The 144,179-nt window shown below is 39.2% G+C and overlaps 5 protein-coding genes and 2 non-coding genes across 9 annotated transcripts; 3 read left to right on the forward strand and 4 right to left on the reverse strand.

Moving 5' to 3' along the window:
* Positions 1-11,678: 11,678 nt before the first annotated feature.
* On the reverse strand, positions 11,679-25,820 carry CENPC (centromere protein C). 2 transcript variants are annotated; one of them, XM_053461699.1, is made up of 14 exons: positions 25,608-25,820; positions 23,929-24,144; positions 21,306-22,249; positions 20,932-21,132; positions 19,915-20,758; positions 19,469-19,554; positions 18,769-18,813; positions 18,331-18,435; positions 14,644-14,736; positions 14,450-14,545; positions 13,984-14,070; positions 13,751-13,905; positions 12,801-12,891; positions 11,679-12,452 (listed from the first exon to the last, which is right to left on the reverse strand). In XM_053461699.1, exons 1-14 carry the CDS (start codon positions 25,676-25,678, stop codon positions 12,355-12,357), a joined length of 3,132 nt encoding a protein of 1,043 aa, XP_053317674.1. In that variant the 5' UTR covers positions 25,679-25,820; the 3' UTR covers positions 11,679-12,354. The 2 variants fall into 2 exon arrangements, with proteins under 2 accessions (XP_053317674.1, XP_053317673.1); XM_053461698.1 differs by having other exon boundaries at positions 20,932-21,124; positions 21,295-22,249.
* Positions 25,821-26,455: 635 nt separating this feature from the next.
* Positions 26,456-33,210, reverse strand: LOC128489765 (uncharacterized). The gene is made up of 8 exons (XM_053461770.1): positions 32,915-33,210; positions 31,319-31,365; positions 30,759-30,832; positions 30,579-30,667; positions 29,416-29,500; positions 27,847-28,153; positions 27,469-27,597; positions 26,456-26,894 (listed from the first exon to the last, which is right to left on the reverse strand). Exons 1-8 carry the CDS (start codon positions 32,933-32,935, stop codon positions 26,456-26,458), a joined length of 1,191 nt encoding a protein of 396 aa, XP_053317745.1. The 5' UTR covers positions 32,936-33,210.
* A 6,173-nt stretch (positions 33,211-39,383) lies between these two features.
* Positions 39,384-39,456, forward strand: TRNAT-UGU (transfer RNA threonine (anticodon UGU)). Its single transcript has one exon. It is a non-coding gene; the product is annotated as a tRNA-Thr (tRNA).
* Positions 39,457-39,897: 441 nt separating this feature from the next.
* On the forward strand, positions 39,898-39,970 carry TRNAT-UGU (transfer RNA threonine (anticodon UGU)). The gene has a single exon. It is a non-coding gene; the product is annotated as a tRNA-Thr (tRNA).
* Positions 39,971-43,736: 3,766 nt separating this feature from the next.
* Positions 43,737-76,753, forward strand: STAP1 (signal transducing adaptor family member 1). Of its 2 annotated transcripts, none has more exons than XM_053461701.1 (11): positions 43,737-43,981; positions 54,052-54,120; positions 61,804-61,917; positions 62,877-62,933; positions 63,602-63,768; positions 64,396-64,524; positions 65,609-65,678; positions 67,661-67,760; positions 71,508-71,633; positions 75,672-75,730; positions 76,486-76,753. In XM_053461701.1, exons 1-10 carry the CDS (start codon positions 43,871-43,873, stop codon positions 75,695-75,697), a joined length of 969 nt encoding a protein of 322 aa, XP_053317676.1. In that variant the 5' UTR covers positions 43,737-43,870; the 3' UTR covers positions 75,698-75,730; positions 76,486-76,753. The 2 variants fall into 2 exon arrangements, with proteins under 2 accessions (XP_053317676.1, XP_053317675.1); XM_053461700.1 differs by having other exon boundaries at positions 76,506-76,753.
* A 10,082-nt stretch (positions 76,754-86,835) lies between these two features.
* Positions 86,836-115,971, reverse strand: UBA6 (ubiquitin like modifier activating enzyme 6). The gene is made up of 33 exons (XM_053461702.1): positions 115,900-115,971; positions 114,369-114,433; positions 114,018-114,112; positions 113,123-113,151; positions 112,766-112,860; positions 112,332-112,443; positions 111,987-112,067; positions 111,780-111,902; positions 110,845-110,968; positions 110,369-110,472; positions 110,065-110,127; positions 108,781-108,857; positions 107,785-107,851; positions 106,689-106,832; positions 106,227-106,294; positions 104,479-104,557; positions 103,939-104,019; positions 103,401-103,478; positions 101,957-102,138; positions 101,206-101,311; positions 97,840-97,929; positions 97,662-97,742; positions 96,275-96,403; positions 95,972-96,023; positions 95,301-95,364; positions 94,196-94,265; positions 92,926-92,997; positions 91,485-91,602; positions 90,313-90,506; positions 89,847-89,974; positions 89,550-89,637; positions 89,151-89,245; positions 86,836-87,697 (listed from the first exon to the last, which is right to left on the reverse strand). The coding sequence occupies exons 2-33, from the start codon at positions 114,407-114,409 to the stop codon at positions 87,562-87,564; spliced, it is 3,066 nt and encodes a 1,021-aa protein (XP_053317677.1). The 5' UTR covers positions 114,410-114,433; positions 115,900-115,971; the 3' UTR covers positions 86,836-87,561.
* Positions 115,972-122,556: 6,585 nt separating this feature from the next.
* On the reverse strand, positions 122,557-127,741 carry GNRHR (gonadotropin releasing hormone receptor). The gene is made up of 3 exons (XM_053461784.1): positions 127,238-127,741; positions 124,377-124,596; positions 122,557-122,801 (listed from the first exon to the last, which is right to left on the reverse strand). Exons 1-3 carry the CDS (start codon positions 127,739-127,741, stop codon positions 122,557-122,559), a joined length of 969 nt encoding a protein of 322 aa, XP_053317759.1.
* Positions 127,742-144,179: the final 16,438 nt, after the last annotated feature.

Below are 144,179 nucleotides of genomic sequence, written 5' to 3' on the forward strand. Positions count from 1 at the left end.
GATCAAAGGGAGGACTTTTCACACATGCTTTCCTCTAGCTCGGTTGCGGTGCCGGCATGACATGCTGAGTGCCAGAATATGAAGTCATATTCTGACACTCAGCAGTAAAGCAGCGTGCACCGCGGCAGAGCAGGGAGACAGAGGGCTTGCGTTCTCACCGCAAGACTTCTGGACGGTAAATGAACTACAAAGGGGGGAAAGGGTATATAATAAAGATGATGAGGGGGTAGATAATGAGAAGGGAGGGAGAGGGGGTAGATGAATATGTGTAAATGATTTGTGTGAGAGAATAAATGATTATGTGAATGGATTATGTGAATGAAAGTGTGAATTAGTGAGTGACTGTAAAAATGTTTGTGTGTATGATAGATGTATAATTGATTTGTGGAAAGGCAAAGATGGCACAAGCAGGGTGCTTGAGCCTGGGAGACCATGATGGTGCATGCAGGGTGTTATTGTACAAAGATGGCATATGACAGACTGTTTGGGGACAAAGTTGACTCATGCTGGGCTGTTTGGGGACAAATAAGTCTTATGTGTGTTATCAGGGTGCTGGTCAGGTTCTATATGGGCAGTGTGGACGCCAGGGCTGGCTTTGGGGTGTACAACCTGTGATCCATGCCTGTAGTTTTATCTATACTTTTATTGCTGAGTTGATGCGAATTCCAATTGATCTATACCTGCAAAGCTGGGTTTGTGTGTTATGTTGATCCACATCTGCTATGCTATGTTTCCATACATTATTTATATATACCTGCAAATACAGGGTTTGTATGTCTTATTCGGTTGATCTATACCATCAGTGCCGAGTTTACATGTGATTTCCAGTTGATCTATACCTGCAATGCCGGGCTTGTGTATTCTCTTGATTTATACCCGCAATGCTATGTTTCCATACATTGTTATTATGTACCTGCAAACACAGGATTTGTTTGTATGATTCTATGCCTTCAGTGCCGAGTTCACATGTGAATTTCAGTTGATCTATACATGCAAAGCTGGGTTTGTGTGTGTTAATGTGTTGATCTATCCCGGCTATGCTATGTTTCCATACATTATTTATGTATGTAGTTATGTAGGTTTGTATGTCTTATTCAGTTGATCTATACATGCAAGTGCGGTTTTATGTGTTGTTTATTTGATCTATACCTATTTTGTGGTTCAGGAGCGGAGGGAGTGAACATGCTAGGGAACATGGAGTGGGGCCCAAGGAAATGCTTGAGTAGGGTCCAATTTGTTTCAATATAAAATGTATTGGGTAGCAGGGTCTAATATTTATATATATTGTCAGCAGGGTCTAATATTAATACATATCGGCAGCAAGGTCTAATATTTATATATATATCGGCAGCAGGGGCTAATATTTCAAAAAATGCCATTCAGCTGTTATTTTGAAGTCATATTTCAATCATAGTCTTTACTTCAAAGAGATACGTACATATTATGTACTTAAAAATGCATGTCTAACGTGTATATATATATATATATATATATATATATATATACACCTGTGTGTGTAATCACATGGGCTTCATAGTGTGTCCCTGAATGGCAGAAATAAAATGTGGTCACCCTAATATGGGGGGGATTATCCAGATTTCTCCTATGCATTTTCAAAACTGACAATATGAAAATTTAAAGATACCACGCAGCTATCTTATACATTAAAATGCTTAGATGGATGGTGTGTCTCTTTCAAGTACTCTTAAAGTAGCATTTACTAAAAATAAAAAAATGACTTTCAGGAGAAGCTGCAATGCAACTCTGGAAACACTCAGCTATCATTTGCATTAAAGCACTTATGTTGGTGGGAGTGACCTTTTAAGAGTCAAATGCACTAATTATATACTATGCAAATGCATTTGTGTTTAATGTTGCTCGTGCATTGGCCTTGAAAATAATTTCAACACAGCATAAAAAACTGACTTTTTTTTAAAGCTCAGACTGTTACTATGGTTGGTTATATAAGCTCAGATCATTAGCACTAATGATGTTCTATACCAGAGGGGAATAATAAAAAACTGCACTGCGATTTATTTTGACAGATCTTAAGTTAGCCTTTTCATAAGGTTTAATACAAGGCTTTACAGCTGTAACAAAGGATGCCTATCTATGTGTGTTTGCTTGGAAAGCATTGTTGGAAAAAAACATGGGGGATTTTGGGATAATCTAATGTTGCCGGTTTATTGTACAAAATCCTTGGGCTACATTAAGGGATATTATAACAACATATAATATAACCATATAACTACAGGATAGGGTAGTATCATTATCATAAGCAAACACAATAACATCCATAGTACATTTGCTGTCTGCAGCATTACCGCTGCAATTACTACACCTAATTGTCCTTCACTGCCAGGAGTCTCATTTTGCTGCCTCTTTAGGTTTGTATTTCTTTCAGCATTTTTTCCAAATTCCATGCCGTATAATTAGTGCTTCATTTTTTAAAAACTTAATTGTAAATTTGTTTTGCATAATGAACACCACAGCTGACTTAGCACCTAAAGAAATACATCAGGAAGTTCTTGATTTGTACTGTTGCTTTCCAAAGATGTAGTAGGAATGACTTATTTGAAATCTTATTGTCCTATAACTTCTTCTGTATTTAATGTAAATGCTCAGAATTTAAGGAGAAAAATATTTTATTTTCTTCTTGTTATGTTCTCATAGCTTCTTTGTTGTAAATAGTGATTTGATTTGCATAATATGATACACACGTTTTAATTTGTCAAAAAAATGGAAGCCAACTATTTTCTTATGTTATGTTTCTTATGTTTGATACTGGGATTTTTGATGGTATGTTTCCATTTCTATTTTGTACTTTTAAAATATATTGTTTGCATGGCATAGATACCTCTTATCTGTTTAATGATATTACATGAAAATACTAAATATGGATTTTTCTTTAAGAACATGGAAATGTTTTTTTTAAAAAAAATTTACATAATTGAATTATCTTTCTGAAAGCATTGTTGATGATGAGGGCATGCATTCATGAAGATCCTTTAGGAGGTTGTTCGATCCCTGTATGTGAAAGGGTGTCTTAGGTCTTCTCATATCTCTGTATTGCATGAGTATGGTTTTGTTAATTCCATAAATTCTAGCTTTTGAGCAAAATCTATAATCCTTATGGTGGCTGAATGACGAACAAATTAAGATGGGTTATCAGAGCAAACTACTCCTGCCTTATAATAGCTTTATACACATGCTGCATGAGACTGTGGCGCATAGATGCTTCTAAGACCATGTTAATTTTTTAAAGGAAGGTATGCCTTCTTTCTCTACAGCCCTAGCTACACAACAATTTTAAGTGTGTACAACTTTCTCTTCATACTTGCACTAGGTAATTACACGGTGATTGTAAATTGAAGGAGCACTGCATACATTTGGGGAGGATAAAGACAGCCCTCAATAAAGATTCAACATGTGTCACAAATATACCATTATCATGCAGCATGTTCTTCTTCGGTGTTTATATAGTCAAGGAGTTGGTTAGTCAAGTTATATAGTCAAGGAGTTGGATGCACTGAGCTATATACTGAGCCATGGGGAGCAGAAAAGAACTTTCAAAAGATGTGCGTAACAAGTTAATGGAACTTTATAAAGATGGAAAAGGTTATTCCAATCATTTATTAAGAAGTGGAAAATTCGGGGAAGTCTTGATACCAAGATATGGTCAGGTAGACCAAGAAAGATTTCAGGCACAACTTGTTTGTGATACAAAGAGAACCCCACAGGTAACCTCAGGAAAAATCGAGGCTGCTCTGGAAAAAGACAGTGTGGTTGTTGCAAGGAACACTTGAACAAAAATTAGCTGCATGGTCAAGTTTCCAGTAAAAAAACCTTTACTGCGCCAATGCCACAAAAAAAGCCCGGTTGTAATATGCCTGAGAACACCTTGACATGTCTCACAGCTTTTGGCATACTGTAATTTAGAGTAGCAAGACCAAAAAAAGAGCTTTACGGTCACAACCCTAAGCGCTATGTTTGGAGAGTGGTCAACAAGGCCCAAAAAGAATACCATTTCCACTGTGAAGAATGGTGGTGGCTCTTTTGAAAATTGATGGCAAGATAAATACAGCATGTTATCAGAAAACACTGGCAGACAATTTGCATTCTTCTGCACGGAAGCTGCGCCTGAGATGCTCTTGGACTTTCCAGCCTGACAATGACCCTTAGCACAAGGCCAAGTTTACCCTCCAGTGGTTCCAGCAGAGTGACAGTGCTTGTGGTGTCCTGGCCTCTGATTGGAGGATCGAGGAGATGATGTCTTCGCAGTGCCGCCATATTACCCTCAGTTCACCTGAGGGCAACATGCAGGTGCTTGCAGGTACGTCCTCTCCACTGATTGGAGGATGAGGGAGGCTGTCACCGCAGAGCCACCATTCTGGCGGAAGTTGTCAGGTTATGTTCACGGAGATGTAGACTAAGAAAGAAGATTAAGGATTGAAGATTTAAGACAGAAGATAGAAGAGAAGGGTGAATATAGAAGAAGATGCAGAAGCGGAAGTGGTAGGCAAGAAGGCAGGGAAACCGTTAGAGAGTGTATGAGTGAGAGAGTGAACGAATACGAAAGAGAGTGAATGAGAGTCAACACCAGGCAACGAATTTCATTCCCGAATAGAAAATGCCCTTGAATGGGCAGAGAACAAAAATCTTTGCCCAAAAACATAGGCCAAAAACTGAAAAATGTGTCCAAAACATTTTGCACATGTCTAGTGCTTAATTGCATTCTTAAGGAATGAAAAACTCTTTTGAATTTGAATTTTGAAAGGAGCTAAGATTAGGACTATGGGAATATCAGCATTACTGCTGTGTATTAACATTTAAAGTATGATTATAGATGCTCCAACTTCTAAGAGCCTAAAGCCATATAACTGTCTGGAAAACATTGCATAAAGGGCAGCGTGAAGCATAAATTCAAATTTAGGGATAGGACACTGATATACATGAAAACAGATTATTTAAATTTAACTTAAAATTTAAATAAATAATTTGAACTTAAATTTGACACTTTTCCATTTACAAAAAATATGTTTAAAAAATGTCTATAATGTATACAGTATGATATATATATAATAATTTATAAAATGGCACATGCAGTACTTTTTAATTATTTGCAAACCTTACTTTTGCTTAATGGTAACATAAGGTTACCGCAATTGCATTAAATGATTATGTCCTTTCACAGTATAACTCCAGCTTGGAACTGTAACAGCTCATTTTTCATTACAGCGGGATGTGGATCGTAATAGATTGATTATCAGCAGGTGGCTCCGTTTCAGCTTGGTTGTAATATTACGGTGTATGCTATTTTGACTAGAATATGAGGATACAGTTTATGGCTATTATGAATGATAAATAATCTATTATTTTCTATTTACATTTTAAGGGCATCCTTCTGACCCGTGCGTCTGCTCATTACTTTCCTTTACACTTTCTTCTTAATATGTTCACATTATTTTATTCAAAAGCATTCACACACTCACATGCACACACACATATACAACTATATTTCATTACACATAGTGGAAATGTGAATCTATATATGCAGTACAGTACATGCAAGAACAGCAATGGAGGGCCAGCAACCAGTTGCCATACATGAAGCCTTCTAGGGAAACACCCCAGGTTTGTTTGCAAGCAGCAGTTAACGATAATGTTTTTTTTTAATGACCAATTTGTTTCCTTTTTCAACAGGGCACCTATTTTGTGGAAGAAATCGTAAACAAAAACTGAAAAATGTTTTTCGTTTAACTTTCACCCAATTTTTATATTTGAGTGGTGATAAATATTGCCCTATTTTTCTGGAAGAAAATGGACACTAAACCATAATTAACCCCCCCCTCAAAAATTTTTTTTGGGTTTTGCAATTAAATTGTTCACGTTATAGGTGGAAAAAGTTCTGACATGATTTATCTTTGTCTCATTCTTTATCACCACAAGAACTTGGCATTTTAACAGGGGTGCAGGGGCGTACCTAGAGTATTTGGCACCCGGGGCGGATCCTGTAAGTGGCACCCCCCCCCCAAATGTAAAGACATCTACAAAATTATGTTGGCAAGAATATTTATTGCACCAATTTGTAAACTGTATGTCAACTGTAAACAACAAGAAATCTGAAAAAATAAATTAATAACTTGTAAGTAAAATAAATATGTTTAAATAACATTTACTGAACATATAATAGTGCTTTCTTTAATAACCCCCCAAAAAAACAACAAACACAACAAGTTTCTAAGAAGCCCTAACAAATGAGTGACAAACATTACAAATTAAGTACTGGCTAAGCAGCTAAAGACACTATAAACTAAAAAAAATTCTGATATTATAATCAGGAGTCACCATAACATTGTTCTCTTTTTATTTAAGCATTTGCATATATAGTGGTGTTGCCATGTCGACTCATGATTATATATACCATATGAACCAGACACTGACTGTGGTATAGCATGACACCTATCACTATATACTGAGCCAGGCAGTGACGGTGGTACAGCATAATGCCTTTCACTTTATACTGAGACAGACATTGACGGTGGTGCAGCTTAAGTAATTTCATTATATATTGAGGCAAACATTACAGTGAAACAGCATAACTCCTATCACTATACACTGAGCCAGATACTACAGTGGAACAGCATAACACCTATCACTATAACTGAGCCAGATGGTGGTACAGCATAACCGCTATCTTTATATACTGAGCTAGACACTTATAGTAGTACAACATAACTATCACTATACACTGAGGCAGACATTGACAGTTGTGCAGCACAACTGCTATCATTATATACTGAGACACGCGCTGACAGTAGTACAACATAACTGTTTCCATTATATACTGAGGCACGCGCTGACGGTGGTACAACATAACTGTTAATATATACTGAGGCCCACATTGCCAGTGATACAGGATAACACCTATCACTTTATACTGAGCACACATTGACGGTGGGGTAGCGTAATCCATATCACTATACATTGAGCCTGACATTTACAATAATGCAGCATAACCCATATCACTATGTACAAAGCCATTGATGTGGTGTAGGCCTACCACTTCAGTGTCTGGCTTAGTATTTAGTGGTAGGGGTTATGCTGCATTATTGTAAATGTCTAGATCGATGTATAGTGATAGGGATTATGTTGTACTGCCCTCAACTGCAGATCAGGGGAAGACTGTGAGAGTCAGTACAGCCTTCCCTTTTTCTGACTGCACCGTGACATTGGGAGGTCCTCTCCCCGTAATCATCCCCAAAGTCCATTTGTCCCCTACGTCACTAAACCACAACTCTCTTTTAATTACTCCCTGTAGTTCAGGTATAGATCAAATAAACAACACATGGAAACAGCACGTGCAACTGAATAAGACATAAATATCCTGTATTTACAGGTATACATAAATAATGTATGGAAACATAGCATTGCAGGTATAAATCAACAGAACACACAAACCCAGCATTGCAGGTATAGATCAACTGGAAATCACTCAGCACTGAAGGTATAGATCAAATAAACAACACATGGAAACAGCACCCCAGGTATTTATCAACTGAATAAGACATACAAATCCTGTATTTGCTGGTAAACATAAATAATGTATAGAAACATAGCATAGCAGATATAGACCAACACATTAACACACAAACCCAGCTTTTCAGGTATTGATCAATTGGAATTCACATAAAAACTCAGCATTAAAGTTATAGATAAAACACCCTAAATTACAGGCATAGATCACAGATTGCACACCCCAAAGCCAGCGTCCACATTGCCCACATAGAACCTGACCAGCACCCTGCGGTGGGGGTGCAAGGCCTCTGTCTCCCAGCTCTGCCACTGTACAGAACAGTATAGAGTGATGGGAGTTATGATGTACTTTAGAGCATAATTATAATGAAAAAGACATTGGAAATGGTACAGCATAACACCCATCACTCTCACACATTTACCAATCAACACTTACCAATCCACAGATTCCACACATACCAATCCACAGATTCCACACATACCACACATACCAATCCACAGATTCCACACATACCAGTCCACACATACCAATCCACAGATTCCACACATACCAATCCACAGATTCCACACATACCAATCCACACATAAACCAATCCACACATTCCACACATACCAATCCACACATATACCAATCCACAGATTCCACACATACCAATCCACTCTCACTGTCACTCAGTCTTAATGAATGATTTCCTACCTTCTTTTCTACTTCTTTTCTTCTTACAGCAGTCTTTTCTTTTTACAGCAGTCTTCCTCTTCGCTCCTCTTCTTCTGTCTTCTTCCGGGTCAGAGGGCACTGTGGGCGCGGCTTCAGTGCCGCCAGGGTTTGTTGTCAGATCCCGGCGGCACTGAAGCCGCGCCCACAGTGCCCTCTGCACAGCAGCAGTTACCGCGCGGATCGCAAGGGAGCAGAATCGGAGGTCTGTTAAAGACCTCCGATACCGCTCTCTTGCGAGCCTGCTCCTCCAGCGGCGGACATTACTGTCCGTCTCTGGAGGGGTGCCGGCAAGTTGGCACCCCCCTGATAAGCGGCACCCGGTGCGGAACGCCCCCCCCGCCCCCCGCTAGGTACGCTACTGCAGGGGTGTGTAGGCTTTTTATATCCATTGTACATTTTATGCAGCAGTTAGAAGCATATAGCACACCAAAACCTGCCTAATTTAAGAACTGAAATATTATAAGTAGGGCTGCAACTAACTATTATTTTCATAATCGATTAGTTGGACGATTATTTTGTCGATTAATCGTATAAAAAAAATGAATGTAAATTTTTCATTTAAAATAATTTCATAAACAAATGATGTTAAATACAAACAGCAGAAAAAAAAAACTTTGATAAAATGCATTTCTTGTCTTTATTTCCCAACCAGCCCCCCCCCCCCAATTTATGCACATTTGAGCCCAGGCTTGCCACGCTGCCTCCCAGACATGCCACGCTGCCTCCCACATATGCCACTCCACGCTGCCTCCCACATATGCCACTCCACGCTGCCTCCCACATATGCCACTCCACCCCCACATATGCCACTGTGCCTGATACGCCTTATACCCCCTGATACACCACTCCATCCTCCCCAGACATGCCACGCTGCCCTCCCCACATATGCCACTCCACTCTACCCCCAGATATGCCTTATATACCCCGATACACCACTCCGTCCTCCCCAGACATGCCACACTGCCCTCCCCACATATGCCTTATATAATGTATATGCCTTATACTCCCAGATATGTCACTCTGTCCTCCCCAGATATGCCGTATACCCCTCGATATCTCATAGTCCCCTCATAGAGTCACAGACCCGTTCACAGCACACCGACACCATACTTTTATAAATAAGTACTGGGTTAATCTTCACTGCCCCCAGGATTTAGATTCCCTTTAGTCTGCCCCCTTTATCTCTAACTGCACCTGAAGTTAACTTTATTAAATTAACCCTCAGTCCTCATCATTAAATTAACACTAAACACCCCATTAACCATAACTACCCCTAAATTAACTCTAAATACCCCATCAAAACAACTACCCTAAATTAACCCTAAACACCCCATTAACCATAAGTGCCCCTAAATTAACTCTAAACATCCCATTAACCACAGCATCCCCTAAATTAACCCTAAAGACCCTGTCAACCACAACAGCCCCTAAATTAACCCTAAACACACCATTAACCACAACTGCCTCAAATTAACCCCAAACACCCCATTAACCACAGCTGCTCCTAAATTAACCCTAAACACCCCATTAACCACAGCTGCCCCTAAATTAACCCTAAACACCCTATTAACCATAACTGCCCCTAAACACCCCATTAACCATAGCTGCCCCTAAACACCCCATTAACCATAACTGCCCCTAAATTAACCCTAAACACCCCATTAACCACAGCTGCCCCTAAATTAACCCTAAACACCCTATTAACCATAACTGCCCCTAAACACCCCATTAACCATAGCTGCCCCTAAACACCCCATTAACCATAACTGCCCCTAAATTAACCCTAAACACCCCATTAACCATAACTGCCCCTAAATTAACCCCCACCTCCCCTAACTTTCAGTAGCCCAAATACTACAGTTAGATGAGTGTCACAGCCATGTGGTTCTGGCCTTCTGGGAGAAGGAGGGGGCGGGGCCAGTTGTCACAGTGATTACAGGGAGGGACTGGTAAGTAGGAGCTGCTGCTGTGAGTCAGACTAAACTATTATATAATGAGGGGTATTTTTCAGAGCGTTTGCTCTGAAAAAACCCTCATTTTATAATCGATAATCGATTCAACTAATCGATAATGAAATTCATTGGCAACGAATTTCATTATCGATTATTATCGATTTTATCGATTAGTTGTTGCAGCCCTAATTATAAGAAATATCATTTCTTCATATAATATATTAAGAAAGAAATGCTATAAGTCATATCAGCAGCAGGGTAAAATCAAGTATGTCAATAAATATGTTATCTAAATTAACATTAAATTACATTTGCTGCATTTTTAAAACAAAAGTTTTTAAAGCGATTATATAATTTAATGCACAGTATCCACAGCACCAGCAGATGTACATAAAACTAAAAGGACACCACATAAGGCCTGTAAAAAGGGCACCAAAATAAAGAACACTTGTATGTTCTTGCCGAATGTCAGCCCTTCCGGTGAGGTCCTCTAAACTAATCCTCCAATTAGGGGGTGAGGACGTCACCTGAAGCTCCACAGTTTTGGTTCACACAAGGTTATCTGAGGGCAAAATGGCAGAGCTTCCAGTCAGGTCCTCTACCCCGATCAAGGGGAGAGGACGTCACCCGAAGCTCGGCGATTTTACCAGAAGTTCACACCAGTTAATCTTAAGGCAAGATGGAGGAGCGTCCGGTGACTTCCTTTACTCTGAGGATGTAGAGGATGTCACCAGAAGCTCCGCCATTTGGCTAAAGTTCAGGAGGCCATATCCGCAAAGTAGAGGGAAAAGAGAACAACAAGAAGATGCGAGTCACCGAAGCATAAGAGGTCAGCATAGAAGGCAGGGAGACATTCAGAGAAAGAGCGAGCGTGAGTGAAAGAGCACACTGATTTCGCACAAAATTTCAGTGCTTTTTGCTTTGCTTTCTTCCGTTTCAGGGGTGATTCGTACAAATTGATGAAATCAGCAAATTTTTTAAAATTTGCACAAATCGGAATTCACAAGTCTATCCTCCTCACATAAACCAATTCCCCATTTTATGTTGCTAGGTCTTCTCATAGTAGTTTTTCCCAGGGAGAAACCATTTAACCTCCTGACAACAAACTGACATGCCACAACGCATAAATGAATCCCCTTAATCACAATTGATGTGCCTTCGCCGTCTTCTATCCGACAGACATTGACATCTGGGGAGGGACCACTACTGTAGAGCTCGGTGTTGCTGAATGCCTCCACACTGAGACATTACAGCAACACCATTTGGGAAAAGAAAGCGACCATAGATGCCTTCTAATCATAGATCACTTTCTACAAGTCAAAGCTTTACGGATTTAAAAAAAATGGAAACAGTCGCCATCCCTTCTCCTTTGCTGTTGTAATTGATGTAATTTGCATGCATTCCTTCCTTTTTTAGGGGGTGTGATGTTCATGAATATGACATTAGTTTAGAATTAACTTACAAGAGTTAGGTCAGCGACTATATTTATTTTAATACAAAAGTAAAATCAACTCCATAGAAAATGTATACAAAACAAGAAAATATACAAACACCACATTTTAAACAAGACATTTTTTTTTTTAAACTGAACCTGCCATTAATTGTTGATAACAGTTCACAGCAGGTAAACAAGACATTATGTATATATATAGCATACACATACACACATTTTTTCTCTCTCATACATATATACATCAGTGAGTATTTAATATATATATATATATATATATATATATACACACACATATAATAGTAATTTGCACATGCACAGTGAACTCTGTCTTGTCTAAAATTACACCATGGCATTATTTTTATAACAGGTGCACTTTAGGCTATACAAGATAAAACAGTGCTGCGTTTACAACACTGAACGAACAAAAGATTTAAATACTGACTGGAGGAGTGCTTCAGGATTGCTACTGAGCATATGCATTTTGTCAGACCAATAAAACAAAGATTATTTACATTCATATTCCTAAAAACACTGGTAATGGAAACATACATAGTTAGACATTGTTTCTAGACACACAACTTTCAAACATTCATACTTAAATGAGAAACCCTACATGTTACACTTCTCCAAAAAAAAAAAAAAAAAAAAATTATCTGTACATTGTAGTCTTGTTTACTTCCTTTGTTGGGTCTATGTCACTCAGATTCTTCAACAAACATTTGAGAACCTTTGATCTGAGTGAAAATGAGCACTGCTTCCTCACTTTTCAGGTTCCTAATATTATACATATTACCTGTAGATTATAAAAAAGTTAACATTTTATTCTGAAAAGATAGCAATTTAGCAAACATCATTTTACAGACAGAACTCCAACATAATATCTGAAAATTCCACTTTTTTGTTGCTATGTTTAAAAAGGACCTCTTCAGTTTGTTTTAGTTATGAAATCGATGTTTACTGATCAAAGTATTTATCTATTAGAAATGCCTACTTCTACAACCCAATATATATTCAAACTAAAGAAGAGTTATCATAAAATCCAAAAACATGTTTCCTTTGCCCAGATCAAAAGCTACTGCTTCTGTATTACTGTTTAGTTGTTCTCTAATCAATACTTAGGAATTTCACGGGATAAATTTACCTGGTGGCACAAAAAAATAATCTCCAGCTTTCAGATGGTAGTTTGTTACATGGATTGTTACTTCCACTAAACCATGGATAATATAAAATACCTAAAATACAAAAATCATATATCAAGCTTATTTCATTCACTATATATTGCTTACTTTCTTATTCTTAGAACCTAAAAAGGTAAGTTTTTTTTATCCATACCGATTATACATATTAAGGTGTTTAAATAAGCATTCTTCATCTGTGGGATTGCATGGGGCACTGCAAGCAGGGAATAGTAAACGATTTTGTATCCAACATATTAATCTTGTTATATTCATTTACATAGAAATTGATGGCACATAAGATCGATTTGGCCCATCAAATCTGCCTAATGTTTCCTGTAGTAATAGATTTATATTTATATTTTTTCCTTTTGTATGACTTGTGCGAGCACAAACCTTATGCTTTTGTTAGCAGGGTCCAGCATACTAGAGTTATAACTTCTTACATGGAAATTCCAAGTAAACGTCTCTACAACATTATGGTGATTTCTTTAGTGTAAAATTCGAGTAGGAAATGAATAAAATAATTATGGAACATTAAATAAGACAATAGAAAGTTGGTTTTCAGAACTGTGGACCAGGTTGTTTCTAAATGTGCTGACTTTTATTTTTAGACACTTTTTGCTTTACTAAAGATAGATAGGATACATTTTATACTTCCCAGCTAAAGTGTTTAAATAGACATAGCATCATTATAATAAAAATGGGATTACCATATATTCAGTTCCCTTGAGGGAATATAGCTCTGAATTATGACTGGAAGCCAACATCCGCAAACATACAAAGAATTAACTTCCTTACCACAAAATCATAATGTTTTAGGCCAGGATAAATACCTTTCTCTGCTACTTATGTTATGGTATCTATAAGCTACATGGCATGCTAGAATCCAAACTTCCTGTAAAAAGATACTTACTATTGTGTCGAGGCAAACAAACTGATATCCTTTTTGTTGCAATGGACCAAGTTTCAATTTACCCACAGAAAATGTGGAATTCCGAAGAGCCTTGGTTACCGATATGAAATCTCTCTGAGTGCTAGATACACAATGTTCAGCAAATCGGACACATTCTAGAAAAAAAATACACGTGCTATAAGCCACAGATTTGTCATGGTCACCACCAATCTGAAAACAGGTCAAGAACATACCAACTTGTATTTCTGTTCCTTTAGCATGATCCAGAACGGTTGTATGGTCCGTGAGTTGAAAGTCTGTATTATCAGCAACATGTATTTCTGAAGGACAATACATATAATAAAAAGTGAATGCTAGAACAATATAATTATATTTTACTTTTTTGTAGAATTAAACATCAATCATTTGGGTAGTATGTTGCTGCAAATACATTGTCATCTAAAAAAAAGTGAGCCCACATCAACATTACATACCTTAATTTACTTAAAACACATTAATCTTTCACTTTTCAGGTGTTGCTTTCTTTTTTGCTATGCTCAATTAACATTTAAATGTGATCAAACCCATTAAAATAAATAGTAAATAAGGGATACATGTATATTTAAATACTTAGATATATAAAACTGTAAGCTGCTTATTTATTTTGTATATTAAGAATTAGACATTTTTTATAAACTACATTAATATAAAAACATTTACCTGCTTCTTCTACAACTTCACTCACTGTTTTAGTAACAGCTTTTGTTCCATGTCGTTTACCTTCTGAAGGCACTTTTCCTTCATAAACATCGCCACCTATTGTTAAATTAAAGAATGTTGTAAAACTTGATTTAATGCAAGAAAGGATCTTTCACATTAGAAGCTTGTGAATGAAGACGAGAACAAAAATCTACCTGCTTGTCCCTTGCGGATATGTTTTCTTTTGGCAGTAGATTTCCCCCCTCTGGCTTTCTCTGATGGAGGTATTATTCCATCAACAACAAGGCCTATTTCATGATTAAAAAAAATATTATTAATTATTGAATAAAATGTCATAGCTCAAAAGTAGCTATTATATAACATTCAGATATTTGATCTCAGGATTTCTGTCAAACAAGCATCTGCCCATTCTGCATTCACATTGTATGAACAGTCAAATATATTTATATAATATAGGTTTGCTAAACCTAATCTACTTACATTTCACTCTAGGAAATGTAAAAAAAAAATTAGAACACCACATGAACTTACTTTTCGTCTACTAAATAAAAAGGTTGATCAACATAAATATATTACTTCATTTTTACAACACATCTTTCCCAAGGAAAGAAAAAAATGTTGGTGCGCTAAGCTAGCCTCAAACAACACAAATGCATAATACGAGGCCTACCAAACAGGTGTAAGCATGCTGCAAATACAGTGTATTGGCTGTACAATGTATACAATAAACAAAAACCGTCTGCGCTTCTTGCCCTAATAAAGTTGGCAACGAATATACACTGCTCAAAATAATAAAGGGAACACTTAAACAACACAATGTAACTCGAAGTCAATCACACTTCTGTGAAATCACACTGTCCACTCAGGAAGCAACACTGATGAACAATCAATTTGACATTCTGTTGTGCAAATGGAACAGACAGCAGGAAATTATAGGCATTTAGCAAGACACCCCCAATAAAGGAGTGGTTTTGCAGGTGGTGACCACAGACCACTTCTCAGTTCCTATGCTTCCTGGCTGATGTTTTGGTCACTTGTGAATGCCGGCGGTGCTTTCACTCTAGTGGTAGCATGAGACGGAGTCTACAACCCTCACAAGTGGCTCAGGTAGTGCAGCTCATCCAGGATGGCACATCAATGAGAGCTGTAGAAGAAGGTTTGCTGTGTCTTTCAGCATAGTGTCCAGAGCATTGAGGCGCTACCAGTAGACAGGCCAGTACATCAGGAGACGTGGAGGAGGCCGTAGGAGGGCAACAACCCAGCAGCAGGACCGCTACCTCCGCCTTTGTGCAAGGTGGAGTAGGAGGAGCACTGCCAGAGCCCTGCAAAATGACCTCCAGCAGGCCACAAATGCGCATGTGTCCACTCAAACGGTCAAAAACAGACTCTGTGAGGGTGGTATGAGGGCCCGACGTCCACAGGTGGGGTTTGTGCTTACAGCCCAACACCGTGCAGGACGTTTGGCATTTGCCAGAGAACACCAGGATTGGCATATTCGCCACTGGCGCCCTGTGCTCTTCACAGATGAAAGCAGGTTCACACTGAGCACATGTGACAGACGTGACAGAGTCTGGAGACGCCGCGGAGAACGTTCTGCTGCCTGCAACATCCTCCAGCCTGACCGGTTTGGCGGTGGGTCAGTAATGGTGTGGGGTGGCATTTCTTTGGGGGGCCGCACAGCCCTCCATGTGCTTGCCAGAGGTAGCCTGACTGCCATTAGGTACCGAGATGAGATCCTCAGACCCCTTGTGAGACCATATGCTGGTGCGGTTGGCCCTGGGTTCCTCCTAATGCAAGACAATGCTAGACCTCATGTGGCTGGAGTGTGTCAGCAGTTTCTGCAAGAGGAAGGCATTGATGCTATGGACTGGCCCACCTGTTCCCCAGACCTGAATCCGATTGAGCACATCTGGGACATCATGTTTTGCTCCATCCACCAACGCTACATTGCACCACAGACTGTCCAGGAGTTGGCAGATGCTTTAGTTCAGGTCTGGGAGGACATCCCTCAGGAGACCAACCGCAACCTAATCAGGAGCATGCCCAGGCATTGTAGGGAGGTCATACAGGCACTTGGAGGCCATACACACTACTGAGCCTCATTGTGACTTGTTTTAAGGACATTACATCAAAGTTGGATCAGTCTGTAATGTGGTTTTCCATTTTGATTTTGAGTGCGACTCCATATCCAGACCTCCATGGGTTGATAAATTTGATTTCCATTGAGGATTTTTGTGTGATTTGGTTGTCAGCACATTCAACTATGTAAAGACGCAAGTATGTCATAAGATTAGTTCATTCATTCAGATCTAGGATGTGTAATCTTAGTGTTCCCTTTATTATTTTGAGCAGTGTATAAACATAATATAAACGAGAGGTTTTGGTTATATGAACTGACCAAAGCATAAATTAAACTCACCCGCCACATATTTGAGGTTGTTGGCTCCTCATCAGTCTGGTTGCAGCTTGCTGTCCATGGGTTAATTGGGAGGAGGTTTACTTGCACCTCCCCCAACACATTAATAAGGTTTTGGTAGCAGTATAAACTGCTTTGTGTGGCCACTACGTAGGAGGTGAGAGTAGGTTCTTACCCTACTGAGAGCGTGCCTTGACGTAGCGGGTGAGCTTAATTATGCTTTGGCCAATTCATATAACCAAAACCTTGTTTATATTATGTTTATATATTTGTTGCCAACTTTATTAGGGTGAGAAGTGCAGAGAGTTTTTGGTTTTTTGTATACATCTTTCCCAAGCTTTAGACAAAACACTACAGCTCTACTTGGTCACTTCCCCTTTCATGATCTGGCATGCTGACTTGTTGCAGAAGCTAGCTTGGAGTAGTGAAAAAATAGGTCCTGGCTGGGATCTTAACTCGTTAAGGATAGAGCTTTATGTTTTATACCCTTTGTGTCAATGGCTGTTTTAACTTTTCTTCTGGTGTTTTTTTATTTTTTTTTATTTACAGGACAACTATTAATTTGTTATTAAAAAAATTGGGAAAAAGCTCATTTTCTGACTTTTATTTTCAAAATATTTTACTCATCTACAAAAGCTAATTAGAAAAACTGCTAAATAGATTATATTTGTCCTGTGTTTTGAAATATCAAAATTTTTGCAGGTTATAGGGCAAAAGGTACAAGTAGGATGTTGTTATTTCCAAATTATTTATTTTCAAATCTTGTCATACTGTACCCATGCCCTATTTGGGACATCATTGAAGTCAGTTCAATTTACCCCATCAAACCATATATGTTTGAAAACTACACACTACATGGTATTTCAAATGCTAGTATTTTAACTCTTTCATGTACTAATTCTACCACTATCCTTGTCAAAGTTGTGGTAGCAGTTTTTTTTCCCCATACACATTGTACTTCAGGTATGAATGTACAGCTCTTAAATTCACTGTCAAACAACAACATATATATTTTAGAAAACTAGACATGCCATGGTATTTCAAATGCTCTTATTTTAACTCTTACCATGGCATGATGGAACTGGATAGTACCCCTTATAATGGTGACATCACTGGGGTTCTTTTAAATTGTATTAATTTTTTTGTATTTTATTTTATTGATCATATAGTGATTAGTGAGCTGTGCTCATTGACCTGCATGTTTGGCTGCTGTACCTGTAATCAACAGTGGGCTTAGATTTCTCAGGAGAGTCTGAACAGACCCTCTTGGGGCTTTTAAACGCTGTTAGGAGCGATCAACACGGCCCCTAACTTTTTATGTTGGAGGATGCTACCTGCTTAGTAGCCAAGGTGTATTCTTTGGTGAAATTCTGCTCATTTGGCAAGCACACAGGAATTAATAAAAACAATTAGGGTCACTGATCCCCGATACTATAGGAATACGTTGGGAATAATAATCTCTTACCTGATGGTCTAGATAAATAATTTACACGTTCACCCCTCCAGTATTGCAGTGGCTTTACTTTTGTCCTTCTTGAGCGGCGAACATTGGGTGTATTTGAGGGCAGAACTGTACAAAATAAATGTAAAGCAGAACAGAGACACTTGCATTTGGTGAAACATGGTTAAAACTGAGTGAAACAAAGTGAGCATTCAGAAAAACTGATGTGTGTCAAGTTTGAAAACTGCATTAATTCCTGAACAGTGAATAAATTTTCCTTAACCCATGATCAGGCTACTGACATCTACAGAGGTCATTAAACAGATATTGTTTACTTAGTGTTTAAAAGAAATTACTACAAGACTCCTTTCCAACAAAAGAATACAGCACACTAAGGTACATTTTGGTGGTCACGGACAAAAGTAAAACAGCGACAGATGCATTATACTGTACTGTACTTACCAAGTCTCTGACGCACATTATACTTTCTATGATCATCGTCAAATTCTGCATTAGAAAATATTTTAAAAAATTATGAGCCATTAACACAATCAACTAAAGCAGTAAGTTTCAGTTGTGCTAGCTATATCAATTAACTAAAATTAAATCTTTACTGACATATTACTTTTTAAAAACAAAAACAAGAAATCATAGGAGCAGCAGCACTTTTAAAAAAAAAATACTAAGAGGAATACAAACAGTGCGTTTTAAGTTGATAGTGTAAGAATTTACTCTTAATATTGCCAGCCATTTTGTTATCATGTTAACTCTTATGGGACATGTATAATACACATTCTTTGCATTGCCAAATGTAAACATAAAATTAAATATGAAATTATACTTTTAATGTTTCACCTTTTGAGGGGGACTTTCTTTCCCCGTCTTCTCACTGTGATCTCCCTAATCATACAGTGCAGGACTCTGCATTCTTGATCACAGTATGAGTGATTGGGGGCTTAGAGAACCCAGCTAAGTCTCTGTTACAAAGTTCAAAGCTGAGGGGAGATCAACAGGGAGAGGTCTCTATCGCATCGGATGTAAAAGTATGTCAATTGGCCTAAGGAAATGGTTTGCAAATGAGTTAACGAGTGAGTTACCTGCCACACATAATAATATTATGGTATCTAATGTTTACTCCTACCCATTAAAAACTCAATGTTACCTGAAGAGTCAGACAGTTCACTAGTAGCTGGTATCCCATCACGCTTGATGAATTCAACACTTCGTTTAAGAGATGGACCGCTTCCGCTGCAAGAAAAAAAAGAGGTTAGGAAATCCAGGGCGTTTATTGGTCATTTAGCTTTGGATCTTTTAAGTAATTATGCTTAATATAGCATACTGGGAACATGGCTGGGGACTAATACAACACCAACAGGGCCTCCTAAGCCAGATCATTCAAGAACCAAAGACTCCCCATTCTCTGATAAGCTGTGAAGTTTTCTCATTTACTCATGTAAACTGTTTTCCATGCATGCCATCAATTGTTGCAATTAATTATAAACCTTGTAACGCATTAAGAAAAAAAACCAAAACACTCTACACTTTGTTTGTTAGCTAAACTAGTTAAATCTAGCAACAAAACAGCATAAAACAATTTCATATACTTACATTACAACTTTGTCTGGCTCTGTTCTTGGCGTGCCTTTGTTATGCAGTTGTAATAGCGGATGATCTTCAAAGTTTAAAACCTCATGCATTTCATCACCAAGTACAGCACTCTCAATACGTGTTCGAGGAGTGTGTTTTAGTGTCTGTGAACTGCCAGGTTTCTTTTGTGACTTTTTTGCACTACCTGTCAGAAGTGCTTCCTCAGTCTGCAATTCTGTGCAATCCTCACCTGATATATTTTGAACATGTGGACTTTTGATATAAGCATCTCCAAATGAGGCCAACGAACTTCTAAAATTGGTAGCATTTTCTTGAGTGTGTCCTGGCATAATGGATTTTCGTAACTCTGCCACATGAGATGTTTTGCTGTGCTGAACTGAAGACACTTTGCCAATACTGATGATATCCTCACTTTCTTCCATACTATCTAGTATAGGCTCTTTTGAAAGAGCCGGCCTGTTGGAATTCTGAGTGTCCGTTTTAAGTATAGATTTTATCACCTTTTGAGGCAGTGGAAGTTCTTCGTCTTGGTTGTCATTCTCTTCTGCAACTTTTCGCTTTCCTAATGACTTGGATGATGGCAAACCTTGAGATGCAGCTACAACAGAATGTGGGGTCTCTATGTTGTTCTCATCACCAGACACAATTTTATGTGGATTTTGGGACTTTTGATTTTTCTTTGCTCCACTGTTATCTACAGCATTGTTCTCATTAGGAGAGGCATCCTTAGCAGTAGCATCATCGATAGGCTGAGAGTCTGGAAGCTCAGAGAGTATTGCCTCCTTTTTGTCATTTTTCTTTCTTTGCTTTGACACGGAAACCCTTTTTGATTTGTCTTTTTTTTCTGTAAGAAATCCAAACAAAACATACTGCTTGACAATGATAAAAAAAACTATAACCACTGGGGACACCAGCTGCCATTTTGTTTCAGCTACACCAATAATCTACCACTGGTGGATTATTTGGAAACCGCTATTTAAATGTCGTATAACTGCTTTAAGTAACGCAAACACTTACTTGGACTGGTCTTTTGTGTTTTTTTCGGAGATGATTGTTTTCTCAATGAAAGAGTCTTATCAAACTCTGGTGAAGTGACAGCCCACCAATTTCCAGGTGGCTTGTGTGTTCTCTGACTACGACCAGAATACCTGACATCACTTGTAGATGGGATTGGCTCATCATCAGAAGACCGCTTTCTTCTTTTGGATTTCTTAAATCCTATTTGAGAACAACACAAACTGTATTATGTAATCTCTTTTGTCTATTCCTCAATGAAGTCATGCATAATGATTAGCCTGAGACTTTTACATCGTATTAAAAACGGTCAGTAATGAAAACCTAACATTTGAATATCACAAACAGAACTGTAAGGACAATTACAAAATGCTTACCCTCGTCTTCCTGGGATGAAAGTGTATTTTCATTTGCTGAAGGGAGACGTTGATTATTGACACTTAAAGGCAACACTTTCTTCTTTGATGTGCTACAGAGTTCTGTGGTATGCATCTCCTTTGACGAAACATTTATTGCATCATTTTGCTCATTGCAGTTTTCATTAGGAAGGGCAGTAACTGGTGCAAGAGCGGATGAACCCTTCTTCTGCCCTCCTTTTTTTAATGGCTCATGAAGTTTTCTCTTTTTTTCTTTTCTCTGTTCCGTCAAGGTTTTTTTCTGCATAGCATTTTCCCCTTCAGAGGAGCCACCATCATTAGTATTTTCATCTGGCTGGACAATGGGCTCTAGAAGGGTCTTTTTATTCTTGGGACCTCCTTTACTTGGTCTTGACTTTACACTCTCTACATTTCTCTTTTTTTTATTTTTTTGTTTTTTCTGTTTTGCTGAGGTTTTTTTCTGCATAGCATGTTCCCCTTCAGATGAGCTACTCTCATTAGCTTTTTCACATGACTGGTCAACGGGCTTTAAAGGGGTCTTTTTATTCCTGTGACCTCCTTTGCTTGGCCTCGACTTTACACACTCTATAGGTTCGACTGGGGGCCTCTCATGTGAAGAAAGCATTTCTTGTTCAGATAATGCAGTATAATTTTCCTCTACAGAATTAACCATCTGTCCTTCTGTAAAAACATGTTCTTTGTCATTATAACCATCATTGGAAATTATATCAGATCCAATGGGTCTGGCTTGGTTAGTGTCTGTGACCTTCTCATGTCTCTTAATCTCTGATTCAGACGCCAACTGTTTGTTTGTCTTTCCAAATCTAGGTATAGAAACCAACAGGTTTGGAACAAATAAAGATTCATCTATCACAAATTCTTCATCATCTGTATCTTGATGTACAAGAGGTGTTGGTGGAGGGTCGGGAAGAACTGGTGGAACCCTTAAAAAAGAAAATGTATTTATTAGTAATTATTTAGACTACTGTAAAAATTAGATGTGGGGAAAAAAGCCATCCACCCTTACCTACTCCACAGAATAATACTTCTATAAGGAATAAGTTGCCTTAGAGTGAAAATTCACCCCTTTGCTGATGTAGACACCCCACAATCTGGACACTGCTGGATCCTTTAATGGGAACTTTTACCACAACAGCCTTTAGCATTAGGTACAACTACCTATAGTTTGTGTTTGTGTAATAACAGTCAGTGTAATTACCTTCTTTTTTAAAGTTCACCTCAAAAACGAACACAATTTAATCAATGCCCTGTGCTAAAATACTTCCATCTTTCCTCACCCCTTTAAAAAGTCTTACAGCAACTTAACAATAGGTGAGAGATAACATGACAGGGAAATACAATATCAATCATGAGAAAATAAGTCAATATACCTTTACCTGTGGTAAGCACATTGAGTTTTAATATATATACATATTGCTTATTTTAATCTGTAACACTATTACCTAGATTATTTTGTGTATAGAGCTGTAAAATGTGGAATTTGGAAAACATAATAGATCAACTAACTTATCTATGTATAGGAAAACAGTGGGAGCGTGTGCACACAGCAGTACATGCCCAAACACCAAGCAGTCCTGACATGAGGTTCATTCACTGAATTAATGCCATTGGAAATGTAAAACAAAGCAAACCGCTTCAGAGTACTCCGTAAAGAGTATAATGTGACTGACTTTTTGATTTGTGCTTATGTATTCTGAGCAGGACTTTTAGCGGGAACCTGGAAAAGGATCTATATTGCAAAATCTGTTAGAAAATTACTGATTTCCTGGCCTTTAAGATTAGCACAAAGTGTATTCTAAAATCAGACTGTGTTTAAAGCTCACGGGTATGTAGAAACCAAGATTTAAAGTTTCATGCTTGTTTACTTGTGAGCTAAAACAAAGTTGTGAGTAAAATCAGGTAAATGTCTCAATATTTAAAGCTAGTTCCTCCATGTACTGCCACTAAACCAATTAGCAAAAAGCACACTCTATGGGTAGTTTTTATAATTTTATTTAGCGATGCTTAAAAGCAATTCACTATCTGTCCTTGTAACTTACAGCAAGAAAAAAAACTATTACCATATTTGAATCTGGTTGCAGAAAAATTACCGCCTCGTATCAGCTTGCTTGCTTAAAATGATATTATAGTCACAGTTGGGAAAACTCCGTATTTCTGTTAACTACCTGTAATAGTATAGCATATTTTGCCTAAATTATGTATCTTCATGAAATGGTGTTTTGGAGTGTATTATCTCAGACTGCTATATAAAAGCATGAACAGATTTTCTAGAGTCTAAACGTGTATAAATTAACTTATCGTGACCAACAAAAACATGTATCCACCATTTTTCAACAATAACCTAGTACCTGATTTTATGAACACCTAACGACACCACAATGTACAATCCATCTTCACTAAGTGGTACTCTAATAACCGTTTCCTGTCAACTATGACAAGTACCACTTACCAGAATTTCAAGGCAGCAAATCTCTCTAGCTTTATGGAGGAATATGTAATGATTCTGTTTAACTTGACAACAGCTTGTGAAACTAATACAACATACTTCTGCCAGAAAGTCAAGTGCATTTATAGTATTGAAACGAATGCAGTTTATACAAACCTGCTATCTGTGTTCCCCAGCGTGGCTGCTTGTAAAAACATGGACGAAACCGGCCTTTTAACTATATGTGTAACATCTGCCAAGTTACTTGATTTCTTTGTTTTTCCAGAGGTTTGTATTGTTCTACGATCTGATGGCATGTGAGGAGTTTCTGGCAATTGTGTTTTATTAACACGTTGTTTAGAGGCTGGAGACGGAAGACATATAGATTCTTTGCTGGGGAAAACACAAAAAAAAACGGCTCAAGAAATTGAAGTAAATAGAACAAATGCTCGTATAGAAATAGTAAGCAGTAGACTATGTTTTGTTTTAGGTTTATTAGTTTTCAGACATGAATTTCCCCTTTTGCGGTCCTTTTGGTTTGAATGAATTTTGGTAACCCAAATCATCACCCATACACACTCAATCTCTCCTTACCTTCTCCGTCGGTGTGCCTATGCCCTATCTTTGAGCCCGGCCACTCCAATTTACCCCATCAAACCATCTTTTTGGATTTTTTTTTTACATTTTGCTGGAACTGGAACATAGTGATTAGAAAGCTGGGCTCCATTGACTTGCATGGTTGAATGCAGTACCTGTATTTAACCTGCAAGTGGAGCCAGAGTTCTCTAGAGGGTCTGGAGACCCTCTGGTGAACTTTTCCAACTTTGTTATTTATTTATTTTTTACAGGACGCACAGCCATCTTGCGAGTGGCAAAATCACTCGCAGTGGCGGTTGTGACCACTCTCCGGAGCAGACACAGCGCATCCTGGGCTGAGTGTTCGGGGTCGCTGAATGCCTTGTGCTCTGAAAAAAATATCCTCATTTTATAATCAATAAAAATAGATTCAACTAATCGATAATGAAATTCGTTGGCAACGATGTTCATTATCGATTATATCGATTAGTTGTTGCAGCCCTACTCTAGTGTCACAGGAAGAAAGAAGACACGGGGAAATACAGATGGAAACTAAGACAGGAGAACAAGAAGAGTCAAGAGAAGAAGCAGAGCTTCGGGAAACGAGACAATGGCACAGAACCAGCCGGAGCAGAAGGTAAGGAGACATTGACAACATGAGAGAGTAAAAATAACAAAATGCAATATGTCTTCGGAGCTTGTTCGTTTCAATTGGGGTCCCTTATTTTGGGATACTCATGAATTTGAATGCATAATTCTAGTAGTATATTCATTTGAACAGATCTCATGTGCTTAAAAGTTTGTTATGGTTTTTTTTTTTTTTTGGAATTCCAGGAAATGTGACACTGAGAAAACAGTGATTGCATTCGATGTAAACAAGGAAGCCATGAAAACAATTTCTTACCGTATTTATTTTCTCCTTAGTCTGTGGGGCAGCCAAACCTAGGGTCATATCTCTTTATAGGCTTAGGAGGAGGCGTTTCCAGTCTGGCACCTGTCCTATAAAAAGTAATGGGATATGACTCTAGGTTTGGATGCCACATAGGACGCCAGGGAAAATAAAGTTTTGTTTGAAGCATGGAAACAACAGGAAGCAACATTTTGGATAATTTTTCAATCCTCTATCATCTCTCTAAAAGACACAGAATGTCTCTAGTGTTACTCAGATATGCCCTTTTGAAGCAAACTTCACGCACATCATTTTACATACCCTTTCACAAGTGCCACAAGAAAAGCAACCTTAATATTTCATTAAAATGTTTTTAGAATTAGCTTTTTACCTTCTTGTTTTATTCACATAAGCTGTTGAACTAGCATTATGTTCTGTGGATGTAGCAACACTTTCAGGCATGGTCTGTTTTTCTGGAAATTCTTTTAAGGGTTTTTCACCTTGCCTATAGATTGCATCAGAATAATTATAATTGGAATGCTCAAACCCAGTGACTTTTTTACTAGGTTCCTGTTGTGCGTCCACACTGCCAACTTGATGAAGATGCCCTAAATGAATAAAAAAAAAACTCTTAGTACACAATATACAACTTTACTCATATTATCAAACATTTCATGAGACTCGAATAATGAATTCAATTCAGTGCCCACTTACAGGAACGGTACCGTCAATATTATTTGGACACGTTTGCTGCATTCATTGGGATTTATCAGTCTTCACTCTGAATTAGTGCAGTCGACAAAAAGGCTGTCTTTACTGTCGCTGCCTGCACTAAGCTTTAAAAATACCCCCCCTCAAAAAAAATACAACATCCAGATAGCTATCTTCCAGCTGTCTCCTGACAACTCAAGTTCAATTATTGCACCCAGTAATTGAGAAAAGTTGGAGAGCTTTATACTAGAACCAGAGGTGTGTATTCATGTGGTCACAGGAATACTAATGCAGCAAGTAAAAAAAAAAAAAAACAATGGATCTGCAATTGTTTTAATTTCTGTTGCGTATCAGAATAAATTTCAAGCCACGGCATACAGTACACCATGAGAGACAGAAACTTATACTGGCTTCTGCTTTCACAGTGAGTATTTCTGTAAAGTTTAATGCAGATTAACCCAGTTACCCCAACAAATGTAATAAAATATTTTTAAGTTACATTAATAATATATTAAATTACATTTAATATTAGTTTTTTTGCTTGCCTTTTGGCGTCTTTCGCCTTGACTCTGGGGTCAAAGTGTTTGCTGCTTTTCCAAACTGCTCATCTTTGCTCAATACCAGATGTCTGTCTGGCGTTACGTTGGTCAGTTTATTGGCACGCTTCAGTTTTGCAGGGGGTATGTCTTCTTTGGCTGGTTTATCATTATTTTGAGCACTTGATTGTACTTGATATTTCCGTTTGCCTTTAACAGTGGTGTCTTTCTTTCCATGAGCTATCTGAGATGGTATTTCACTTTTAGCTGCAACTCTTTTTGACTGTGACTCTCCTTTCTGAGGATTTGACTCACGCACCCCAAGCCATGTATCTAAAACACAGCTGTCTTCTTCATTTATCATAAATTCCTCCTCTTCTTCATCTTGTATAAAGTGGGAAGCTGGATGGTTGGGGACAATTGTTGAATGCCTGAAAAGCAATTCAAATTAAAATATGTATATTTCTTCCATGCTATCAATAAATGATCTGCTATCGCTACTAGCCAGATGAGCAATTAACATCCTCTCTAGCTTTAGGGCCTACAGCAAAAAGCACCTCTGTAACAGATAAATGATGCAATCTTGCCATCACATATCATGACTACCTGAAGAGCATGTTATCTTTACAGAGGAGTACTAGGAGTTAAAACAAACAATCTCAAGTGCAACACCTGCATATGGCATCGGCTAAAACAAAAAATATAAAGAGCACAAACGCTTACAAACGAAAGGAAAACAACTTTGGCAAAAGGAGAGATATAACCGTGTTAATCTTAAAGTTAAAATAGCTGCTGCTATGGTATACAAATGTGGTAAATTTCTACACATATATAATGTTAATCTGTATCTGTATCATTACATCAGGATTAGTGTAGTGGAATGCAATATCCAATATTTGAGACAGTGAGATTCAACATCAATAGGTTTCAGGTTACATTTTATGTGAAGATTAATTTGTAAGATATTTGAAAAAAATAAAATACTTAATAAGTAGATTAACATACAAACTGTCCACAGTACAAGTTTTCTCTACAGGGGCAGCCGCATTTTTTGTGCCCTCACTCATTAATTTTAAAGCATCATCTTGTGCAAAACCCCCTTCTTTCATTAATGTGGCATTTCTGAAACTTAACCTACAAAAGAAAAGAAAAAAAACATGTCAGGAAGGATAAATATATGAAGTATATCAGTTTAAATTATATGTCATATAGTGCAAAAAGAAAACAAAATAAACTGATGTCCTCGTCAATATATTATAAATTAACAATAATACAAAACTTTCTTGTACCACATACATAGCTGTCACTAACATAGTTAAATATACTATTGATGTCTTGTCCATAAGCAATAATAATAATACAATACACACACAAAATGCTTACCTCTTTTTTGTGGGAAGTCTGATGGTTGGGCTAGCATGGTCATGCATAACAGATCCATCAATTTTGTAAAATTTGGTGCTCAAATCTAAAGGGCCTTTCACATCTGGAGCTCTGTTTGTTGCATCTTCCCCTGGAGCCAGTAATATTGCTCCACAGTTAACATCGTTATGCGATTCATCTGAATCACTTTCAGATGCACTGCCCTTATGTTCAGTTTGAGCCAATGGTAAACTCTTCTTCTGAATGTTGCTCCAATTTCCTGAAGAAGGAGTTTGTAATTTATGTGCCGGTGTAAAGGGGCGATGGACTGAAACAGAATAAACAAAAAAATATTTTAACATTTTTTTTTTCAATCTTTTGCTTATATTCAACTGCTACCCTGTTCTGACATTCACTGTTATACAACAGTGCAATGATGTCCCGCACTTTCAATATCCATGACTCACACTCTGTGTTTAGCCAATGTGTAACAATGAATTGTAGGAGAAACACAACAGAGCTTGGGATGGAGCAGCAAGCCCAGTATAAAAGTAAACATTAGAAACATACGTAACACAATCAAAATTTTGACTGGAGCAGAGAAAAAGAATAGCGCCGACAAAAGCTTCTTAATTTTAACTGGTGTTCCATTAGATTATAATGCATCAGTTTCTATGGGCACATTACAGGTATTTTGATACTTCTCGTGCAGCCATTTTACCACCAATCTTTGCCAACGATGTAAAAAAAAATTTCCCACACAGATTATCATTCAGTTATAAATTTACAAAGAAACCATATATTTTTGAAAATTAGACACCACTGAGTATTTCAAATGCTGGCATTTTAACTGTTCCGATGCACTAATTCTACCGCCAGCCTTTGTCAAAGTTTGTGCTAGTGTACAGACTTGTGCATTCAGATTCATACTTAATTAATTTGCATATTTGGTTAATTCGTACAAATAAAAACAAAGCAAAAGCTCAGAATTTTCATTGCAAGTGGACAGCGGAGAAGGCAGGGAGAATTTCAGAGAGCGCGAGAGAGAAAATGAGAGTGTAAGCGAGTGAGAGTAAATGTGGGCATTGGACAACAATTATTTTCAAAAAATTTAAAAGTACCCAATTTAGGTCCAAAACGAACGGGCACGTAATTAGTTGTCCCAAATCAACTCGTCGGAAACAAATTCGTTGTCCGAAAATTAATGGTCCAAAAATGAACCTAGAAATTTTGTCAGCTGCAGTGCACCTCTTTCAATAAGGCAAATGTTATAGCTCCGTAGAGAGATCACAAAGGGCCCCTATATCTTCTGGCCTTTTGCTGAACGCCTCGATGTTGAGGCATTGCAGCAACACCATTAGAAAGCAATAAACAATTGCTCAAAGTTCGTAAAAACCCATTAAAAACTATGGCGTGCCTGGTAGTTAAGGGGTTAAAAAAATGTTTTGTGGTTACTAGGTACTACAATCAATCTGAAAGAGATAACATCCAGCAAAACTGATAAAGAATTATAAATAAAAAAACATTTCTCCATTATAGATCAATCAATGTTAATATGAAGCACAGGTAAGCTTATTTATAAATCTAAACCTTTCTCATCTTGAAATCCTGATTTCAGTGACTTTGGTGTTGGAAAGTTACCAGAAGCCCTGTAGGTTGGATTTACTGATGATCTCTGTAAAAAAGAAAGAAAAAAACATTCTCATTATCGTAAAAACTGCAAAAAATTAAATATCACTAAAAGGTCTACATGGAAACCATATCATCATACAATATGTAAGCCTTAATTGGGATAAGTTACCCTCCAACAAATTGTAGCACGATTGTAGCTCTTCAGTTGCAGCTGATATTTAAAGAGACGCTCCAGCCATCATATGCACTTTAGTGCATATAACAAAAAACAATCTTGTGAGTAAATGCTGCATTAAAAAACATCTTCCCTAGTACTGTTAAATGTCCATACCCTTTTCCTAGGAGTTGCTTGTCATGTAAAATAGTTCCTCATTCATAATTGTGCAAGGGACACACAATTTTTGTATCACACAAAAACAAGCACTGACTGCCTGCCTGCCTGAAGAAAAAGCTTCTAAAATCTTTCCTCGTGTGAGTCTTTCCTTGAGTGGAAAGAAACTCCGGAACAGTAACTTTGAAATCTTTTCCAAAGAACAAACAAAGCATTTCAGGCTGACCAATTAATAGCTGTTAACCAGTTCATAACCTTAAGTTTTATTACAGATACCAATTAGGGAGTAAACATGTCTAATGTGCTACACAGCCATACTTCGTCACAAATTCAAGAACAAAAGACATCCACATATACAGTAAACAAGTATTAACAATAATTTTGCCAATAAATAAACCAAAATAGCATTTTCACTGCTAGCAACATGTGCTGTTAACCTGGTTGGAAAATCTTTGGCTACTGCCCAGATTATTCTCTTTATTATAATACGGTTTACCCCATATAATGGTTTTCCTTTAACCTGCTTTTACACTCTGTCTACCTAAGTACCTATACAGGTACTGATTACATGAAGATAGAAACAATGAATATAGTTGCCCACAGTGCATTTAGTGACAGAACATAAGGTGTACATTTGTGCCTTCAACATAAACTGTCACACGTGTAGTTGACCTTGTAACCTACACATCAATGGATGTGTCAACTTTAAACTGAGTACCTTATCTTATAGTGATACATTTCCAGTGTAATTCATCTTGAGTTATTTTATTTCTATTTGATGGTTACTTACCTTGCTACTAACTGCAAATCTACTTGAAATTTCGCTAACAGGTGTCGAGGTGTTCCCTATACCAAGAGTATCCGCTTCAATATGACTTTCTATGGAAAAAAAAAAAAGTATATATATTGGTACATTTATTTTCAATAACATATAAAAACATATACAAATATATACAAACATCTTTCTTACCCGAGTCATCAAAATAATTTTGTATTGCAGACAAAACATTTTGGCCAGGTTGCAGTTCAGGTGGCTCTTCTAGGCTGAAGGTTCAAAAACAACACAATTTACAGAAAAACCAAAAAACATTAACATGGCTCCTAGTACATCAACCCCAGATTCTTTCTAGTACAATATCTAGGCTAGAAGGTACACTACAGAAATATAACATTTACTCTTCTTTGTTCCACTGGATCCTTGCAGGACAATACATGCTTGTAATGGATTTTACAAAAAAGGAAATCGGTTTAATTAAAAAAAAAACATGAACAAAGCTCTGTGGTGAAGCAAGGAATCTGTCCTCTGTTCTCATATAGACTATAGATAGTACCAATAATTTGGGGTTATAATAACTTACAGTAAGTTATACGAGTATTTTAACATTTTACATTTAAGGTTCAATAGCATTTTTAATTCAAATGTTACAAAGGTTTCTCGCAAGAATTTTGAGAATGAATATTTAATGGAACCTGTTTGATTAAGACAAACAACACGCAAAAATAATAATAAAAAAAAAAAACACAACTTACCCTGCACTAGGACAATACCTCAATCTGTATGCGTTTTTAAATCGGCTCTGTGAAAAGAATATAAACACACTTTATCTTTAAATTATACTGTACTTTCATGGAAATTCTAAAAGTTTAAACATGTTATGTTGCAATTTCATCCAATATGCACTTAAGTCTGAAATACGTCAGATTACAATTAAACTAGAAGACAAGTAGTTGCCATAAGAGTGTTTAATACAGACAAGTTTCCCCCTTCAAAGCATATTCTAGTTTTTTAGTTTAAAAGGTCCTGAAGACCTAAATCACCATTACCCTGAAGCATCTATACCCCCTCCCCCCCAAAAAAAAGGATGATTTGGAAAACAAGAGTTGTTGTGGTAATAGGGAAATCTTGTAGGTTTTGTTTCACATTTTAATAATAAATATTCGTAGATATGGAGGCCGGTAGCCTTAATACGCTTACTAGAATCTCTTTTTTATTTATTTTTATTTTTTAAATGTGGTGGCAATTCAACTTAAAGATAAATACGGCAAACAAAATATTTTGTTTTTAATATGCTTCCCAAGGTATGCTATCCTGACCATAACAGTTTAACACAATGAAGCACCATAAAAACAAAACACAATCATAAAGACGGCCATAATTAAATCAAAAACAAATTGAAAAGGTATCTCTTTACAACAAAGCCCATTGCCCAGGGCAAACCGATCAAACAAACCCCAACACCGATATCAAATCTAAGGTGGAGTACCACAGGCCTGATGCAGCCCTCTATGGATTCTGCATAGTTCATAACCATCCATCATCCCCAACACATACTCCTTTTTTAATTATGTGTTCAGAATGTTTAATGGGTGCCAATGTCTACAGTGATATAAAATGCGGAGAACGTTCCTCATCTAGCGCCATCTAAAAAGTAGCATATTTTTGGCCATTTTGAAATGCTGGGAGGTATAAATTGTACGGACATCATTGACATTTAATATATGTTATGTATGCATACATGATCATTCATAGGCATGCTTTTATAACCGTCTCCTCGCTAACATAGAAAATCACCAAAAATCTCAATAATGCCATAGGTAATATAGCTAGCATAAAAAGTATTATACATTATTAAATTTGGTTGACTAAGTTGTACATTATAAGGTAAATAGCTTAAAAAGGGGATGTTCCACACCAAAAAAAACAAATCTAAGCCCCCTCCCCAAAACAAGTGTTCCCTGGAGATCTAGCATCTAGAACTTAGACAAGTTGTTCTGCAGATGTTCTAGATGACATCTCTATACCGATGCTCATGTAGCAAGGCAAAAAAGGCCAAATGTGTGCTTCTGGTTATCTGGGCTCCGATGTAACATCAATAAATAAAACCACTGAGAATAGCAACGTTATTTGTTTACAAGCAACAGGAATATGCACAATATTTATATTATGTTTCTAGTTACACCTCCCTGCAGAAACCTTTTCCGTAAACCGTGTATTTCCGCACACACGCACTATTATTTGATATACTTTATGATATATTATTGTGATTGAACAGGCAAAACCCGTGGCACTGTTTACGGTACGGGTCAGTAACAAAACACTGCTGGAACTTCATCAATTTAACTCACCAGGCTGGCGCCTTCGTTCATTTTACTGTTATTAAAACACCTCCCTTGAGGCAGTCGGTGACACTACAGACGGAGCAGTTCCCTCACGAATGCGCATCTCCGGTTACACCTCTATGCGTTCCCCCCTTAAACAGACAAAAATGCCCCAATCCACCGATCTGGAGTGCTTCCGGAAAGCACGAGCACGTAATGTATAGCGCCGCCGTATTCCGTGTCGGTAAGACGTAAGGTCGGCGCGCGGCTTCCGGGACAAAGTTCTTAGAAGCGAACGAAGTATGTCTGCGACGTTGTGAGTTACCAATAACACCCCCCCGGACCCGGTATTCGGTCCGTTCTTTCCCTGCTAGCTGGATAATGGATATGGAAATCTCCTGCGATGTCGCAAGGCGCGGGGCGGTTACTTTGTATTGAGTCGCGAGACTACAGGATCTGTTCGAAGTTGCGAGTTTTTGGCGGGAATGAAGGCAACACGTTAGTGTTCCGTGTTTGGAGTTTGTTTTAAGGGTGGAACGAAATTAAAAATATTCTTCATCTCAAAAATACAGATTTATATTGTATGTGTGTATATATATATATATATATATATCTATATATATATATATATATCTCCAGGAGAGAACCCTTTAATACGGTATATAAGAAATTTTTGTGCAGCCCTTTTAATTTATTTTGCCCATGTGCATGAATACTTTTATTAATCTTTTGCGTGTGAAGATGTGATATTGCTTTTTCTGATTTTTCACTCATCACAGCAGAGCCAGGACTTTTTGGCTCGGGTGGCTGAAGACTTTATGGGGTCTTCTCCCTGTAAGATTCAGCCCTCCCTTGACTTCAGTCTGAGAGGGAAAGAAGGGGCTGTATGTACCATCGGATGGATTGCAATCCTTAGAAGAAGATCGGGAACCTGGTTTCGCTGGGGCACTAACCAACTTGGATCACCTTTTTTCGCTCTTCGTATTGATAGTGAATGCATGAAACTACAGGATTTAGAAAACTGAAAATATACATATAATAAAAACATTGGAAGGATGTACTGCCCAAAACAAAAAGGTGGCCATCTACCTGAGCCGGGTTGCCATGTACAATGTGTATGTGCTGCATAAAAAAAAAAATTGGCAAAGCAAACAAGCTTTCATTCCTCAAATATTAACAACATGCTTTGAGCAGCCCGCAAGTTCACAAAATATGGAAGATGAAAGTGTCATCCCTCTAACTGGCCTGCGTTTTAGTTCCATAATTCCCCCCCCCCAACAAAAAAAAAAAAAAAAAGGAAGGAAGGAGGGATTCCTGGCTGAACCAACCAAGTCATGGGCCAAATAAAACAAGTGAATTGATACACAATTTACCCAAAAGTTCTAAGCAACTGTCAACAAGCAACTTTTTTTACAAAGTCAAAAACCTATGCATATGGGGTATTTCTGTGATCTGGAGATGCGTTCAAATACGCTTTGAGCTTGATTTGCCTGCTATAACACATAACCCGTGCAAAGAATCACTAAATTGCACAGAAGTGTTTATGAAAGAAAGGACAGCAGATTATGGATACAGTTAAATTTGCAAGGGACTGGAGGCCAAATTCTAAGGTAGCTGCTAAATAATCCCAAATGAGGCACAGGGCCAAATGGCCGAATGAAAATTGTTCAAATGTTCCTAGAAACGTAACCTGGGTGTCTGTTTTACTGAAATATATACTTATGTGGGTGGTTTATGGGTTCTTTATTCAAAATTCCAGTTACACACTTTGAAACAGCAATGCACACCTTCTAATATTTGCTCTATAATTGACAGGAATGTATGGAAATTCTACATATAACAAGAGGGTATGCTTAGGCCCTTTACTTCCAATGAAGGCTAATGTTAATGCTACAGCATACAATAACATTTTAGACAATTGTATGTGGCACCAGTTTTGTAAGGCCCTTTCCTGTCCATGGTTTGGCAAGTTTGGTGCAGAGGAACTCAAGCCTGCACAGAGCCCTGACTTTAGCCAGACCAACATCATTCATATTCTTTAAAAATGTACCTTTGGCTGAGGGGGGTGCAAATTCCCATATAAACAGTCCAAAGTCTTGTGAATAGTCTTCCCAGAATCTGTGTGGTAAGTGTATTGTTTTATGTTGGGGATTGTATCTGAACGTTTATCATCTTGTATTGTTTGAAATGCGGTAGGGATTACCAAAACGTATCGGGCAAAAATAGCATTATCGGTAAAATACCGAAATAAATAAACGACCACAGGGGCCCTGCTGCTTACCTCTTTGTTGCTCAGCTGCATCTCTTGTTCTGCCCAGATTACGCAGGAACCCAGCAGAGTTAGGTGAATGTATGTCACCTCACATGACTGTGCTCCGTTCCTGCTTCCCCTGGGCAGGGACGAGAGAAGTTCACAGAGAGTGTGAGCAATGCAGATGGAAACATCGGCCCCTGCGGAAGTCTGCGAGCTGCACCAGAAGATCTGCTGTTCAGGTAAGGATGGGGGAGGGTGTACAAATGTTTGTGAATGAATGAATATGTGTGTGATAGCATGGATGTGTAAGAGGGGGTGCATGGCACAGGGAGGCTGTAAGTGATGTGCATGTATTGGCTGCTTGTGCATGATAGGAGTGTGATTGCTATATTAAATATATATATGATTGCTAACAGCGATTACACTCTTGTGCATGCATACCCAGTTTCCAGCATGTACTGGCTGCCTGGGCATGATAGGAGTGTGATCATATCCTGCATGCCATAGTAGCAAAAGCTAGCAGCAATCACACTTCTATCATGTCCAGGTTCCAGCATGAGTATGATTGCTGTTAGCAATCACACTCCTATCATGCTCAGGCAGCCAGTACATGCTGGACTCTGGGCTTGATAGGAGTGCTCTGTTTATGAACATGAGCCTTTATTGGAAGGAGTGTGGTGGAACAGCACATACATGTTGCAAAGTTTAATCGAACAAAAGAGAATCTTAGTTGCGTACATGACAGATCACGAACTGCCAGCAACATTTAATGCACATCAGTGGATGATGATGGACGTTACAGCTTCTATTCTCACTCCATTTGAACAGTTAACTAAATAATATAAGGTCAAGTGATGCGTCTGTTGCTGAAGTTATTCCTTTGATTGCAGCACTAAAGCGTCTGTTAGTAAGAGAGCCAAAAAATCTATTGGAGGCTGTTAACATACATTTTCAAGACACTGAGTCTAACCCTCTGTGCATTGCGACATTACTAGATCCGCGATTTAAAGAACTTAATTTTTATGTGAAGAAGCAACATGTACGGGAAATTACAGAGGCTGGTGAAGGAAACTTGACATGCAGCACAGAGGAAACTGCCAGGTGTTGTGGACATGGATTGCGTCGTCCATTATTAGTGATTCACGTCACAGACGTAATATCTGTATCTCCCTTTGGATAAACCACTCCCCTAACTGTGGCATATATTACAATATCAATTAGTTCTATTGTTTATACTTCTATTGTTTTAGAAGTGCATTACCTCTACCACTAGGTAGCACTAGAGAGTGAGTGATGTGTACATCTATTGTTTATCTAAGACCATAGATAATGGCTACCTACATGAAAAGCCATGTGGGCTATACCAGGAACAATGGGATATCAGGAACTCCAGGAAGACGGGGGAGGAGGAGAAGAGACTGGAAGGACAGGAAGGAAGCAGCATGGCAGAAGCTAAGGGAGCTGTGAAAGTTGGCCAGGGAAAAAGTATGAAATAGAAAGCTGCTCTTCCATCTTGGGCTAGTTAAGCGCCAAGAAGCTAGGACTAGTTTAGTGCCTAGTATTGTAACTAAGAATTAGAAAACAACTACTGAAAGAATCCTTTAAAGTCTTCTATATGATCCTGGTATCTAGAGCCATTTTGTAAACTGAACACCAAAGGAGTCATTGGGTATGCTGATACTCTCTGAAGTTAAGTACATATGTTATTACAATGTTATTAGAATATAGTTGTTGACTGTCTGTAACTTTGTTATGGTAACCTTTTTCGATATATTGTTTTTACCGCTAGAGGTATTAATAAAGTATATCATTATATATCATAACATCTGTTGGTATTCGTCTTTATGTAATTTGACTGTATTCCTGAATCAAATTTATTGTTGTATTGTTAGATGTGTTTTATTTAAATTGTGTATTTAAATATTAGCATAATTTTGCATAAAACAGGCCACGACCACAACACCAGGGAAACAGTCTTGTACAAGCGATGAGGCGCAGGCTTCCTCACTTTTTGATATGTTTGATGAGATCCTACAGGAAAGGTGCAACAATGCAACAGCTGGAGATTTATCTAGCTGAACTACCTATTGCCAAAAGTAAGAATCCCCTTGACTACTGGCGCATGAACAAAGAACCCTTTCTATTGCTTGTGCGGCTGCACGCAGGTATTTATCTGCTCCAAGCGCCAGCACAGAGAGTGAAAGACTGTTCAGTACATGTATTTTAACATTTTTTTTGGGGTATGCGGAATAGGTTATATAGAAACAGAAACTTGGAAAACCATTTTAAGGTCCCCTCCCTTAATTCATAATTCACCTTACTTATAAAAATGCCCCCCCAATATGCCACTCTGCCCCCAGATATGCCACTCTGACCCCCAGATATGCTTTATGTCCCCCTGATATGCCACTCTGCCCCTATATATGCAGCACTCTGCCCCCCCGATATGATTTATGCCCCCTAGAAATGCCACTCCTCCCCCGACTTACCAATGCATTCCCAGACTCTCTGGTGTCTAGCGGGGGCAGCTGTTGGACATCTGCGCGATGCACGTAGACAACCTCCGCTGCTGGCATTTCCATCAGGGCTTCTATGTGCCGGCAGCGGAGGTTGTCTACACGCATCACACAGACTTCCGTAGCTGCCGAAGAGGGGGACCCGCTAGATGAAAAAAGTGTGTGGGGAGTCATTTTCGGTTTCGGCTAAGTACGTCCTGAATTTTGAGTTTCGGTCCAGAATTTTCATTCGGTGCGTCCCTAAAATGCAGTCTGCAGTGGGTGGAAAGCGCTTTTAATGGAAGCCCTTTCCGGTCATTGATTAGCTTTTTCAAGAATTGTTGGAGGAAGGTAGCTAGCTGAGTACCGTATTTGCTCGATTATAAGACGACCCTGATTATAAGACGACCCCCCAAAATCTGAATATTAACTTAGGAAAAAAAGAAAAAGCCTGAATATAAGACGACCCTAAAGGAAAAAAGTTTTACCAGTAAATGTTAATTCATGTAAACTATTTTTTTTAATAAAAGCTATGATTGAGAAAAATATTTTTTTTTTGTTTTTATTTCTTTTATATTTTCTATTGTATTTTCCAACCTGTCCCCCAGTTACGCACATCTGCCCCCAGGCTTGCCACACCAATATGGCACTGTGGCCCATGATATGCCTTTTAACCCTCTATATGCCACTGTGCCCCATGGTATGCCTTTTGACCCCCTATGTGCCACTCTGCCTCCAGAAATGCCTTATACCCCTATATCCCATTCTGGCATTTAGGGGGTTAAAATGCATATTATGGGGCAGAGTGGCATATAGGGAGGTATAAGGCATTCCAGGAGGCAGAGTGGCATTAAGGGAGTTAAAAGGCATTATATAGAGCACTCTGCCTCCAGAAATGCCTTATACCCCTATATGCCACTCTGGCATTTAGGGGGTTAAAAGGCATATTATGGGGCAGAGTGGCATATAGGGAGGTATAAGGCATTTCAGGAGGCAGAGTGCACTATTAAATGCCCCCTTAACGCCACTCTGCCTCCTGAAATGCCTTATACCTCCCTATATGCCACTCTGCCCCATAATATGCCTTTTAACCCCCTAAGTGCCAGAGTGGCATATAGGGGTGTAAGGCATTCCAGAAATGCCCTACACACACACACACACACTTACACACACACACACACACACACACACACACACACACACACACACACACTTACACACACACACACACACACACTTACACACACACACACACACACTCACTTACTTACCGGTGCTTCCAATTTCCTGGTGTATTGCCGGGGCAGCGGGTTGACGTCTCATTCCGCGGCAGCCGGAAGGAGGTGGAGTTGGCAGCGGGGGTTTGTATGCGTCCGTCGCAAATACCTTCCCCGGCTGTCAGAGATCAGGAACTCTGGAACAATGATCTCTGACAGTCGGGGAAGGTATTTGCGACGGACGCATACAAACCCCCGCTGCCAACTTCACCTCCGGAAGCACCGGTAAGTGTGTGTGTGTGGGGGGGGCGACGACAGGAGGATCCAGGTCCCCTGCAGCGGTGCGGGGGATCTGGATCTTAGTCTCCTAATCAGACCTCTATTTGAGGTCTGATTAGAAGACGACCCCGATTATAAGACGAGGGGTATTTTTCAGAGCATTTGCTCTGAAAAAAACCTCGTCTTATAATCGAGCAAATACGGTATTTAATTACTCAACATTGGTTTAGTGCAGCGTGTTTCCAGCAGATGGCTCCATAGCTCAGGGGTTAGAGCACTGGTCTTGTAAACCAGGGGTCGCGAGTTCAAATCTCGCTGGGGCCTGGCTAATTTTGCAATAAGGGCAGAAGTGAAATAATAAACATAAAAGCAATTAAATTTAAACAATGTCGTACACGTAGTGAATCCAAGATGAGACTAGCAAAGAATCTTACTAAATGCATTAACTATTGTTGCTGAAGCAGTTGTGAGCAGTAGAGTGCCTTTAAAGGAACCATCTGGTTAGCCAACTTATAGCTGTGTTTCGGTCCAGAATTTTCATTCTGTGCATCCCTAAAATGCAGTCCACAGTTGGTGGAAAGTGCTTCTGTTGATTTGAATGGAAGCCCTTTCCGGTCACTGATTAGCTTTTCCAAGAATTGTTGGAGGAAGGTAGCTGCTTTAGATTTATTAAGATTTATTTTGCATTTGTGGAGCATTTGTATAAAAGTTCACAGTGTATTTAATTACTCAACATAGGTTTCGTGCAACATGTTGCCAGCAGATGGCTCCATAGCTCAGGGGTTAGAGCACTGGTCTTGTAAACCAGGGGTCGCGAGTTCAAATCTCGCTGGGGCCTCGGTAATTTTGCAACAAGGGCAAAAAAAAGCAAATACCGTATTTATCGGCGTATAACACGCACTTTTTTAACTAAAATTTGAAGCTGAAATCCTACCTGCGTGTTATACGCCGATAAATCCTAGAGCCAGTGGCGGAACTACCGGGGTCGCAACTGCGACCGGGCCCTGGAGTTCTGCCAGTCAGGGGGGGCCCAAGGGGTGCCGAGCGGTTGCTGAAGACGACCGCTCGGCAACTCTCGGGCCCCCCTGACTGACAGAAATCCAGGACTCCTCTGCTGGCGGCCGCCGCCGCCTGCCTCAGCCGCCTGCCTCAGCCTCCGCCGCCTGCCTCAGCCTCCGCCGCCTGCCGCCTGCCTCAGCCGCCGCCGCCGCCTGCCTCAGCACTTCAACTCTTGTGTTGGAAGCGTGAGGCGTTTGTCTCGGGTGCCGGCGCTCAGCAGTGAAGCGCCGGCACCCGAGACAAACGCCTCACGCTTCCAACACAGGAGTTGAAGGTAAGTGACCGGTGTGGGGTTAGGGAGAGAGAGGGGAGATCCTGAGAAGGGGGGTTAGGGTGTGTGTGTGTCTTACTGTGTGTGTCTTACTGTGTGTGTGTGGTTTCCCAGATAGCAGTGATTCTGATGAAGTTTTTTTTGTTCAGTTTTTTTGTTCAAAAATGGGGGTGCGTGTTATACACCAGTGCGTGTTATACGCCGATAAATACGGTAATCATTACCAAGCTGTAGAGTGCCTTTAAAGGAACAATCTGGTTAGCCAATTTATAGACGTGTTTTACGTAGCACTAGAATTTCATGGACAACCATTGTGTTTACTATTCATTATGAAAAGGTGTATGCAAATGTATGCAAGTTAATAAAGTAGGCAACTGGCAAATTCCCTATGTTTAAAAAAATATTTTTTTAAAAAGAGACATTAACCCAGGTGGGGTGAGACGTTCCCCCCTCTCCCCTTTCCTTAGCCTGTGCGATGTGGAATGGGGAGTATTTAAATAAAAAGTCAATCCAAAAAAAGGACTGTGACAGCGGTCACTTATAGGAGGGAGACAACAAGTGGTTGTCATAATGATTATATCTCTCCTATTAGTCAGGAGTGATCTGATCACAATGGGTAAGTCAAAGGAATATAGCGCCAAAAGGTTTTTGAGCTTCACAAAATGGGAAATGGCTACAAGAAAATAAGTGAAAATGCCTATTTCCATCAACTGGAAATGTTATGAATGAATCTGGAAGAGGACATGCGTCTCACATATGAATGGAAGAGGGTGGTCCGAGTTGTCAAAAACTCACAGGATCACAGCTCGAGAATTGGAGAAGTTAGTTGCGTTCTGGAGTCAAAACTACAATCCCACGTCACATACATCACAAGTTGTTTGGAAGGGTTTAAAGAAAAAAGCCTCCACCCTTAAAACAAACTCAACTGTCTTCCGTTTGCCAGACTTTACTGGATATTTAAATGGGATTGGGTTCTATAGACAGATTAAAAACAAATTTGGCAATAGACACCAGAGGTGGTTTTGGCGCACACAGATAGGTAGCCATATGGAAAAGTATCTTATGCCCATGGACCTGAACATTTTGTAAGGATACATATCATCATGGGCTCTCTAATATCAACAGATATAATATAAACACCTGACTGCCTCTGTCATAAAGCTTAAAATGAGCTGTGGTTGCATCTTCGAGCAGGACAAAACAAACATAAGAATCAACACAAAAATGTTTTACTAACCATAAAATCAAATTCCAACCATGGCCACCCCAGTCCCTTGACTTGACCCCAGACTTGAATCCCATAGAAAGCATGCAGGGTGAACTGCGTCAACCACGAAATTTAAGGATCTGGAGAGGTTCTGTATAGAGGAATGGTCTCAGATTCCTTGCCATGTATTCTCATCAGAGCTGTTGTCTTGGCAAAGGGAGGTATTGATTAAAAGGGTGCCAACAATTGTGCCACACATATATTAAACAGTTTTTATAAACCTGTGTGTTTGCAATTGTTTGATATCCATGAGAGCTGAGTATTTTTGTAGAAAAGATCAAAAAGTTAATCAATAAAGACAATTTTTGCCACCATTACACCCATGACAGTCATCTGTCATACCGCTAGGTTAGTCCAAAATAGGTTTGATTAGGCCTGAAGTGTAAATCAAAATCCTGCTCATATAAATGTGCATAATGCAGTATCTTATGCAAACCACAAGAGGGCAAAGTTCTCTAATTTATGGAAGAACCGTATAGCTAAAATACTTGAAAATGACATTCTAATTAATGATACACAGTATCTTGTTCACATAAAAACTAGATGAAGAGAATTTTAATACCAGAACTATAAGGTTCCAACTGTCTATTCTGTAAACTTAAATATACAATTGTTAAATAACATACACTCATCAGTTGAGGCTTTTAGTGCACTAAACAAACTGAAACACTGTATAAAACCATATTGTTAAACCGTTTTAACACGCATGATGGATGGACCCCTTCCTTGACCCTAGTCCTTTCTAGTTACCCCACCTAATACTACCGACTTTAGCCAAACCCCAACCAGTGTGTCAGACACTACCCACCAGCATTCCGCAACTATGCGTCCCTCTCCATAGTGCTTGCGCCAATCAACAACAGTTGCCCCCACCCCGGGTGGGCTAACCTGATCCCCCACAATCTGTCTCTCAAAGCCAGGAGCCCAATGCTAGCACTCGATCTGTCAGCGCTCTGCTACCACTATCACCATCCACAAAAATATCATTAGAGTGTATGTGTGAAACTGCAGGTAATAAGTACTTTTAGTTACACATTAACATAACAAGAGATTTTCATTGCTTGCTAAAAGAAAAACATATCACTGGTTAATTAATAGCTTAACTATAATTAAAATTGGCTTAGTATGAGGTTGTAGCATATTTTCATTTGGGGATGCACAGGCAGGGTGGGAATCGTTGTACGGTTTTTAAACTTTTTCCCCTTGTCCAAAAGCCATGGAGAATCCAGATATCTGCAACCAAGCTTATTATTGTTAGTATTTACCGTATTCTGTTTTGGTCAATTTCCCATAAACCCAATTGGGTGTCAAAGAACTTTGTCTTGAAGGCATTCAGGTAGAAAATTCCAACCTGTATTAAAAAGTTGTGTTCCCACAGCCTATTGATGAGGCATACCGCAGAGATATACAGTAAATGTGGACAAAATCATGGGGGTTTTTGTGGTAGCTCCCACTGGTAGAACCCTGCAGATGTAGTAAAGTTATCCATGCAGGTGTATGTGGCAAGGTGTGTGCAAGTCCTACTTGCACACGGTGTAATTCAATGAAATGTATGCCACAGACATTGTTACTGCCTACCCTTGCATGACATCAAGTTATTCATGCACATCTGTTTACATGCAATATCCTAGCCAGCCCTGCACACATACATTTTAAACAATAGCTTTTACATTTTTAGAAATGAAAAACACTGAAAAGGCAACCTTTGGTAAACTTTTATGTAGAAAACCACTGAAATAGTAATTACTTTACAAAATATTCATACTTTTATAAGCTCACTAGCTTTAAATAGAAACCGAGGGCATTATGAATTTGCCAGTGTCAGTATCTTGGCATTCATGTATAATTCTGTGCATGGTGTTGGTGAATTTGATCAAAGAAACAGCCTTTAATTCCATGTCTATTCTCTACAGCTTCCTCGCCCTTATTACAGAAATGCAGATGGGGAGGAGTATAGGGAGCACAAATAGTTTACTGAACTTTTTTACGTTATTATGCTGTCAGAACTTCCTCATGCACATTGTAGTGCACCTGCTTTCCACCAAGGTAATCTCTCGCTATCGCATGATCAGGTAGGATCAGAGGCTAAGGTGATTCTTGGATTCTGACACAGCTTGAGTTAAAAAGAAGCAATTTTCAGCATGGCATTCCCGGCACCAGCTCCTAGAAAGATATATGAGCAGAGATCTATGTTAACTAAACTGCCTCTTTACTATGAAGGCTTTCTGTGGATTAAGCGTTCCAAGTCCAAGGTAAGAGTCTAAGCAACAGCATTAGCAGCTGTGTACGGCTATACTTTTACAATAACTATACATTTTAACTTATATTTGTTTTTTGTAACTGTCATTTTTGGCAGTCCCATGAATACTGATCACCAGGTTTTTGTTTTTTTATTTGTTTTTTATTATGTACAGTGCACACAAAAACATCTTAACCCAGACTGCTTATTTTAGGTAATTTATGAAATGTGTTTCTGAGAACCAAGATAATTTTTTTAACCTAATATCTACTAGACAATTCTGAGACTTACAGGCTAAAATTACATGTTATAGGTGTTTAGTCATGGTAGATGTTATAGTGGAAGAAGCTCCGCCCAGGTTGAAGCCAGAGCCAATTTAAATTAATTAACATAGACAACAATTATCCAGGTTTCACAGCATACTTTTCCTGCTGGTCCAGCTGTTCCAGTTGATGTCCAAACTTTCTGTTTCATCGCTCCTGCAGAGTTTTATCACTTGTTGGAGATAATGATAAGGAGCCAAGGTTTATAGGTGGTTATGTTTCACAAACATGTTTAAAGATTATTTTATATGTGATCTACAAAGACACATTTGTCCATAAGTATAAAAAGTGATTTCGGTGCAAAGTGTAACCTTCCTCATAGCAATCAACGTAGTACTCCCCATCCTTCTTCTCTTTCAGTAGTTCAAGGTACACAGAAGCCTTCAGATGGAAGCAATCCAATACATTTTACGCTTTTTAATGTTTTGAGTAGATTGCAAAGGACAGATTTGTGTTTTGTTTGTGTAAGCAACATATTAATAGGGATATAAAACAATTATAATTTCTTGTAAATTTATCGGATACATTTGTTTTGTTGGATTATGTTAATATTGTCTTAGTCATTAGTGCCGGTAAAAAAAGTAACTTCTATAACAAACATTCATGATTAGATTTGCAGACTGGAATGTCTAATTTAGCTTGACTACCCACCGGAATGTATATTTTGGTTTAGTAAAGGAATCCACATATCACGCTTTATTTTTCATATTGTTGATACACATGGTTCCCCTATGAGGTGTAAAGTTTAATCTCTTGAGCCAGAGATTACCAAAGTAGATTATTTTCAATCATCAGTCAGTGTAAAAGTAGTACTAGTATTTTACCAGCAAAACAGTATAAAAACCATTATAACCCAATGGAAGCACTACATTTGCCTTCATAAAGCATAAACACTACAGTTGTATGCACGTAGGCCATTTATGTCCAATGGAGGTTTGTTTTACTGCATTGAATTAAAGCGTATCTTAGAATGTCTTAGAGCTGTCACACAGAATCTGCTCCTGTAAGAGGCGGGAAGGAGGTTAAAGAGGTGGGCACAGCCACAAGTGAGGATAGGGCTAGGGTGGAACGTACAGGGTCATGGTGAGTAGTGAATAGAACATGGATGGGATCAAACAATTCTCTTCCACTTGCTCCCCTATCTGAAGATGAAAATAGAGTTCCGTAGCCGGAGGAAGTGTAGGGCTATAGTAGAAATACATGGTTGGGATTAATGCAATCCTTTAGATCAAGGTGAAATGTTTGATTGCAATTTCAAGAAAACGAACAGTATGCAAGAAATAACCTTGTAAACAAACTCATTATCAGTTCTTCTTATGATATTAATTAATGAGTAGGTGAAATACAGTATCCACCCAAATGTAAACTGAGTGACTTTATTTCCTTGTCTTGAATTCTCCCACAGTTTAGAATTTGGAGTGATTTAAGAACAAAAAATCACAAAACAATGTACAAAATCAGAAAACAAATATGAACGTACTTTTTGTATGTTAATATACAATAAAACTTTTACTAACACTGCATATTCTATGAATAGTATTGGACAGAGTGCAATGTGGAAGCCTGTCCCTTTTGAAAAAAAACAAAATATCCCTCATAACCCCTCAAAATATCAGAGAGACATGTTTTTTTTGTTCCAGTGGATGGTCAGGGATATACCAAGATTTTAAATATGGTTTTGTAATCTACTTATTTTAGATAAGTGATGCACAGTACAAACCCCAGTTGTACTATAATGACAGGTTATGCAATAACAGTAAATTTACAATGACACATCCAGGTAAAGTGCATAAATGTGTCTTAATTTATCAGAAAAAGACCTGGGGATATGAGGTGGAGTTGTGGGTGCAAGGTGTGGGCTTGGGGTGAGATGGGTTAATGAGAGGGTTAAATAGGTGAGTGGACCAGGAGAGGAGTGGTTCTAATCTAGACTATCCATAACAAAGTATCCCTTTAACATGTTGTGGATTACCCTGCTGCAGTCTTGGACTGAAACCTGCTCTCTCCTCAACACCAGTTAGTGAAGCAACCATTAAGCATCCTTCACATAGTAGCAATTATCTACATTAGCACCCATCATGTGTGTGTACAGAGTTTGATTCATTGAGTTCCAGGGCTCTCAACAAAGCTTTTGCAAAAGAGCAAAGCCAGAACAAACGAAGAGATATCTCTTCCTCAACTCTGCACTGTGGGCAGTGTCTATATCTGCTCACCCACTGGCTTACCTAAATGTCCTTATGGGGAAGCCTCTCTAAATGGCTATCCATGCAACGTTCTTATGCTGGTCGGTAAACCTGGTTGATGCCACATAAGTCCATACAGTGTGTCCTGTGGCAGCAGTCAGAAATGGCTTGCATGATAGATTTGGCTCTAATGAGCTTGTGGATCACACAAGGAGTCCACAGTTCTGGTTTAACCCCCACTATCTAGTGCTCCTTTGCAAATTTGCCAATGTCCAAATAGAACCAAGTCAATTCGTAAGGGGTGAAGCTGTCCCACTTTTTCCATTTGTACTGCCCCCACAGGGGCAGTAGGAAAAAGTGGGACTTTTGCCTCCAATGCAGGGATCCTTGTGAATCACTCGATTCTTTGCCCTTTCCATTTTGTAGTCCCAGATAAATTAGAAGACTGACTTGTGATTGCTCTGACAAAGCATAAGCTCGACATTGCATGTACCTAATTTTTAGACCTGCTCAGGAACAGATGATCGTTATTATGTAAGTATGTAAAACCATAGAATTCAGAGGGTGCACTTTCTTTTTCACACCATTGTATGTTTATGTTAAACATAGCAAGCAAAATAAAATACCTTAATGACAATATGAGCATATGTAAAAAGTATCATGCTCTAAATTACATATAATCAAAGTGGGTTTTTCTAGGAGTCTTGGTGGAGACACCCAGATAAAGACATAACGCATGTTGTATCAATATGTATGGAACAAAAGAGAGGGTTTGGTTCCAGGGGGGACCTTTATTATGTGTTGCACTGTAGTTAACCAGGATGTAGTTACAGTATCTCACAAAAGTGAGTACACCCCTCACTTTTTTATTATATCTTTTCATGTGACAACATTAAAGAAATAACGCTCTGCTACAATGTAAAGTAGTAAGTGTACAGCCTATATAACTGTAAATTTGCTGTCCCCTCAAAATAACTCAACACACAGCCATTAATGTCTAACACCTTGGCAACAAAAGTGAGTACACCCCTAAGGGGAAATGTGCAAATTGGGCTCAAGTAGCCATTTCCCCTCCCCGGTGTCATGTGACTCGTTAGTGTTACAAGGTCTCAGGAGTGAATGGGGGAGCAGGTGTGTTAAATTTGGTGTTATCGCTCTCACACTCTCTCATACTGGTCACTGGAAGTTCAACATGGCACCTCATGGCAAATAACTCTCAGTGCACATAAGTCACATGTGCACTGAGTATAAGTTAGAGTTGAAGTTTATACAGTATGTTTTAAGAAGATCTGTTAATAAAATCATTAGAACACTGCAGTTAGAGTCTGAGAGCCCTGTTAATGCACACTAACATTGAAACATGGTGGTAGCAGATGTTATTTGAGCATTATACTAAAAGAACATATGGAAGGTCTTCAACCACCAGGTCTGCTGGATTTTCAGGCAAGGAATCTGTCTCAGGCACGGAAAAAATGGAAATAAGAAATTATCATATACACAGACCTAACCATGACTGGCAAACCAGAGGAGCTGAAGGTAAAACTGTTCCTGTACTTACTTGGGAACAAAGGCAGAGAGATAATGACACCCTTCTCCCAGGAGTGGCAGCTCCCTCACAAGCACAGCTAATGAAAGTCTTTGATGATTATTGTGAGCCAAAGCAAAATGAGACTGTGGAAAGATATAATTTTTTTTCACGGAATCAGAGGGAAGAGGAAGGAATAGATGCGTATGCCACAGAGCTGCGTACACTGGCAGCCACTTGCAACTTTGGTAATATCAGAGACTTATTTGTAAGGGACATGATTGTATGTGGCACAAGGGACTCTAAACTCAGAGAATGCCTACTGAGAGAAGTGGATTTAACACTGGAAATATGTATACAAATAGCTGTCTAAAGCAAGGGTGCAGCTTCTAGAGGGTTCCGGTGCCAGTGCAGTGTCAGTCCATGGGATGGAAACAAGGTACACCCTTAGTAAGGGCCAAAGCGAAATATCAATGACTCTAGACAAGATGATACAGTGCATATATTGTGGGAATCGTCATGAGAGACTGAAAGAGAAATGCCCAGCATTTGGACAACAATGTAGAGGGTGCGGTAAAGCCAATCATTTAATTAACCAGTGCCGTACCAATACACAACAAAGAAAGCCAGCAGTACAAGCTGTTTATAAGGAGACAGAAGACTCAGAGCAATATGAAGACATTCTGGGTCTGACTTTGGAACCAGCTTTTCAGATTTGCACACTGAAGAAAACAGTAAGCAAATTTCCATCAGCTTTGTTTGCTACTATGTTAATCAACCAGCAGGCTGTTAGATTCCAAATGGACTGTGGAGAGAACAAAAAAGTTGGTAAAAGAGAAATCCAAAATATTATCATGTGATAAGTTGCTAAGGATGTACCATAAGAGCACACTGAAACCAGTAGGGTTATGTAAACTCAAAATAAGAAACACATGCAATCAGAAATTGTTTCAGGCCGAGTTTGTCGTATTTGAGACAGAGGTGTGTCATCCTATACTGGGAAGTAGAGCTATACAGGCAATGGGACTGATTTCAGTGCAGCACCAAAATATTCTAATGTGGAACAAGATGGTGACCTCCCAGATGCCACTGGGTGGGGATGGCCAGACATCAATAAAGAGTATGCAGATATTTTTCAAGGAGTGGGCTGTCTAGAAGGAAAACTGAAATTGGAAGTTGATGATCTTCTACAGCCTGTTAGATTTTCAAAAAGAAAGGTTCCTTTGTCGTTAAGAATTTGCATCAACCCTAAGCCTTTGAACAAGACTTTAAAACTGAGCCATTATCCTTTGCCCACAATTGATGGCATACTACCAGATCTAGCAAGAGCAAAGATTTAAAGAGTGGATTTTGGCATATTCAATTAGAAGCTATTAAACTTCTTTTTCTACCACTTTTGGTCGATACTGCTGGATTCGAATGCCTATGGGTATCAGCCCTGCCTCAGAAATGTTCCAGCGAAAAATAAATCATGCATTGGAAGGGCTACCAGGTTTAGGAGAAGGAGATGCCGAGGCCGAAGCCATTCAAGATCATGATAAAAAGTTGCTAGAATGTTGTAGAGAAAGACACATCAAACTAAATCCAGCAAAATTCCAGTTAAGAAAAGCTGAAGTGCCGTATATTGTACACTTATTGTCAGCCAAGGGACTTCAAGCAGACCCAAGCAAGGTAAAAGTCATTACTTAAATGCCCAGACCTTTGGATGTTAAATGAGTACAGAGATTTTTGGGGATGGTAAACTATCTCTCAAGGTTTTCTGAGAACATCTCTGGTGCAGGTGAACCACTGTGACAACTAACCCAAAAGAATGCAGTATGGGAACGCATGTATCAGTTACTGCCCGGGGAAGTGGCAGACACATTGAGTAGAGATTTTCTAAAAGAAGGTTCCATGGAGGGCTCGGTGGAGCACCAGATTGAAACTGTAAACACGATCCAATGTCTACCCATCTCAAACAGGAGACTGGTCGCTATACAACAAAGCACGGATAAAGACAAGACTTTACAAGCAATTAAGCAAATTGTGCTAAGTGGATGGCCTCATGCAAAGGAACAGGTACCCCTGGAAGCTTTGCCATTTTGCCACATACGTGATGAACTGAGTGTACAGGATGGTGTGCTATTCAAAGGTGAGCGAGTAGTTATTCCATCAGATCTCCGAGCGGATATTATGTCTCGGATACATTCTTCACATTTCTGTGTGGAAGGATGTCTACGGAGAGCCATGTTGAGTGGTTACTGGCCAGGAATGCACAGTTGAAAGAATATATTGACCAATGTGATATACGTCGGTCATTTGATACTAGACAACAGAAAGAGACATTCTGAGAGCCCTGGTAATGCACAGTAACATTGAAACGCATGTGACTTTTGATTCCTGATTCACTGCTACATTGGCTTCCTCATTAGAATCTGTCTGATACTTTATATATACCATAGCCTATCACCTACATTTATCTGTAAAAGGCACATTTGCTCATCTAATAAAGTTATGTAAATATATCTGAATTTAAATTAAATTAAGGGAGACAGGTATTTAAAAAAAAAATCAAGAAGCAACTTTATTTCATTTCAGTGATGCAGTTGCTTACAGTCATTTGTAGGTCCTGCAGCATCTGTATGGGTTGCCAATGTTTACATATGTCCAAAGCCAAAGCTTATTGGAGCAATAGGGAAATATTTGAATGTAATGTGATTATGCACTTTTAATCAAATACTAAAGACTAGTAGTTATAGACATAGCTCTTAAGAGCAAAAGTCAAAGTACATCAGAGTTAAGATAATGCAGATTTAATTTTTCTGTAATGACTGTTCCCACACAAACTATTTGAAATGATTTAATACTTCCTTTATCACTTTACATTCCATTTAACACATTAATATCTGGATCCAGCAAATGTAAAGTGTCAACTATGCACTTTCCTCTTGTCGTGTGATTATTCTTCAGTCTAATGAAAATGTATTGGCTCACTAGTCGTACCGAAACCTGTATGGTTTGAGCCAGACCACAGTATGACATGAGAATAATACAGACTTTGTTATGTGTAAAGCTTTGCTTTGTACTCTCAGAACGAATAAATTATTTGTTAATGAAAAATACCGGAATATTGTTGCCATAACCCGCATTTTTTCCTATTAATGCATTTCCCTGTTGTTGCTTCAGTCATATTGTTCAGTTTCTAAGAACAGGTTATTTAGTGAATAGCATGAACCAGATTATCTGTACAATAATCTTATGATTGGGTATCACTTCCTCTTTGTATATCACATTTTACCTGATCATTGCATGTAGTAAATCTTCCCAGATTGTTCTTCTGCTTTGTTCCTCTAATGGTTCCTCTCCCCAAACCATTGTTCCACCAAGGTGCTCAAACACCACACCACTTTAGCAAATGATCAGATCACAATTCACAGCAAATGTAGCCAATTTTCTATAGATATACCAATGAAAGTAGATTTTGGAGTATGGAAAGGAAATGAAAGTAGAAGCATTATAGTTTTACATTTTATTTAAAGAGCACTAGTTCATAGAGTGGAGATCAACAATAACAATACAACTGACATTAACATATTATAATCCCGCATGACAACTTTCAGACTATGTGTGTAATCATGTTTTGTCACTACTCTGTCACTGTCTTAGTGAATGGTAATATTCAGTACACCTAAATTTCGATTGTTGACAGTCCTCTGTGATCTGACTTTCACTCCATTCATTTCAATGGCTCCACATTTATATAGGTTTGAAGTTTCGGCTTCTGCAGCTAACATTGTGAGAATAAATATAAATACATTGTAATGGATTTGTAGGTTACCTAAAAATTGTTTATTCTTTCATTGACCAGGCAACTTTAAATTTCGTATTGTTTATTTTATCTTACTCTTAACTTTTCTTAAAAATTACATAACTAAACACATATCTGGTATGTAGATGCCTGTGGCCTTTAGATTGTAGCTGGCTCTCCATATAACCCAAATAAAATGAAGTCTTTACAAAGGGTGTGGCAGTTTACTTTACACGCAGTTAGCAGTAGTGTTACAATGTTCCCAAGCTGGAAAACTCAGATAGGAATTTCTATTATAATAGTACTCTTGGGCATATTTGAGAGTCTGGATTTTTTTCTATCAATGGGGTCCCACAGGACTATGCCAATTCAGAAGTACCTACTGTGGAAAATGGGCTATATTTGGGGAAAAGAGGTTTCCAGGTGCATACACATCTTCCTCTAGGGGTACATTGTTTAAATTCACATAGCATAACTAGTAACAAGAAAATGGTTCTTTGATAAACAAACAGAGGGTTTAATACTTGGATAAGGCCTATGAAAGGTAACACACAGGGTTCCATTGGGAACAGAGAGAAGTATGGTAAAAAGGACTTAACAGATGTAACTAAACTGCAACAAGAATAACAAAGTATAGTGGGAGACATACAATTCTTATAGGGATAATGACATCACATGTTTGCAAAGACCCATTTACAAAGCCTCACACTAAACAAGTGCTACATGTTCCTTATCACATTACAAAACATCAAAATAAATGCTACTAGCGTAGTACATTGTTGTACTTGGTAGTAAATATGCACATGCAGTTCCGGGCACCGGGCAGATGTTTTTTCTTTTTAATTTAGCCCTGCTGCGGACAAGCAGCAGGATTAGGATCCAGGTCCCCCACAGCTCTCCAGGGAACCCGGATCCCCCTCCCTGGCAGCTGGTGGACGTCTGCGCGATGCAGACAACGCCCGCTGCTGCCGTCACTTCTGCCAGGGCGCTCGCGTGACATGACCTTCTGGTCCTCCGTCATAGAAGCCCCTGTGTCAGGAAACACAAACCAGATGGAGACAGAAACCTTTATTGAATATACAACAAATAATAAGTGCAGAGAAAATAATGTCCATAAGATGTAGTCAAAAATCCAAGCCAGGGATCAAGAACCAAATCAGGAAGTCAAACAAGCCGAGGTCAGGATACCAGAGGTCAAACTGAGTCAGGGATGTAAGCAGGATTCACGAACCGGAGAGGAAATCAGCCAAGCCAGGAGTCACACACACAGGAAACTGCAGGAACAATAGAGAATGCACTTGGACAGTCTAAGACCAACACAAGAGGGAAGGGTGAAAACCCTGCCACCCTGCAGAAGTGGCAGGCAGAAGCATAGGTTGTCTGTGCAAATCACACAGACGTCCACCGGGTGCCCTCACTAGACACCAGGGAGTCTGGTGGCAAGTCTGGGGAAGCACTGGTCTGAGGGGAGGGGAGGTTGGGCAGATTGGCATTTCTAGGGGCAGAGTGGCATGTCTGTGGAGTAGAATGGCATATCTAGGGGGCAAACTGGCATATCTGAGAGGCAGAGTGGCATATCTATAAGTAAGGTGCGTTATAAATTAAGGGGGGACCCTACAATGGCTATTGGTTTTCCAAATTTCTGTTTGTATATAACATACCCTGTCAAAAGTAGGACTAACTGCATAAGCACATGTATTCCTGTTCATTAGGTAAAATGCTGTTTTACCAATCCCCTAATGTGTATTTTTTAATTTAAAAATTAAATGTTTCTTTAACATTGCACCAAACTATAAGGTTGCGGCCTATAATTGGGCCAATACAGTATTTGATGTATGTTTCAACAGACTGTATTGCATTTAAAAAGGCTTTGCCTTCTACACCTATAATGACTGTAATATAATATATTTTGATGTTAATATTTAATCTTGCTTCCTAAGGTGCATAAAGTGGCATTGTTGACATTCTACATCCACACCTACTGTATCAAATTGTTGGTTCTCCAAATATTCTTTCAAATGTTCTGTGGTTTCACATGGCTGGTGGTTTTAGAGTAATCCAAGGATTGTAGACAAAGCCGAGGAGACGGGCAGTACATATTGAAGCAGCAAATTTATCGCTGATTTGTTTGTGTAAAAATAAAATGGTATTTTAGCTAGCATTTAGACTCATTTGTGTACAGGTATAATAGGATCTGTTGATCTCTCTTAAGCAGTTTTCATCCTTACTTAGCTAAACAACTAAATCTGGTATTTTTTTTCCCAGGAAATAAAGTATTGGACTGAACTACGAGGAACAAAGTTTTTCCTTTATAGTGATAAAAGAGATGAAATTGTAAGTTCTTTTGTTTGCCTTCCATTTATTCTGTACCATGATGCTAATGGTTGTCTGTACTACACAATAATTGAGTGTTATATTATACAATTATTGATTCCAGACATAAGTATAGTTTCAGACCTTAGTTAGTCCTTTGCATAACTGCAAACAATCCTAAGTTTACCAGGATGGTCCAGACTGATGGATATATTTCCAAACAATGTGTCAGTGGTTGCACTCCATTACTGAAACTATTGTCCAAAGTATTCACATCAATAACAACTAGAATATTGAAATAAGCAATGCATTAGAATAACCAAAATGATATTGTAGGTGCCTAAATATTCCAATCAGGTCATTGTAGTAAAAAATAATTAATATAATATAACAACCTGATTTCCATTTTTAAAAAATTGCTGAAAAGAGTGAATGCAAGATATACGGTATTGATTTTTTCAAGGAGAGATAGAGCTTTCTTTTGATACCATAGTTAGATGATTAGCTGAAATTTTCTTAGGAGAAATTTAGTAAAAACTAGCAAAAATTAGAAAAAAACAAAATTTTTTTATAAATTTCCCCTCTGAATCCTTACGAAATTAGGTAAAGTGATGGAAAATCCCCTCCAAGTTTATCAATTCAGGTGTCCTGATTTCAGAAATACCTAATTTATATAGATTTTCCATACTTTCCCAGCACTTATAGGGAACATACTATAAGGTGTACATTTGTAGAAGTTTTATGCTAATGGCTTAACGGGGTTGGGTGCTGTGAATAGGGGCAGGAGGGTTTTACTGGGTAGATGTTGTGTTAGGGCAATGGGATGTAAGGGTTTTTTTTTTATTATTATTATTTTTTATATATATTTTTTATTTTATTTTTTTGTATTTTTATATATATATATATATATATATATATATATATATATATATATATATATATATATATATTTATATTAAAAATGGTTAGAGGTCCTCTTAGGGACCTCTTGAACATGTTATTAATGCCAGTGATGTCACAATGACATCACATAGCTCACTTTATTTTTTTAAATTACCGTATTTGCTCGATTATAAGACGAGGTTTTTTTCAGAGCAAATGCTCTGAAAAATACCCCTCGTCTTCTAATCGGGGTCATCTTCTAATCAGACCTCAAATAGAGGTCTGATTAGGAGACTAAGATCCAGATCCCCCGCACCGCTGCAGGGGACCTGGATCCTCCTGTCTCACCCCCCGACCCCCCCATCATACACACACTTACCGGTGCTTCCTGCTGTGTTGCCGGGGCAGCGGGTTGACGTCTACGCGATCCGCGTAGACAACGTCCGCTGCAGCCGGAAGGAGGCGTGGCTAGCAGCGGGGGTTGTCTGCGTCCGTCGCGTAAACCTTCCCCGACTGTCAGAGATCAGATCTCGGACAGCCGGGGAAAGTATACGCGACGGACGCATACAAACCTCCGCTGCCAACTCCACCTCCTTTCGGCTGCAGCGGAAGGCGACGTCAACCCGCTGCCCCGGCTGGAAGCACCGGTAAGAGAGGGGAGAGAGGGGGGAGAGAGGGGTGAGAGAGGGGGAAGGGGGGTGAGAGAGGGGGGGAGAGGGGGGGGAGAGAGAGTGTGTGTGTGTTAGTTAAATGGGGGTATAGGGTGTGTGTGTGTGTGTTAAATGGGGGCATAGGGCATTTCTGGAGTGGCGTTAAGGGGACATTTAATAGAGCACTCTGCCTCCTGAAATGCCTTATACCTCCCTATATGCCACTCTGCCCCATAATATGCCTTTTAACCCCCTAAATGCCAGAGTGGCATATAGGGGTATAAGGCATTTCTGGAGGCAGAGTGCTCTATATAATGCCTTTTAACTCCCTTAATGCCACTCTGCCTCCTGAAATGCCTTATACCTCCCTATATGCCACTCTGCCCCATAATATGCATTTTAACCCCCTAAATGCCAGAATGGGATATAGGGGTATAAGGCATTTCTGGAGGCAGAGTGGCACATAGGGGGTCAAAAGGCATACCATGGGGCACAGTGGCATATAGAGGGTTAAAAGGCATATCATGGGCCACAGTGCCATATTGGTGTGGCAAGCCTGGGGGCAGATGTGCGTAACTGGGGGACAGGTTGGAAAATACAAGAAATAAAAACAAAATATTTTTCTCAATCATAGCTTTTATTAAAAAAAATAGTTTACATGAATTAACATTTACTGGTAAAACTTTTTTCCTTTAGGGTCGTCTTATATTCAGGCTTTTTCTTTTTTTCCTAAGTTAATATTCAGATTTTGGGGGGTCGTCTTATAATCAGGGTTGTCTTATAATCGAGCAAATACGGTATTATTTATTGTATTTTAGTGATTTTTTTAAAAAAATTTAAATCACTAACCTTTTTTTCTCACTCTCCTCCCTGCGACCCCCCTGCACCAATCACACTGTGATCTCTATGCAAGTCCCCACAGACTTGCATCGAGATCACAGCGTCTGTGCCTCATCGGAGGACAGGATATCCCCCTGTCCTCCAATGACCTTCCGGGTGACGTCAGCAGTGACCTGGAAGGAAATGCCCTATTGCGCAATCGGTGTTTAAAAATGTAACAGTTTTGCGGCTTTCGTGCCGGAAGCTGTTACATCAGATCGGGCAGCAGAAAGCCGGTGATTCTAGCTTCTGCTGTCACGGTGTGTCCCTGCCGCTGCCATCCGATGACCTTCTGGGTGACGTTAGCTGTAAAGCGACCCGGAAGGGAATGCCGGATCACGCAATTAGAATTTAAAACAGTTTTCGTGCCAGAAGCTGTTACGTGAGACTGGGCACCAGAAAGCCAGAGATGCTGGCTTCTGCTGTCAGGGGGGAGTCCAGGCTGTGTCCCTGCCACTGCAAGAAGGGCAAGACGTGCCGGTACGGCCATAGGGGACTGAAGGGGTTAAGGACTAAGGCTGTTTTAAGTCTTTTACACTTACCAAAGCATTTTTTAGTACTTTTGCTATGGTAGGGGATGCAGGGCCTTCTTAAATGATTGTCCTCAGGAAGGGACCTTAGTGGTGAACGCAACATGAATTCAGACATGTTTCACTGTAAGGTTTCTGAAAAAAAGTGTCCATCCTCCACCCTGTCTTAAACAAATAAGGAAGGAAGAATGCTTTTCAATATCAAAAGTGAGTAGCAAAAAATCCAGCAGGAGCTGCCAGTTTTTGCTATAATAAGGAGTGGTTTTGGCAGTTAACAGAGTGAACATGTAAACATAATTTAACATATTAATGTGTGCCAAATGTTTAACAAAAGTTTTAACAAAAGACAATCTTTAAGTAGAATGCATTTTTTAAAAAATATATTTACATTTTCTACATTCCACTCATTAATGGTATGTAAAATAATATTATATTTGTATATGTTTAAGTGGCTTGAGCCATGTCTATGTTTGCAGTCAATGTGCTTAAAGCTGCTATTCAACTCAAACATCGATTCAGCTTTAGCACCTTAACAAAATAAACCTTGGTAGATCTTCAATACCTTTTAAGGAGCTGTTCCTGTCTTTGTGTCGCATAGTGGTAAAGTATTCCCTGAAATATGATAAATGAGACAGCATTTTAAATGATTGAAGAGTTATTTTTGGAAAGGATTTGATCATTCAGCAACAACAGGTGTAATGCTTCTGTGGAAGAGCTGGTGGAACAACACCTTTAAGCCTCCCTTGACATATTTGTTAATGTCACAATATTCATGTTTTTCTCAACAAATAATATATAGTTGAAGCAAAATCCAAATGATTCACTTGGGAATAGATTAATAATTCTATTTGGAGATACAAGAACATTTTTTACTTTTCTCATTCCATATTTGGTGATCTCAAAATGAAAGTATTGGTGTGAAGAAAGATGGGAACAATTAAAAACAGCTGTCCTTGTGCTGTACATTTTGATTCCAGTTTTCAGCAAGTGCATTTAGTTAGCAGTGTGTCTTTATTATTTTGTTTTGCTCTTTTGTGTGTCCTTTTATATATGTTAGACCACTGCAGAGATTGGCTTTTCATGGTCATATATTTAAGGGTATTAAAGAAAGAGAAATGCATAATATGAGCCTCTGTGTCTTTATAAATTGAGAATATAATTTCCTTATCATTGTGAAATGTTTCTTACTAAAGAGACTTCTTCTACATCCCATCTATTTATTAACTTTTGATTACTCTGTGTCTTGTTTTTTTCACATTGTTTGATCAGATGCCTTTTATTTATAAAGAGATTTTATTATACTGTTAACTCTTGCCCTCAATTTCAATCCCCACACACAAGGCCATGTTGAATTGTCTTAATGTCAGCTTACTCAACAACTAACATATTCTTCTGCTCACAACAAAAAAATGGATTTTGACCTTCATAAAGGAAGTAGGTTTGCTTAATTTTTTGTCCCATAGATCTAATTGACTTTAGATACAGATATTTCTCCCGACACTTTAAGTTGGTTATCTTGTTGAACACAAGGTTTTTATTACCTTAGGAGTTTCAGTGGTGATCGACCCACAACTATGGTTGATGTAACAGAGACAGGGGTTATTCTTAAGACTATTTTGCAACAGGCGATACATTCCAAAAAAAATGTCTTCTTGTTCAAATGAATGGGCTCTCTGCTGCCATTGTCAAGGAGACATAAGGTATGTTTGGCTTTGTTGGGAAGACAGAGAACAAGATAAAGAGTTTTTACAAAATATTTAACACCAAGACAGTATTAGCATTAACTATTCAATGGTCTTTTGCAGCCTCTTCTAACACCATCAGTGATTGTGTGTAGGGGGACTGACTAGTGATGAGGGGCTAAAACCTGTAATCACTTAATCTTTCTGGACGGGAGTAATCAAAACCTGATCCTATATGCTCCCTGTGCTAAGTCCAACTGTTCTGAGGTTAATTACCCTTTTCGTCCCTCCTACCCAAACTGCACCTATTATATATACCTACTGTGAACAATCTTTAATCCTGTACCCTGCAGGAAGTGTCTTTTTTGCCTGTTAACAGCAATGTTTCTCTAATCACCCTTATGAGGGGGCTGTCATAAATTGTCTTTACTTTGCTTTAGTTCATCAAGGTTAACTTATAGTCATATACTTAAGCAGTCATTTCTGATCTGCTACATTGACCCTCAAAAACCAAAACAACTTAAAGAACTCAATTCTGCCACTTTATATATCCCACTATATGCCTCCCAACTGTTCACTCTATCCAGCTTTCCCGACAAAATCAGGACTGGCCCAAGATATCGTGCTGTCTGGTGGCGATGTGAAATGCTGCCCCCCCTTCACACCTGATGTCACCCCGCTCTTTGGGAAACTCACGCTCATGCTGACCTCCAATCACGAAGGAGAAGACACCCTGTGCAGCGTGCATTAGGTCCACAGACCACAGGACCGCAGACAAGCTAATAATAGCTAATAGGCTGCAGCAGTGGCGTACCTAGGGTATTTGGCACCTAGGGCGGATCCTGTATGTGGCACCCCCCCACACACTTTAAAGCTGCATAGCTTCTATCATTAGGCAAACATTGACAACATAACTGTTATCATTATATACTGAAGCAGATATTGTCGGGGGTACAGCATAACACCTATCATTATATACTGAGGCAGACACTGACGGTGGTACAGCATAGCTGCTATCATTATATACTGATGCAAACATTAACGGTGGTACAGCGTAACTGTTATCATTATATACTGAGGCAAACATTGACGGTGGTATAGGATTACTGTTATCAATATAGACTGAGGCAGACATTGACGGTGGTACAGCATAACACCTATCACTATATACTGAGGCAAACATTGACGGGGGTACAGCATAACACCTATCACTATATACTGAGGCACACATTGACGGTGGTACAGCATAATGCCTATCAATATACATTGAGCTAGACATTGACAATAATGCAGCATAACCACTTCAGTGTCTGGCTTAGTATATACGTAGGGATGCACCGAAATGAAAATTCTGGACCGAAACCGAAAATTCTGCATTCACTTGGCCAAAACCGAAAATGACTCCCCCACCTTTAAAAACAAAAACATAAAAAAACACTTTTATTAAAAGTAACACACCAAAATTAGACAAAAAAATCAACTACAATATATATATATATATATATATATACACACACACACCAAAATTGGACAGAACAATTCAATAACAACATATATATATATATATATATATATATATATATATATATATATATATATATATATATATAATTGTTAACAGCAATCACAATCCTATCATGCCCATGCATACACAGATTCCAGCATGTACTGGCTGACTTAGCATGATGGCTAGCATGATGGAGTGTGATTGCTGTTAGCAATTATATATATATATATATATATATATATATATATATATATATATAATATATATATATATTGTTATTGAATTTTTCTGTCCAAAAATCAACAACAATAATATATATATGTAATTGCTAACAGGAATCACACTCCTATCATGCCCAGGCAGACAGTACATGCTGGCACGTGGGCATGATAGGAATGTGATTACAGCCTCCCTATGCCATGCTACCCCCACACACACTTACACATCCATGCTATCACACACACTCATTCACAAACATTCAGCATAAACTACAGCATAACACCCATCACTCTCACACACTTACTAATCCACTCTCACTAAATGCTTTCCTACCTTTTCTCTGTCACTGTCACTTTTCCTCGTCCTCTTCGTTCTTCCTCTTGGCTCTTCTTCTTCTCTGTCCTGTCTTTCTGGTGCAATGAGTGCGGAAGGCGGTGGGCGTAGCTTCAGTTTTGTGCGCCGGGACATAACATCAAATCCCGACGCACAGCATCAGTTGCCGTGCACGTCGAAAGGGAGCAGGATCAGAGGTCTGCATTAACAGACCTCCTGCTCCCTTGATTGACTTTAAGCCAGTTGCAGGAAGATCTTTGATCTCCCCAACCGAGCCTGCTCCTCTAGAGACAGACGTTACCGGCCGCCTCTGGAGGGGTGCCGGCGTGGTGGCACCCCTCTGATGAGCGGCACCTGGTGCCGACCGCCGTCCCCCCGCCCCCTGCTAGGTACTCTACTGGGCTGCAGTGTCCAAAAGCATTTCTTGGGGCGGCAAAGTGCCACCTTTTCAAAAGTGCCGCCTGGGGCAATTGTCCCACTATGCTCCATAGCAGGGCCGGCCCTGGCTGCAATCTTGTGCAGGAGCAGTAGAAATGCCAATTTCCCAAGTGACCTGAGCTCCGGTGGGGGTAGAAGTTGGAGAGGTATGATTATGACTATGGTATTTGGCACACTATATCTCTGGTATGTATAATATAATGTAAAATCAGTATGAAAACAATGATGGAATTTGAAGCCAATCTTATGAAATGAAAGATTATTGTCATGTTAAAAAGCCCCTATTAATCTCTTGCCAGATTATTATATTTTCAAATTCTGCCAAATAGTTAAAGGGGAATTCCAAGTTATATTAAACTAATACAGGGAAGTAGGGAGCTTAAAACTACAGGTCCAATGATTGTATTTGTTTTATAAATACAGTTAAGATAATTTACCTTTCGGAAACTTCCTGCTTTCTTCAATTTCAACAACGAAAAATATCAGAAGTGCAAAACAACTCTTTCTTTTTCACTGAAAATGTATTTCAGGCGAATGTCCCAAGAAATGTGTAGGAAGTTAATTAATTGTTTGATTTTCTCTAGTACACTGATGAAATTGACCTCCAAAGTTTGGTATCCGTGGAAGACAAGCCCTCAGTGATTAAACAGTGGGCAGAAGTCATTCTGACCTTGGCGAATGAGGAAGTTCACATAAAGGTGAGCAAGGGTAGTAATAATAGTTTAAGTCTAATTATATAGTGCCAAAAAACTTGGTACCTTTCCATGTTTGGCAAATAAGACAAGTGTGTTTACTGATTCATATGAAATAATGGGCCTTTTATTCTTATACAGATGGTATTATTATGATTATTGAATACCTGCCTATGCCTTTTATTTTCAAAGTCATCTGTCAATAAAATCAAGCTCAAACTAAACAAATATCCAAATGACTTTGCTGGTTAAAGTAAGCACTGTATCTAATAAGGTAGATTAGATCAAATCATAGTACAATAGTTATAATAATTTATCACCTTATAAAAAAGCTCAAGGTAAACCCGTGTTTTTTTACATAATAACAACAAATGAGCCTGTCAGTATTGTATATATTACTAATGTGAAATGCTAACATTTCTGCCACTTACTGATCACGCCATTTGATTTTGTGTTTGGACCATGGAAACACAGTCATAAAGAAACTTGAAACTTAGTTACATTAAAACGTAAGAAACCTTAAAGGTAATGTAGGAAGAAATGGATTGGCTCTTCAAGTCTGCCTCCTTTATGACCATTTTTATCATACAAGGACATATTTATTACAGGAAAATCATGTTGTGCTGCACTGGGGATGTTTAATAAACACATCATTGTTCCCAAGGAATTAGCTCCCACATTCATGTGGCTACAGAGACTGATCGCATCCATATCTGTGGGGTTTGATTGTAGACCTCTAAAGCATATTATTTGTATTAGTATTTCATAACTTCCTATGCTGCTTGACAATTTATCATTGTTTACTCATAAAATGGGCAAATAGCAATTAAGGGAGCCGGTTTATATATGTGTCACTAAGACAACGAGGGTGCAAGAGAACCAAAAGCCAACAAAACTGACCAAACTAAACAAACGTAAATAAACATTTATTCATTCATTAATAAAGTTCTTGTTTTAATTTCCAGACAGAACTTGCTGAAGATGCTGAATTTTGGAAAGGATTTATTCTCACTGTGGTTGAGGTATATCTCTATCTATATCTATCTATCTATCTATCTATCTATCTATCTATCTATCTATCTATCTATCTATCTATCTGTATATTTATCCTCTCTCTATCCATCTATTGACATCCTTTATTAATCAAAAAATCTTGTTGAAGCACAAGGCCATTTTTGCATTTGACAGTGTTCATGGTTCACTAATGGTAAACTCTTCACTCCATATTATATGTGCCCTCTGCTGGAAATAGTTCCGGAAGGGTGGATAACCATTATTATGCTCATTGGTCTGGAAATGAAAGTAATTGACCAGGAAGATCCCTCTGGTTTTTGCCATTAAGCTTTTTGTTCCTCTCTTTTATAAAATATTTAAACACATCTTATTTTAAAAGTAAACTTTTTTCCCTGTTATGTTTCAAGTCTATGCAAAAAAATCTCAGCAATTTACCATTGATGCTTACTTCCTGTAGCATGCAGTCTCTTGCACCGATAGCACGAAAACCTTATATTCCTTCAGCTGATTTGGCTGAAGTTCTGTTTGGCTCTTATTAAATATTGCTGATTTTCTTGGGTTGTAATGTGAAACTGGAATGAACATAGATGCTGTTTTTCCATGTTGAAGCAAAAAATCTTTGCGTGCACAGATAAATTAATCAGGATGTTATTATTGTTCTAAACTTTGTGTTTAGCTATCAGTTCCAAAATGCTTGAACCTGTTGCCTGGACAATTAATCAGACTACAGGAAGTGCTAGAAAAACAGAGACATTTGAGAACAGCTTATGAAGACCTAGGATCTCCATTACATTCTCCAGATGCCTCATCTGAAAGCTATCAGGATGTGATCCCGATGCCATTGTAAGTTACGAGTGCAATGAAAAATAAGTGATACAGACCTAGACTATCTTAGTTACAGGGTAGAACACTAGATTTGGTTAAGTTCACACTCAAGCGTGTCAGTCAAGTGAGTTAAAGAGGTGCTAATCGACTACGCTCACACTTTATTGAATAGACCTGCCTGTGTACATTGACTTTATTGTTCTAGCTATTGATGTAACTATGTATTTATTTTACAAGCACTACTTAATGTAAGAATTAATTTTGTGCTGCGATAGACTCATACAAAAAGCTTGCAAGAGCGAATTCCCTGGGTTGCGGGAGCAACATTTAGACACACTCCACTCCCTGTCCATTACCATTTATCTGCCCCCCATACAAGTATAATGTGGTTGAGTGTAGCCCCGTCCATAACAGCAGTGGTCCCACCCACTGATACTGTTGGCCCTGCCCATCTATACCATCAGCACCACAGGCCTATGATGTTAACCCTGCTCATCTACTTCATCCTGCGACCTGAAGAGGGAAGGCCCCAGGGGAAATTTCCAGTATGGTTATTGCTAATATTCATACTTTTAGATTGTAGTAGCACTATGGAATCTACTGCCTCTCTATAAATTAATGAAATGTCTATTGCTTTTTTCCTAGGTGCTTTCATAATGTGTCCCGTACAGAAGCTGCAGACATGCTCTTGAAGATGAGGAGCAATGGCAACCTTATCCTGAGGCCTGGTGCAGACAGCAAGAACTATGCTGTGACTATTTGTGAACCTACAGCGTATGTGCAACTTATATAGCTCATAAATTCAAAACAAGCATACATGAGTACTATATGTCAGGGATAGCATCTCTAGAACAATAGGATACCTGACAACATTCCCAGCATAATTCAATGGTGGTCCTCCCACCCTACATAATACTAGACCTAAAAAAGGGTGGGATTGGTTTGTGGAGGTGGATCTAAACACACGTGGAGACATGTATGTTAAAATAGAGCAGAAAGTGGACTGTAGAGTAGGCAAACCAGCGTGGATGAAGAACTATGCAGTTCTGGATTTAACTTACTATTATACTAAAGCATTTTATATACACTAATATATACTGCATATATATATATATATATATATATATATATATATATATATATATATATATGCACACACTATATGGTCAATAGTCAACAGGGACTTTTATGACATTGCATTCTAAATACATGGAGATTAATATGTAGTTGACTCCCAACCTTTGCAACTACGTTCCAGTTTGATGGGGTTGAGGTCAGGGCTCTGTGCAGGCCAGTCAAGTTCTTGCACACCAAACTCATCCAACCATGTTTTTATGGACCTTGCTTTGTGCACTGGGGCAAAGTTATGCTGGAATAAAAAAGGGCCTTCCCTGAATTGTTCCCATAAAGTTGGAAGCATAGCATTGTCCAAAGTGTCTTGGTATGTCACCTTCGGCAAGGTTCATCAAGACATGGTTGGATGAGAAGAACAGAGAACTAAGGTTAGCTAGCTTAGAGAGATCTTATAAATCTTACTTACACAATACTGGTACAGTGCAGACTAGCAGTAATAATGATTAATGATTTAACACTAATAATAATTATAATAATACACTAACCTAAGACATGTCTCCTCTTGTGTTCACTGTATGGTCTCTTATGTGCTTTGATCACTTCATTTACCCCACTCTATTACACTTCCAGAATCAATGATGAGATCAATTATGCACCTCTCTTTTTATAGTCAATACTAATGGAGAGGCTGCACAAATCATGAATCAGAATTACATGGATAATTGCAAATCGAATACCTAGAAATCTTCTGATATTTAACCCTTTTTTGTGTTACTTTCAACAGAAATGGTCAGGTTAAGCATTACAAGATACTAACCACAGAACAAGGCTACACTATTGAATTGGATAATCCTGTAAGTCTGCATCTAGTATGTGTATTTTTTTAAATGTATATCTGCTTACTTATATTGGTTGTATGCATATGTGGGTATAAATTAGACTTGTGCATTTGTATTTGGGCGAACATGAAAACGTACACGAAGGGTGCGTTTTCATTGTTCAGCACGAATACCAAACGTACGAACATGGCAGCGGCAAAACGTAGACGAAGACACACAACACGAAGAATCTTCATGCTCCTCTTCGTTTACTAATCTCCCTGGTCCCTTCCCCATCTAGCCTACCTTATCTATGCAGCATCACAAGGGTTAACGGGAGAGGAAATCCATAGGCTTGTCGTCAGGAGTTAAAGACCTTTAACTCTTGGAGCGGGGAGACAGGCCAAGTTCCCTATCAGGAGTTAAAGGTTGATGCCAGAGTCGCTCGCACAGCCCTTTAACGCCTGACTGTGGAACATGGCCTGCTACTCGCGGGCACCGGGTAAAGCACTGCATCTCCGGTCCCCTCCGTCTCCGTTACAGAAACTTCTGGGACATGCTGACACCTCTGTTGATGAGTCTACCATATGTAAAGCAGTGTTCATGGCATGACACCACACCACTGCTGTGCAAAAAAAGACTGCTGCATGTCTGAAGCTCGCAAAAAAGCAACAGGATGCTCCACAGTGTTACTGGCATAATATACTGTGGTCATATGAAACAAATACTGAGTTGTTTGGGATTAATGCAAACACCATGTGTGAAGAAAGCGCACCAACATGAAAACCTTATCCCAAGTGTAAATGAAGACTGTGGGGGCATCCAGGTGTGGGGCTGCTCTCAGGGCCTGGACAGCTTGCTATCATTGACAAAAAAATTATGTACCTTGTTTATCAAAACATTATGTGGAAAAAAAGTGGATCTGCCAATTGAAGCTCAACAGAAGCTGGGTGGTGCAACAGAACAACGACCCAAAGCACAAGTAAATCGACAACAAAATGGTTGCAACATGAGGTCAACTTAGGAGTAGTATACATTGTGCAATAAAATCTAAGGAAGCTTCAAGTATTAGGCTGCTTAGTAAATGCACAACTATTATAGTTATAAATACTTATTTTTATGCTGTATGCATATTAGACGTGATGACAACTGTCTAATGTGTCAAAGTACAAATAGACATCTCTGCCAAAATGTATCTAAATTTGGCAATACGTTTTTTAGCAACCAGCTTTCCTTGGAGACCTAAAAAAAATAATTGACTGTAATACTAATTCATCCTTTTCAGTATTTTTCTAATAGTGCTGTCATGACATTTAACATGATAACTGGGGTCTGTACCGTAGAGTCTCAGATGTAACTCTTGGGTTTTTTGCAATTTCTCTGAGCAATGCACGCCCTGACCTTGGGGTGAATTTGCTGGAACGTCCACTGCTGGGAAGACTGGTAACTGTTTTGAATGTTTTCAACTTTTGAATAATCTTTCTCACTGTAGAATGATGGAATTGTTTAGAAATGGCCTTATAACCCTCACCAGATTGATGAGCAGCAATAATTGATTCTCTAAGATCATTGCTGATGTATTTCCTCCTTGGCATTGTGTTAACACACACCTTAATACTCCAGACCAACAAACTGCTAAAACTTTGGCTTTTATAGAGATTGTCACACTTGCTGATGATCAATTAAGTGCATTTGATTAACAGTATCTATCTGGTACTTAGCATCTTAATCCCTATGGGAGCAGTAGGGGTTTAGTTAGTTTTTCACAAATGGCTTCTCCATTTTGGCTTTATTTTCATTGAATAAATCATGACACAGTTTAATATGTCATGTGTTGTTGTTGATCTGAGGTTGTATTTACCTGACGTTTAGACCTGTTAAGAAGCAGATATAGTTATTATGCCCTCATATGCAAAATCATAGAATTCAAAGAGGTTGTTTTTTCTCTTTCTGCATTTACACTTTTCTGAAAAATATCATCAGTAGCATTCCTGATATTGATTACTTTTACTTCCAAGGTCACTTTGAGAAGCCTCCATGATGTTGTAGAGCATTTTGTGAAGGAAACAAGTCACAAGCTGAAACCATTTGTCTCATATGGATATGAAACAAAACTTGGTATGGAATTTTATTTATAGATAGATGTCTTGATTATCCTTTGTATGAATTCTATTTGTAACTAGACAGCTAAGAAAAGTTGTCTAAAATTTTAAATAAAGTCATGGTCTCTGTCAACTCAAAATGGGTAACTCTATATGGACCCATTAATGATTTATTTGTGATCATCAGGGGCGTAACTAGACCCCTCAGGGCCCGGGTGCGAGAATCTGTTAAGGGCCCCCCACCCCCCCAAAAAAACATGATTTTTACCCAACAATTTTTTTTCAACAAATTCAATTTACATATTGAATCATTTCTGTAAAAAAATCAAAGAAAAAGGGGCGCATGTTCAAAGGGCATAATCAAAGAAAAAGGGGCGCATGTACATAGGGCCCTTTTTGTACATGCGCCCCTTTTTCTTTGAATACATAAATAATCTTTCCACCAAAACAGCCTGACTGTGGCATTTTTGCCACCAAAACAGCCCGGCTGTGGCATCTTTGCCACCAAAACACCCCGCCTGTGGCATCTTTGGCCCCATAACAGCCCGCCTGTGGCATCTTTGGCCCCATAACAGCCCTCCTGTGGCATCTTTGCCACCATAACAGCCCTCCTGTGGCATCTTTGGCCCCATAACAGCCCGCCTGTGGCATCTTTGGCCCCATAACAGCCCGCCTGTGGCATCTTTGCCACCATAACAGCCCTCCTGTGGCATCTTTGCCACCATAACAGCCCTCCTGTGGCATCTTTGCCACCATAACAGCCCGCCTGTGGCATCTTTGGCCCCATAACAGCCCGCCTGTGGCATCTTTGGCCCCATAACAGCCCGCCTGTGGCATCTTTGCCACCATAACAGCCCTCCTGTGGCATCTTTGGCCCCAAAACAGCCCTCCTGTGGCATCTTTGGCCCCAAAACAGCACTCCTGTGGCATCTTTGGCCCCAAAACAGCCCGCCTGTGGCATCTTTGCCACCAAAACAGCCCGCCTGTGGCATCTTTGCCACCAAAACAGCCCGCCTGTGGCATCTTTGGCCCCATAACAGCCCACCTGTGGCATCTTTGGCCCCATAACAGCCCACCTGTGGCATCTTTGCCACCCTAACAGCCCTCCTGTGGCATCTTTGCCACTGTAACAGCCCTCCTGTGGCATCTTTGGCCCCATAACAGCCCGCCTTTGGCATCTTTGGCCCCATAACAGCCCTCCTGTGGCATTTTTGGCCCCATAACAGCCCGCCTGTGGCATCTTTGGCCCCATAACAGCCCGCCTGTGGCATCTTTGCCACCATAACAGCCCTCCTGTGGCATCTTTGCCACCATAACAGCCCTCCTGTGGCATCTTTGGCCCCATAACAGCCCGCCTGTGGGATCTTTGGCCCCATAACAGCCCGCCTGTGGCATCTTTGGCCCCATAACAGCCCTCCTGTGGCATTTTTGGCCCCAAAACAGCCCTCCTGTGGCATCTTTCCACCAAAACAGCCTGACTGTGGTATCTTTGCCCCCCCCTTACACATCCATGCTATCTCTCACACACACACACACATATATATTAATTCACAAATATTTACTCACTAATTCACAGATAATCCATTCAATCATTCAGATATTCATACATTGATACTCATTAATTCCCTCATTCAGATACTCATTTACATATACTCATTCACAAACATTCATTCACTCACTCCTTCACAGATATTCATTAATTCTCTCACTCAATCTCAAATACTCCTTCATGCAGCCTCCCCTTACCTGAACAACCGAAGATGTAAAAAGTATGTGCCGCTCGGCGCTCGCAGACCAACTTGTTCAGTGCATAGGGGGAAGCAGATGCGCAGCAGGGTCATGTGACGTACGTCACGTACGTCACGTGACTGTTGGATTCCTGCGTCCCCCGGCATCCTCGTCTGCCAGTAAGTAGCGGCCCCCCGCGGAATTAATCGTGGGGGTTGCCCGGGCCCCCTAGAGTGGCGGGCCCGGTAGCAGCTGCTGCAGGGTTAAGGGGCAAGTGCCCCTTTTGCCCTGAGTTATAGACGGCCGTAGAGGCCGCATAGGCCCAGTCAGTCCGGTCCTGACTGGGCCTATGCGGCCTCTACGGCCGTCTATAACTCATAGACCTTGGGGCCCCTTGCCGCCGGGGCCCGATTTCGGGCGGCCCCTTGGCTTGGGCCCCCCTGCCACCGGGGCCCGGTCGCAGTCGCGACCCCTGCGACCCCGGTAGTTCCGCCACTGGTGATCATATTATTTGCGCTGAGGAAAATCAAAATGCGGTATCCTAGAGTGATGATACAGTATCTCACAAAAGTGAGTACACCCCTCACATTTTTGTAAATATTTTATTATAGCTTTTCATGTGACAACACTGAAGAAATGACACTCTGGTACAATGTAAAATAAAGTGTACAGCCTGTATAACAGTGTAAATTTGGTTTTCCCATCAAAATAACTCAACACACTAATGTCTGAACCGTGGCAAGTGAGTACACCCCTAAGTGGAAATGTCCAAATTGGGCCCAAAGTGTCAATATTTTGTGTGGCCACCATTATTTTCCAGCACTGCCTTAACCCTCTTGGGCACGGAGTTCACCAGAGCATCACAGGTTGCCACTGGAATCCTCTTCCACTCCTCCATGACTACATTACGGAGCTGATTGATGTTAGAGACCTTGCACTCCCACACCTTCCGTTTGAGGATGCCCCACAGATGCTCAATAGGGTTCAGGTCTGGAGACAAGCTTGGACACTCCATCACCTTTACCCTCAGCTTCTTTAGCAATGCAGTGGTCGTCTTGGAGGTGTGTTTGGGGTCTTTAACAGCGATAACACCAAATTTAACACACCTGCTCCCCATTCACATCTGAGAGCTTTTAACACTAACAAATCACATGACACTGGGGAGGGGAAATGGCAAATTGGGCTCAATTTGGACATTTCCACTTAGGGGTGTACTGACTTTTGTTGCCAAGGTTTAGACATTAATGGCTGTGTGTTGAGTTATTTTGATGGGAAAACCAAATTGACACTGTTATACAGGCTGTACACTCACTACTTTACATTGTAGCAGAGTGTCATTTCTTCAGTGTTGTCACATGAAAAGATATAATAAAATATTTTAAAAAATGTGAGGGGGTACTCACTTTAGTGAGATACTGTAGTTTAAATAGTTAACTATCAATCTCCTACATACTTAATCATTAAAGGGGTTAATCCTTGTAAGAACAGGTTAGAGCTAGTGGTTGTTGATCACAATAAGGCTTGGGTGTATGTTCTCACTAACCCAGATTCATTATATGTGCAAGCTTGAATTAATTCTGCCCTCATGACAGGATTCAGTAATGTACTACATTATAAAGTTGACCAGCAGATAGACTGAAAGGGAACTATTAAAGGAACCAATTTGTCTAAAATATGGACAAGTCTTTAGAGTGACTTTATATTATAGAGCATGTGAGGGGTGATCAGTGTGGAAGGGTAAACTTCTTTTACAAATAAAGAAAAAATGGTGTATTTAATAATCAGAAATAAACATTGTCAGTACTTCTGTTACAGCTCATACTCTTTTTGGTAATGGAAATTAACTTTATTATATTCAAAATACCAATCAGCTATTTTTATTCCTAAATTTCCTCTTAATGTTAAGTTCAAGACCTCATTGTGCTTTTATGATGTTGTTCTTTTTTCATCCATCTTAGCCTTGACATTAACAATGTGAGACTTTGCATGCTATTCCGAGAGTTTTTAGACAGCACCAATTATGATTACCTTACAGCTACTGATGTGAACAAGGTCCAGAAGACATTTCCTGAGACCACTGTGAGACCAGTAGTCTCAACAACAACATCACAAGGAGCAAATACACTATTTCGACGGCTAAAAGAGAACTCCTACATAAATGGTGATTATTAAATTCTTTTGTTAATTTCTTTTGGCATCAAAATGTCTATATTTCTATAGCATATATGATAACCAAAGCTCAACATCTCTAAGACCGAATTTATGGTAATCCCGCCATCAGCTCTGTCCACTTTTCCTGACATCTCTATTAGGCTAGGTTTCCATTTGTTTTTTTTTTGCTAAAAACGCCCATAAAAACGCCAATAGCGCCACCTGGCGTTTTTTTAGTGAAAAACGCAGCAGCCAGATGTTAGCTGTTCTTCAATAGGAAATCGCAAAATGCCATTTCCACTTGGCGTTTTTCTGTTTGGCGTTTTTTCGGTCCTCTTTGGCGTTTTTCTGCTTTTTTGCGCTCTGTGGCAGTTTTTCAAAATCGCAGCATGTTGACACTCTGGCGTTTTTTGCAAGGAAATCTTGGCGTTTTTCTCCAATAGAAGTCTATGGGAGAGAAAAAACGCCATGAAAAAGCCATGTGGGTTTATTGCCTTGGCGTTTTTTATGGCGTTTTTTCCACAGTTACAATGCAGAGGATGGACCCAGTATCTGTGTGTCCTACGAGAAATAGGCTGAAAACAAACAGTTTCACACAAAACAAAGTGCTGGACTGGTTCATATTGAATTTTACACCATTTGGAACAAACATGCCATTACAAACAAACATACCCGACGCATCAACTGGATCCTGCGTGCCAAAAGCAACAGCAAACAATTTGCACCATCATTTGGGGCCAATCTTCCCAGAGGAGCAGACATTCGAAATAAAGCATGCCTTACAAACCACAGAAAAGAGACAAAAGGGTCCGCCGGGGCGTTTAAGTAGAACTCTACCAAGTAAATGACATCAGGAGAGGGCAGATACTTGCCATTTATCCTAATCCCTTTTAGCTGGGTGAAACTTCTAACTTGTAAAGGCTGGAAAAACTGCCTAAGGTCAAAAAAAGCAATTTCCACAGAAAGGCTAAAACGCCAGAAAAAACTCCAGAAAAAACGCCAAAACGCAGGTAAATGCAGTGGCAGTTTTCTTGGCGTTTTTCCTGGCGTTTTTCATCAAGAAAAAAACCCAAGTGGAAACCTAGCCTCACCGTTGACAACTCCACTATCCAACCAACAGACCAGGTTCGCTGCCTTGGTGTCACCCTTGATTCTGCTATCTCCTTCATTCCTCACATCCAGTCCCTCATCAAATCCTGCCACCTCCACCTGAAAAACATCTCCTAGATGTGCCCTTTCCTCACACAAGAAACCACCAAATTACTAATACACTCCCCTGTGATATTCCGCCTGGATTATTGCAACTCCCTAACCGGTCTCCCCCTCTCCTGCATTTCACCACTTCAATCCATCCTCAACACTGCAGCTAGATTAATTTTTCTCTGCCGCTGTTCCTCAGCCACTGCTCCACTATGCCAATCACTTCACTGGCTCCCCATACTCTTCAGAATCAAATTTAAACTTCTGACCCTGGCCTATAGAGCCCTCAACAACTCGGCATCCCCTTACATCTCTATCCTCCTATCCATATACACCCCTACCCGCTCCCCTTCGCTCCTCTCACGACCTGCGGTTATCTTCTACTGTTGTTACCTCTTCCCACTCCCGTATTCAGGATTTCACCTGCGCCGCAACCCTCCTGTGGAATTCCCTTCCCCGTTCCATCAGACTTTCTGCCTCATACGCCACTTTCAAAACCTCTCTGAAGCGTACAACATTCCTTCCCATTACTCCCAACCATCATCATAATCAAGCCATCTGAACAATCAACAGTTTCAACACATCATCGAAACCAGATCAACTCATCCCCATCCAAGCAGTCCTCTCCTATTGTCTTACTTCCCCCCCAACCATCGACTAGATTGTAAGCTCGCAATATGTTATACAAAGCCTGTTTCCAAATGTTTTATTCAAGTTTTAAAATAACATTGCAATTAAAAAATAAAAGCCCCAAAACACTATAAAAAGCTCAGGATACAATAAATCACAGCATTTTGGCTACATGTATTATGTTTTGTTAAATCCTAATATTTAATTGTAAACATTGTATATACACTCACTGGCCACTTTATTAGGTACACCCTGCTAGTACCGGTTTGGACCCCTTTTTGCCTTCAGAACTGCCTTCATGCTCCGTGGCATACTTTCTACAAGGTGCTGGAAATATTCCTCAGAGGTTTTGGTCCATATAGACATGATGGCGTCACGCAGTTGCTACAGATTTGTCGGCTGCACATCCATGACATCCATGATGCAAATCTCCCGTTCCCCCAAAGTTGCTCTATTGGATTGGGATCTGGTGACTGTGGAGGCCATTGGGGTACAGTGAACTCATTGTCATTGTCAAGAAACCAGTTTGAGATGATGTGAGCTTTGTGACATGGTGCATTATCCTGCTGGAAGTAGCTATCAGAAGATGGGTACACTGTGGTCATAAAGGGATGGACATGGTCAGCAACAATACTCAGGTAGGCTGTCACGTTTAAACGATGCTCAATTAATACTAAGGGGCCCAAAGTGTGCCAAGAAAATATCTCCCACACCATTAGACCACGACCACCAGCCTGGACCATTGATACAAAGCAGGATAGATCCATTATTTCCTATTGTTTACGCCAAAGTCTGACCCTGCCATCTAAATGATGCAGCTGGAATCTAGATTCATCAGATTAGGCCATGTTCTTACAGTCTCCAATTTCAGTGAGCCTGTGAAAATTGTAGCCTCCATTTCCTGTTCTTAGCTAACAGGAGTGGCACCCGGTGTGGTCTTCTGCTGCTGTAGCCCATCTGCTTCAAGGGTCAACGTATTGTGCGTTCAGAGATGGTATTCTGCATACCTTGGTTGTTCAAGTGTTTATTTGAGTTACTGTTGCCTCTGTTATCTCAAACCAGTCTGCCCATTCTCTTCTGACCTCTGATATGAACAAGGTATTTCCATCCACACAACTGCCGCTCACTGGATATTTTCTCTTTTTCGGGCCATTCCCTGTAAACCCTAGAGATGGTTGTGCGTGAAAAGCCCAATAGATCAGCAGTTTCTGAAATACTCAGACCAGCCCATCTGGCACCAACAACCATGCCATGGTCAAAGTCACCTAAATCTTCTTCCCCATTCTGATGATTGGTTTGAACTTCAGCAAGTTGTTTGGACCATGTCTACATGCCTAAATGCATTGAGTTGCCATGTGATTAGCTATTTGTTGTAACAAGCAATTGAACAGGTGTACCTAATAAAAGTAACCAGTGAGTGTATATATAGTGTGGCAAAAATCACATCCTCTCTGGCTTACATCTCTCCCATTTCAAAAGGTTAAGCGTGCAAGAGCACACATCACAAGGAAAGTGGCATTGCAGGAGCATCCAATGCTACATTTTGTGAGTTACAGGGAAGAGCATGCAAGTTTATTGTGAACTTGCAATGTCCTCAACTGTAACTTGCAAAATTAAAACTCCTATATTTGAAAATATAGCCTAACAAAAATAAATAAATGAAATGGGGGTCCCCAGGACATCTATTAGCCAAGGGAGGCCAAGGATTGGCTCCCCTTACTCAACCCCATGTGTGGCATGGGAGGGTAATAAAATAAACTTCAAACATAAAAATACTATTTAGACAACAAGACTTTTCCTTTGAATAGTTGGAGAGGAGAGGCTTTTAAGATGATATCGTGCTAGAAATCAAAGCCTTTTTCCTGTCCGTGGTTTTAAATGTTGACAAAATAATCGCAATGTACGCATAAAAAAATTGCAAGTTTGCCTCCTTTTTGTTCTTACGTATAAAACCAATTCTGAAATCTTTCTGTATAACTTATAGACTCAATGAAACAAAAAATGTGATTTGAATAAAAGTATCACTTTTTATACATAAACCTCATAATTCATACAAGCAGACTTAAAAAAAATATGCATATCAGAGAAAACAAAAAAGGAGTAAGTAGAAAAACCCTGGCAAAATGTTCCATGAAGGGTTTTATTGAGATCAATGGCAATATTGTGGGAATCTCCCCAGGGCACTAGGCTACATCTCTATTTTTTGTTTTATTGACAGTGCCTACTTGGAAGGTGAAGATGTAGAAAAACAGACGGTCACTATATTTTGTTAACTTGGTAAGTAAAGATGTTAGTGTGACTGAGCATGTGTGTATGTGTAGGGTGTAAGAGTGAGTGTGTGTTAGCATCTTTGTCATCATATGGAGTTAGAGTGTGTGTGTATGTTAGTGTATGGTGTCAATGTAAATATATGTGTGTGTCAGCGTATGGTATTAGAGTGTCATTGCTAGGGAGAGGAGGGAAAGTGATAATGTGTGTAAACATACGGTGTTAGTGTGAGTTGGTGTTAAAGAAACAAGAGGGAGTAACATTTTTGAGCTTAATTAAAATGTCTGTTTAATGTTTCCTGCTGACATCAGTAGAAAAATAGATTAAGCTTGCAAGAGCTGGCCACTTTCTTCTCATACTGTGCCAGTATGTCTTACGTGTGCTCATGTTTTGTATATTGTCAATTTTAATATTATTGTAATCTTGTGGTTCCCCTTTCGTAATAAGACTTCAAATTTGATGGTGCTCTATAAATCTAATGTAATGTAAGCAATGTTTGCTGAACAAGACAAGATGCCATTAAATAAAAAGGGCACACAGAAACAAATGCTGCAGATCAATGGGAAGTTCCTACTTAATAATTAAATATCAGATAATAAACTTTACTGTTGTGAGAACTGGCCGCGGCTGCAAGGAATGCATAGATAATTACATCTTGACAAGGTAAGATCAAACTAAACTGTATGGCTAGGCCCTTATGTAAAATTTGAGCAAAAAAGAAAAACAAATATGCGTTTTGACATGTGAACATTAACAATGAACAGTTCTGGTATGACTCCCACAGAGACCTGATCTCAACATCATTGAGTCGGCTTGGGATTGCATGAAGAGAGAGAAGCGACTGAGGGAGCCTAACTCAACAGGAGAACTGTGGTTAGTTCTCCAAGAAGTTTGGAACAACCTACCTGCCGAGTTCATTAAATAAACTATGTGGAAGTGTACCTAGAAGAAATGATGATTTGATTTAGATTTTTCTTTTGTTTACTCACTTTGCATTTTGTTAAATTATAAAAAATAAACTATTAACAAGTCTATTTTTGGAAGCATTCTTATTTTACACCATTTTTTCACAACTGCCTAAAACGATTGTACTGTATATTTTCACAGATAGAACTACAACTATTTAGATTTTATTATATGAATGTATAGGTTTTTTGTTATTGGTGGTTTGTGACCCCCCTTAATTTTGACACAGTAAGCAAAGACACACATAGTGTAACACTGTACCCTAACACACATTCTATTACCATACACTGACACTTAAACAATGTACGCTAACACTCACACTCTAACACTGTACATGGGCACGCCACCCAGTCTGATACTGTATGCCATAACACCCAACACAGTCTAACACTGTATGCTGACCCCTCAAAAAACAGACACTCCAAAACCGTACAGTGAAACACTTTACATCAGGGCCGGACTGGCCCACCGGGATACCGGGAAATTTCCCGGTGGGCCGGAAGGTCCGGGGGCTGGGAGGCCATGAAGACAGCCGCTGAGCTGCCCCCCAGGCTGCCCGTAATCTAATCAAAGCGGCCGCTGGGTGCTGATGCGGCCGGCCGGCCGGCATCAGCACCCAGCAGCCGTGTGCGATGGCCGTCTAGTGATGGGAGCAGTGTGAGGGGTGAAAGCTCCGCCCCCTCGCACTGACCTTTCACCCCTCACGCTGCTCCCATCACTATGCGGCCATCAGATTGCTGGGAATGTAATCTGAACGGCCGATGCCGCCGGCCGCCTCTGCTTTAATACTTTTTTTTTTACTTTATATGGCAAGCCGATCCAGCTTACCATATAAATATAAAAAAAAAGTGTTAAAGTAGCTCCGGCCGGCGGCATCAGCACGCACCGGCCGTTTAGATTCAGGGCCGGACTGGCCCACCGGGATACCGGGAAATTTCCCGGTGGGCCGGAAGGTCCGGGGGCTGGGCGGCCATGAAGACAGCCGCTGAGCTGCCCCCCAGGCTGCCCGTAATCTAATCAAAGCGGCCGCTGGGTGCTGATGCGGCCGGCCGGCATCAGCACCCAGCAGCCGTGTGCGATGGCCATCTAGTGATGGGAGCAGTGTGAGGGGTGAAAGCTCCGCCCCCTCACGCTGCTCCCATCACTATGCGGCCATCAGATTGCTGGGAATGTAATCTGAACGGCCGATGCCGCCGGCCGCCTCTGCTTTAATACTTTTTTTTTTACTTTATATGGCAAGCCGATCCAGCTTACCATATAAATATAAAAAAAAAAGTGTTAAAGTAGCTCCGGCCGGCGGCATCAGCACGCACCGGCCGTTTAGATTACATTCCCAGCAGTCTGATGGCTGCATAGTGATGGGAGCAGCGTGAGGTGGAAGCTCCGCCCCCTCGCGCTCAGACTGCTGCAGCACCGGATGTCAGGTCAGTGGCATCCTGTCAGCATAGAGGAGAACGGTGTGCAGCTGCCAAGAAGTCAAGAGAAGTAGAAGGTGAGTAAAATAATGTATTTTTTGTACTGTATGTTTTTTGTATTTGTTAAAAACAAAAAAATCGGCATGTGTGTGTATGTAAGTGTGTCCCCCTTTATGCCACTCTGCCTCAGAAATGCCTTATACCCCCCTATATGCCACTCTGTCCCATGATATGCCTTTTAACCCCCTATATGCCAGAGTTGCATATAGGGGTATAAGGCATTTCTGGATGCAGAGTGACATATAGGGGGTTAAAAGGTATATCATGGGGCAGAGGAGCATATAGGAGGGTATAAAGCATATCGGGGAGGCAGAGTGGCATATAGGGGGCATAAGGCTTTTCTGGAGGCAGAGTGCCCCATGATATGCCTTTTAACCCCCTTCATGCCACTCTGCCTCCAGAAATGCCTTATACCCCCTATATGCCACGCTGTCCCATGATAAGCCTTTTAACCCCCTATATGGCAGAGTGGCATATAGGGGGTTAGAAGGCATATCATGGGACAGAGTGGCATATATTATTTTTTATTTAATATGGCAAGCTGGATCGGCTTGCCATATAAAGTAAACAAAAATGTCTCATGATATGCCTTTTAACCTCCTATATGGCAGAGTGGCATATAGGGGGTTAGAAGGCATATCATGGGACAGAGTGGCATATAGGAGGGTTGAGGCATATCAGGGAGGCAGAGTGGCATATAGGGGGGTATAAGGCTTTTCTGGAGGCAGAGTGCCCCATGATATGCCTTTTCACCCCCTTTATGCCACTCTGCCTCCAGAAATGCCTTATACCCCCCTATATGCCACTCTGTCCCATGATATGCCTTTTAACCCCCTATATGCCAGAGTGGCATATAGGGGTATAAGGCATTTCTGGATGCAGAGTGACATATAGGGGGTCAACGGCATATCTGGAGGCAGAGTGGCATAAAGGGAGTTAAAAGGGATATCATGGGGCAGAGGGGCATATAGGAGGGTATAAAGCATATTGGGGAGGCAGAGTGGCATATAGGGGGCATAAGGCTTTTCTGTAGGCAGAGTGCCCCATGATATGCCTTTTAACCCCCTTTATGCCACTCTGCCTCCAGAAATGCCTTATACCCCCCTATATGCCACTCTGTCCCATGATATGCCTTTTAACCCCCTATATGGCAGAGTGGCATTTAGGAGGTTAGAAGGCATATCATGGGACAGAGTGGCATATAGGGGTATAAGGCATTTCTGGATGCAGAGTGACATATAGGGGGTCAAAAGGCATATCTGGAGGTGGAGTGGCAAAAAGGGGGTTAAAAGGCATATCACGGGGCAGAGGGGCATATAGGAGGGTTGAGGCATATCAGGGAGGCAGAGTGGCATATGTCGGGTAAAAGGCATTTCTGGAGGCAGAGTGACATAGGGAGTAAAAGGCATTTCTGGAGGCAGAGTGGCATATAGGGGATTAAAAGGCATATTATGGGGCAGAGTGGCATATAGGAGGGTATAAAGCATATCAGGGAGGCAGAGTGGCATATAGGGGGCATAAGGCTTTTCTAGAGGCAGAGTGCCCCATGATATGCCTTTTAACCCCCTTCATGCCACTCTGCCTCCATGAATGCCTTATACCCACTATATGCCACTCTGAGACATGTAGGGGGTTAAAAGGCATATCATGGGACAATCATAGCTTTTATTAAATATGGAAAAAAATAGTCTACATGAATTAATAAAGAAATAAAAGTTTCTTACCAGAATATCGTGAAGAATAATGTGATCAGTGTTTTGTTCCACTGAATAAAATGGAACTCTTTCATCTAAAAAATGTTCGCAGTAGTAAATGTTTTGATCCCATTATGTGTAATGTATTTCATTTATTAGGGCCTTTTAACACTTTTGCTTTTGGCATTTTAATACAAATAATGAGATAAAAAGAATGGCACATAGTGTGACTCGGGTGTGTATAAGGGGTGCGTGTGGGTATAAGAGCTTCACCGTGAGATAAACTATATGGGGCTTTTTTCCAGGGCTGCTTTTCAGTCCCAGTCCGGCCCTGCTTTACATTCTTAATAATATATGTACTGTCAAGGAATTGTAGATGAACCAGCTGTTGGCAGTGCTTTGAAATGTTTGAGAAATTTGTTGTCATTTCTTTATTCCATTCTGGAGAGCAGTTCTTGGGCGTGACCACATGTCCTCATTTACAAAAGACAATTACATGACTAAGACGTCTATTACTGTGTGCTTCCTGATGCCATTTGACACTGATAGGTAAAGTACACTCACTGGTCACTTTATTAGGTACACCTGTTCAATTACTTGTTAACACAAATAGCTAATCAGCGATTCACATGGCAGCAACTCAATGCATTTATTATTATTATTATTTATTGTTTAATATAGCACAATCAAATTCCGTAGCGCCGTACAACGGGTAGACAGGACATAACAAGTGAGGAGGGCTTACAATCTAGAGGGATTTAGGGTGTATTACACAACAGGTAAATGTGCCGTTGTTAGGGATAGATCAGCCATACTAGTAAAAGTATTGCAGGAGAGGGATTAGGAAAGGTGAGCTAAAGGAATATGGGAGGGCGTTAATGTGCTATGTTGTAAGCATCCTTAAAGAAGTGGGTCTTGAGGGATTCTTTGAAGGAATAAAGGCAGGGGGTGAGACTGATAGGCCAGGGAGGGCATTCCAGAGGATAGGGGCAGCACTTGAGAAATCTTGTAAGTGTGCATGAGAGCTAGAAATCAGAGGAGAGGATAGAAGATCATTGGATGAACGGAGAGACCGGTTAGGAGTGTATTTATAGATGAGTGAGGAGATGTAGGGAGGGGAACCACTGTAAAGGGCTTTGAAAGTAAGAGTGAGGATTTTGACATGAATCCTGAAGCGCACAGGCAGCCAGTGAAGAGAATGACAGAGGGGAGAGGTGTTTAAGGGGGAGAGACGTTTAAGAGGGAGACCAGCTAAGACATGCATTTAGGCATGTATACGTAGTAAAGACAACTTGCTGAAGTTCAATCCAAGCATCAGAATGGGGAAGAAATGAAATTTAAATGACTTTAAAAGTGGCATGGTTGTTGGAGCCCGATGGGCTGGTCTGAGTATTTCAGAAACTGCTGACCTCCAGGGATTTTTCACACACAACCATCTCTATGGTTAACAGAGAAGGGTTTGAAAAAGAGAAAATATCCAGTGAGCGGCAGTTTTGTGGGCGAAAATGCCTTGTTGATGTCAGAGGTCAGAGAATGAGCAGACTGGTTTAACAGTAACTCAAATAACCAAGGTATGCAGAATACCATCTCTGAACGCACAACACGTCGAACCTTGAGGCAGAAGCTCACACCGGGTGCCACTCCTGTCGGCTAAGAACAGGAAACTGAGGCTACAATTTGCACAGACTCACCAAAATTGCACAACGGAAGACTGTAAGAAAGTTGCCTGGTCTGATGAGTCTCGATTCTAGCTGCCATATTCAGATGGCAGGGTAATAATTTGGCGTAAACCACATGAAAGCATGGATCCATCCTGCCTTTTATCAATGGTTCAGGCTGCTGGTGGTGTAATGGTGTGGGAGACATTTTCTTTGGGCCACTTAGTACGAATTGAGGATGGTTTAAATGCGACAGCCTACCTGAGTATTGTTGCTCACCATGTCCATCCCTTTATGACCACAGTGTACTTATCTTCTGATGGCTACTTCCAGCAGGATAATGTACCATGTTACAAAAATCAAATAATCTCAATCTGGTTTCTTGAACTTGACAATGAGTTCACTGTACTCAAATGGCCCCCACAGTCACCAGATCTCAATCCAAAAGAGCACCTTTGGGATTTAGTGGAACGGGAGATTCACATCATGGATGTGCAGCTGACAAAACTGCAGCAACTGCGTGATGCCATCATGTCCATATGGACCAAAATCTCTGAGGAATGTTTCCATCACCTTGTAGAAAGTATGCCAGGAAGAATGAAGGCAGTTCTGAAGGCAAACGGGGGTCCAACCCAGTACTAGCAACATGTACCTAATAAACTGGCCAGTGAGTGCATATTTCAATAGGAACTTGGAATCTTGGTTTAAATGTCTGAAATGTTATTGTAAATAGTAATATTAATTTCTGCAAATGCTATTTAAGAATAGCTGCAGACTACATCGTTGGAACAGTTGTGAAAATAACAAAGCAGGCATTAGTGGGGCACATCACTGCCATGTATAGCAAGGATGACGGCACATAACAGTAATGCTCATCTATTGTCACCTCCACAATGTGCCCTAAGGCTAGTGAGTCAGTAAGCTGAAAACAAAGTCATGACACACTCTGACTAGGGAGATTGTAAATAGGGCTTTTATACAATTAAAATGTAAATAGCTAGCTCATTGTTCACATCATTCTGAAATTTGGTGAGTTGTATAGCGATAGATACATTCATGATTTCATTATTTTTTTATTTTTTATTTATTAGAGACACATAACCGAGATAAACACAAAATACAGTTTTTAAATTATGATTTTATGTATGGAAGGAAAAAGCTATTCAACCCTAGCTGACCCTATATAAAAAAAGTAATTGCCCCCTTAGTTACTAAATCAGCCAATTAACTAAATGTAATTGATAGTTGGGTTCAATTTCACTAGACACATCCAGGCATAATAACCACCATCCCTGAGGAATCTGAACATTAATGAAATAGAACCTGTCTTGCAAAGTGAAGTCTTAAAGAGCAACATTATGAAACGATCTAAAGAACTTCAAGAACAAATGAGAAACAAAGTCACTGACATCTATCAGTCTGGAAAGGGTTACAAAGACATTTGTCAGGAACCACAGGGATTAGAAGCTGAAACACTGTGGATTCTAGGCAAATCACTTATCCACTACTCCACCAGGCGGATCGCCTCCTTAGACCATGTTGTTCCTGCATGCTCCTGACACACCTGCCTCTCGTTAGGCTAATTAGGGCTCAATATAAACCAGGCATCACCCTAGACTCAGTGCTAGAGTATTGTGTTCCTGCTACTGCTTTGCTGCACCGGATCTGTTTCCTGTGTAGGACCTTGGCTACGTTCTCGATCCTGACTTGTGTACCAGACCCCGGCACGTCCCAGACTTACCTACACTCCCAGCCGTGTGCCCTGCCAGCGGTCTTCCCAGCCGTGTGCCCTGCCAGCGGGCTTCCCAGCCGTGTGCCCTGCCAGCGGGCTTCCCAGCTGTGCTCCAACCTCTTGCCTTGGCAGTGCGCTTCCAGTTTCCTGCCTGTACTGAGCCCCAAGTTCATATCCTGCTTGTGCTCAGAACACCTTTAGATGGTGCCCAAGGGAAAGACTAAGGCTAAAGTGGAGGGCAGCCCTGCACTGGATACAGTGTCCTTACAGCATTTCTAAGGCTCTGGGACTCCAGTGAACCACAATGAGAGCCATTATCTACAAATGAAGAACAGTGGGGAATCTTCCCAGGGGTGGTTAGCCTACCAAAATTCCTCCAAGAGTGAATTGACAACTCATCCAAGTCACAAAAGAACCCAGACTAACATATAAAGAACCTCGCTTGCCTCAGTTAAGGTCAGTGTTCATGATCCCACAACAAGAAAGAGACTGCAATAATTGCATCCATGGGAGAGTTGCAAAGCGAAAAACAAAAAAAACAAACATCTTGATGACCCCCAATATTCTGTGGACCAATGAGTCAAAAGTGGAACTTTTTTTTGGAAGACATGGTCCCTTACATCTAGTGTAAAGCTAACAAAGTATTCCATAATAGGATCATACGCACAGTGGTGGTAGTGTGATGGTCTGGGGCTGCTTTGTGACTTGCCATAACTATGCATTCTGCTCTCTACCAAAAAAATCATGAAGGATAATGTCCAGCAATCAGTTCATGTGCATTTGGCTGATGCAGCAAGACAATGTAAACAAGGAAGTCCACCCAAATGGCTCAAAAAGAGAGGTTTTGGAGTGGCCTAGTCAAAGTCCTAAATTTAATCCGATTGAGATGCTGTGGCATGACTTTAGAAGGGCAGTTCATGCTCAAAAATCCATTGTGGATGAATGAAAAGACTCAATGCCAATTATTGTAGACATTTGATTACAGTTGGGGCTAACAAGGGCGGCACAACCAATTACTTTTCACATGAGTGATATAGGTTTTGACTAACTCTTTAATAAATGAAGCGACCATTTAAAAGCTGCATTTAGTGTTTACTCACATTGTCTTTGTCTTATATTAAAATTAGTTTAATGATCTGAAAAAATCAGAAAGGAGCAACTACTCTTTCATAGCACTGTAGTTAGAACTTAAAGTTCAGATAAACATGTACTTCCTTAATGCCTATGTCTTTCTCAGTATTCTAGAATCATCTGGAAATGAGATCAGGTATTGCACTGGAGTGAAATTACCTCATGACAGAAGGAAAACACATATAGAAATGTCTTTTTAACCATTTCTTCTATTACATATAATGCCCCAAGTGCATTATTCTTCTACATCATGGTGAGAGTCTCTATATGGAACCTAAAATTGGAATATCTGCCATCACAGGTAAGGTTTTCACCTGCAAGAGCCAACTTTCCCTTTTGGTTGAGCCTCCGGGTAATCAATGACTGCCCGTACTATGTAAATGGTCCCTGGCCAGCAGTAGAACCAATAAGGCAATGCTAGTAATGTAGCCAAAGAAGCAGGAAAAGTTATAGCCAAAAAGCCAAGTTGAGATCAAAAATAGGAACAGCGACGATCAAAGCAGGGAAGTGAAACAGAAGTGAAACCATACAAAGCAAAATAATGGGACTCACAAGAACCGAAACCTATTTTTTTTATTTAATACATATTAAAAACCTAATCAAAAATAAAGAACACGACAATGTGAAAATGTGCAAATTACAGAGTGCACGATCTGTTGAGCAGTCCCACTCATGTCTTTAATATAATATAATAATAATCAATAATAATAATATTCAATAATATTTTTTCAATAATATATTGTCAATAATGTTTTTTTAGTCACTCATTTGGAAATTGGGGGTTTGTATGTCCACTGGCCACCTTATTTCAGTTTATTTTTTGTATATACCAGCAGGCACCTTAGCTGTGAACACATTAGTCAGTGTAGAAATTCCACACTCAATACAGTCATCGTCAGGTATTATGCTTGCTGCTAGTAAGTATTTTTACTGTATAATAAGTGTACTTTTATTAATTTCATCTTCTATTTCCCACATTTTCACATTGTCTTTTTCATTACTTTGAATTAGGTTCTTCATATGCATTAAGTTAAAGTTATGCTATTTAGTCCCTGATTATCAATATTTGATTTGTGTGGCTTTTTCTCACTCTTTGATTTACCTCTCTTACATTTTTTCATGTAGGCTCTTTTTTCTTTTTCTTTTGCAAATGAAACTGTAAACTGTTGCCAAGGTTAAAAAAAAATGTAGCACCCGGTGACACAGAGACCCAATATGAACAAGGATCTAGGGGAACCAATCAAGGATGACTATAGTCATGGCTAAAGTCATGACTGAACTGGCAAAATGGACCAATGAGGAATCAACTCGGATGCTCTGTTTTGTCCCCTACCGAACATTGGTGGAAATGGCATCGATGTTCACTTCAGCAGTGTTAGGAGGCAATTGGTTTCTGCTCCCATTTGCACATGCAGCTAGGCCTTCAAGGGGAGTTGAAGGGCTGAAAAGGTAAGTTCCTTAAACAACTATGTTTATGTGTACATTAACAAAAAGCTGCCAGATTTCATTTAAGGCATCTGATCAGGTTAAATCTGAATTAAACATTCTGCTGCTGTCCATGGTGGTTTGGCCCAGCATTGTTCCTTATAAACCTGGCTTACTCGGTTACTCTCCCACAGCAAGTTAACAACGTGCAGCACTAGATAGATCCTTGCATGCTGGCCTTACATAAAAGGGAGCGTTACTAGAAGTGGAGCTGTTTATGCACTATTGACCATTTCAAATATATATACATATCCAATAAGTACTCCATACAAACAGAAAAATATGAACTGCACTTTTATTTTAAATATCTACTCTTCATTAGACTGTATACCAAAAAGGCAGTTTTTCACCTAAAATATTACATCTTCAAAATACTTTATAACTATAGGCATCAGTTTAAACAGCCTTGCTTGCATATGGCATTTAAAGCTCCTGAGTGTAATGAAAAGCAAAAAAAAAAAAAAAAACCAAAACCAGAAAAACAATTGCTGATTTGATAACGTGGCTCATATTTGTACCCCTGTCGAACCTCTGGACTATTCCAGTAGTGAATGGGTTTATTAAATTCAAGTCTTAGATACAATATTAATAAAGCACAGACCCGAAACCAGTAGTTAAACAAAGGCTGGGTATACTAGACAAAAAAGTACAGTTATGGAATTTCTTAGTTATTTTGTCTCTTGGTTCTATCCAGTTGCTGCAAGGTTGCATTGGCAGAATTGTTTAGAGCATCCCAGCCTTTATAGAGATGTCCCATCACCCAAAAACTAATTCTCCCTGAGATCACATATTATTGAATGTGTATAATTGAAATGATTTGTATCCGTGTCTATAAGCCCTGTGATCTCAAACGACATTAAAAAAAACCCAGATACTGGAGAAGTGTGATTTTTATAGCTGCAGGTATCTATTCCCACAAGGTGATATTGCGTATACGTAAAATTCGCATATAGGCACACGTATACAGGGCATCTGTGTGTAAGTGCAACCAGGCTTTAATAAAGCATTACAGAATCCTTGGGTCAAATTCAAAGGTATTTATGCCAATTTTTTTTTCAAGGGATTTTTTTTTTATTCTGCAGAATGTGTCAACGTCACACACTGTGGCTATCTTTAAGGATGAATTTGGGTGCAGAGAGTTGTGGAGCAGTTGGCTAAAGCATGCCATTGGCTGCTATGGAAACTGTACCAATGTTATCACTTTGTTCCACAATTGCTGTTTATACATAACCTTTACTGCTTCTGCTTAGCCATGATCTGCACCAAAGGTAGATATACTATAAACACTGGAAAACATATGTAGCTACAAAAACATAAATATTTATACTATGCACACAGAGCTTCTTGGGACATAATTTCAACATACTTCTACCGCAAGGCACAGATTATTGTATATAGACAATATTCTTGCAGACGCAACAAACTGAACATCAAAAATCTTCTTGGTCCTCGCCCTGCATTCTCTTTTCTTGACTATTTTGAGTTGTAGCATAAACTATATTGCATCCCAAATAGCTCCATAACTAGGTATCCTGGTAAACAAATAAGGTCAGCACTAGGGACACTATAAACCCGGTTTTCTGTTATGCAAAACATTAGTGCAATTCACTACTTTCATGTTTTCCTCTTAATTAAGGCTTCACCGAGCTGTGACATCTAATATCGACACAGACACACTGGGTTAACACTGGTGAGGCTGTTAATTGTTCTGCTGTCTGAAGTAGTATCTCACAGGAGGCCCTGGTAAGTCTTCAGCTTCATCTGCTTCTGGTGCGAAAGACACAGTCAGGTCTACGTATGTTTTGCCTGCTCCAGGTTTCACAAGTTTGTGCATTCTGTATGAAGAAGAACAGAGGAGGAGACAATTAAACATAATCAGCATTGCCTAATATTCTACATATGCTTAATCTTAATTGAGGGCTACCATTGGAGGGACACGACCACAAAACAAAAATGTTTGTGAATCTAAATGTTTCACAGTGATCTATAATAATAAACCCCTCTACACTTCCTCTATGCTAAAAGTTTTATTTTTTATGGGTTTGCTTCTATAGAGGGTTTCCAAAGCCATAAACTGACATGAGCACGCTCAGTAAATAGACTTTGTATTCTGAAAATCTAAAGTGGAGAAATTTGTAGAGAAACCAAGTGAATATGAAACCTCTTTAGAATCAGGGCTGTTTCACACCACAGGGTAGCGACGTGGCCAGAGCTGTAATGCACACATTCAGGTTTTCATCGTGCAGGGACTGATTTACTGGAGCCATGTCTCATGGAGCAATCAGGCAGCAGGGGAATGTTGTGGCTGGTCCCCATACTTGTCAGGGGACCCAAGCAACAAAGAGCTTCCTTCCCTGAAGCTGCCTGTGGCAGCTGGAACACGATCACCGGATCAAGGGCTTGGGGAGGGGGTCGAGGTGGCTGTGGTGGTCTGCTGCAGCAGTGCCCCCCCTGATCACCACAATTGTGGTGACGTGAGGGCATTTTTTTTCCATGACGTACCAGGTACATAACAGAACCAATGAGCCCACTTGGGCATGATGTACGTAGTACGTCACTGGACGTGAAGGGGTTAAAGAACACGCATATTAATAGTGCATACTTTGATTACATTCTTCTAAAGCTGGAAAAAAAACCCAGTTGTAGCCATGCTACAAAAACTTCCTTGCTTCTCCATGAGCCAATTAAATAAATTAGCGTATGTCCAGTCACTGATTGACAGCTTAAGCAGCCAATCAGTGGTAGGAAAGTTCTCCCATTGAAATGGGAAGACTTTACACATGCACACTAAGGTCTAAACATTGGCCAAATGCATCTCTTGCAGGGACCCTGCACCCTGCACCTATCATGCATTAAAGCGCATATGATGCCTGGAGTGTCTCTCTAAGGGCAATTTGACCTAGGGCCAGCTCAGCCACTTCTTGAGGAGAAGATCACTGGGGCTGGACCTTCCTAATGCATAATAATATCAGGGAGGTGAAATGAATAAACTCCACTTTACTTTCTAGAACTGTGGCATAATAGCACTCTAGAACAGTGGTTCCCGACTTATCAAGGCACACTATTGGTCCATATTGTTTAATAAAACAGATGGTGGTAATGACTTAATCCTGCACTGTTATTGTGCCATGAGGACTGGGTTTGAAACCAATGCTTTCAAACTACATACACAAATGTACATACATTTCACTATTCCTTGTATACCCAAACAAAACATGTATAATAGTTCCAATAATGCTATTTTTTAAAGCAAGAAGAATGCATGAATAGCAAATGCAAGGAACTTACGTAAGTTTTAATCTTTTTGCATGCCCAGGCATTACAGGAACATAAAGCATTTTCACTCCTTGTACCACCATTGTTGGCTCTATTCCATACTGTTCCTATTAAAAGAAAACATTAATTACGGAGACATTCTTGCAGACAAGAAGAAATCAGGAACGCCTTATGATTAGCTCATAAAGGGACACCACAGACTCCATTATTGAATTTTCTTAATGCACATTGGAGTGCATCTTGTACGGAAGTTAGCACATACATGGCGACAACCAGCATTATCGGCAAATTATCATCCATTAGTTTTAGTATACCAACTTTCCTTAAAGAAAGTGTCTACATAAAGTGATAAGTGTCACCCAGAGATAACAACCATAATAATTCTAGTAAAATATACAATAAAATTCTTACTTTGACAGCATTAATAAAATCTAGAAGTGTAAAGTCCTCCTTGCCATATATTGTCCACCTGTCCCAGATGGTAAATGAAATGTCATTTCTGTAAAAACAGAGTAAAACACAACAGCCTTTAAAAGAGTTACTACTTTCTGTGATTTTCAACAGGGTCATCTAACAATGCATCACCGAGAACTCCCTCCCACAAACTGGACAAGATCAGGAATGTATAACGCCCCAGTGTGTTGTCATAAATTAAACTGATAAATTGTGCACAGAAAAATAGTTTTAGCGCAGGAGGTCATGCCCTACCTTATTTGTGTTCTTCTGACTTCAGCAGCCTCGGTGAATACAATGATTGGAATGGCTAGATTGAAAAAGCAGTTCTTGTAGGCTTCAAAAGGATAGCCTCCTATGACCTTTAACAACTCCAGTGCAACCTGGGAATTTAGAGGGGTTATAGGACATGTGTAAAATACATTCACTATCCAAAAGAGGAAGCCCAATCTCATAATTTTAACAATCTGCTTCTGTGTGTGAGGCTTTTTAATCTACCAAACACTCATAGCAAATACAGTGGTGGGGACCCACATTTCTAGAAATTGCTCAACCCTCCCACCGGTTGTGTTCCAAGTTCCTTAGCAGGTCTAAAAATTTTGGGGGGAAAAAAAAACTACCTCAGATGATCGACAACACAAGACATATTACACCGTGTGTCATGATTTAATCAACAAAAAGTTGATCTTTTATTTTATGAATGAAGCTTCTAACTACTAACCAGTCCAGACACTGCAGCAGTGGCTGTCGCTATAGCAGGAATGATTTTCCCAGCAATGCGCTTGGTCTTTAGTCTGTCAGCAGGCTCAATGTTGTACATTTTGGCTCTCAGGTTGGATGCTGCTGTAATGAAATTGATGTGCTCATTGCTGTCATCGTCCTTTTCAAATGAGAGTGGCTTCACTTGAAGGTCACCTACCAACAGAGAAACATTTCAACAAAAACACCCCTTGATGTGGATACTAAGATCATAAATGCAAAGTAATGCATCTAGGGCATAAAAACCCAAGGGCAGAGTATAGAATATTTGATACTGTCCTAACCTCAACGTGTGAGGAAAGGGATTTAGGGGTAATTATTTCTGAGGATTTAAAGGTAGGCAGACAATACAGTAGATCAGCAGGAAATGCTAGCAGAATGCTTTGTTGTATAGGGAGAGGTATTAGCAGTAGGAAGAGGGAAGTGCTCATGCCGTTGTACAGATCACTGGTGAGACCTCACTTGGAGTATTGTGTACAGTACTGGAGACCGTATCTCCAGAAGTATATAGATACTTTGGAAAGAGTTCAGAGAAGGGCTACTAAAATGGTTCACGGATTACATGATGAAATTTACCAGGAAAGGTTAAATGATCTTAACATGTATGGGTTGGAAGAAAGACATAATGGTGGGCAATATGATAGAAACATTTAAATACTTAAAGTGAGTCAACATGATAAAGGAAGAGAGTTTATTTAAAAGGAGAAATACTACCACAACAAGAGGACATAGTCTTAAATTAGAGGGGCAAAGGTTTAGAAGTAATATCAGGAAACTAGTTTAGGCAAGCATGGGATAAACTAGTTTCCTGATATTACTTCTAAACCTTTGCCCCTCTAATTTAAGCTATCCTAGGCCAGGGACTAAGTTGAGCAGACCGGATGAGCCATATGGTTCTTATCTGCCGGCACATTCTATGTTTCTATGCTCCTCAAGGGAGTGCTAAATATATGACTTATAATAAATGATAAGTATTTATTAATCAAATTGGGTCAACCACTTTGGGTAGTAGAAGAGTCGAATGACATACATTCCAAAAATGCGCACACACACACACCTAACCACATTCTTTGCTGTGAATGGGAAAAACTATACATCAAAAGTCTGTAAAGGAATGCTTCTGGAGGATCTTACATTTAGTGGCCTGGCCGGCTGATATGACATTTCCCAGTTGAATAAGTGCTATTCGCTCATCCTCGCTGCTCACTGTGATTTGATCAGGTTTTTCCACAGTCTCATCCGTTTCAACAATCTACAACAAGGCAGTTAAAGATCTTTAGAACTGTGTAGACCATTTAATTCACAATATAACTTTTAATTCATATCATACCTCCCAATACATGATAAGTTAGTACAGATAAAAATAATTTCTGTCTTCTTAATCCATAACATATTTAACGGCATAGTACAAGAGGTCAACAATACAATAGCAAGATATTTAACCCCTTCGCGACCACAGACGTACCTGAAAATTTATGTGGACATGGTACAAGCGGTTCCATGACGTACCAGGTACGTCATCCAAAACGAATGCCCCCACGTCGCCACAATTATGGTGATCGCGGGGGCACTGCTGCTACCAGCGATTGCGTTATTTATAATAATTATTATTTCAAAAGAAAGTCCTACTTGTGCTGAAAGAAACCCCAATATATATTGTGTGGGGGTGCACTAAATGAGTTAGTGGGCAATCAGAGTTAAATAAAAAGTCATAGCAAAAGCACAAAAACTGCTCTGGTCCTTTAGTGAAACATGGTAAAAACAAATACGGCCCTGAATAAAAATGTATTTTAGAAAATACATTATGCAACGTATAAGGCTTAGACTCCTTTCATTAATGTAATACCCACATTGTTATCTAATTTATGAGATTCCCTCGTTCTCTTCTGGGAAGTAGGCTGTGTTCTTTACCCTGTCCAAGATTGAAAATGCAAAAGCAAACAAAGGTAAATAAAACCTTACCTTTAGCTTGTTTTATACATTTGAAATCAGGTGAGTCAATCTCTATATATTTTTCTCTATGCTAAAATGCAGGCCGCTTGGTAAACACAGTAAATGATGGATTTTATTGGATGGATTTTTCTATGGACGACTTTTAATAACTATCAGATGCTTCTAGATCTAAGACTAAATATAGAAGAGCAGAATGACAGTTTTATTACCTGTTATTGAAAAGATGTTTTTTCCAAGAACATAAAAAACATTTTGAATATTTATTTTCACTGCCAAAAATAATAAAGAAGTATCTGAAAGAAAACGTACTTGTGTGGTGTTTTCAGAATTGTTACACAAACCACAAACCCTATTGGAAACTTAACAGAATGCAGGCTCTCAAAGTAAGTTTGTTGTGTACGTTATCGGCAACAGTGCCAGTATGAAGGTTCTTAGGTTGGCAAGACAGTGAATTTGTTCAGGGGTCATTTACATGCCAAATGTCTAAGCACAAACACTACAGACAAACATTACATTAATAATAAAAACCATCAACTAGTTAATACTATAAGGAACTTGTTGGTGTAAGAGCCTTAAAAAGCAAGGCAGCATAACAGTATAGTTAACAAACATAAAAACGTACTTTGCTGGATGGTGCAAAATCCTTCAGGATCATTCTAGATGTTATCTCCATGATGTCATCCTGAGACAAGTCCTGTTAACATAAGCAACGGACAAATGTATGCAGAACTGAAGAGGTACAAACGATCTAGTACACAAAGGGCCTGATTGACAGTGGTGCAGATAGAGGAATTGCTTCGAGCTCCTGGCTTCTGACAGCTCTATACCACTCACCTGTGCCTTGAAGGAGCCTTCTGATCGGGCCCCACAAGGTTGGTAATCATGCTCCCTCACTGTGCACCAAGAAATGACATAATTTCTCTGCGCGCATGAATCAAGAGAGGGAGGACGATTGCCAAGCATTGCAGGAACTGATCGCAACGGAGATGAGGCTAAAAGAAACATACAGGAGAGAAGCGAGGGATGCAGTAATTACGTATATATGTGTGCATGTGTATTTGTGTGTCTGTGTGTGTGTGTGTGTGTGTGTGTGTGTGTGTGTGTGTGTGTGCATATATATAGGGGATGCAGAAAAGAAGCTAGAAAGATGGATGGGATGGACAAATCTAAATGGGAGGCAAGGAAGGTAAAAGAATAAAAGCGAAGAAAATATGTCACTAAGTTACAAGAAAAAGAGAGATTAGGCAAAAAAATGCTAAAGAGTGGGGAAAGAGCAGAAGAGAGAATTAAAAGGGACTGCAAGAGGGAGGAAAACAGAGAAATGGGGAGGAAAATATGCTGCTAAAGGCAGAAAAGCAAGAGAATGGACCCTTCTTGTATAATTGCTCCACAGTCCAACTCTTAAAACTGGCCTTGAGTACATGGCTACCTTTTGTAATGCAATAGGAAGCAAAGTGTGGGCAACTGGACAACATTAAATTAAGGCAGTTGAACCAGCAGATCTTGTTTACAGAGACCATATAAAAAAGTACCTGCAACTTATACAAAAAAGTACCTGCAAGTTATAGAGCATTCAACTTTCTGTTAAAGACGGGGAATACAGACTGCATTCAAATAAAGGTGTTTTTTTTTTTTAAACCCAAACAGCACAATATTTTCAAAATGTTATTTTTAATCTCATACTAGTAATATAACTAATAAAGTTCATTTTTGCGACATGGCCCCTCATGGCACGTATACGGAGGTTTATGATAAACTAGCATCACCACTCCAAACATCACTAAAAGTAGTAATTCTCTGTATTGCATATGCAACACAAACATGGAAGTTTCCTAAGGGACCTGAAACCTTTTTTTGTGATTTCTCTTGTATGATGCACTCCAAGTTCTTACCTTTTCTGTGAAATGAATATTATGAACTTCTGCAAACAACTTGGCCGCACTTTTTATAAAGGCGAAATGCCTAGCAAGGAAAAAAAAAACAACTCTACATTAGGATGCAATTTTTAACACACAAAAAGCAAATACATGTTAATAAAGATTGGGCTAAACGTCTTGCACAAGCTCATTTGTTTGGACTGAGGAAATGCAGATCATGTAACATGAATACATGTGATTTATATTAATCTTTAGATTAGATTGGCCTATTTAAAGTGACACTCCAGCTATCATATGTACTTGATATGGACATGATTGATGTGCCACCTTTAACTTGACCTTTTCCCCCAGTGTAAAGGCATAAAGTGATTCCCCAGAATCTGCCCTATGCATTTTAGCAGCCAAAACAAGAATTAAAAGCAGAGCACGGAAGGGGCGGAACACTGCATCTCCAAAGCTGCAGCTTCTTCTATAAGGTAAGTACATGTATTTATTTATTTACAAGAAAGCATGTTGATGTACTAAACCAGGGGTGTCCAACCTGCGGCCCTCCAGCTGCTGCAGGACTACATATCTCCTATCCTCCTCAGCCAGCCCCCTTAGCTGAAAGAGCATTATGGGAGATGTAGTCCTGCAGTTGGACGCGCCTGCACTAAACTGTCCCTTTTAATATGCTGACCCGAAAACACTAGAACCTGGAACTTGAAATATCCAAACTTGTTATAAAACCTATGTTCTGTGATGAATAATTGCTACCAAATCTAAAACTAAAGGGAGAACAAAAGAGTGACATAGCTCAAAAAAGAAAACTATAAAAAATAAAATAGAATAGAAAAGAAATAAATAGCCCAAAAGATACCAATACACAGACTCATGTTAGCTGCAGTAGTTTTTATCTTTTGAGTAGTTTTTTTTTGTTGCAATTCTTCAACCAAAGTGTAGGGATTGTTTTCTTTACACCTTTCAGCAAATTTTAAACATACTTTAGGTAATACACTCCCTTATAGCTACCTCAAAACTATTAATAGAAAATTCAGCAAATTTTAAAACATAGCTTTAGCGACTCATTCCCCCAGCTACCTCCAAACCAATAATAGCCGACACAGAAAACCATACTTACACAGGGTCCTTTACGTCAAACACTACTGGAATAGGTGGCCGCTTGGGAGACTGCCAGAACAAACCTGGAAAACAATGTGAACAACAACAAAGAATTTGAAGAATACATTAAACGAGGCGGTCGCAAGATAACACATGATTTGTGTCTAATTATAAGAGCGTAAAATAACCAATATAACCAGCTGTTTCTCCTGCGTTTATTGAAACTCATTGATATGCATGTTTTGTGCAGCTCTAAAATATGGCGTACGCAACCTGTGATTGTCACTCCACTTTTCCTATAATCTCCTGCCTTGTACCTCTTCCAAAAGAACCAGTGGTTATTTGTATATTCTACTTTTTTTGATTTATACCTAGTGCTTTCAATGGTGGATCATTTTCAGATAAACCACCATAAATACCCATCTTATGTAATTATTTTATAAATGCTCAGAGCGCTCGTGAGTGAGCTTGCTGCCAACGTGTACAGATTATTTTGATTCTCTGATGATTTTAACCTGAACACCTTAAAAGCAGTAACTGAAACCCAGTAATAATACTGATCTATATTATATGTAATAGCAATGCACGTGAATTTAAATCTCAGTGGTGAATTATAACATGACTTATTATTCTGTTTGGTTACCAACATTTATATAGCTCATCCTCATGTCATACTAAAACTGTACTCACTTCCATCTTTTAATCGTGTATCCAGCGGGAAGGAATGTAATAGTTGCTTCGCCTGGGATTCAACACAGAACAACACTAAATATCAGCAATATGTCACCAAATAGAAGTTATTTTATGATAACATTGATTTTAAGAAAATCATGACTACTAATTATTCGGTAATTAATAATTCACTATACTTGTGAACACATTTCACACCTTGTGACAGAATCATTTCCATAACCCCCTAACCGTAATGGAAAAAAATTGCCCTGCTATTTAATGATATTTTCAGTTGTTGGTGGTAAAATTATATCTACTAACCTTGTGATTGAAATACTTTTCAAACTTTAGTCTTGCAAGTTCTACACAATGGGTCCAGTTCCTAGGTTTTCGGCTCAGGAGTTTTACAACGTGAAAACAGCCTTCTAGACTCTCGTCTGATTTTATCCTCTGGGGGGGAAAAGCCCACAGTGAGCGAAGTAACACATCTTCTGAGAATTGCACACTGCATTGCTATTCTTATATATATATATATATATATATATATAACACATTCATGCAATCACAAATAAAAGCACATCCTTTTGCTACGCGGTAGAATCAAACAGAACAATTTCAAAAATAAAAAAAAGTTCTAATTTTGGACAGTTTTCACTTGACATTTCTACTTGCAATAACTAATAGACTTGTGGATTTGGATTCATACGAATTGCAAATTTACCATTTCCCCCACGAATGGGAAAAAAACAAAGCAAAAAGCTCTGAATTTTCATCTATCATCTGTTGGTCCACATTCACTCACGCTCTCTTGCAGTGTCACTGCTGACCCCTTCCACATCTTACTTTGTCCGCATCTCTGTGGACATAACCCGGCAACTTCCACCAAAATGGCGGGGCTGAGGTGACGTCATCCAATCAGGGAAGAGAATGTCACCGAAAGCGCCAATTAAGGGCAATACGGCTGTGCGTGCGTTGACACTCTCTCATGATCGGTGAAGAGGTTGTCACTGCAATAGCCACCATATTTTCGTCCGATTGGAGGATTGGGGAGAGGAAGTCACTGCAGCGCTGCCATTTTGGGGGAAGCTGCCGGGCTACGTCCATGGAGATGTGGACGAAGAAGATAGATTAAGGATTGAAGAGAGAAGATGAAGATGCGGAAATGGTCAGTAGAAAAGGTAAGAAAACCTTTAGAGAGTGCGAGAGTGAATGAGAGTGTGAGTGTGTGAGAGTGAATGTGGGCACCGGGCAACAAATTGAAAAATGCCACAGAATTTTTTGCTAAATGGGCCAAATGTGCAGGGAACAAAAAACATTGCTCCAAAATGAATGGGCCAAAAAAGGAACTGAAAAATGTTGGCCCATTTGCACATGTCTAGTACCTAATCATTTTAGAAAATTATTTAACTAAACATGAAGACCAAAATGAAAACAGGAATGCGAAAAATGTTACTATTCCCCTTCCTAGAGCAAATAATCACTACATCAAGGATCTTCAACAGAGAAGTTTTTTGTGAGGATGCTACAACTCACCAGATATTTCAAGATGCACCCTGTGTAAGCTGAGCATGCTCTAACGTCATACTTTAGTAATGACCAATCAACCAATAGTTTTTTTTACCAAGGAGGCTGCTAATGAATGGCCATGCGTAGCTATGTTATCCACCAAAACCCTCCAAGCATGCTGTTCACTATGCTCTAGTCATACCTCTAGAACGTCTTCAGGCGATACGTGTGTTTGCCAAAATTTGTTGTAGATGGAAGGTTTATGGGTAAACGAACTCTCAAACTGCAAATAGGATAAAAGAAAAGAAATAAGGGAACAAGGTTAAAAAAAACCTACAATATTGAGTTAATAAATATGTACCAATGCTTGTTTTGTTTACCTTATCTCTTGCCCATTGTATAGTATGCTCAATAGTTGCTGGAAATGACTTCAATGTGCAAAATGGAATTTCCTCATCTGGAGGGTCACGCTACATACAGGCAAAAAAAAAAAAAAAAAAGGTTGTGTATCAAACTGTAATTATTACCGTGTTATTAGAGATATTCTTATTGTTTTGGAAACATACTGTCCGCTTGAAACTACTTTAACCCCTTCAGTCCCAGGGGTTTTTGGTACCTCAAGCCCCGGAACAATTTTGCCATTTTGCGGTATGTTCAGTGATTATTCTCTTTTCCTGTGAATAGTGTACCCATGTAAACTAAATATTGTTTTTTTCAAGGAGAGCGAAAGCTTTCTTTTGATACCGTAGGTAGATAATTAGCTGAACATTTAGGATGAGAAATTTGGCAAAAACTAGCGAAAATTAGAAAAAAACCTAATGATTTATATATATTCCCCTCTCTCAAAATACTCTCAAAATTAGGTAAAGTGATGGAAAATCCCCTCCAAATCTATCAAATCAGGTGTCCTGAGTTCAGAAATATGTAATTTATACAGAATTTCCATACTTTCCCAGCACTTGTAGGGAACATACTATAAGGTGTACATTATTTTTTTACAAAGCCATAGCATTTTTACATTAGGTATGATTGCAACTCTAATTTTAAACAAATAAACCAAAAATACCCACAAAAGTTATCGTATCTGGGATATTTGGGCATTCTTCATGCATCTATTTGGCCACCAATCACTGTCAAAAGGTGGCCACATAAATTATTTTTCACAAACACCCCTGTGTTGCTTAGATTTTTTGGCACAGGGTATGTGTTACGACAGAAAAACCCGGCCAAACTTGTTTAGCTGCATCTCCTGATTATGGAAAACCTCACATCCTTTTTCTTTCTAGATCAGTGATGGCGAACCTATGACACGCGTGTCAGTGGTGACACGCGTAGCCATTTGGGGTGACACGCGCAGCATTTCCTGCGATTCATCCTCGGCTCCTGCACGGCCGCCGAGGATGAAAGAATCTGTGCTGGAGGACCCGTTCCTCCAGCACAGATTCTTTCATCCTCGGCGGCCGTGCAGGAGCCGAGGATGAATCGCAGGAAATCCTGCGCGTGTCACCCCCCCCCCAAAAAGGGGGGGCGGGACGTGCAGTAGCGTACCTAGCGGGGGGCGGGGCGGTGGAGGAGCAGGCTCGCAAGGGAGCGGTATCGGAGGTCTTTAACAGACCACCGGCTCCCTTGAGTGATTTTAAGCCGGTTCAAGGATCTCCCTTGAACCCGGCTTAAAATCACTCAAGGGAGCCGGAGGTCTGTTAAAGACCTCCGATACCCCTCCCTTGCGATCCGCGCGGCAACAGCTGTTGTGCGCCGGAAGCCGCGCCCACCGCTGTCCGTGCCCTCTGAACCCCGTGCCCTCGGAAGAAGAACTGAAGAAGAAGAGGAGCGAAGAGCAGGAAAAGGAGCTGTAAGGAGAAAAGAGGAAAGGTAGGAAAGCATACAGTGAGAGTGGATTGGTGTATGTGTGTGGATTGGTGTATGTGTGTGGATTGGTGTATGTGTGTGTGGATTGGTATGTGTGTGTGGATTGGTATGTGTGTGTGGATTGGTATATGTGTGTGGATTGGTGTATGTGTGTGGATTGGTGTATGTGTGTGGATTGGTGTGTGTGTGTGGATTGGTATATGTGTGTGGCTTGGTATGTGTGTGTGGATTGGTGTGTGTGTGGATTGGTGTATGTGTGTGGATTGGTGTATGTGTGTGGATTGGTGTATGTGTGTGGATTGGTGTATGTGTGGATTGGTATGTGTGTGTGGATTGGTGTGTGTGGATTGGTGTATGTGTGTGGATTGGTGTATGTGTGTTGATTGGTATGTGTGTGGATTGGTGTATGTGTGTGGATTGGTGTATGTGTGTGGATTGGTGTATGTGTGTGGATTGGTGTATGTGTGTGGATTGGTGTGTGTGTGTGGATTGGTATGTGTGTGTAGATTGGTATGTGTGTGTGGATTGGTGTATGTGTGTGGATTGGTATGTGTGTGGATTGGTGTATGTGTGTGGATTGGTGTATGTGTGTGGATTGGTGTGTGTGTGGATTGGTATGTGTGTGTGGATTGGTGTATGTGTGTGAGTGGTGTATGTGTGTGGATTGGTATGCGTGTGGATTGGTATGCGTGTGGATTGGTAAATGTGGATTGGTAAGTGTGAGAGTGATGGGTGTTATGCTGTACCATTTCCAATGTATATTTCATTATATAATTATGCTCTAAAGTACATCATAACTCCCATCACTCTATACTGTTCCATACAGTGGCAGAGCTGGGAGACAGAGGCCTTACACCCCCACTGCAGGACTCCTGAAAGGTAAGTAGTTACTAAGCAGGTATGTTAAATAATTTGTTTTTGGTTTATTAAATACAATTATATATTGCAATTATACATTTTTGTAGTTTAAACTATAAATTGCGCAAAATTATGTTTTTTTGTCGAAGTGACACACCACGCGAGTTATGCTCGATTTTTTGCCGATTTTTGACACACCACGCCAAAAAGGTTGCCCATCACTGTTCTAGATGGTCATATCCATTCATTACATATAGTACACTATAGGGTAGAATTTTTCATACTTATGGGGTTATATCTTTTAGATGTTGTGCTAGGGCAATGAGATGCAAGGGTTATTTTTTTTATTATTTGTTTTTTATTTTTTGTATTTTCTTGTATTTTTTTTTCACTTGCACTGTTATCGGTGCAGTATGTTTAGAGGCCCCCTTAAGGACCTCTTGAACATGTTATTAATGCCAGTGATGGAAAACTAACACTTTTCTTTTGTTTAGTTTTTCAGCATGTGAGAAGAGTTTTTACTCTCCTCCCTGCGATCCCCTGCATCGGTCACGCGGTCTGTAATTAGTGCGTCATCAGAGCGATCGGATATCCCAGCAGGGTCTAGAAAGACCCTGCAGGGGATATCCTGTCCTCCGATGACTTTCCGGGTGACATCAGTAGTGACGCGACCTGGAAGGGAATGCCTGATTGCACGATCAGGCATTTTAAAAACTTTAATGGCTTTCCGGTGCTCGCGCCGGCAACCACTACAGAAGATCTCGAAGCAGAAAGCCAACGATGCCGGCTTCTGCTGACAGGGGGGAGCCCAGGCTCTCAAACAACAACATGATCTCCCGTGTAGCGGCAGGAATGCGTCCCTGCCACTACAAGAAGTTCAGGACGTACCACTACGTCCATAAGGGTTTCTTGCGATGTGTTTTATGGACGTACTGGTACGGCCATAGGGGACTGAAGGGGTTAATGTGTAAAGAACATCACACACACTGAATCACTGCTTCTTTCATGGCAGTACTTACGTAGCTGTTGTATGATTCAGTTAACCGAGGCACAATCACTTCTGTGTGGCCCTTTGTCCCCATGGTTCCAGAATCCAAAAGAGGACGGATGTTTGACACGGAACGACTATTAACAGATAAACAAAAAAGATGCTTCCATCATGCATAGGAAATCTGTCATATATCCATTTCTGAGCTTGGTCTTGTATAGCATAGCAAACTTACTGCTCTCCACTTTGGAACTTAGGATCTCCCATGTTTTGTTCTTTCTGTATGTGGCATATTTAAACTTAACACATATGAATTTTTGGAACAGACTAAGTGTATAGCACTTAGACTTACTCATAACAGCTTATGAGTAAGCGTGGTTTAAGGCACAAAACGCATTAAGCTGTGAACCCTTTCTCCCACTTATATGTGTGTACACCAGAACTTTGTTGCACATTAAAGCACTTTATATTTATTCTTGGAAGTGTGAAGCCTGAATATTTATTTGCTTGAGTTAATGGTGCTTTGTGGAGGTGCAGTGGGTCATCAGCACCTGTTCCCTGTGCGGTTGCCAACTGGAAACACTGGAGGATTGTTGGCGTGCAGCCTGTTGATGGATTACTGTTTACTGTTATTTCTAATTATTTCTACACTTAAACCAAACACCTAAAATATAACAACTAAAGTAGGTGATAGATCCTGTTTAAAAGGTGTTTAGTTGACATTGACTATTAGTTCTAAAAAGCTGTGGCCGTTTAATTTTAAACAAACGTATTATGCTTACCTGTCTATGTATCTTCTTGCCTCCACATTGTCCAGTGCAGTCACTATAATGTCCTGTCTGGTGTAGAATTCATCATTGTAAATGTTCTCTGTGGCAGGACACACTTTATCCAACCGGGGGTCAATTTTCAACTGAGGGTTTATGCTAAGGGTTGCAGCAGCAGCAGTACAGCTTTTCGGTTTCTGGGGAGAAGGCAAAGCAAACAGAATACATGTGTTTAATAATAGCACAAACTGTTAACCCCTTCAGGATGTGCATATGATGTGTGATGATGATCAGGGGCAGCTCTACTAAACATACATACAAACACACACACACAGCCACTCCAACAACTTGCACAAACAGTATCTCACAAAGGTGAGTACGCCCCTCACATTTTTGTAAATATGTTATTATATCTTTTCATGTGACAACACTGAAGAAATGACGCTCTGCTACAATGTAAAGTAGTGAGTGTACAGCCTGTATAACAGTGTAAATTTGCTGTCCCCCTCAAAATAACTCACAAACACACAAAATAACACACAAACCTTGGCAACAAAAGGGAGTACACCCAAGGGTTACGTGGCTGATTATTGAGTGTTAGTTTTTTTTTTAAACTTTTAAAATACTTTTTTTATGATTTTTATTTTATTTTTAATATCCTTCTGCACTGCTCGCTAGATGATAAGAGTGCACCATATCAAGAAATCCAATATGGCTTTTCAGACCCTATGGACCTCTTCTGAAACAGGGGAAACCCTTGCGATGTCATCATGGGTTTACATTTGCTAAAAAAGCATGCAGTGCTCAAAGTGAACGCCCAAAAAGATGTTCATTTCGGGTGATCTCACATTAGATCGCTGAGCTTAGGGCCATACATTTGGGCTAGCAAAGGGACACCCTCAACTGATAGCATGATCTCCCATGCATTGGCAGAGATTTAGCCCTGCCGATGAATAAAGTGACACTAATATTGTGAAAAATAAGCCAGTTCAATTTTTCCCACGCAGTCTGGCCTGTTGCAACCCTTAGTCCACATTCTCTCACAACATGAAACGTGTAAAGAGACAGTACAAGGAATGGCGAAAAGAAGATTCTGTTTGAAGAACGGCTGGATTTGTTTATACTAGAGAAAAGGCATCTAAAAAAATGGACATGATAACAGATGCGGAGAGAAAACACAAAGCTCATCCTTAAGGAAAAGACGCATTCCGCATTAAGTGGAATTGTCACATCTGACATAAAACCATAATTGAATCCAGCTTGGAGAACTATAAAAGTGGTTATCCAAAAAAAGAAAAATATATACAATGTTGTGTTATAGACAGAAGAAAATTAGAAAACATCCCAAATTTATAAATTAAATCCATTTAATATATCAATCTTAAAGGGGTTAAATATCATAAAAAAACGACATGTTGGTATTGTATTACTGATAAATATGAATAAAATATCCGGATACCTGAATATGATGAGGTCGGAAGAGGAACTGTCTGTTCAAGTTAGATTTTTCGATCAAGTCGGGATCTGTGACTGTTATCTAAGTTTATACAAAAAAAAAGTAAATTACTATTTATATATGTATGCAGTCTCTGATACTAGAAAGAATGTTTTGTGATGTCAAACTCTGGAACACAACTCAAATCATCCTGAATGAACTAGAGGTTTATGGTACATGAACTTTGCCAAGTGATAAGCTAATAAAAGTCCATAAATATACACATATATAATCATATACTCAAACAACTAAAGCCACATATACTGTATGATACGACATGATAACTATGTTAGTATTCCCTGTGATCAGATGAATAAACACACAGAAAAAGTACATTCAGAGAATCCCCTAATTATTTTGCTGCTGAGTTTGGCAAAGATGAGGTTACATTTTCTGACAAAGGCAACATATATTTTGATCTTAACAATATAGAACATGCGACCCTCTTGTCTATTCAGTGTGTAACTTCTCTAGTAACCATCGATGGATTTTCACCACTCACCAGGCCATTTTGAGTGCCACAGCCGACCCCAAGTAGTGCAAAGTTTTTTAACATTTCGCAACCTATGGCACCACATCCAACCTGCAAAATGAAACAGAAGGAATTCAGTTTCTCCATTCCTATATCCAAAGATTCATTTAAGCTTTATATTTGTGGATTAATTAAAAAATAACCAGAGTGGAGTCCAAACCAGAAATAGTAACAAGCACACCATTCTTTCCAGCAGATGCTTGTCATGGTGTCCTGACATCTGGAGACCCCTGACGTTCCCGCTGACAGCAGCGGGAAGCACTCCCATTTAATAGAAAAATGGGCGGGGGTCGTGTCAAGAATCCGCTCCCACGACCCGGAGGATTCGGGTCTTGACCCGGAGAACCTCTTTCCCAGGTATGATTATCAGGGACACATTAACTATCCACTCCTTGGCACACATTCAATTCAATCGCAATTTCAATTTATGGTTAGTAGAGAAAACACAAAACACCTACAGAAAAAAGGTAAACGCTGCTGCCTGAATACATTTCAAGCTAAGGTACTCACCAGGAAAACATTCAGACTGTGAATCTTCTGACAAAATGAATCTCCAATACAAGCCCTGAGGGCATCATATCGATCTCCTCTGTGGATAATAGAATGTGTATCAATACTATGACTGAACATCAAAGAAAGAAATTAAACAAGATGCATTATATCGAAGGTAAGATTTAAACATAAAAAAAACACGAAAAGGGTGCACGATACACATTTTTCACATATGACTTCTTTTGTTGAATAAATCATGACACGGTGTAATATGTCATCTGCTAATCATCTGAGGTTGTATTTACCTCATTTTTAGACCTGCTAAGGACCAGTTATTAGGTCCTGATATGTAAAACTTTAGAATTCAAAGAGGATGTACTATCGTTTTCACACATTTATAAGCTGCTCCACTTTAAAGAAAATTTTAAGAAAAAAATACACATTAGTAGAATAAATATAGAAGACTATAAAAGCAGAGGTGTCCAGAAATGTATGTGTATGTGGGCCCTCATTTTTATTGAAAGAAAATATGGCCTTTTAGCTGTGTAATGCAGGTTAATATTGAGGGTTCCTTTTGCAAAAATGCAAAAGCAGTTGACAAACACAACTTACCTAGCAAAGCCTGTCTTCGATGCAACTCGCTAAGCGCGCTACTATTCCGGCGGGGTTAAGCAATGCAATGTTGAGTGACCCCCGCCCTGCCTCCTCCTGGGAACTAGGGAGATAAAGAGGCAGGTCCGGATGTCTGGACTTTTACCTCCACTCTTGCAGCATGCCTCCGTCTATTTTGGAGGGGGCAATTGCCCTGTGCCCCCCCTTGATCCAGCAATGGTTGGACATGTGGTTACCGCTGCAGATATCATGCAGCCCACACCTGAATGTCTGGCTGGCCTCATGTGGGACACCCCTGCTTTAAAGTATGGGGCTACAATATTTTATAGCCTTTTTAAGTTCACCCCTTAATTTATGATGCACATTTCAACTAAGGATCCATTTTGAACGGGCTTCACGGTTCCCATAGAAAGGCAGGCCCTTTATGATTAGAGTTTGCCTTTTTAAAAATAGGGACTGTGTGGGTTGTGGGTCCTTAACAAAACTTCACCTGAAGAAGACTTAACTATTCTGTCAGCTGTGTGAAATGGAGCAACGTCCGATAGCACGGTCCATCGGTAACGCAGAACACGGGTGGAACGAATTTTTTCAGCTTGCATTGCTGGTAGCGCGAATAGACAGCACAGGAGAGGTAAAAACGCACCGCTCACCATCCTGAATACCGAAACCTAGATTAAAGGCAGTACCCCTAATTGAATGATTTAAATTAAGGGGGAAAAGTGCAGCCTATAACCAGGACATTAAGGTATATATGAATAACTTAACCACCTCCACATATATGTGTTGTTATCTGAGAGAGGGGTTACTCGCATTTGAAACATGTGGGTTAATGAGATGCTTGCTCTTTTCAACTTCCATCAACTTGATTGTTGTCGAATGGATGTGTGTGTCGAATATTAATTTATGGAGTCTTTAATTTAACTTACGCAAGCTTGGCGCTGCAAACTCAAAGTTTTCTCCAAATCAAAAAACGCTCATATTTTAGTGAATAGACCTCAATATATCGATGGAATCAAAGCACTGACTTGTTGCACTAGTGTCATAAAAGATGAAAATGTGGAAATCCTAAAAACTGCTCTGACGTGCATTCAATCAATTCTGTAGACAAACATTGGAAATACATTCTCAACTGTAGAATTTAGGTATAACTGTACCTTGGTTGGAACTCTTCGCGACTGATCGTTTCCAATGGAACCACAACATCCATAACATCCACAAAGAGCTAGGAAAAATAAAATAATGCAGTGATATAGCTTAATACATATTTTGCAAATTAATATCTTGCTACACTCTGTGTGCCTTATAATTCTTAATAAATAAAATAGACTGGAACAGAGAGAGATCTTCATTGAAATATGACAACATCCCATTATTAACCCATTTGCACGTCATGAAAACAGTAGGCTTAAGTATGCACTAATATCACCCTATGGCATGAGTGTTGGTGTACAAAGAAACACTGGGTACAAAAGGGTTAAACAAATAACAAATAATTAAATAACCTTATTTGTCCTAAAATGGTTTCAACATAGCAGGTTGGTTATTTAGTAAACACATAACAAAATAATGAAACAGAAATGGTAAAAATATAAAAATAAAGATGGTTATATACATACCCATTGCTGCAAAGGGGAAAACTTCCCAGTAACTGCCTTTAGAACTTCTTGGCTAACAATTCCACCAACGGCTGCTGCAAGGGGAGCCAAAAACCCTCTTGCCGTCCAGGACAGCCACCTCACCAGTACTTCATCCAGCTGTGGCTGTGGCGCAAAACAACATGTTATCAAAACATGTACAAATAATAATGAACAAATATGTGCCTGTTTGCCCATATACTTAATAAACTATAAAGTTATTCTGAGGGCTTATATTTCTTAAATTGAGTTCTGCTAGTATTCACCCACTATGTTACCGCTAGATCACGGACATTGCCAAAACATGCAGACCATTCTTTTTACTAAAAGCCGCTAGGAATTAAACATATATGCAGCTTGTATAAGATGTTGACATGCAGATGCTTGGCTGGTAGAATCTGACTATAAAAATAGAGTGCATTATTAACATATTTTGAACTATATTCAGTTAATGTATTGTCAACGTTTTATAACATTTAATCAATTTCTCCTTATTTTATAAGAGCATACATACAACTAAACAGTGACATTTTCTATACATTGAGCCTGTTGCCTACACAAACCCTATTTAGTGATATTAATAAAACAATCCATTTAGCGAATGCATATCTAGGTGAAATATATCTACACGTGGCAATCTCAAAGCGATGTCCTTTTGGATAACTTTTCACAATTCAACTGACACTTAACAAACATAGCTTGGTGGTGTTGTTTTATATATGATTCAGATTAATTAATGGAGCAGGAACAGATATATATATATATATATATATATATATATATATATATATATATATATGAGGCAAATGAAAAAGACAAATGAATATTAAATCGCATCAAAGTTTATATTGTTAAGACATACTGGTACAGAAGGTGAAGAGAACCCTGAAGCATCCAATATATAAGCAGATTGAGGAGGAATGAGATACATACTACAGTTGTAACGTTATAAACTTACATTCTCTGCAACATATCAAGTACACTGGATATAAAATCCAGTAATTTTTTTTTTTTTAAAACAACTGAATAGAAACACTAAGAAAAAAAAGCAAATGATTATTACAGTGGCAAAACTCACTTTGCTATGAAGAGTTTCAATGACAGATTCTGATAATATCCGCATCTCTTCAGCATCTTGAAGGCACCTATTGAAAGACACAAATTGAATTGAATGCACACTTTTTTTTTGCGCAGATCACAAACTTCATGGATTTTACTGTTTTTACAGATATTATCAGCTAAAACGTTACTAAATAGTCAAGGTGTACTTGTCTTTTCAGTTGTACCTCAAACAGGCAAGCACTGAAATAATACAGTCTTCAACACCAGTGTTTAACCCCCTTGTGACTAATGACATACCGGGTACGTTGTGAAAAGATGTCCCTAGAAGACTAATGACGTACCTGGTAATTCATTGGTCAAAAAGAGTCCTACACTTTTGTCTTTGTTCTCTGCTTCTCTCCATCTCACTGTGATTGTGAGCTGGAGCCAAACAGAAAAATAGAAAAGAGAAAGTGATTCCCCAGGTTCTTTTTTTTTTTAGTTAATGGGTAATTAGATAGGGTTAGGTAGGGGTTAAAAAATAAAAACCTACAGAAAAATTAGAAAACAAATAGTTTTATAGGAATATAGTATTTTCTTACTGTGTACAATTTTGATACATGTGAAGCAACGTATTTACTTTGGGCCGCCGCCCTAGGCCTGACCCAGGTTAGCACCCTCAGCCAACCATTCCATGGCCACCATCTGCACTGCGGAGTGCTGGGATATGACATCATACCCTTGTGCTCTCTGTCTTAAATGAGCAACGCATTCTATGAAGGGTGTGGCTGCTCGGGATAGCTTCTATAGTGTAAATTGGCCGGTTAGGAAGATCAACGTTATGTAATCAATGTAACTGGCTCATTACGCAGCACCGCATAGGGACAGATCACCCAAGGGATATCTCCCCCATTTTTGTGGTGGGGAGACTGCTGCCCCCTGAACCTGCCATCTTGGGCCAGAATACGTTGCTGGTTATAATATGCTTTATTAAATAATATTCACTATATATTTGGAGAGAAAGCAGAAATACCCTATATTTGGTAGTCGGCTGTGTTTCTCTTGAAAGTGATCTAAGGCCAGCATTGCAGTGTGAATATTCAACGGTGCCTGCAAGGAAGAGAAAATGTTTGACAAATAGCAAAAAGAACAAAAAAGGTAGACAAAGGGTTTGATCATTAAAGGGAGAGTTGTGGTTTTCACTATTCATTATAAAACATTTATGAAACACTAGCAGGTTTCTCCAGAAGAAGGACTGAGCTGGCCTTGCACAATATTTAGTTCAACAGGTGAGGAGACTTTGATGAAATCTTTGATTTAACAATGTACTATACTGGGTTAACCAAGCTTTTCCTGCAGAAGTTTATTCTAGTCAGATATCAAAGAGGTGAAACCACAATTCTCCAGCAATATCTCCTGCCAACTCAAAAAAACATTTTCTGCTGGCAAAGGAGAGTAGCAACACATTGGTGGTCTGCAAATGAGAAACCCCAAGACATGTAATGCAATTAATTTTTATATTGAAACTAACTCCCATCAGTCACAGCCACCACTGCGGATATGAGGAAGACCCTCCTCTAACTCCTACCAATCTCAGCCACAGCAGCAGCCAAGGAGAAGAGGGAGACCTCCATCCAGCACACAGCAGCCGTTACAGCCACCATTGAGGAAACACAGACTCCCTTCCAAACCCCAGCAGCATCTGCCAAGGAGGAGAAGGAGACCCCCATCCAACACGCAGCAGATGTGGAGGAGATGGAGACCCCCATTCAGCACACAGCAGCCTTTACAGCCGCGTGGTAGAGAGACCTTCTTCTGGCTCTGTGTGCCCTCTAGTGGTGCCTTTATATAGTCCTAATGTCTATAGCAGCAGGTTAAGGTCTTGAAACCTGGCGCACTATACTCAAGACGACCCCCAGGAGGAGATGGAGGCTGAGTGACTTCACACCACTTTGGTGTCAAAACCTGTAATTGGTGCTAATTAACTCCCACACTCCATAAATACCATCAGAGCTCACTTGGACATCGCCCTCTAATGGCTTTACCTATACTTATAGTGTCTTGTGTTCTGTTATTGGATTCCTGTGTTTGAACCTGGCTTGTTATTTGGTTATTCTGATGTCTGCCTCCCTGGCCTTGGCTTGGACTTGATCATCCTCATACCCGGTGCCCTGATCTTGGCTGACTCTTGACTTTGTTGCCCTGCTTTGTATCTGGTGTCAAACTTACGCTGGGCGTCACATCAAAAACATAAAACCTGCAAGTACGATTGCATTTCATACGGCTGTAAGAAATAAAAATTCTCTATAAAGGGTACCTCAGGCTTGCTGAAATCTGGAGTAAGATACTTTGGCTCCAACAATTGCTTTTCTAGTCTCTCCTGGATAGAAGAAAAAAAAAGAAGAAATAATTTGCATTCATATTACTGTGTAATGATTAATCTACAGTTGAGTCTGTCCATATGGCAGAACCACTGATTACCCAGAGCGGAGGCATGTTTGAGGGGTGACCTATATTATTATAAGCAGGCAAATGGTCTTAAAATCATAAATGCTTCAAAGCATAGCCATATAAGCCTCAAAAATATATTTTTTAAAACATCAAATAGTAATGCTACTTACAAACAAAAATGATTTGGGCATTTTAATCTGTACAGCTATTCCTCCGTGCTGATAGGGTTCCATGTCGGATGTATCTCCAATGCTGAATGAGTAGGGGGACAGAACTGCAAAGAAACATATTAATGAAATATTAACTATAGATGCATGAATGCTAGATTTCCCATACTACCGACCTGGAACTTTATTTGCTACTCTGTCTGAACACTATTTTATATAAAAAAGGCTAAATAAGAAAAATTTTCAGCAAAAAAAGATCACAAAGATTTTAGCAGTTTAATTGAGTAAAAAATAGCAAAAAATTTTTAATAATAATAATTTCGGGAAGATGACAAATTCAATAATAGACCATTGATACATTTTTGCTAATAGACATCGACATTATGCTATGGGGTGAGTTCACATGTTCTTGGCAGGTATGCTATACACCTGGATTGGACAATACTAGAATGCACAAAAGTGAAGAAAAGGCAGTTAACCTGAGATTTTGTGCACCGATCCATTCAATGCCGTCATTCCATGAACTTCCCGGAAAGTCACAAACTGCCCTGATTCAAGTTTGTGTGGCCGGTTTTCAAAGCAGGTCACCTCTCCGTTAGAAGACTTGCAATGATACAAAAAAAACACTTTAGATCATGCTACAATCTGAAAAGACAGCAATTATACTTTAAGGCGTGCACATTAAGTGTTCATAGAAGAGAAGACTACATAGCTGCAAAATGAATACCGTATTTTTAGACATGTTCACCACTCTCATGAACTATGCACAAATGTAAAGGGGAAATCCCATGTGGAAAAGTATTTTTTTTCTTGTTGAGCATAATATACATTGCTGTATACAGTAATATAGTTTGTATTGCATTCAAAATCTCCTTTATTTGTAGATTTAGTGGCTACCAATTAAATCATTTTTAACAAAGAATAAAATGATATTTGAAATTTGAAAAATACGCTAACACAAGTTGTACTTTACTGCTAACAGTGGCAGATTTATAGAACAGGCTCCCTTAGACATAAGGCCATCCTTAATAAAGTAAAGTTTGATGGGTCAAATAAGGTTTGGTCGTTTTTACAGCAGGAAACATTGGGCAGACACCGTGGGTCAAATTATCTTACCAAATTATATGTTTCTGTTTACTATAACATGGTTGCTGAGAAATAAAACTACCATCAGACTCAGAAAACTGCACAATAACTTATAGCACTGATAGAGTGTGAAGCCAAAGGAAACAGATGTACATAAAAGAATGGAATGAAACTTTGTGGCTGGAAAAGACCTGGCAGAGAATCCTCATACACGTGGGAAACCTTTATAATAATATTAGGAAATGCTGACTGCAAAGACAAGGTCATTTTATTACTTCCACATATTTTTCACATTGTATTGTTCAATGATAGGGTTTCCTCGACATACCTGTGTTATGTTAGAAATAAATATCTCTTTTGTTTCTTCACCGGTTGTGTCCAGCACTTCAAAATCATCCCCAAAGTCACAAAACAGACACGCGCATATACCGTAACAGTCTGAGCTGATGAACTGTTCATATAAAAAAAGTCAACATGTCAAAACAAAATCACAGTGCTAGAAAAGAAGCTGTGGATAAAACTCTTTATTTCTTACCTTTATAGGTGGTTGCTGAGAGTGGCAAAAGTTGTTGATCATCTTGCGCATCGAGAGTCTTGTCTCAGTCAATATTACACACTAAACAACAAAAACAGTTACAAAACAAGTTTCACTCAATAAAGAAATTGTGTTTTACACCCAATACCATAAAAGATTAAGGACCAAGAAAGTTCAAAGGCTGCTTAGGATATAACTGACAGATCAGAGTCTGGATAGTTCTAAAGCACTTGGGAAAAAGAACCTAAAACATCCATATCATTCAAAAAATCCCAAATAAGTAAATTTCTTAATGCAGGCCAAAAAAAATACATATTCACGGCATACCAGCTACAGAACAAATACCTGGAACTGTTTTAGGAACAAGAGGCTGGAGGTTTCATCCAGTGGCTCTGTCGATAATGTGACCTGGACATACGGGTTTAGTTCCGCAATGTGTTGAAGACATGCTTCCGCTCTGTGATAAACGGGGAGAATTTGTAAATGTTAAACATTATTTTGCACACAATGGGGTCCTCAATATCGTTTTAAGAAACACCATGCTTTGTGCATCTGACAGCTCTCATTTCTCCTGCAGTTAAGGTACTCTCTAGCAATCCACCTCAAACAGAGTAGCTCATTCCAGGTTTACTGAATGAATACCAGCCACTCAGTTCATTTTTCATAAGGACAATAATAGAATAAGCTGCAGCATTTCAACCCACAACCAACACCAATTCAATGTCAGATTTTTGGTTACATTTCAGTTTAAAGAGAACGATATTGTTTAGCGCACTAACCGATTTCTATGATTTTTCACATCTTCTTCCCGAATAAAGAAATTAGTTCCTAGATCCCAAATTTCACACTTCCTGGTATCATGGATTGTCAGAGCCTGCAATGCAAAACAAAAATTCTGAAGTAGAAATCCTACTTTCTTGTGTTACTGATCCTAATCAAGAAATGCACGATGCCATAAATTTTCTTACTGATACATTGCTAATAGAAAAACACAATATAGATGCGAAGTAAGACAAAGTACAATTACAATGTCTACAGTAACATTATAAAAAGTCTAAATTCCAAATTTCACTGTTCACAGATAAAAATGCTAACCATAAATATAACATACAATATAGAATGTATTCGGTGTTTACCTTTATTCCAGCTAGCACAATGTTCTTGGCTATAAGACATAGTTGGAACAAATAATTAAACACAAGATTAGGACAAAGGTGCAAAGTATAAAAGGAAAACTGCTTTACTATTGAGAAATTAATATCTAAAATGTAATTTATGTCTCTGTTGAATTTCACAACCACACACTTAAAATTTTAACACCCCAAGATTTATACAAACCCTAAGGCTTGCCAATAGCTGGCACCTCAATACTACCGAGTCATGTGACCTTGCTGAGCTTCCACCTCCCATCAGTACATAACATAAAATATGGCTCTGTCTACAGCCAGTTGCCGGATACTCTAATTGGCCCTTTATCCAGCAGGTGATTCAGTTCCTAGTCACCATAGCCACCAGGCACCTGGATTTCTTAAACCATGCATTATTCTACGTGGGTTTAGTTATTGTACAAAACTATCAAATGTAGGATGTGCGAAAAATTATAGATCCGATTTAAGCTACTTAACTCAATCATGGCATACTATAAGCTGTGGAATGCATATAAATTATTCAACTTTGCTGGAACATAAATTTTACAGCATGGTACTCGGTCTATGCAGACAGATCTTTAAAATTAGGTTGTTCTTTTGGATGACATAAAAATGTGTGTTTGTGTCAAATTATTCACAAAAAAGTGTGATTTCTAAGACATTGAACCAATTAAACTGGAATAACCGAAAAATACAAAGTAGCTTGTCAATGGCAATTTTCTAGCAAAGCCAATTTATTACTTCTTACTTTATAATGAGTCTCTAAAAAAATAGCGATGCTTCATATAAGCAATTATGTAGTTAGTATGCTGTTGAACTATCCCAAATAAGAAAATCTGTGCAAAAAAAGACACATGCATACTTAATTTGAACAGATACTTGCCTATTTCCACGCCAAGGCCACCCATTCCACTCAGGAAAACGTGAGATTGCGCCATCTTTTGCATGGCTGTATCGCCCAGAACATATCTTTGCCGACTGGATGAGAAAACACAAACAAGTTATACTTACATACAAAAGAGTACAGAATGAAAAAAAGCATAAAAAAACATCCAAGAACAGAATCCAACAGCTTGGTAAGATAATTCAAATGTAAAAGAAATCAGGTTGTTTGTTAAAGCTTGAAAACTTGTGGTATAAAAAGATCAGCAGCAAAGTCACTACCTCCTTTGAAAATCATTGACCTTTACCCAACACAACCTTCTCTTTAATATGAAATTAAAAGCTTACTAACCTATACAGTCCATCGTCGATTTCCATGGAGTCTGCAGCCATTCTGAGGAAACCGGTCTCTGTCTCCTATAACACATTGGATTTAATGAATGGAAACCATTACACAGTAATTTAAAATATATTTCTGCAGCTAATAATCACACGGATTATAAAGAAACAAATGTAATTTTGTTTGCAGAGATAACAATACCTTTCTGCTACCATAGTCTATAGCAGATTTAAAGTAGTTTAGGTGTCTGTACTCCTGTGTCTGTCTGTAATGCCTACAAAATTTGAAAAAAATGATCTACCTAAACCCTATGAAGATAATCAACAACCATTCTTGAGTTGATTTTCTATTGGTCATATTAGAATATGCATAGTTTGCAGTGCCTTAAATGTTATCTCATATGGTAAGACACTCTTTCAGCTATGGAGCTGGCTGGGGAGGATGGGAGATGTAGTCCTGCAGCAGCTGGAGGGCCGCAGGTTGGACGCCCCTGACATAGACGGATAGTTTCGCTAAATTATTATTGGGTTACAGGCATCCTCTGATGTTTTCATTCCATCTAAAGCTTATGTGACTCTACATCTTTTTCATATTGTTCCAATAAGAGGTGTCAACTTCAACTAAAGACTCTAGGACCAATACCAATGTAGATATATCTATTTGCTTTGTTGGGCTCTGAAAAATAAATATTTTTGATTTGACTGGGTTTTTTTTGATAATCATGGTCATTTTTTGTGGAGATAAACCATTGTAAAGAAAATGTGTCTTCTTCATCGGTTTGCCGCTTGGGTTTAATTCAGTAATCTGGAGGATTACTAATGACCCTAATATTTTAAAGACCCCCAGAACACAGTGGAGTACCAACTCCCATAAACCTTCAAGGGCGGAGTTGGCCCCTTAAGACATCTTGTTATTTCTGACTGTTGGAAAATTAAATTCACAATGAATATCCCTATATATGTCTTAATTTGGGGGGTTTATCACAACCCAAGCACTGCATAAAGCACTAAATAAATCATTGGCACAGTATAGGTATATTATTAAACCGAAAGCACAAGCCAGGGATCTTGTGCCACTTTATATTCTTAAAATAAAAATTTCATCAGGACAAACATTGGGGCAATGGCAATTAAACAGGAAAAGACCATATCAGGAAGTATATATTTGAGGGGTCTCAGAATAAAATGTCATTACATTAAAAATTATAAATACAATAACAATTCCACTGTATAACTATGTCATATAGGGCCGGGTTCACAATTTAATGGGTGACATAAGTTAACATTACCCAGGACAATGAAGGTGAAAAATGTAATACTTATGAAAGGATACAAGTCAGACAGCTCCACTATTTCTCTGTAAGGAAATACACCCCCCATTGATATGTGTCAGCAGGTTTCTGCTTTAGCACAACCCAAGGCTATAATGAGGATAATAAGAGCAGGAGGGAGATAAAGCTTTACCCGCGAAAGCCCCATCCTTGTGTCATAAAACCCCACATGGAATATAACAGTATAAGACGAATGATGTATATAATACTAACCAAGGCTGGTACCCCCCTTCAGTTCCGTGTCGGCCGGGAGAGGAAAATGTGAGGGGGAGAGGAATGGAAAACTACAAGTCCCGGCATGCCTTGCGCTGCTCAGGGCGGAAGAAAGCACACGGTTTTTTTATTCAAAAGCTTTATTGAAAATAAAAAAGTTCGTTTGCACCAGATATTCCTGGTCTGTGTTCATTTAACTGCTGTAAACCTCATAACAAAACTTTATTTAAAAGGAGCAGCTTAGCTCTTGTGAAGTGCATCAATAGTGTCATAGATCTATTCTTTCAGGAAGACATATTGTCAAATTAATTGTTCCCAATTTTGTTTGTGTCCTTTAAAAAGGGTTATATTAGTAAAGTTGATAGATTTTTTTAGTAACACAAGGAATTTCAGATTAAATCATGATTTAATCACAAAAAAATTATATTTTCTTTAATGAACAGTAATACATGTATTTTATAATTTTCTCTATTATGCCGTTAGTCAGCATAGGTTATATACATACCTGGGAACTCTCCGGGTTTGACCAGGTCGCGGGGTCTTGACACGTCTTTCCCACAGACTTCACGGGACCCCCCCCTGACGTCAGTGGACAGCCCTGGCCGCATGCCACAAGGGAAGGCTCCGGGTATGGTTATATACGAACAGAAATTTGGAAAGCCAATAGCCATTTTAAGGTCCTCCCCTTAATTCATAAAGCACCTTACTTATAGATAAACCACTCTTCCCCCCAGAGATGCCACTCTGCCCCCCCAGATATGCTTTATAACGCCTGATATGTCACTATGCCCCCTAATATGCTTTATAACCCCTGATATACCACTCTGCTTCCCGGATATGCTTTATGCCACCATGATATACTGCTCTGCCCCCTCCCCCAGACCTACCAATGCATCCCCAGACTCCATGGTGTCTAGCGCGGGCAGCCTGTGGACGTCTGCACGATGCGCCTAGACAACCTCTGCTGCTTCTCAACCCTTCCTTGATAAAGAAACAAAAAAAAAACTGCATGTCCCGGGCTTCGGGCAGAAAAATTGGCCTATGGGCCCATAATCGGGGCCAATACGGTAGATATATATTATACTATTTTTTAATCTGTTTTAAACATTAATTGTTTTCATTTTGAATATATATTTATTTAAATTGCATTGAGGGTAAGATGTGGTTAGGGTAAAACAGATACAGACATCACCCCCGTGTAGGGTGACCACATTGTGGTCACCCTACCCCCGTGCCATGTGCCTCGGTGGAGTTAATACGTTGATGGAAGACAAAATTAGGATTTAACCTCCCTGCCATTAGGGATTATAAAGTGTCAGCCATATACCATTATGCGATTGACTGGATCTCATACTCAGACACACGGATTATACATATTATGCAGCAGAAACCAGGACTGGAGGGAGGTATTTGACCTGATCTTCATCCGTATGGTGGTGATTGATTAAACATTAGAAAAATGTATTTTCCAGTGAGGAACCATTGGTAGCGATCTTGCAGTTAAAATAGTCTGTAACTTTCCCATCATCATTTACGTGGCTAACCTGGGAGAGGATTCAAGTGTGATTAAATACATTAAAGGCTAATAAAGCACCTAGACCTGATAGGATTCATCGTTAATTAATGAATGAGCTTTAATTGAGCTTTATTGTGCATGAATTATTTTGTTTTTGTAGTTAAAGATGAGACTTCAGTCCGTAGGCATTTCGGATTTTCACTTGCCCTTTAAAAATCTTTAAAAAAAATTCCATCACATTCTAGCTGCCTTTTGCTCGCTGGCTGCTTTCAGATGGCGCGTCTCTCCAACATCGTATTCCTTCCACCACCAGGATTAACACGAGTGCGAGGATCCACTGTCCTTACCACCCAAATCTCCAGGAAATGTAATGAAAAGGTGTATGTAGAAATGGAAAATACATAAGGAGGAAAAGATATGGCAGGGGTTTAGGTTAATATAAGACATAAGGTCTGAAAGAGATGGCAGGTGTGGAGGTACTGTATATAAGACTGTTTTATCTTCATCCATACCTCCCATCTCTATCTTCCTTTTATGTATTATATTCCTCCATGCTTTCCATCACTTTCCCCTTTGTGTCTTAAATTCCTCCATGACTGCCATATCTTTAATCCTTTTTTTTGGGTTTATATTTATCCATGCCTGCCATCTCTTCCCCGGGACCTGGATCCTCCTTTCTGGCAGCCGGTTAATGTCTGGGCACAACCTCCGCTGTTACCCGGCGTATATGAGTGTTAATGGGCAGGTGTGTGTAAAGGCAGTGTGTAAGGGCAGTGTAAATAAAATAACCTCTGTAAAAAATAGCTGGGGGGGCACAATTTTCCATTTTTGCCTCAGGCACAAAAGGAGCTAGCTACGGCTCTGACTGCATCTGTTGAAAGGCGGAGGAGTACTTGTATATGTTCCCTGCCCATACTCAGCGGCACTCCTATTCTGCTCAATGGGAGATGAGCTCCCACTGAAATGAATCGGAATAGATGCAGCCAACTGTGTGCATGCTGGGTGAACAGAATTACACTAGGTCGATGACTAGGTGAGATTGCTACTGAGCATGTGCAGGAAATACACTTCCTACTTATGCCATCTACTTTAATTAGAGTCAGCACTGGTTTGCATGCAGTAAAATAAATTTTCCTTATAGGTAACAATAGGTGGCGTAGAAACCTTAATTCTCCTTACTGCTATTTTTTCTGCAATTGAAACCATTTCTTTAGGCCAGTTCATACCTGTGAAAATCCCTTCTCTGCACTTCAATGAAGGTTTTGGTAAAGGGAGGAGGGGAATCCTTCCTATAATAATTTTATGAAGTTTAATGGTAAATGATGTAAGACAGATCCCTTTGGCCCACAATTTATCAAGGGCACTTCGCTGGGATTGTCTCCTAGGTTGAAGGTTCTTAACCCTGCACTGAAACTATTACATTCTAAAAAAAACACAAAAGAAGAAACCGTGTTCTATTACTCATGCCAAGTGGCTCTTTACCTCACATTATTATTCAATATACCCAAAACTAAAATTGATAGACTAAGAGAAACCGATACATTAGGTTAAAAAGGCCCTGCTCGCAAGCTTAAAAGCTAAAGTTTTAATGCAGTTGCCTTTGGTGTAACCTACCACAGATAAATGTCAGTTCCTCTATCTGGGTTAAATAAAGAATATCAATGGGTTGTTGAAGTGAATGATCCATAAATGTTTATAGTTATCTTGTGTGTGACTTGGGTTGTGGGTTAAGGATTTCCTTCTCCTTAGTCTGCTGTTACATCTGAATAAGAGACCTCTGAGCTCCCGAAAGCTTATCTGACTGTATCTTTTACCCAATGAAAGTTATCACCTTGGCAGGACATCGAAGAGAATACTTAAAATGACTACTACTAGAAAAAATAACTAATACAACAGCTGGATTGAAATATATATTTATATATTTCTATATAACAGTAACCTTAAGAAGCACTTTTCTTTCAATATAAACATTTATATAATTACAGGAAGTAATGCCAAACTGTATCACAATATAAAATTAACAAAAAATTTTATTCAAGAGCAATTCTTTCACAGAGCCATATCAAAATGCAGGTGATGCAGAGTCTGGTGTTTGGAGTCCACCTACTAGCAATTGCTGATGAGAAAAAGGAGGATATTGTCTTGTATGCTAGAGTAAAGAACTGAATATTATGTAGTGTGGTGTGGTAAAAAGCTTCCGTGTGCACTGCAGAGGAGCTTCTCTACAATGTTGTTGTGTTGGGAGTAAAGGGTGTCCATTTAGTGATGTGTGCTGTGGAGGGAGTGGGGGGGTGCTTGATAGTGTTGTACATGTGGGGCTGGGACTGCCCAGTAGTTTGAGGGGAGGGCTGCGAGAGGCTGTGTTGTGTGTGTCAGTGTAAGTGGTTGCTGTACAGTGTTTTGTGTAGGTGGGAGGACTGTTGAATAGTGTTGTCTGGGGGTGTAAGGGGCTGCTGGATTCTGCTGCATGTAGGGTAGAGGTGTATTGGGCTGCTGTATAGTGTTATGTGTATGAGGATGTGTGAGGGGCTGCTGAATACGGTTGGGTGGAGGGTAAGGGCTGTTGGATAATGTGCCGGATCAAGAAAAAGTGGAAGAAAGAAGAGGAAAAAAAGAAAGGAAAAAGTGCATGTTGGTTTAACCCCTTAAGGACCGGGCTCATTTTTCGTTTTCTACCCTGTGGGACCGAGGCTGTTTTGACACTTTTGTGGTGCTTGTGTTCAGGTGTAATTTTCTCCTCACCCATTTAGTGTACCCACATAAGTTATATATTGTTTTTTTCAGGACAAGATGGGCTTTCTTCAGATACCATTATTTTGATCGTATCATCTTATTTACTATAAAAAAAATAAAAAAACATGGTGAAAGATTGAAAAAAAAGACATTTTATGACTTTTATTTGAAAAATCTTTTACTCACCTAAAAAAGCAAGTAAAAAAACTAGCTAAATAGATTCTACTACTTGTCCTGAGTTTAGAGATACCCAATGTTTTTATGTTTTTTTGCTGTTTTTTGTACGTTATAGGGCAATAAGTACAAGCAGCGTTTTATGATTTCCAAATCTTTTTTAACAAATCTGGTCAGTCTGCCTACATCTCCTCTTTGGAACATCTTTGAAGCCGGTTAACTCAATTTAACCCATTCAAACCATATATTTTTGAAAACTAGACACCCCAGGGTATTCCAAATGCTGTTATTTTAACCCTTTCCATGCACCAATTATACAACTACACTTTGTCAAACTTTGTAATAGTAATTTTTTTTATTTTTTTTCCACACAAATTGTACTTTAGTTATAGATATACAGGTTCTGGTATAAGTCACTATCAAACAACACCCTAATGTGTGTTCAGGAACATCTCCTGAGTACAGCGATACCCCACATGCATGGGTTTGTCAGATTGTTTGGCTGGTAAAAGGCTACTTTTGGGGCATGCGTAATTCAGGTGGTCATTTGGTCATTCTGCCTCCATCTCCTCTTTGGAATATCTTTGAAGCCGGTTAACTCAATTTAACCCATTCAAACCATATATTTTGGAAAACTAGACACCCCAGGGTATTCCGAATGCTGTTATTTTAACCCTTTCCATGCACCAATTATAGAACTACACTTTGTCAAACTTTGTAATAGTAATTTTTTTCACACAAATTGTACTTTAGTTATAGATATACAGGTTCTGGTATATGTCACTGTCAAACAACCCCCCAATATGTGTTCAGGAACATCTCCTGAGTGCAGTGATACCCGACATGCATGGGTTTGTCGGGTTGTTTCAGATTTAAAATGCCACATTTGGGAAGTGCGCTTTTTTTCTCCATTTTGGTCAGTCTGTACCTATGCCCTATCTGTGAGCTAGGCCACTCCAATTTACCCCACCAGCCATTTTTTATATATTAGACACCCCTTGGGTATTTGAAGTGCTTTTATTTTAACTCTTTGAGATTTTTGAGAAATTTTAGCACTTGCTCAAAATAATAAACTTTATTTTTTTATTTTTTTTATTTTTTTAATACTTTTTTTATATTTTTTTTACACATTTTGCTGGTACTGGATGGTTCATCTAGTGACATCACTGCATAATTAATAATAATAATAATAATAATAATAATTTTTTTTTTGAATATTTTACTAATCACATAGTGATTAGAAAGCTGGGCTCCATTGACTTGCATGGTTGAATGCAGTACCTGTATTCAACCAGCAAGTGGAGCCAGTTCTCTAGAGGGTCTGGAGACCATCTAGCAAACTTTTTCTTGTTTGTTTTTTTTTACAGAGCGGCGGCCATCTTACTTGATGGCGAAGATCACCGGCAGCTGCGGCTGTGACCGGTCTCCGGAGCGGTCACAGCCCACCTAAAGGTAAGTGTTTGGTGTCGCTGGATGCCTCCTGATCGAGGCATTCCAGCGACACCATTTAAGTTTAGGAGGCGATCGTTGATCGCCTCCTAAACGCTTTTAAAACGGGCGTCCGCCGCCATACAATGTATGGCGGCTGTTGACGCCCCGGGGAGGGGCCAGACATGGCCCCCGATGCCGATCTCGGCCTTGCTGAATGCCTCGACATCGAGGCATTGCAGCAAGGCCGTTTAAGCGAAGAAAGTGATCCTTGATCACTTTCTAAGCTTATTTAACTTTTTGACGGTTCAGGACCGTCAAAGGTCATTTAGTGACCTTCTTGTCATGACGGTCCTGAACCGGCAAAGGTCGCGAAGGGGTTAATAACAAGTTGGTGTTTACATATGATATATCTATACGCTACAGTTCAAACGTTTGGGGTCACAAAGCTGTTTTCATGAAAAACAAGTGACTTTCTAGCTGTGCTAACAAAATTGGGTGTTGCACTGCTATAAATTAAATAAGCCTATGTAATGGTATTTTTTTTTTTAATTAGCAATGTACATACATATTAAAAATCTACCTTATATGTATACCATTAAAGCAGCCATTTTAGCTTTATGTTCTCTGGATCTTCTGTTGTAGCAGACATTGGATGTTAACTACATAGTGATGACTGGTGACCCAAATGTATTTTATACATAGTCTACCACATAATTTTCTTGTAATAAATGGATTATGTATTTATGTATATATATAGTCGTTCATTGTGGTATTTTATTGACCAGTTCCTTAGCATTTCCATATCATAAGGAGAAATAACCATATATTAATGGATCCAAGCAAGGGTTCAACAAACCAAATAGGTAGAGGAAATGGTTGACAGGCTCTGACACTCTGCTCATCATCTCTGGCTCAAACCAGTACCAAATACCCAGGACGTAGTACGGAGTCCAACAAACGATGAACAAAGTTGCAAAAGCTACAGTCATTTTTAAGGTTTTAAGACGAGCCTGAGGAATGTTGTTCTTTGTGCGATTCAGTTCCAGCTCTAAAAAAAAAAAAAAAGACCATTACCAATACATAGAGCATGTTTTCTAATGAGTGTGCAGACAGTTCTTGTTTTTTGTATACATTGTACAGCCAATTCACTGTTTTTGCAGCATGCTTACACCTGTTTGGTAGGCCTCGTATTATACATTTGTATTATTTGAGCCTGTGACTAGCTTAGCGCACAGACATTTTTTCTTTTCCCTGTTTGCACATATTTGAGGTTGTTGGCTCCTCATCAGTCTGGTTGCAGCTTGCTGTCCAGGGGTTAATAGGGAGGAGGTTTAATTGCACCTCCCCCAACACATTAATAAGGTTTTGGTAGCAGTATAAACTGCTTTGTGTGCCCACTACGTAGGAGGTGAGAGTAGGTTCTCACCCTATTGAGAGCGTGCCTTGACGTGGCGGGTGAGCTTAATTATGCTTTGGCCAATTCATATAACCAAAACCTCTCATTTATATTATGTTTATATATTTGTTGCCAACTTTATTAGGGTAAGAAGCGCAGACAGTTTTTGTTTTTTGTATACATTGTACAGCCAATTCACTGTTTTTGCAGCATGCTTACACCTGTTTGGTAGGCCTCGTATTATACATTTGTATTATTTGAGCCTGTGACTAGCTTAGCGCACCGACGTTTTTTCTTTTCCCAGTGGTTGTAGATTGTAGATTCCATACATGGTCTTATACATGAGGGAAATGCGGTATTTAATATTAGGTGTATTCACTAGCTAACATTAAATTTTGCTGTCTACTATAATAGTAGCACTCATACTGCCTTTGTGTGGTAGATTGTAAATCCATGTAAAAATCTACGGCAAGTGAACCAAGGAGAAAATAGCTTGCCCAATTTACAGCTAGCACAACTGCATAAATATGTATAACGCTTAATTAAATATTAATCAGGTTTGTGCCCGATAACACATTCTTCCATTAAGGTCTCTCAGTCAACTGATTACTTTAGCATGGTTCCAAATGCTGAACTTCTAGATCTACTAAAGGCAGTAGCATGTGTTTTGTGTATCCAGAGGATAGGGAGACATCTGCATTTTATTGGTTACTGGCCTAAAAGTGCCAGGACTGTTTTTTTTGGTTTTATTTCCAGTCCGGTCCTGACGTAAAAAATCTACATTACAGTACTTACAGTAGGTCCACTGATGCCTTCAATTTGGGCCCTGACTTAATAATGCTAACAAAATATTATTTGATTGTATCATATGTTGTTAATCTCATGTATGGTGACATATAAATTTAGTATTTGGTATGTGCATTCCAAGTCCATACGTTACCTAATGTATTTTTCTATGTTGGCCCGATAAAGTATCATTAAACACTTAATGTTCTCCTGAGCTAATATAGCTTTATCCATGTTCCTTATTAAGCTGTCAATATGAAATTAATTTCATGATATTATAAACAATCACAAAGGTAAAATCCAATAGCCCCATATAAAAATGAGAGAAACTGATTCAAAAATGTTAACAGATATACTTCTAAAGGTCCAATTTAGAGATGACAAAATGGGACAAATCTATTTATTTGTGCCCTTTACACTTAAATTTCTATTGATACTCACTTTTATTGTCGTGCTGTAACACTTGTGTCATTGTGAGAATAATGATGGTGTTGCATACCAGCATGAGGACTAGAGGAATAATAAAAAGGCAGCCAAAAGTGAACAAGTTGTATACAGTCTGTTGCCACCATTTTGGGAAGCTTCCATGCGTGACACACTGCGAAAAGGATCCTCCTACACTTGCGGCATCATCGATGGATATCACCCTGAAAATAAATAACTGAGTCTGGAGTTATCAAATATTTATATTGTCTAAATATTAATATCTTATTTATATTAAACTGATATGTAACAATGAATTACCTGTCCAGCATTTGTAGTACTACCAATTCCATGCTCCAGAGTCATTTTAAAAGAATTTGTCAGCAACAGGCTGAGTGCTACAGAATTACGTATAACAAGTGATTAGGATGCAAAGTTTAAAAAGGGATTTTCTCACTAAAAAAATCCATGGTTGCTATGGTGATATGGCTGATTTTATTGGAGTTGAGTTTGCACCACAATATTTGCACCATATTTTTTGCTCCACAATCATTGGGGTGTATATTTCACTTTACTACATGTCACTTCACTTTGCCTGGAAACCAATACCCATTGGATCCAAAATGTTGTTGTCATGTTGATGACATCATCAGCAACACAGATTTCTATAGACAAGAGTGCAATTTCATAATAAAGAAACTGACTAAACTAATATAAATCAACAATGATAAAAGATAAAGAGAAGGTAGGAATGAAATGAAGTGTTGTTGACTATTTATCAATACGACTAGATGGTTTAAGATCTGTGAATAAATAGAGGACAAGGTCATTGTGGTGTATTCATCAAAGGTAGACTTGACAGGAGAGTTTGCAAGAGACCTTGTCTGGCCCTGTATAATGCATAGTTACATCAAACAAGTCTGCTCACCCCATAAATTATGCATTACAAAGGACCAGCTCAGTCCTTCTTGCATGTGAAACTCGCCAGTGTTGGCCCTTCATAATGAACAGGAAACCTGAAAAATACAACTCTGCTGACAAAAGTTTTTCATCTACACTGCATATGTATAATTCCATGTAAATTTTAGGAATTATTTTCTACATTTTCACAAAATATTTTATTCATAGTAAATTATAGTTTATAAGGTATAATATATTTATATATAATTTGTGTGGTTAAACTAATTAAATGAGAGAGAGGAAAATTATGCTTCAAAACAAGCACAGAACAATACTCTTAGTCCGTCAGGGGTTAAATAACAATACCGTAATAACTGTTACAGATAATTTTAGCAATTTACATTTTAAAGTTGTTAACTCATATTTATGCCACAACAACAAAAGCATGTGGCGTGCCTGTGATGCATTGCATTAAGCCCCCAACCACAAAGAAAACTTAAAGCTATCCTAACTCTACCATCCCATTGCAAAGTCTAATGGCTCGTTATGCACGTCTGCAGTTGCAGTTGTGGCGGTCTACAAATGTTGTTTGTCTCCCTGTATAGCTTTCCATAGAACTTTTTCACCTCCTGAGGAAGCCAATAGAGGCGAAACACGTCGAGGAAGGACTTTTACCTTATTTGAGGAAGGACTTTTATTTTATTATATATTCAGATATTTTTTATATTTTAATAGCGTCATTTGATCTTTTTAGGGGCTAGTTCCCCCAATAAATTTGTACCACTATTACCTTTGAAGTCTATATATATTTAATATGGTTGGAAGAAGCTGCAGTACACTTTTGGAAACTCTACATTGGGAAAACCACTCCTGGACGTCCCTCCCTGAACGCATTTTGCACATATATGGATGTGCATGGAATCCTGTGAGTGCAATCTGTTTCTCAGCTTATAAGCTCTTACTTTACACTTTACAATATTATATCTATATATATATATATATATATATATATATATATTCAACACATTTCAAGAAGCACAAAAATAGTTATGGCACTATTGTGAGTGCAATCAATACCGTATATTTATGGTTTTTTTTGTAAACACTCTACACTATTATTATTTGTTTGTTTTCTTCCCTTATCTTGCATGAGCGCCCCTTAACGGAATTTAATTAGCTTTCCATAGACAGTGCCACCTATAATTGGGCTTCAGCCTGTCGCCTGGGGACCAGTGGGCGACGAGCTCAATCTTTAGTGCTGTCTCTATGGTGTGATGAGGCTGAGGTTAACTGAATTACTTTTCTGGTGGCCTTCAGGATATCATCAATCTCTAGTCTTGAAACTTTAGTCTGCCAGTAGCTTAAGAAAATAATTGTAAATTTATAACTTGGAACTTAGGTCATTTTTTGATTTATTATATAACAAAGTATACTAGTAAAGAGTCCAGACTATATTGCAATACATGCTTACAGTCAGGGTGATTTTTAATTATTGATTGTATTAGTTGGGTTAACTTTCACTTAACCTCACTGATTTAGCAGGCAGCTTTAACTATACATTATACAAGGCAAAATTATTCCTTCATGCAAGATTAATTTATCAATGAAAAACTTTCATAAATCATATTTTAATTGGAGAGATCCAACTTTCAACTCCCCAATGTGCTGTGAAGATAACCCTTAATAGCCACAGATAAAATATTTCACAATATTTTCAGAACAAAAGGTAAAAAAAGTGATAGAGTATATTATCTCAGTTAATGAATCTGGGCCAAAATATCTGTTTTGTTATGTATTTTTCTTTAGATTCATCGCAGTTTATGACAGAATTGTTATTTAATTATATCTGGAAAACGATAATTTGCTTTTAAGAATTGTTATAATATTATAGTGCATTTAAGCTTTTTTTTAAAAAAAAACAAAACATTATGCAGTATTTAACGTAGAAAGAAATTGAATAATCGCATAGTTTAATTTACCTGTGGTACCGCAAAGAGCATGCTAAGAATCCAGACCAAACACAACATGTACTTTCCAAGACTAGAATTTTTCTTCATAGACAGAGGCAAAGTAACGGCTATGCAGCGATCGAGGCTGATGACAACCACAATGAACGCAGCAGCGTACATGGAAAAGAGTTTGAAGAAACTGAGAACCTTGCAGAGGACGTTCCCAGCATGCCATTGAATTGTAAGGTTCCAGGCCCCATCCAAGGGCATGATCACCAGGGTCTCCAACATGTTGGCCAGCATCAAATTCTTCAGAAGGATTTTCATTTTTGATGATTTCTTTCCATGTTTCGCTTGCCTTCGCTGTAGCTTTAACAGAAAAGACCCATTTAAAATGGCAGAAACAAAAAACAACAGGAAAGTTATGCATGCTCTTATTTTGCCTGAAACAGTCAGGCAAGGGATCTCAGGAGCACCTATGTTCAAGACAAGACTGTTATTGAACATAATGCAACAATTAGTGTTGTGTCCCATTTTGACTAAACAAATCGATCTGAATTATAATTCTAGTTGTGGATTCTGTTTCTATCAGCCGAAGTAATTTAGCCCTAAAATGCGAAAAGTCATTAATCATCTTTCTGACGCCAGTCTTATGACCATGAGCCTTGTGTGGGCTGCGTGCAATGATATGGATCATCTTGTGTCACTGTGACTTTTCCATGGCAGGTATACATAATGTGGAGCGTTCATGGCCAGATGAAATCTTAGTACCAAGCACAGCTGTTCCATTCAGTTTATGAGACACAAACCAATCATTTAAGTAAAGTATGATGTTAAGTAACTTTGAGAACATTTATAGCGTGTAGTGTTTCAAAGCCTTGATAATAAGGCCATGGACAAGAGCATGAGTGGCATGCTGTGTTAGGAAGGGGCAAATCCGGGCAATGTTTTTAAGACGAGACAGCAGTTTTTACAGACAGACTGAAAGTAGGGAGTGAAAGAAAGGTCGGAGTCAAGGGTGACACTAAGACAGGGGGCATGAGGAGACAGGGAGATGCTAGCACCATTAACATTGAGGGAAACTGATGAGGGAATCTTAGCATTGGAAGGAGGGAAGATGAAAAGTTCAGTTTTGGAGAGATTGAGTTTCAGGAAACGTGCAGACATCCAGGTAGAGACAGAGGCGAGACAGTTAGTTACACAATCTAAAACAAAGGGAGAGAGTTCAGGAGAGGATAGATAGATCTGGGAGTCATCAGCTTAGAGATGGTATTGAAAGCCATAGGATGAGATTAGCTTGCCAAGTGAGGAAGAGTAAAGAGAGAACAGAAGTGGTCCTAAAACAGATCCTTGGGGTACCCCAACTTTATTTCCAGCAGCCTTTGTGAAATATGCAACCAAGTCTATCTGCTTTAGACATCCCATTTTAACAATATAATATGTACATATGGACTAGCCCCAGCACCCGGATTACACCCACAATATTTGCCCAGATTGCATCCATAGTATTTAACCAACACAAAGATAGCACCCACGGCGGTCTCCTTTCAGTGTCTCCAGTCTCTTTTGGCCAGGGCTCAGTCTGGCTCAGGCACACCCTTTTTTATTCTATAGCCTTTAGGCTCAAAACAGTAAGGGACAGACTGTCAAAATAAACACATTATTTTCTTACAAATACCTGCCTATAAACAGATACATGCATACACATTCACACTTGCCCTTACACATAAACACCCTGGCTTACAAGTGCTCTTGCAGGGAGACAGAGAGTTCTGTATAAACAGATCTCCCCAACCAGAAGTTGAAATCTGGGGCTTCAGCCCAGTAGCCCCCCAAAAATGTGATGCCACTGTCAATATGATCCCTAGGAGAATATAAACCATCAACTACAACCTTTTGCCTCTTACCACGCAATCATTGCCTTATCCATTCAACTATTTTAAAACCCAAACACTTACATTTATTTATAAGACGTCTATCAGGGACCGTGTCAGAACTGAAACCTAGATAGACCATCTACTGCTCTTTTCTATTCTATGATTTTAGTTACCCAGTCAAAAAAAATAATTATGTTATGATGTTTAAACCTGGCGCACATAATACTAAACCTGACTGGATCTGTATCACAATCACAGAAAATGTGCAGCTATATTGTGCCTATCGTCAAATGTTAATGTTAAGGGCTTTCCATCTTTCCTGTCCGTAGTGTTTCGTGGTTAATTGTTTTGTGTTTTGTTTTTTTTCTCCTCTGCTTGGACTCGTAACCCCATTTTCCTTCAGGAACACAAGGTATTTGATATAGCCTTTTGGACTGGAGTGACTTTGGATAATACAAGTGTAGGATTTCCATGATGCCCATGATGAACAATATGGATTTAGGTCACAGTGTAAACTTATAGGGTTAGATTCTTGATATAGGGAAAACATATTATTGCTATATTTATATGTTTATAACGTGGCTTCTCGTAGATAAATGCAAAGTTATGCACTTCAGGGTAAGGGATGCACAAGCAATGTATACCCTAAATGGTAGTGAATTAGGGATAACAACAAATGAGAAGGATTTGGGAATTGTTATAGACAACAAACTAGGCAACAATGTGCAATGTCAGTCAGCAGTTGCTAAGGCCAGTAAGGTATTGTCGTGTATAAACAGGGGCATCAATTTGCAGGATAAAAAGATAATCTTGCCCCTTTATAAATCAATGGTAAAGCCACACCTTGAATATGCTGTGCAATTTTGGGCACCTATTCTATAGAAGGATATCATAGCACTAGACAGGGTGCAGAGGCGGGCTACAAAATTAATAAAAGGAATGGAGCACTTTAGTTATGAAGAAAGGTTAACTAATTTAAATCTGTTTAGTTTAGAAAAACGGCGCCTCATAGGGGATATGATAGCATTATATAAATATATTCGGGGCCAATACAAACCATTGTGTGGAAATCTATTCATAAACAGGACCATGCATAGGACACGTGGTCATGCGTTCAGACTGGAAGAAAAGAGATTTAGACTAAAGCAGAGGAAAGGGTTTTTTTTACAGTTAGGACAATAAGGATGTGGAATTCTCTGCCTGCAGAGGTAGTTTTATCAGAGTCTGTAGAGACATTTAAACAGCAACTGGATGGATACTTGCAAAAACATAATATTCAGGGATATAATTTTAAAATTATTGTGAAACAGCTTCAGGATCCAAGGAGAAATCCGACTGCCATTCTGGGGTCAAGAAGGATTTTTTTCCCTAGTTTGTGCAAAATTGGAAAGAGCCACAACTGTTTTTTTGTCTTCTTCTTTTGGTTCAACAGCAAGAAATAAACAGATATAAGAAAGGCTGAACTTGATGGACGCATGTCTTTTTTCAGCCTAACTAACTATGTAACTATGTAACTTTGTACATGATAAATAACCAGCCAACATAAAACAAGTTCATAGTATATAGGTAGTATATAGATACAATTAATACAAACTCAGGATAGATAAGGTTACGAGTGACTTTGTAGCTAACGTCTATGTTCTGTACATTTTGCAATGCTAATGTCTGTTCCTGTTTTTAATATATTTAATTAATCCCTTCTAATCCCGTCTTCCTCCTGTTTGTTGGGTTTTAATCCTCAAAAAAAAAAAAGAACGGTGTCAAACACACCCTTCATTTTGAATGACCCTGAGGTTCTCCTGCTGTAATGTTAGAATCCTCCTATGAGGAGCTAGTTAAGGTAAAAAGAAACATACAATGCCACTTTTAATTAGATATAAAATTCCTTCTTTTTACATTGTTCAGCATAGCTTAATATGATTATGATTCACCATAATCATAAACATAATTTGTTTTGATAACTAATTTAGAGTTTCCTAATGTCTCAACTCTTCATATACGAATTAATTGCTGCCATCTTTAGTATGCGTAATGAATCTATGTTTAATGTTCTTACAGTAAACATATTAGAACCAGCTTATGACAGCAGTGACCTTCCTTTCCATAGTTCTTACATAGTTTCTAGCAGCCATTATACAAATGGGGGACAAGAATTAGGAGAGCTTCCAGCAAGAAACTAATATTTTTCTATTTTGTTCCCTATTTTTCCTATTGAACTTTGCTATCCATAGAGAACATGTTCCTTCACTTTTAAACCAAATATGCCACAAACAAGTACACTAATAAAAAAAAAATTACAAACAGTGATTTTATTAAATTAAAAAAATAATGCAAGGAGCTGTGTACATTAGGTAATTAATACAACACATATATACCATTTAATACCCTCTAAACTGTAGCCTAATTTTACATTTAATAATGTTTAGTTTTTTTATGCAAAATAATATAATGAATATTTAAATAATGGTAACAGATTAGATGGGTATGACCAGAAAAAAAAGATAGTAAGTATAATACATATATATATATATATATATATATATATATATATATATATATATATATATATTTTATATATATATATATACGCCAAAAAAAAATCAAATGATGACTTAAAGATTGGAAAAAAAAACTAGAATAGGAAAAACTAGTTGAATCTCAAAAGATTTGAAGATCTTAAAGTATCTCAAATGAGAAGCTCACCTTTAAAACCAAAATTAACATAATAAAAGAATGCATCTGTGATTATTTATGTGATTGGCTACACCTGAGGTCTCCACCCACTTTTGCTAAATAAAAGGAGTTGGTAACCTGTCTAAACCACAGTTCATTTTTTGCTTGATAAGAAACAAATCATGGAGAAAACCATTATTTTGGCAGATAATAGAAGAATTTCTATTTTCTTATTTATTTTTCCAGAATTCATTATTTGTGTAGTGAATGAGGAACAGCAAATCTATTTGAGCACAGGGGGGTTTGCTTTTCAAGGAATGGAAGAGAATGAGGATGAACTGGATGAATATTCCATCTTAAAATTGGGGTTAACATATGAGAGAGAGTCTTCAGATTTTGAAAAGGATTTTGCTCTCCCATCTTATGATTTCTTGTCTTCGGGTTCTGGGTATCAATCCAGTGACGACTCCTGTGAAGACAAGGAGCATATACTTTCTTCACAGGAGCATATACTGTGTCAGGAAAACCCTTACATTGATGATGAAAGTCCAGAAATCAATCCTTCCACATCTACCGAAGCAAACAATGTAAACCAGCAACCTGAGGATAAACCGTATGAGGGTCAAATGTCAAGAGGTAAGTGTCATTTAGTTCACGTACAATTTCAATGTTTAAATATAAATAAATTGTTTTGAAACATATATATTTTGTAACATAAGTATTAATGAATTTTGTCATTTCAGATGAATGCTTTACCGAGACAGAGACATTCGAGGAACCCAACAGTGAGTATTGTCAGCAGGAATTTGAAATAAGGAATAATTTAATTACCTATGGGGAAGAGATGGACCACCTCCAGTGGAATCAACTGTCACAGGACATTCTATTCATGTCTCCATACAACATCACCAATGATGAATTCCAAGAGCAGGAACATTGTTGTGGAAGATTATGTTGCTGTGGACAGACTGACACGTGGGGTAGCTCCTACTGTAGCTGTGGGTTATTGAAATGGTACTGCAACCGCCATAGATTTTATTCTGATTCACTACCTAACGGAATGGGTGGGTATTTCACAAATGTGGCATTCTCAACAAATGGACAACTAACCTATTCTAATGAAAGTTACGCAGAACACAACACTGACTCCGAAGACATGAGCATCTGGGGTAGTTCCTATTGCAGTTGTGGCTTGCTCAAGTGGTGCTGTGAGATTCACAGATTGTCAGAACAAAGGAAATAATAGTTAATTAATGTTTTTATGTAAATAAATGTTTTTTTTTACATTTGCCTAGTACTGTGGTATTTCCCTATATCATAGCTTTGTTGTGTGTATTATGTTATCCACACAGAACAGAAATATTGTATTTGTTTTTATAATGACTTATCAAGCAGTGTGCTGTAGCCTAGGCCAACGAGGATTAGGGTCCTCTGTGCACCACTGCTCCATAGGCAGGTTGAGCGGTCAGAGATTTCCCTTGTAAGGTTGGAGGGGTGGAAGATATCATACGTTCAGTGGGGAAAAAAATCAGCAAAGTAAACGTCCACTACAAATAATAGAATAAAGAATATGTTTAAACACGTTATCAACTAAGATTTCTAACAGTGCTGATGCATCATTGTCAGAGGAAAAGTGCAAAGAAAACAAAGACAAAAAGGTATCTGAAGAATAAACATAAACAGCTACAGGATTTACATAAAATCGGTTAAAAAAAAACCTGTGAGATTAAAAGTACAGTATTAGCATGAATTTGTTTCACATCATGAATTCTCAAGTATCTGTCAAATGTGTACACATACAGTCGCTATGCATGAAAAAAGCATATAAAAGTAAGTCCCCCAAAACAAGTGAGAAATAATCTAATCACAAACAACATTCATTATAGATCATCAGGGGAAAACATGGCTCCTTTGAATTTCCTGATATATATTACAATTCACATAACAAAAGGCATAAAGAAATGTAAAACATGGACATATGTAGATTTAATGCAAATGAAGGACAGAACAATGAATAGAAAGTGAACAGAGTAACTGTAGCCGCTGGTGCATCTTGTTATGCTAATTAACTGTTTATTTATATTCACTATTCCCATGAAAGAAATGGATAGAAGTGTCTATTTGTATTTCTTGATGGTTTTCTATGTTTAAAATAACTGAATCCATAGTATCCATTAGATATGTGGCAGTCAAAATCACAAAGTGGAAAGTGCACAGTTATGTGCATGAACCCAAAAGTGGCAAAGGATTTTCTGATATACCAACTTTTGGTTATTTGGTTTTGGTTGGGTGTGCGTAAAACTCTGACCGACACTGGAAATAGCTCTGTCGGGAACTCTGTGTTTCACTTTAATTGCACCCCTTCTGGGGAGACAACTTCATCCTTAAAAACTGGAATACACCCTGGGTTTACCTACATTTGATAAAGTTTGTGAGGTAACACTAGATGGAGGGTGGTAAAGTGGACCTGTGGTACCTTAGGGAGAACTATAAGTTCACCAGAGCTACGGACATGATGGAATAGATTCCAGGACTTCACAATGTCACACCTCGCTAGGGGATTGTGCAGTTTACCGACACTGCCCACAGAGCATTGTGGCAGAGGGGACATTGTGGCAGTGTCCTTTGGCACAGACCTTTGTCAGGGGAGGGCTGGCACTGTTAAATACTTAAATACTTAAATACACATTCTTACACATGCAGACATACAGATAGACACTCACTTTAAAACACACAACAAAACAAAGTTCTCAATCACACCTCACTCTATGACACGTTACCACACATCACACTTCACATCCTTACCTTGCCTAGACCATAGATTTCCTTTATCGCTGCTCACACATTGGGCAGAGACACAGTTGGCACACTGCAGACACAAGATAGTTTATTTCAAACATGTAGGTTATTGTGGCTCGAAGACTTTATGTCCCTTTTTTACCGCCCTCCAATTACCCTTTTTTGTAATAACTTGGAACGTTTTTTTTTTTATTTGGGGGGGGGTAAACTGTACCATACAATATATAATAGACTTGTGCACGCAGTATTTGGCACCCGGGGGTAATCCTTTATGTAGCGCCCCCTCACAAAAAAAAAAAATAATGTTGGCAAGAATATTTATTTCACAAATTGTTTTTACTATATGTCAACTGGAAAAAGAAATTATTAAATGATTAATTTAAATAAATAACATTTACTGAACAGATATGTTACACTATAATTCCCACCACTATATACTGAGCCAGACATTGACATAACCCCTATTACTATATACTAAGGTAGACATTGATGTGGTAGGCCTCTGCCCCTAAAACAGCCTGCATGTGCCACCGCTGCACCTTTAGCAGCCTAACTGTGCCACTGCTGACCCTGAAGCAGCCCGCCTGTTTCACCACTGCCCCTGAAACAGCCTGCCTGGGCCACCTCTGCCCTTGAAAGAGCCTGCCTGGGCCACCTCTGCCCCTGAAACAGTCTGCCTGGGCCAAGTCTGCCCCTGAAACAACCTGCCTGGGCCAAGTCTGCCCCTGAAACAACCTGTCTGTCCCACATCTGCCCTTAATCAGCCTGCATATCCCATTTCTGCCCCAATCAGTGTGCCTGTACCACCTCTGCCCCCCCAATTAGCCTGCCTGTGTCACTTCTGCACCTCAGAGCTACACTACACAACATTAACTTTTCTTGACTGCAACTCCCATGAAGTTAAGCAAGAAACATTGCTAGTTGATTATTATGGGAATAGTAGCTAGTAACTGTGGATTGGGGCTACACACAGTCCAAATACCAATTTTTGTTGACTGCATCTACAATAATATTCAGCCAGCCATAACACTAGCTGAACTTCACGGGAATTGTAGTTTAGACTAGGATTGTGGTGGCCTACACTACATACTAATTTTTGTTGTTGTTTACTGCAGCTCCCATGATATACAGTCAGCCTTATTGAATGAACACCATAGGAATTGTAGACTCGGCTAATCTTTACCACCCCAGCTATTGTAAAGTTCTCGCGTTGCGCAGGTACATGCGGTCTGTTAGTCACTACCACTGTGGTCATATAATTTTTCTTATGAATGGGTAACTAACAATTGCCTCCCACCAGAAAACCCCTCTCCTGAGCCAACAAAGGAAGACAATAGAGAGGAGTTAAGAGTGTATTGGGGTGGGGAGGAAAAGGTGGGGAGGATATTTTGCCCCCAACTTGGAAAAAGTCCTACACCCAATAAACCACCAATAATTATCATTATTTGTGGTTAATTGTTGCGATACACAGTTGTATAAGGTGAATGTTTAATTTCTTATTTCTTTATGTGTGTATTTAAGCAGTTAGTTGAGCGATTGTTAATATTTGATAAAGGTCCGCTAGATATATACTATATATATACTATATATATATATATATATATATATACACACACATGTGTCCATGCAACCAGCATCCAATCCAGTGCCATTGGGTACAGAACAGACTGATTTTATTTTTGCATGCTTTTGTTTCCTTATCATCTGGTACTTATTTCTTGTTTATTTTCAGATTTCCAAAACTGAGGAATGATGGCTTGAATGGGACCTTAAAGGATAAGTGATGCTCTTCATTCCAACAGACTATGCGCCCTTTGAATGAGGATGAGACCCATGCCTTTCCCAACATTTTTTTTCCTTCTCATATTTGAACCCCCTGGGAAGGTGATGGATGGCTTTGATATATGTCCCCAAAGGGCCTTTTACTTATCTTTAATCCTTACCTAGGTTATTTTAAAACAACCGTCTCACCCCTCTGAACAGAGAATGGGATTGAAGGTACCTCCCGTCTCACCTTGCACTGGATGCAGGGAGGCTGGTCAATCATCAGGGTCCTGGGACCCCTGTTTTTTTTTTTTTTGTAAGTTTAATGCATTCTCCAACATGCCCCCACCTGAAAACTTTAAAAAAAGAATTTAAGGTTGCAGACTTTCATAAGTGAAAATATTGAAGCACTAATACATTTAGTACCCACCATTTAATATACATACAATAATTATACATTTATGTTATAATTATATTATATTGAAAATCATGGGCATCAATATGGAGATGCACCCCGACATTTTGTGGCTATAATAACCTCCAATTTTCTGGGGAGGCTTCCCACATTTTTGAGTGTGTTTTGTGCGTGGGAATTTGCACCCATTTAGTAGTTGTGACAAGAAGGCCTGGCTCTTAATCGTCATTCCAATTAATCACAAAAGTGTTAAGGTTGGGACTCTGTGCAAGTCACTTAAGTTCCTCCACACCAAACTCATTAAACCATGTCTTTATAGGGCATGCTGTAACAGGCCTTTCCCAAACTGGTGCCACAAAGCTGGAAACTTAAAATTGTCTAAAATGTATTTGTATGCTGTAGAATTAACCTTACCCTTCAATGGAACTAAAGGTCCTTGACCATTATCCATCCTCCAAAACAGTTTACTCTAGGCACTGTGCATTCCAGTAGGCTGCATTCTCATGGCATCAGCCAAACTTATATTGGTCCACCAGACTTCCATATAGTGAAGCATGATTCATCACTCCAAAGAACACATTTCCACTGCTCCAGAGTCCAGTGGTTGGCCGAAGCTTAGCATTGTGCATAATGATCTTCAGCTTGTGTGCAGCTGCTCGGCCATGAAGCTCCTGATACACAGTGCTTGTGGTCATGTTGCTTCCATAGCCAGTTTGGAACTTTGTTATGCTACACAGCACAGGTGATTTTTACTCTACAGGACCCACTCTATGCATGTGCGGTCTATCGCTTTGTGGCTAAGCTGTTGTTACTCCATTGGTAAACTTCCACTTACCAATAATAGCACTTATAGGGCAGATCTAGCAAGGTGGAAATTTCACCAACTGACTCGAGGCAAAGGTAGCCTTTAACAGTGCCATGAGCTCTTCGGTATGGCCCATTTTACTTGCTTGATTTTATGCACCTGTTTGCAAAATGTGTGGCTGAAACACCTAAACTCAATATTTCTTACAAAATTCATCTTTCTGAAATTGTAATATACTTAAGTGACATCTGTTTTGATTTAACTATTCACAGTATATATTTATTTATTATATTTATTTACGTTTTTAAGACTTGTTGCTGTAGTCAATTTATTTTCTCTTGCAGTTGGAGTCTTTGCTGCCGTGTCCATTTCTTGGTCAAGTTCCTTCATTGTTTTTACTCCTTTAGAGTTTGTTTCTAGTGTAATTAGGAGGACACCAACCTACTTCGAGAATTCTATATTCACATTATTTATATGCTGTGTCCAATGGCTTACCACTAGAGGGAGTTCCTGTCTCAGGAACAACCTACAGCTGCAATTACTTTTAAGGCTTTGGCAACATAAACGTCCTTGGCATCCAGTAAATCCAGATCCAGATTTGTTTATCTTTCTTTTTGACCAATCCTAAATAGATTATATTTAGTTTTGTTACGTTTTTTAAACACTGTTCTTTCATTTTATTACCATTGCTGCTTGTACAAACAAATATATCGCAAGAACGCAAATACCCTAAAAGTTTGGTGCTTTTTTAAAGAAAATCTTTTTCTTTAAAAAAGCACCAAAAAAAACATGCTGCCACTCTGTCCCCCCCCGAGATATGCTGCCACTGTCTTCCCTCCCCGAGATATGCTACCACTATCCTCCTCCCCCCCGAGATATGCTGCCACTGTCCTCCCCCCCCCCGAGATACGCTACCACTGTCCCCCCCCCAAGATACGCTACCACTGTCCTCCCTCCCCGAGATATGCTACCACTGTCCTCCTCCTCCCGAGATATGCTGCCACTGTCCTCCTCTGCCCCCCCTCCTCGACTTACCGGAGCAGACTCCCGGGTGTCTTGCGGGGCCGGCGGGGGACATTTACGCAATACGCGTATGCAACTTCCGGTGCCGGTACCGGAAGTTGCATACGCGTATTGCGTAGATGTCCCCTGCCGGCCCCGCAAGACACCCGGGAGTCTGCTCCGGTAAGTCGGGGGTGGGCAGAGGTAAAACGCATCGTGCGGACGGTCCGCACGATGCGCTTAGACAACCTCCCGTGTCGGCACCCCCCCCCCCGTGGGAAGTGCTGGCAGGGGAGGCTGTCTGAGCGTATCGGGGAGTAGGATGCAGGTCCCCTGCACCGCTGCGGGGGATCTGTATCTTAACCCCGCTGCCTGCCCGGCGCCCGGGACTGCATGTCCCGGGCGTCGGGCGCTAGACCCCGAATATAGGCCGCACCCCCACTTTAAAGACTTAAAGTGGGGGAAAAAAGTGCGGCCTATATTCGAGCCAATACGGTAAAACAAATTGTAAATCATTTGAGATGTACAGGGCTAACATTATTGGAAACCAAGATTGGACATTATGCACTATATATTAACAAATAATTGGAAATATAGCTACTTTGCATTATCGGAATATTGTAATTGGACGTTCAAAGGTATACAAAAAAAGGAAGGTATTTTGGATTCAGCATGTTTTTAGGGCTGTGTCCATTAGCCTCATCTGCAGCTAATTCACCCCTTAACTACCATATAGATGTACAGGTATGTCCACATAAGCTGTGGCAAGACTACACTATCCTGCATTTTCCAAGCGGCAGAGACTCAGTCATCCCTGTCAGCAGAAGCCAGCATCTCCTCTGCTGACAGTGGCGATCTCCTCCTTTCTGATCGCATGCATTGCTAGATTATAAGACGCCCCCCAAAATTTGAATATTAATTTAGGAAAAAAAGAAAAAGTCTGAATATAAGACTACCCTATAAAAAAGTTTTACTAGTAAATATTAGTTCACATGTAAACTATTTTTTCATATTTAATAAAAACTATGATTGAGAAAAATGCATTTTTTGTTTTTATTTCATTTTATTTGCCAACCTTCCCCCGGTTATGCCTTATACCCCCCTATATGCCACTCTGCCTCCCAGATATGCCTCTTGATCCCCTATATGCCACTCTGCCTCCCTGATATTCTTTTTAACCCCTATATACCACTCTGCCTCCCTGATATTCCATTTAACCCCCTATATGCCACTCTGCCTCCCTGATAATCCTTTTAACCCCCTATATGCCACTCTGCCTCCCTGATAATCCTTTTAACCCCCTATATGCCACTCTGCCTCCCTGATACTCATTTTAACCCCCTATATGCCACTCCACCTTATACCACCTGTGTAGTGGTGGCAGCCGGGGGAGGTCTGTGCGACGTGCACAGACATCCTCCGCTGCTGCTGCCAGCACTTCCGCCGGGGCTTCTATGAATGAGCACCGAAAGGTCATGTGACGCCGGCGCTCTGTCATAGAAGCCCCAGCAGAAGTGCCAGCAGCAGCGGGGGTTGTCTGCGATGCACACAGACCTCCACCGGCTGCCAGAGAGGAAGATCCAGGTCCCCTGCAGCGGGGGATCTGGATCTTAGTCTTGTAGTCAGACATCTATGTGAGGTCTGATTAGAAGACAAGCTTGAATATAAGGCGATGGTTCTTTTTCAGAGCATTTGCTCTGAAAAAAACCTTGTCTTATAATCAAGCAAATACCGTATATACTGAGGCAAACTTTGACAGTGGTATATGATTACTGTTATCATTATATACTGAGGCAGACATTGACAGTAGTACAGGATAACTAATCATTATATACTGAGGCACGCACTGAGAGTGGTACAGCATAACACCTATCACTATATACTGGGGCAAACATTGAGGGGGGTACAGCATAACACCTATCACTATATATTGAGGCACACATTGACGGTGGTACAGCGTAATCCCTATCACTACACATTAAGACAGACATTGACAATAATGCAGCATAACCCCTATCACTATATGCTAAGCCAAACATTGATGTGATGAAAGCCTACCACTTCAGTGTCTGGCTTAGTATATAGCAGGGATGCACCGAAATGAAAATTCTGGACCAAAACCAAAAATTCAGCATTCGCTTGGCTGAAACCGAAAATGACCTACACCTTTAAAAACAAAAACCACTTTTATTAAAAGTAAGTAACACACCAAAATTAGACAACAATATATATATATATAATTGTTAACAGCAATCACACTCCCATCATGCCCAGGTTTTAGCATGTACTGGCTGCCTGGGCATAATAGGAGTGTGATAGCAATCATATATATATTAATATTGTTATTGGATTTTTCTGTCCAATTTTGGTGTGTTATTGTTACTAAAAGTGTGGTTGGACCAAAATTGGACAAAAAAATTAACAAAAAAAACAACAATACTATATATATATATATATATATATATATATATATATATATATATATATATATATAGATATAGATATATATATATCTATATATATATAGATATATATATATATCTATATATATATAGATATATATATATATATATATATATATATATAGCATAATCAATCAATAACCGAAGCATAATCGGTGTTGCTGGCATGCTTTGATATCGAGGAATATCAGTAACACAGCCCCCTACCCTGATCCTCTTGTGATTGCTCCGAAGAGCAACCATAAGGGCCATCACTGCTGCCATTCGCAAGATGGCGACGCCAACTGTCACAACACAAGTCAGAGTTGACAGAGGGGATATCCAGACCCTCTTGAGAACTCTCAAGCAATTACTGCATTCAACCATTCAGGTCAATGGAGCCCAGCTCACTAATCACAATGCGATTAGTAAATTAAAATAAACAAATTCATTTACAAAAAAAATGGTAACATGTCAAAATAATCCCCCACTGTCACAAAAAGTCCATATATATATATATATATATATATATATATATATATATATATATATACACACAAAAGTGTTTTATGAGCACGTCCTACAAATAGCGCTATATCTTCACTATCGTCACAAAACTTGTCGAAAGAAATGAAAAAAAAATTATGATTTGATGGGGTAAAACAAATTGGCCGGCTTCAAGGATGTCCCAAATATGGGACATGGGCACAGACTGACCAGATGTCCAAATGCTAAAAAATGCACACCTCACAAAGGTGGCCTTTTACCTTCCAAATAACCCAACAAACCGATGTAGATTTTACTGAACACATATTGGGGTGTTGTTTAACAGGGACATATACCAGGTGCGGTAAATTCACACCTGAAGTACAATGTGGGTGAAAAAAATACAAAAAAATTACTACATAAAGTTTGACAAAGGCTTATGGTAGAATTAGTGCACAGAAAGGGTTAAAATGAATTTTAAGCATTTTAAATATCCTGGGGTGTCTAGTTTTCAAAAATATATGGTTTGATGGGGTAAATTGCATTGGCAGGCTTCAAAGATACCCCAAAATAGCACATGAGGCAGAATGACCAGATTTCGGGAAAAAATGGTCTTGAAGTAGCAAAACACTACTTGGAAGTATTGCTCAATAACTTGAAGAAAAAAGCAAAAAAAAAATGGGTATTTCTAAACTCAGGACAAATAGTATAATCTATTTAGCAGTTTTTTTCATTATTTTTTGCAGATGAGTAAAAGATTTTTCAAAGAAAAATCACCATATTTTATCATTTTTAAAGTAAATTAGATGATATGATAAAAATAATGGTATCTAAAGAAAGCCCTGCTTGTCCTGAAAAAAAAATATATAATGTGTGTGGGAGCACGAAATGAGAGGAAAATTACAGCTAAACAGCAACACTGAAAAATGTTAAAAGAGCCTTTGTCCCACAGTGTACTACGAAAAAGAAACAAACTTGTCATTAAGGGGTTAAAACACTATAGGGTACTTTGTAAGGGATGGGTGTGGCCCTCTAGAACATAAAAACAATGTATGCGAGTTATGTCTGTAATCAGGGAATGTTGCAGAACATAAATTGTGTCACTGTTCATCAATGGCACCCACTGTGTAGCAGAAATTCTAAGAAAAATTGCGAAAAAGTATATTAGTATAATTGTTTTTTACATACTAGTACTTTTTTAAATATTTCTATAGTTACAAACAAAAGCCCTATTGTTCCTGAAAAAAGGGTGTATAATTTGTGTGAGTACAAACATGAATAATCTTGACTAAACCAGCATATGGTAAAAAAAAATGGGAAGCAAAATTACGTGGTTTGGAACAGACAAGTTGTCCCACTAGGGTAGATAGCAAAACCTATTGTTTAATCAGTCCTCAAGTGTTAGCTAGGATTTCGTTTTTTGGTTTATTTTGTTGGTATGAAACAAGCCCTATTAAATAAAAGCACATGGATAGAAAAGAAGATCCTGCAAAGTTATCACACTGTCTATAAGCTTTTTTGCACCTGTCTGTTGGCAGTTTCTCCTATTCTTTAATTGCATGACCTTCCCACTGATGATAGGAGAAATAATTGGACAAAAAACACAATAAAAGATTGATGCGTGAGCTGGATTATAAAGGCCGCGGGACCTTAAAAAATATCACAACGTGATTTTAGTACTAATAACTTAGTAACAAATTTAGTAACAAACTTTGGTAAAAAAATATCCAAAATTGCATCATGTTACAATAATAAAATGTTTTTATTCAGTGTCCTGCCAAATATCACCCTCTGTACCCATATATATCAAACACGGTGGGTCAGGAACACTTTTCATTACCTCATACCATGGGTAATGATCCATAGTACTACATACCAAACTAAAAAACTACAACCCTTTTAGATCAAAGTTGCCTGCACCCCAGGTGGGCTAATCTGATCCCCCAAAATAACCTTTTTTTCAGAGAGCCACCCGCCACTGGGCAGCGCACTGGACCCCCTCCATACCACAATGGGCCTCTCCAAGGCTTCTCTAACTTTCAGGCACTGTATGTCTAAGCCCACATCATTCAGATGATCCTCAAGCTCCTCTAAAAGAACAACCATACCTCCAAATTTTACATTACATTTTAAAATTACTTTGTTCAGTTTAACCGGTGCATGATTTAGGGCATGATAAGATATGGCCCCCCTCCACGGATCACAGTGGTGTGCCCTTGGGACCCCAAAAGAAACATCATATTCTGCATAGGCCTTAACCAGGTGCTGACCGAGCAGCACTGGGACCGCGCAGATGTCAATGCGTCCTGATGTCTGCCTAACCCAGGGCCGCAGCTTACCGCTGTAGCGCCTGTATGCTCTTTTCCTGCCCAGGGGAATCAGGAAGCTGGAAGCTGGAAAAAGAGAGTATCCTCATACAGTAGAAATCTGTGGGCCCGTATTAGGCTGCAGTCTGGCCACATAGGCATCTGCTCTGCCCCAACCCACCAGGCACCCTCTGATGAGTGCCACCTGGGGCGGACTGCCCTCCCGCCCCTCCCTTGGATATGCTACTGTCAGTCTGTGACAATGCATTTAAAAGGTAGACCTGTGTTTTATCCTCCAGTTGTTTTTAATCCTACGGTATCCCTTATTCATAATTGTCACGTCTTAAAGGGAAAACCCTCAAAAAAATACCAGAATGAGTTAGTTATTATCTTACATTGAAATT

This window comes from Spea bombifrons, chromosome 1 (assembly GCF_027358695.1).
Source record: "Spea bombifrons isolate aSpeBom1 chromosome 1, aSpeBom1.2.pri, whole genome shotgun sequence".
Lineage (NCBI taxonomy): Eukaryota > Metazoa > Chordata > Amphibia > Anura > Pelobatidae > Spea > Spea bombifrons.

Excerpts from the sequence above, each read along its gene's own strand:
- LOC128489765 (XM_053461770.1), bottom strand. The coding sequence starts at position 32,935 with ATGAACGAAGGCGCCAGCCTG. Across the intron at positions 30,833-31,318 it reads AGGTATTGTCCTAGTGCAGG|CCTAGAAGAGCCACCTGAAC; the intron begins GTAAGTTGTGTT and ends TTGAACCTTCAG. Across the intron at positions 26,895-27,468 it reads ACTTGTACTGTGGACAGTTT|GCATTCAACAATTGTCCCCA; the intron begins GTATGTTAATCT and ends ATTGCTTTTCAG.
- CENPC (XM_053461698.1), bottom strand. The coding sequence starts at position 25,678 with ATGCCTGAAAGTGTTGCTACATCCACAGAACATAATGCTAGTTCAACA. Across the intron at positions 20,759-20,931 it reads AACACAAAAGACCAGTCCAA|AAAAAAAAGACAAATCAAAA; the intron begins GTAAGTGTTTGC and ends GATTTCTTACAG. Across the intron at positions 18,436-18,768 it reads TAATGTGCGTCAGAGACTTG|TTCTGCCCTCAAATACACCC; the intron begins GTAAGTACAGTA and ends TATTTTGTACAG.
- STAP1 (XM_053461701.1), top strand. The coding sequence starts at position 43,871 with ATGGCATTCCCGGCACCAGCTCCTAGAAAGATATATGAGCAGAGATCT. Across the intron at positions 43,982-54,051 it reads TTAAGCGTTCCAAGTCCAAG|GAAATAAAGTATTGGACTGA; the intron begins GTAAGAGTCTAA and ends TTTTTTTCCCAG. Across the intron at positions 64,525-65,608 it reads ACTATTTGTGAACCTACAGC|AAATGGTCAGGTTAAGCATT; the intron begins GTATGTGCAACT and ends TACTTTCAACAG.
- UBA6 (XM_053461702.1), bottom strand. The coding sequence starts at position 114,409 with ATGGCTGCAGACTCCATGGAAATCGACGATGGACTGTATAG. Across the intron at positions 97,743-97,839 it reads TACAATGGGCAAGAGATAAG|TTTGAGAGTTCGTTTACCCA; the intron begins GTAAACAAAACA and ends TCCTATTTGCAG. Across the intron at positions 96,404-97,661 it reads CGCCTGAAGACGTTCTAGAG|AGGATAAAATCAGACGAGAG; the intron begins GTATGACTAGAG and ends TTTCCCCCCCAG.
- GNRHR (XM_053461784.1), bottom strand. The coding sequence starts at position 127,741 with ATGGGACACAACACTAATTGTTGCATTATGTTCAATAACAGTCTTGTC. Across the intron at positions 124,597-127,237 it reads TGCTCTTTGCGGTACCACAG|TTATTTATTTTCAGGGTGAT; the intron begins GTAAATTAAACT and ends CTCCAGACTCAG. Across the intron at positions 122,802-124,376 it reads GTTACAGCACGACAATAAAA|AGCTGGAACTGAATCGCACA; the intron begins GTGAGTATCAAT and ends TTTTTTTTTTAG.